We start from the raw sequence: 125,787 nt of genomic DNA, 5'->3' as shown, positions 1-125,787 counted from the left end.
CTTTGGAGACTGGCTCGAAAACCATGTGTACTCAAACCCAGTTTTCTTACATCAAACAAAATTTACCAGGAATTTGTAACCTAAATTTTTGTCCCGCTATCCTGTGAAATATAATAAGCAATGAATCTCCTTTCGTCATATGATCATAACTCAAAGAATGCTAAATAAACATTTAAAATACCAAAAAAATAAAATAAGTTTCAACGAAATAATCCTCCTAGAACCAGCACAATTAGAACATTAGTAAGCCATAAGGGCTAAATTGACAGCTGCTATGCTCATGATTTAGTTCTAACTTCCCCCACCTGACTGGCACCACTGCCCCATGAGGCTGGCTGGCAAGAGTTAATGGGGGTCAAGTACACCAGTCTGTTACCAGCTTTTGACAAAGGTGCACTGTGTTTCTGTTTGAAGCGGAATTTGTGAATAGTTGCACAGCTCAACAGTATTTTTTAATTCTGTCTGCTTAACAGCCCATCATGTCAAAGAAGACCAAGTGAATGCTGAAGGAAGAAAACAGATTTTTTAATGAGGATTGGGAATTGCAATATTATCTTGTTTCTGCTAAAGATAAGATGATTTGCTTGCTTTATGATACTGCAATATTAACATTAAAGAAATTCAATGCTCATCAGCATTATTACACTCATAAGGATCAAAAACATTTTAAATTAGAGGGAGAGGCGTGAAAGGTTGCATTGTAGAAATTAAAAGATCAAAAGCAAAAACAATTCTTTCAAGCGGCAATAAGACCTGGAAATAATGCCACTGAAGCAACTTTTAAAGTACTTTATGTACTCGGGGGGGAAAAAAGGAAGCCATTTAGTGACATAGATATTGTGAAAGAATATATTGTCAGAGTTGTAGGACCCTCATAATGTTTCCAGGTACAAACAACTGCCTCTTTCAAGGAGAACCATAACTGATCAGCAGCATGAATTAGCCTTCAACTGAACAGAACAACTTCATGCAATACTTCAAAAGGAAAATATATATTATTCAATCACTTTGGATGAATCAACTGATAATACTGACTCGGCACAGGTTTTATACTTCATTTGGGTCATAACGGAAGATTTTCTTTGCTACGAAGAGTTACACGCTTTGGGCACTTTTGCAAACAGAACACGGGGAATACGTATCTTCAACAACTTTCAAGATAAATGTGAAGTTGGACTGAATTTGGTAAATTTAGTGAGTGTCTTTCACAGAAGGTGCACCTTCCATGGCAGGAAAACATGAAAGGTTTATTGCACACATAAATAAGGTATTAACAGATCCAGATGCTCTCATGTCTTTTCATTATATCTTGCATCAGCAAAATCTCTGTGCTAAAGCTACTATTTTAAGCAACACTTTGCAACAAATTATAAGTATTGTTAACTATATTCATGCAAATGCAACACCACGTGATCAGTTTCTTAACATTCTAAAGTTGAAGGATGAGGTATTCAGTGTGGATTTGCCATATCAATTTAAAGTGCATCGGCTATCACAGGGACAGGTGTTAGCCAAAATTTTGTCTCTGGGGAGAACAGATAGTTAAATTTTATGAAGAACAGAATCAGCAATGTGAATTATTTATTGAAAGAAGATGTCTATAGGAATGCAGCATTCCTGTGTGGTGGTGATATATCAAATCAAAATGACTTGAATATTTCTTTGCAAGGTAAAACTAGGTCTATATATGACATGTAGCAAAAAAAATTCAAGCATTTCAAAAAAAGCTATATTTTTTCAAAACACTTCTTCTTCAAAAGGAAATTTTGGATGAACATTTTCCCCAGTTAGCAAAGGTCATTGATGAGCAGGCTGATATATGCAAATTATTTGAAGAATATTCAGCTGTTACCTATTAATTAGAGAATACAATGAAAGTTTCATTGACTTTGAGAATCATGACATCACACTCAAATTAGCATTTCAGCCTCACCTAGTTGGTATCACCAAGGCACCTAAAGAACTACAGATGGAATTGATTGAGTTCTCAGTAGATGACATTTTAATGTCACTGCCTGATGCTAAGAAAGATCCAATTGAAATACGGAAAAATGTAATAGAATACCCAGGCCTTTGACAACATGCCCAAAAAATGCTTTTTTGCTTTTCAACCACTTATTGTTGTGAATCTAAATTCCCCTACCTAACCCAAATCAAGACACCCTTAAGGTCACAAATGACTGCTACCCATCTAGAGGATCAATGGAAACTGCAGACCTCCATGCTGCAACCAAATATTCAAATGCTTTCGTCATTCAAAGGTTAGAGGAGGGGAGGGGTATGTGCATACACAAGGAGGGCAATGCGCACTATCCGAAGGATGGACATATTTAAAACACGGACTTCAGTGGGGGGGGAACCAAGGGCAACACACGTAACCTAAACGTATGTACACCCATAATTTGCTGAAATAAAAAAAAAAAAAAAAAAGGTTAGTTAACTTTAAAATTAACAAACGGTTTTCATTTTTTGAAATTATTAAGTACAGAGTGGTTAGATTTTTACAAGATAATGTACATTTTTAAGTATATCTAATTGAAGTTTCTTGAAAGTGGACTTATTTGATTTCAGCTAAATTAATGTGGCCTTCCAATTTGAAAAGCTTCCCCATACCTGATATAGTCTATATTTTAAGTCAGACTATTCCAGACCTACTCTCCAAGTTTGGTGAAAATGCTAACAGCCAATTTCTCATGATACAGCAAGACCAATGGAATTTTTATTTTATTTATATAGATTGAGAAGCACTCCTTTTATATTATCCTATTTTTTGCTTTAGCATAAATTTAGTTCTATTACGGGTCAAATCATACGTCTTTGTACATGAGACTTGGACCTCAGTAATAAGATAGATTTTTAATTGTGGTACTCTTCAATACATATTATATGCATACATATAATATTTAATATGTATACATATTATTCTTATATTTATACATGTAATATTTAGTATGCAATCATATTATTTATATATTGTATATTATACTTAATGAATTCATTATGGGAAATTATTTCTCTCTTAAGCAAAGCAAAGTTTTTTACACTTATTTATTCATCCAATAAATATTTATCCAGTACCTACAGTGTGCAAAGCAATGGTCTAGATGCTGGGAATATAGGTGGCATCACTCACTCTCCGGGGAGTGGGGAGGCCGGGAGAGGAGTCAGAAGAGGAGGGGCAGTGAGGGGCACAGGAGGCCCTCACGGTCACAGAATTCGTGGCCAAAGAGGTTCAGAAAAGGAGGGCTGGTCTGCAGGGTCAGGTCTCTCGGGGAAGGGAAGGATGAGGACTTCCCAGCTGCCTTGATGCGAGACACCAGACCCCACGGGGGATGTCGCAGAGTCACCGACTTCCTGTTTCAAATGCCCAGGCAACGGCAAAGTGAGCCAAGCAAAGACATATTTGTAGCCTAGCCGCCACCTGTTGCTGACGCTGCCTTTTCAGTCGCGCCGCGCGCCGCCGTGGGGAGGCCGCCGTCCACTCGTCCACTCGTCGACCTTTCACCACGGCCCCTCCGCGGGTCGGCGCGGCACCGAGCATGTGTGGGAGGGAGGGAAGGTCGGTGCGATTCCTGAAGGGACGCGAGGCGCCTGTATCAGCAGCTGCGCCGACAGCAGGATGCGGTCGAGAAGGGGGCGATGGCTGGAGAAGGGAAGCAGCCCTCCCGGGCGCTGGCTCTCACCTCGGGGCGGGGGACTGGCGGGGACCAGCCTCGCTCTCTCCCGGCCCCAGCTTTTCTCACAGGAATGACTTGAGAAAAACAAAAGGACACAGAAGTATTTGAACACTATGTTTTAACAATGCGGTGGGTTATGTCACAGTTCGTGTTCTTGGTAACGAAAGGCACAGCTGCGTCCTCGCCAGGCCGACTGGGGCTGCGGCTCAGCCTGGGTTCCCACCGCAGCAGGGAGCTGGGTGGTCCTGCGTTCTCGAGGGCGACCGACCCTCCTGCTGCCCTCAGGACTATCCTGGTTTTAGCCATGAAAGTTTTACTTCTTGGACACGTGCGGTGGCTGATCACCACCCAACATCGTCCCCTTCTCGTAGATTCTGCAAGGCACTAGTGTGGCGAGAGCACGGATTTTAGCATCAGATGAACCCGGGTTGAAATCCTTGTATGTGCTATGTCACTTACAAGCTGTGACTAGGGAAGTTACTCAATATTTCAAAACCCAGATACTATTGACCTCACATGCCTGTTACAAGGCTCTCACCTCCCCAGGCACCCACTTCGCTCTTGCTCATTTGCTCCAAGTCACCGGCCTCCACTCTCTTCCTCAAACATGTAAACCTCACTCTGTCACTTCGCACTTCCCGTTCCCTCTGTCTGGAAGGCTTGTGTCTTCCTAGGGTCTCTTTCTTGCCATTCAGGTCTCTGCTTAGCTGCTGCCACCTCAGTGAGGTCCTTCCTGACCGCTCACGCAAGAGCACCTGCCCCAACACTCCCAGCTGCCCTTTGTCTGATTCCCATTTTATTTTCTTCCTAGTGCTAAACATGATTGGGATTGTCTTGTTTATTTCTTGACCGTGGTGGGCAGCCTTCTGAAATGGCTCGTGCTGGTCCCCACTTCCCGGCATGCATGCCCTGTGGAATCCCCTCCCCTCGAGTGCGGGCCACCAAGGGACTGGCTTCTGACAATAGAATATGGCAAAGTGATGGATGTCACTTTGAGATTAGGTCATCAAAGACCATGACTTCTGTCTTGCCAGCTCTCCCCCCCACCCCCCCGGCTCCTCTCACCTACTTGCTCTGGTGAACTGAGCTGCCCTGATGTGAGCTGCCCTAATGGAGAGGTGCATGTGGCCGAATCCTGCCAACAACCATGTGCATGAGTTTGGAAGCCAATTCTCCCTAGTCAAGCCCTGAGATGACTGCAGTCTCGGGAGAGACCCTGAAGCAGAGCATCTACTTAAGCTATGCCCCGACTCCTGACCCACAAAAATGGTGAGATAATAAATGTTGTTGTTTTAAGTCATTACATTTTGGGGTAATTTGTTCTGCGGTAATCAATAACTAAAACATTGACATGTTATTTTCTCCTCTAGAAGGAGGAAATAACACCATAGCACCATGGCAGAAGGGACCATCCCCATTTGGCTCACTTTGGTATGCCCAGAGCAAAAAAGAAAATCTGGCACATAATAGATACTCAGTTTTACTGAATGAGCAAACCATGAGGGCATAGGCTGCATACTGGGCATGCAAGGACAGATAAAATAATATTTGTTGAACAAACGAGTGATCTGGAGACAAATTAAATGTGAGAAGGATAAGGAAAAGACAGAGTGTCTAGATTTACTCATTCTTTTTTTTTCTTTTGAGACAGAGTCTCCTTCTGTTGCCCAGGCTAGAGTGCAGTGGCATCATTGTAGTTCACTGGAACCTCAAACTCCTGGGCTCAAGAGATCCTCCTGCCTCAGCCTCCTGAGTAGCTGGGATTACAGGCGTGCACCACCATGCCCAGCTAATTTTTCTATTTTGTAGAGACAGGGTCTCCCTCTTGCTCAGGCTGGTCTTGAACTCCTGAGCTCAAGCAATCCTCCCACCTCGGCCTTACAGAGTGCTAAGATTACAGGCGTGAGCCACTGGGCCTGGCCTGGGTTTACTTATCTTTAATTATTACTACTTATATTTAATTATACTTTCAATGTGTCCCCTCCAAAATTCATGTGTTGGAAACTTAATCCTCACTGTAACAGTGTTGAAAGGTGGAAACTTTAAGAGGTGATTGTATGGATGAATGGATTAATGCTGTTATCAGCAGGTTAGCTATCATGAGAGTGGGCTCCTGATAAAAAGGATGAGTTCAACCCAATTTTCTCTCTCTGTCTTGCATGTTTGCTTCCACCTTTTGCCCTTCCACCATGGAATAACTCTTGCCAGATGCTGGTGCTGTGCTCTTGGACTTTCCAGCCTCCAGAACCATAAGCTAAATAAGCTGCTTTTCTTTACAAATTACCCAGTCTGTGGTATTCGGTAATAGCAGCATAAAATGGACTAAGACAATTATCAAGTGGTTAGGCCCCTATTGTGGACTCAAAAGACATTGAATGCATAAATTAGTAAATGAACCAATCAGGCATAGATTTGGGTTAAGGCTAGATTAGAAATGATAAGGTCAGTGTTGACATATTGAGTGTGAAATGTAAGTAAAATGTTTAATAGGCATTCTGAAATAATCCTAGCTTTTCAATGAGTATTAAGTGAGAAAAGCAGTTCACAGAATATTGTGTATATTTTATTTTTGTAAAAGCATGCACATAAACACAAGTCTGAAAGGAAATACAGTCATGTGCCACATAGCAACACCTTGGTCAACTATGCCTGCATATATGATAGTGGTCTCATAAGATTATGATGGAACTGAAAAATTCCTATTGACTAGTGGCGTTGTAGCTGTAATGATATTGCAGCACAATGCATTACTCATGTGTTTGTGGTGATGCTGGTGTAAACAAACCCGCTGTGCTGCCAGTCATTTAAAAGTATAGCACATACAATTATGTGTAGTATATAATACTTGATAATGATAATAAATGAATGTTACTGGTTTATGTATTTACTATACTATACTTTTAATCCTTATTTTAGAGTGTACTCCTACTTATTGAAAAAAGTTAACAGTAAAACAACCTCAGGTAGGCCTTTCGGGGGATGCACTAGAAGGCACTGTTATCACAAGAGATGACAGTTCCATGCATGTTATTGCCCTTGAAAACCTTCCAGTGGGACAAGATGTTGAGGTGGAGGATAGTGATCTTGGTTATCCTGACCATATGCAGGCCTACACTAAGCTGTGTTTGTGTCTTACTGTTAACAAAAATATTTTTAAAGTTTTTTAAAAACTAAAAATTTTAAAAATAGAAAAAAGCATATAGAATAAGGATACAAAGAAAAAATATTTTTGTGCAGCTGTACAATGTGCTTGTGTTTTAAGCTAAGTGTTATTACAAAAGGGCAAAAAGTTAAAAAATTAAAACATTTATAAAGTAAAAAAGTTACAGTAAGCTAAAGTTTATTTATTTTTTAAAAAAGAAAAATATTTTTGTAGAAATTCAGTGTAGCCTAAGTATACAGTGTTTATAAAGTCTACAGTAGTGCACAGGAATGTCCTAGACCTTCACACTCACTCACTGACTCACCCAGAGCAACTTCCAGTCCTGCAAGCTCCATTCATGGTAAGTGCCCTACACAGGTGCACCATTTTTAATCTTTCATACTGTATTTTTACTGGCCCTTTTCTATGTTTAGATGTACAAATACTTATCACTGTGTTACAATTGCCTGCAGCATTCAGTACAGTAACGTGCAGTACAGGTCTGCAGCCTGGGAGCAATCGACTACAGCCTAGGTGTGCAGTCGGCTGTACCATCACTCTTCGATGTTCACTTAACAAAAATGCCTAATGACTCATTTCCAGAACACATCCCTGTCATTAAATGACACATGACTGTATACCAAAATAAGTGCTTCTTGGTGGGTGATGGGATTACAGGAATTTTAAATTTTTTCCTTTTAGTCATCCATATTTTCTACAACTGACAGAAAAAATAAAGGTATTTCCACTTATTCTTAAAAAGCAGAGAAAGAGCCCACAGCTGATTGAAGAGTCAGTATCACAGATGAGGTCATTGATGGTGTTGGGGTGGAAGAAATAACCCACTGAGAGGGACAAGAGAGAGGACAGTGGTTGCTGTGAGCAAAACCCCAGTGTCATGTCTAAAGCAAAATTTCTGGCTGGGTAGGAGAAAAAGCATTTGGTTTTGACTGTTAATGGTATGGCCCCCTCCCAGGCTGCCAGGCTTACTCTGCCTTGTTCTGACAGCTCTGTTTTTTCCTAAACATTTCTCAGACCTGCCCTTCAAATCTGTTTCCCACCAGCACCCTGGCCAGCCTTTATTTCTCTCACACCTGCGTGTCTCCTGTCTCCTGCCAGCATCCAGCTTTCCCACCCCTTGCAGCTATCTCCCACTCAAAAGCTGGAATAACATCCCACAGGTGTTTTGAACATCCCCCCGTCTCAGCCAGTGTATGAGATCATGAGCTTCAAGACCGTCTCAGCCTTGATGTTGTCTCCCAACAGAATCCGACCGACACTTTCCCTTCCCATTGGAAGCCAACCTTTTACCTCCGGGATAACCACCACCTGTTTTTCAAAGTTCTGCTTCAGAATTAATTCAGCAATGAGGCCATTCATGGCTACACAGCTTTCAGGCACACCAGTTACTCTGACAAACTAGTTTTGAATAGCGGGAGACCTCTTGTGGAGATGCCACAGTCACAAGACCCAAGTGGCCTGGACTGCTGTGTCGCACCGGGGACAGTTGCCCTGGAACATCATCTGAGCCTGTTTGGGGATTAATGTTACTGCAGCATAACCCAGTGCCATGGTTTGAATGTGTCTCCCAGAAATTCACGTGTTGGAAGCCTAATCCCCAATGCAACAGTGTTGGGAGGTGGGGACCAACTGGAGGTGTCTAGGTCATGATGGCTCCCCCACAGGAATAGATTAATGCTGTTATGAAAGGGCTCACAGGAAGGGGCTCTCTTGAGCAGGCTCTTGCCCTTCTGCCGTCTGCCATGCGGTGACACAGCAAGAAGGCCTTCACCAGACACCAGCCGCCAGCATCTTGATCTCAGCCTTCCCAGCCTCCAGAGCTGTGAGAAAATAAATCTCCTTCTTAATAAATTTCTCAGTCTGTGGTATTCTATTATAGCAGCACAAAATGGACTAAGACACCTAACTTCTCCAAACTAAGACAAAATCAATTCTGGATTTGTGAAACAACAATTTTGGATTAGAGAATTTCTAAAGAATGAAATAAGGCAGGCAAACAAGTGGTTGACCTCTCTTTGGTAGCACTATGGATCTAGAATATGTGATGGACTTAGAAACCCGGCCTAACTCAGTACTACTTGTTCCTTTTGTCACAGGAATTTGTTTTAATGTTGAATTAGAGACTAAGTGGTCATATTTCATCCCACTGTTACAGCAGTCACAATGCCGAGTCTGTTCCTTCAATCACTTTAAGATTTTAAATAAGTTCTACATCTATAGTGAATGAATAAACATACAACTGGCCAGATGAAATGCCACTGGTTAAAGTTTTTGGGTTTTTTTTTTGTGATTTCTAAAGTAAGAGGTTTCCTTTTAAAAAAAATTGGTTGAAATCCAAATACATTCTATCTTACTGACTTCCTCTCTGTACTCCAGCAGGAGTATTAAATTGTTCAAATGTCTGGGTCACACAGAAATAATTATTTTGAAATGTTAATTCAAGTTTGCATAAATATCACAGAATACATATTTTAACAAAGCTGTATTTTAGCAGTGACTTTTATAATGCTTGCCTACCATTTTGATTAATTGCAATTAGACTGCCATGCATTTTGTATGTTGGCTATACTTGCATTTAAAGACATTCTTATGTGTCTTTAATCCTAGCCCAAGTAATTACTACATACCTCATTTTATAGGACTTTTATTAGGGAATGCTTACTGAAAGTTTCACTTTGCCTTTGCTTTTAAATTATGTCCTTTTATAGCATGATGTAAATTTTATTAGGACTTTAGCATTTGTTTTTAAGATACTTACTTTTCACCATTGTTAAATAAAATACACTTTCCCTTAAGACTTAATTAAAAGTTTTGGGGGGAGGTGGGGTGATAGTAATAACACATGCTTATAATAGACAATACCCCCCAAAAAAGGGAAGATACAAAAAAGAAAATGAAAATCACTCCCAATTTTAGCCATCCTGATGGGTCCATCCCCAACACCCCACCACATGCAGTATGAGATCATACTGTCTATAAACTTTGTATTCTACTTCTTTCATTGCCTACGTCATTCTCTTACAATGATCTTTAGAGGTTTCCTAGTACTCCAACATCTGTTTGTACTATAATTTAAACATTTTCCTATTGTAGAACATTTATTTCCAACTCCTCACTGTTTTAAACACTGTAATGAATATGCTCTTACCTCATTTGTAATAGGCAGAATAATGACCCCTGCCCCAAAGAGGTCCACATCCTAATCCCTGGTTTCTGTGAATATGTGACTTAGTATAACGAAAGTTGTGATTAAATTAAGGACTTCGGCCTGGTGAAGTGGCTCATTCCTGTAATCCTAGCACTCTGAGAGGCCAAGGCAGGAGAATGGGGAGAATCGCTTGAGGTCAGGAAGGAGTTCAAGATCGGCCTGCGCAAGATTGAGACGCTGTCTCTACAAAAAATATAAAAAATTAGCTGGGCATGGTGGTGCATGCCTGTCATTCCAGCTATTTGGGAGGCTGAAGCAGGAGGATCGCTTGAGCCCAGGAGTTTGAGGTTGCTGTGAGCTAGGCTGACGCCACGGCACTCTACCTGGGCAACAGAGTGAGACCTTGTCTCCAAAAAAAAAAAAAAAAAATTAAGAACCTTGAGATGGAGGGATTATCCTGGATGGGCCCAGTCTAATCTTGAGTCCTTCAAGTCGGAGACCCCTTCCTGGCTGTGGTCAGAGAAAAGCGCGGTGGAGGCGGGGGTCAGAGAGCCGCTGCGCTGCTGGCTCTGCGGAACGACCCACGTGTGGCGTGCGGAACACGCCACAAGCGAGGGCTGTGGATGGCCTCTGGGAACTGAAAAAGGACAGGAAGGAAAGAGCATACCCAAGAGCCTCCAGAAAGGAACATGGCCCTGCCAACACCTCGATTTTACCCCAGCGAGACTTGCGTTGGATTTCTGACCTCCAAAACTGCAAGATAATGAGTTTGCGTTGTTTTAAGCCACTGAGTTTACAATGGCATTTTGGAATTTTCTATGACAGCAATAGAAAACTAATACCTTGTTGTTGTTGGTTTTTAATTTGGTTATTCTTGAAATCAAACAGAAATCTGTTTCATTGATCCACTATGAACAATTCTCTCACCATACACAGCACCAAAAAATATATTTAAAAAATTTAAAAACACATAGCCTGCACCTCACACACACATCTGCCCAAAGGCAGCTTAGACCGAGAAGGAAAAACAAATCAAACTCAATACCCTCACACAAAAGAAGTCTTTGAATCAGGACTTACAAATTTATATATTCTTTTCTGTGCAAAAAACAAACAAAAAAACCAAGGGGGTAAGGAAAAACTTGTAGGTGAAGGCCTGACAAGACTTAGGAGAATTAAGAAAATTCTGCTAAAAGCAGTTCATGGACACCATCAATATGCATAATTTTGGAACTTTTCATGAGGTAGTTAATTCTGTTTGTTATTTCTTGTATTCAGAAAATACTAAAGAAAAGTGATTAATTCTTAATAGACCATGCCTTTAGGTTAATGACTTCTCTGGTTAAAAGCACTCCACAAAAATACAGTTAGGGCCGGGCGCGGTGGCTCACGCCTGTAATCCTAGCTCTCTGGGAGGCCGAGGCGGGCAGATTGTTTAATGAGCTCAGGAGTTCGAAACTAGCCTGAGCAAGAGCGAGACCCGTCTCTACTAAAATTAGAAAGAAATTAATCAGATAACTAAAAATATATAGAAAAAATTAGCCGGGCATGGTGGTTCGTGCCTGTAGTTTCAGCTCCTCGGGAGGCTGAGGCAGGAGGATCACTTGAGCCCAGGAGTTTGAGGTTGCTGTGAGCTAGGCTGATGCCATGGCACTCTAGCCGCGGCAACGAAATGAAACTCTGTCTCAAAAAAAAAAAAAAAAAAATACAGTTAGTTAGAAATAACTGGAAAAAGAGAAACATTTTTTTCTTGTTTGAGAATACTTCATTATAATGTTTTCTTGGTTGTTTTTGCTGGTTTATTTTTTACAAAGAATGGAGAGCACTGTTTAGTTCAGACTTGTGTACTAATAAAATAAAATGTAAAAACTGAAGCTATTCAAAGACACAAATGATGATATAATGGAAAATAGTATATAGATTCTGCATGATGACCTAGGAAGCCTGCATACAGATCTGAATAGCTGAGAAACTATGGGTGACTTTTCCTATGTTCAAATGAATCACTAGAGGGCAACACAGGCTACACCTTGAACAACCTCGGACACAGATTGTAGGTACAGGGGAGTGAAAGCAGAGACAAAACTGGCAAAGTCAGAAACATAAAAGCTGCAACTGTAATTCCTGCTAAAATCATCAGTTAATTTAGTTAACTGCACGAAACCATTAGTAACCAGCTATTTTAGTAGCTGACAGAAGTCTTAAGATTTTTCTCTTAATTTTTGAAAAAAAATATGTAGATATGGTCATTGTCCTCATGCACACAATCATGCAGGACATTAAAAAAAAAACCTTGAACATCATGAAAAACGGAGTCCTTTTTTTTTGTCCCCTCCATTCTCTCAAGCATATGCCTCAACTACAGAGAAGCACAATCACTTTTTTCCTCTCTGGAGTGCCACACCAATGTGGCCTGGTTTTGTTCTTTACGTTGTATTACATGGACTCATCTCGTCATTGCTCAGGTTTAAAAAACAGGAAGGAAGTTTCCAAATGCGGAAAGAGCCAGTAATTGACTATTGTATCTCTTCAACCAGAATCAAGTGAAAAGAAAACCCCACCTTAGGAATTGCAGCTCTGATTTTCATACTTACTAGTAAATTTTTAAAAATATTGTTATATCTAGATATTGCTTTTGTTGTATTCGTATTTTAATTATACAGTGCTATAAATCCATTCTGGGAGAAAGTTGGTTACAATAATGAATGAATTTTAAAAAAACTAATACATGATTTTTGTGCACATCTTATTTACTATTTTCCTTAGGAGTCAACTCTTTAAAGTCCTTGAAGACTTTAAGGTACCAATATACATGGCTAACCAATTTATAATCCCATCAGCAATGTATACAAGTGTCTGCTCACTGGCCCCCACCAACCCTGAGACTTAGTTTCATATTTATCCTGTTTCATGTTCTTTCATTTAAGTCAACAATGGCAATTATATCAAACAAATAGAGCAGCCAATTGAGGTTGTACTTGATACCAAATACTATCTAAACACTAATTCATTTAATTCCCACAACTCTGTGAGGTTACCATTATTTCCCACATTTTACGGAAGAGGAAACTGAGGCATGGAGAGGTTAAGTATGGGGTAAAGCTGGACTTAGAACCCAGGAAGTCTGGCCCAAGGGTTATGCTCTTTAAAGGATCCTCTACTAAAATAGAAAGTTCTGGAAGACAGCATCAGTTTTCTCCTCTTTATCCTTTACTACTCAAGTGATTCTCAAATTTCCCACAGTATTAGCATAATCCAGTATAACAATAGTTATCATGTGGAGGTCTATACATGGAAATGGTGTGTGAAAGTTCACTTAGTATGTAAAGAACTGTGGTAATATTTTTTACTGTCTTTGCCTAGGGTATTTTGCTTGTCTCCCAACCGTGGGATAATTGAAGTATTGTCTAATAATTAAGACTCACTTCTTTAACCGTCAAATCATTGTATCCCCCCATACTTATTCCCTCACATACACGCTAGATATGACAATAGGTAGTGGAGACAACAGTCAGACAAGTGGAAAAGGCTGTATTAGTTCTGATGCTGTAATAGACCCCCCCCAAAACAGTAGTAGCCTAAACAATCTATTTCTCTGTCACTTCAGAGTCTCAGGGTCAGGAGTCCAGGGCTAGAATGGCAGCAACCTATGGTTTGGGAGGCCCAGGTTCCTACTATCTTGTTGCTCTTCCCTCCCCTAGAGCAGAGGTCTGCAAACTTTTTCTGTCAAGGACCAGAGAGTAAATATTTTAGGCTATGTCTGTCACAACAATTCTATCCTTGCAGGTAAATGAATGAGGAGTGTCTGTTCTAATACAATTGTATTCGCAAAACATGCCACAGAACACAGTCTGCCTAACCCTGCCCTACAGCAATACTCCTTAAACTTTGATGTGCATACAAATCACCTTAGGATTTTGCTGAAATAAAAATTCTAGTACGGTAAATATGCATTTCTAACAAGCCCACAGTGCAGTCAATGCAGTGGGGCTGACCATTCCGAGTAGCAAGGCCCTCGAGGACCACTGAATATTCCTGCCAGTGGGGAGTGGAAAAGCAAAGAGAAGGGTATATATAGCCTTCCTTAGCTCTGACCTATCACTTTTGCTCACGTGCAACACTTAGGGGCAGGGAGGTGGAAAAATGCAGTCTGCACCCGGGCAGCATGCACCCAGCTAAGACTGGGGAGGCCGATTACCTCTCCTGCCCCCACGAGATACACCGCTGGCACTCCAGCTCCCGTGGGCGAAGCCTTCCTGCCGCAGTCCCAGCATGTGGCGCCCGCTGACAACGCCTCTCCCAGGGCACGGCCTCCTCCCTCCTGGGCACAGACGCGCCCAGCAACCGCCCGCTTCACATCCCCTCCAGCTGCTGCCCTGCATTGCAGTTCCCTTTTACGGCCCACACCTCTGCCTTCAGCTCACCTCCTGTCCTCACCTCTACCCACGTCCGCAGGGACCACTCCAGGGACGCCACCGCAGTCCTTCGCCACGCCCAGGGCGCATGCGCACCCCTGGTGGGTTTGCTCCCTGCAGCCGCCTCTCCCGCTCCACCGCCCAAGGGGGCGGCAGCTCAGGCCCCCCGCGCTCCTCCTCCCCAGGAGGCCTCTCACTCTTGCTTTAAACACCGCCAAGAAGCGGAAGGTGCTCACCTTGTCTCCAGTCCGAAACTCCACAGAGCCTCAGATTTGTGGCCCTACTTCCTGCTGACCGGCCACCTGGTTATATGCCAGGTCTCCTACCGGGAGCACGTGCTTCCGGGAACTTCCCAACCTCTGCCTCCCGCCAGATCCTCCCCAAATGCTCTTCCTCTCAGCCGGTGACTTCACCAGCACGCAGTTCTCAAGGCCCAGTCGGGTATTTTGCCTTGCTACTCTCCCTAAAGCCCACCCTGCCATCCCGCAGCTGCCGCGTAACAAACCCATCCTTCTCCATCACCTTCACTGTTGCAACTAACTTCTGGTTGGTGTTACTGTGACTCCTGAACTCCCAGAACCTTCTCCACTCAGCTGTTGGCTGATTTTTTAATAATTTGTCAGATAACGTTCTTTCTCACTTAAAACACTTTGATGGCTTCCCACTGCACTTTGAGTAAAACCCATGCTCTTTCCCATGGCTGCAAGGCCTTACGAAGGTGGCCGCAGCTCAGCAGGCCCTAGCCACACTGAACTCCCACCTCAGGGCCTTTGCACTTGCTGTTTACTCTGCTGGAAAGCTTTGCCTGCTGATCCAGGCACACTGGCTTTCTTGTCATTCAAGTTTTTACGTCTAAGAGACTTCCTCTGATCACTCAAGAACCCACGGCCATCTTCCCTGTTATCACATTTCATTGCCCTCACAGCACTCATGCATATCTGAAATATTCTTCCAATCCTCTTTCTTCCCCATCACTCCTGGAATGTGACAGGGCAGCAGGACCTTGTCTGTCTTGGACCTTGTCTGCTGTATCCATGGCCCCAGGGACAGCTCCTAGCTCCTAGGAGGCGCTCAGTAATTACTTTTTTTTTTTTTTTTTTTGAGACAGAGTCTCACTCTTTTGCCCGGGCTAGAGTGAGTGCCGTGGCGTCAGCCTAGCTCACAGCAACCTCAAACTCCTGGGCTCAAGCAATCCTTCTGCCTCAGCCTCCTGAGTAGCTGGGACTACAGGCATGCGCCACCATGCCCGGCTAACTTTTTTTTATATATATTTTTAGTTGTTTGATTAATTTCTTTCTATTTTTAGTAGAGACAGGGTCTCGCTCTTGCTCAGGCTGGTCTCGAACTCCTGAGCTCAAACAATCCGCCTGCCTCGGCCTCCCAGAGTGCTAGGATTATAGGCGTGAGCCACCACGCCCTGCCAGTAATTACTTTTTAAGTGCATAAAAACATCTAGCTTCCATATTTACTTTATTCTTAGTGCTAAAGATAGTATTCCAGTAAAAGTGAAGGTTTTTACTTTCTTTTGTTTATGTAGTGGAATAAAATCTTATTTTGGTTTCCCATAGTTTCCTGACGGGGAACTGAGGTATCAATGAAAGCAGAAAAGTAAATTAGAGAACAATAGCACTGAGGCAGATCTTGCATCTGATGTCTCATAGCCCCGCTAACAGCAATGCAGACATCACCATTATCCATCTCAACAACTTGTCATCATCCCCAACTGAAGCTGTACGTATTAAACACTAACTCCCCATTCCTCCTCCCCCAGCCCCTGGCAACCACCATTCTTTTTCTGTCTCTATGAATTTGACTGTTCTAGTCCCTTATATAAGTGATCATACAGTATTTGTCCTTTTGTGAGGGGTTACTTCACTTAGCATGTTTTCAAGGTTTGGCCATACTGTAGCATGTGTTAGAATTTTATTCCTGTTAAAGGCAGAATAATATTCCATCGGACATACCACATTCTGTTTATCCATTCATCTGTTCAAAGACATGTGGGCTGTTTCCACCTTTTGGCTATTGTAAATAATGCTGTTAGCAACATGGGTATGAAAATATCTGTTCAAGTCCCTGCTTTCAATTCTTCTGGGTATATACCTGGAACCAAACTGTATTTAATATTATTTAATCCTGGGAGGAGGGAGGGGGAAGCCTGCTTCACCCGGATCAGGATTCTAACCTGGCAACTGCAGGATTTTCTAGCAGCTGTGCATGCTTACGTACAGGAAAAATAAAAATCTCAGGGCCCCCAAAATTCATTATGCCAAAAGGGAGAATGGAGCCTGAGAAGTGAGTCACACAAGCACTACCACCCTCTCCCCAGTGAGGTACAGGAGTCCTCTTTTAAGAAATAAAGGGGCTTAGAAAATGGCTAAACAGGATTTTTCTCTTTGGACTGGGTATGAGAAGGAGAAAGGAAGCCTGGCTGGCAATGGTCTTGCAGTGCAGATAAACCTCACAGTAACGGCCCTCAGGATGTTTTTATTCAGACCCTTAACGTCTACACTCTGCAGACCTGTCCCAGATCTAACAGGCAGGGCCTGGCTGCATTTAACAGAGATTCTCTGCAAAGGCAAATCCCTCCTGCAGCCTCCCCACCTAGACAGCCTTACAGCATGTTCCTGTTTGCCCAGAGCCATCTCAACATACGACAAAGAAACTCCTTCAAGATATACAGCCCCTATAAAATGAGTGCATGTCAACTACAACCTGAGGACTGTAGGCTGGATGAATTCTTAAATGTAGATTACCAGTTTATCTCCACAGATGCCAATCAAGGAACAGATGTGATCACTCTTCTACCCACTCTGAGATTCACAACATGGACTACTTACCTCCTCTACCCCTCTTTTTTGAATGATCATCTTATGTAGATTGGACACCAAATACAAAGTCACAAGAATACCATCTATCACCTCAGTGCTCACCTCCTTCACCCCTTTTCCCCCCCCGGGCACCCCCTTTTTTCCTTCATATGCGAAATCCTCAACCTCTTCCATGGAGAGCCCAGTCCACAATGGATACTTTGTGGCTACAGTTTTCCTGGGAACGTCCTTAAAGTCTTGGCTTAATAAACCTCATTTAAGTGTGACTATCTCCTTTTCAGTCACTGATTATTTAAACACTTGGAGGCCCTCCCTTCAAAAGGGCAGTCCCAAATTTACAATACACTTTTTCTCCTTGTCCCCACAAAACCACGGCAAAGAGAAATAAACACAAAGCAAGCAAACCCAGCATTCCACTCAAAAATCACTCCTCCTGAATTTCCAGTAACGACAAAACGAAATGTAAAAATAAGAAATTTTTATTAAAAGTTAAAAATGTTTCCAAAGTTTATACATGCAAATAGATAATTCCACCATAATATGGACTTTTAAATCAATGACAAACAATTACAAATCGGTCTGGCAAAACATGCATCAGCTACCTAACTCTTTCTAAGTACTTGTATCAGGGTAAGCCTGTGCACTGGGAAGGAAACCATACACTTACCAGTTAGTCCTTGCTGCTGTTATTGCCCCTGGGGACTGGCACAGAGGGGAGGGACAGTCCTCGCCATATCTGGGACTGAGAATAGCACCAGGACTCTCTGCTTCACCCCGGCCGCCATGGCGTGCCAGGACCACAAAGAAACCCCCTTCACTCCTGAGCAGAGTCCATCCGGGCCAGGGACCTTCTGCTACGCTGGGCTTCCAGCAGTTCTCAATACGGGCTCCTAGTTACAGTCGTGGAGAACTTTTCAAAATTTCCTGATTGCCTGAGCCACACATCAATTAAATCAGAATCTCTGGGAATGGTGCCCGAGCAACTGCATGTTTCGAGAGCTCCTGGGTGGTTCTGATGCTCAGGGAGGAGGAAACCACCACAGCCATTCCTGTCTCAACTCTTACCTTCTGAGAAGTCGCCCTTGTTATGATTCAAAACATCTGGCATGTCTGACTTGACTTTCTTGACTTACGAAAGTTATGACACATGGATGCTTAGTTTCCACCACTGGTTTACGAAGGGTTAAAAAAATAGAGCACCCAGATTTCGTAAAAAAAGTTTATTTTCATATAAAAGTGCCAAAATATCCACCAATGTCATAATCTATCTCAATAACCAGTTTACACTAGCAATCAAAACACAAGCCTCTTTATTCACATTGTTTAAAAATCCAATTCTTTTCACACATTCCCACAGTAACTGGAGTCTCTGGACAGCGGGAAGTTTGCGTTCCTGTTTGCTGTGGTAGTCCATATGTCCAGGTTCATATAGGCACGAAACGGGTTAAACCCCGGGTAGTATTCCTTGCACATGACGGCCTGGTTTTCCATGTGAGTAGAATGTTCCGTGGTAGGATTGATGGGGCAGCAATTTTCATACACATCGCTTTGCGGGGCCCAAATGGAACCAAAAAGTCCAGACATTGGAGACAAGCTTCGGGTGCTTGTGAGGTAGGGCTGAAGTGTAAATGGGGAGGGGGAAACAACGTTAAAAAAAAAACAAAAAACCAACAAAGTCGAGTTACAAAGCAATGTCTAGACTGAATATATACCAGTGTATATACAAGGGTATCAATCCAAGTTAACTTGGAAGCTATCAAACTATTCTCAAATTAGATCTGGCTTGCTTTCAACTCCATTTCCCTCAAAGGTGGGGGTGGGGTGTGAAATCCTCATCTAACTAGATAACCTTATTTGCAACCCAGGGAAGAACCCAACCACAGGCCAAATGCCCTTTATATGGCGGAAAAAAAGTGTCCAGTGGATGCCAAAGGGGAAAATCTTGGGTTTTTCAGCAGGGAGGGGGGTGGTGCTCACAGGCAGGAAGCCTCAGGACCCAGGCACTGACCACCCACTGACCTTCCTGGGACTTTCATTTCATCTCTTATCACAGATGAAAAGGTCAGTGAGTCCATTTAAATACAGCTGTATCACAGAGGACTCCCTGGCCCACGTTCAATTTTATCTACAAATGGTCACCACTTGGTATATTTGGGGACATCTTTCATTTGGGGTGGCTAGAATGTCAGTGTCTGCAAGCTCCCCTTGTCTGACTAACTACTGTCAGGTTCCGTCAGAGGGTGGCCAGCCCCGGCTCCTGTGATCTGCAAGAGCCAAGCCAGGCTCTGGCTGATCCGAACCCAGTGCTAACGCTAGTTGAGACCAGCATTAAAGATGCACCAGCAACAACTCGGAGCTGCCCTGGGGCTCACAGCACAGGACGGGCAACTGACCGGAGAGTTGATGAAACTGGCGTGTCCCCAGGCAGCAGGCATGTTGGGTGGGGTGTTCCAGGTAGACTGAGAGTTGTGATCGATAAAGTCTGTCTGAACTTCGGCAGGGCAGGGGAAGCCGTTGGCATAATTCATGTTTTCTACAAAGAATGGGAGACATCAACATAGGTAAACACCTTCATGGAGAGCAATGAATTCTCGCTCTCAGACAAAACAGCTGGCAAAGCTTTACTACATTGACAAGTTAAAATTCTCCCTCTGTGTGGACCAAGAATGTTGTTTCACTGTCATTCTCAAGGCCAAAACTTTACCAGACACACCACCTAGGAAACCTTCAGTGCAGAAGGTCTTCCTCTGGACTTGTTTTTCTGTATTCGATCATTTGATGGGAATCTTTCTATTTTACCAAGCATGCTGAAATACTACTAGAGACTTCAATGGTGTCAAGATGCTTACCAGTCCTTAAAACAAATTTTTATAGTTAGCCACACCACCCTCAGCCGCCTGCATATCTACCATGTGGGCTGATAAAGCAATTCGAAACCAACCACTTCTTAGGTACCAGTAAGAAAATAATAAACACGAAGCCTCACAATCGTAGGAAGGAAGTTACAGAAGCACCCTCTGGTGGTTAGCATAATGCAATGCATGCACCGAAATCTAGACAAGAATCCTATGTTGGCTTATCTCTTCCCTGAAAAGGGAGCTCTAGTATAAGAAATCATCATCAGACAGTAATGTACAACAAGAGCATTTTCCATTTGATCAGGGAAATCTCCTATCTTTATTTATTTATTTATTATTACAGATGCTTGAGCCCAAGTATCTGCAATTTTCCACAATTTCCCCTCCAAACTCCTTTCCTTCCTTCTGTGCCACTACCCAGGGGCAGAGGAGTCAGGACATGAGAAACCAGCAGGTAAATGTTCCTATTTCATGTGGGACTTGATTGCCCAAAAAGAACAGCAAACAGCTAAAGTCCCAGCCTCCCAATGGACAACCCACAATGTTAGGTCCACATAGATCCAAACGACCCAATTCTACTTAATGTGAAATACTAAGTTAATTAAGGGTTATTTGTAGAAGCCCTCAGATACGCAGACTTAGAGGGCTTTTTAGGGCTATATAAGATGGGCTATATGGGGGTAGGCTATAGCCCTATGGCTATAGGGCTATATGGCAGGCATGACTGGATCCACGTGAAGCCCATTTAGCAGCCTACTGTGTTCACTCAAAGTCTGCTCACTGCTAAAAGACATATTCTCCTGCAGGTTAGTGCCATAAGTCCACACACTTCCTGCTTTGACCTTCTGAGAATAAAAGAATGGCACGGGGATTGTTTGCACAGCTTTTACCTTCTGGGAAGGCATTGTAATCGTTCAACTCCAATGGACAGTACACACTGGGAAACTGGCCTTCGCACATTGCGTTCCAATCGATGAAACTGCGACAAAAAAACAAGAAGTCTAGTTTCAGAAACAGGATGTCAACATATCAAGCAAAGAAAAAGAGGAAAACAATTTTATTGCCCTGCCTCCTAATCACTACAAATTCCCCAATCTGGGGAAATAAAAGATGTACTTTCTCAAGTCACAGAATCAAAGACTTACTAAACGCTCATCACCAGTGATGCTCCACCTGCAGGATGGATGGCCCGGACTAGGAGCACACTTCCTCTGCCATCACGTCTGTTAACTAGAGACAGAATCCAAGCCTGCGGCTTTATTAGCTGTGGAGGAACAACTGGAAGGACTTGAACACGAAAATGTCTACCTTGCACTCAGAGCAAGACCAGCGTTCATCTTGGGGAAGTCACAACTATAAGGACTGTAACTCGTGATACTCTGATCACTATTGCAAACTGGATTTTCATTATAGAAATGAGATAGTAAATACTGCTGTAGTTAGATGAACAAAAAACCCCTTCAAATGGATTCTGTGATTAAATAAAGATACTAACATTTTCTTAGCGTTCGCTAATTGAATGGCATATTAATATCAAATAGCAAATTTAAGAAACTGCCATTGTGTAACTGTTTTTCAATACTTAAACTATTTGGTCTTTTAAAACTTTTAATGTATCCAGAATATAAGCTATTGCCCTCAAGGAAGAAAAAGAGTAAAAAAAGAAAAAGAAAAAAAAATTTCAAAACGTGTTCAAGAATAAGGCCATGGAAAAATGGAAATCTTTCCTCTGTTAGGGGAGAAGAAATACGAGCAATTGTTTTTCAAATTTGCCTCTAATGTATGAACAGATCATCTCTTCCATTTAAAAAAAAGGAAGTAATGACATGGCCACCAGCTTTACTGCTTTCATTTCTTCTCCTGTTTCTCCTTGTGCCTGGTTTGTTATTTTCTAAGACATCACAACACAACTCTAAAAGGCAGCTAAAGCACACCGAGGAGGAAGCCTGGCCCTCGTGTTTGTAAGGAATACCTAACAAACTGAATTAAATCCCGGCTGCAAGTGCTCAGGCTGAGCGCGGTGCCCTGTGCAGAGTGAAGCCGTACCTGTTATGGACGGGGGCGGGCTCCTGCAGCACACACGGCGAGCTGTTCTCCAGAGTGCAGTTCAAGCTGCTCGCCAGACACACCGGCTGGGTGGGCCACAGGTCTCCAGGTGAGTAAAGACCTAAGGAAGAAAACGAGGCCGCTCAGTCCACCATCTCCCACCCGGCCCTCATCCTACCCTTCTGCAACACTCGCTCGATTGCGCATCCCTCCAGAAAATACTCCCCAACATCACCCACACGTGTAGACTCCTGCCTTTCGGGATGTTATTTCAGGACTTAATGGTGAAACAGCACATTGCTCTGACCATCACTTCAGATGGCGTGCAACTGCCTCCTGACCCGGACAACAAGATGAGATTCACTTAAGTATCCGAGGCCTACTTTCCCCAAGGCCCCATTACAGACACCAGGGATGCTGCAGTGAACAAGTCCACTCAGGTGAGCAGAGAAAAACAACAAACAAAAGAAAAAAGAAAAAAGAAATACAGCGGGGCAGATGCTCTGTGTGCTATGATGGCGAACACAGCGGTTTTAAGCAGGGCGGTCGAAGGCCTCGCTGAAGGAACAGCTCACCAAAGATGTGACCGAGGAGAGGAGGTGAGCCAAGTGGGCAGAGGGAAGCCCACCCCAAACAGCGGGCAGAGCACGGTAAAGCCCCAAAGCAAGGTGTGCCTGGTGAGTTCAAACAGCAAGGACGCCAGCGTGGCCAGGAAGGAGGGGAGGAGTGCGGGATGAGCAGAGCAGAGCCTGTGGACCCTTTAAGGATTTGGGCATTTACTCTGAGTCAGATGGGAAGCCGCTGGAAGGTTCTGAGCAGAGTGACTGCTTAGAGACAAGTCTCTCTCCCGTTTCTGCACATCTTGCCAGCAGAGGCACCAATGGCCTTTGCTCTGGACTATTTTTTCCCAGATGTTTGCGAAGCAAAGGCCTTGGAACCTATAGTGCCTCCCTCTGGAGAAAAGGGCAGGCATGCTTGTTGCCTATTATAAAAGATTTGGGGCCCCCAAGCTCAGGGTTCCTCTCCTGTAATGCTACCTACTGTGTACGATGGCATCCATCTAGGGCTGTCTGAGTCACCTGTGACACCTGGGGCTAAGGGCCACTGATGCAAACAGGCTGATGCTCATGGACTTGGCCCCATGGGCTTTATGTGAAAAAATGGCAGCTACCCCTCTGGGGAGACTTTAGCTCCCACTCTGCCACCTAAAGCAAAGCTGCTAGCTCAGTGGGGGCCCCTGACTGCCTGAGGCTCCCATAAATGCCTGGGCCCGGCTCCTTGATGTTTGGGTTAAGCTGAAACCTGACAATGTCCACTGGGACACCACAGCTGTCCACCCTCAACGCCGGCCATGCAGAACCAAAAAGGACCGTGGTCACTCTGCTCAGTGGGTAGAACCCAAGCCAGTTCTTGTAGCTCTGGTCAATTCTCCCCTGATGAACCTTGCTGTGTTTTACTGACTTTCAGGCTATTGCCAATGGCCTAGGTGTTTGGTCTGCCACCTGAAAGCTACAGGCTGGCAGATGAAAGATACTGCTCTCTGGGGCTGTGAGATGTGGAACGGACCTTGGCTTCTGAGACCTCGGAGCCAATCAGGGAGAGGTCCCTGGTGAAGGCTCCTTCTCCGCTGAGACTGACTGGAATCAGGTGCTGACAGGGTCTGCACCACCCAGACTGCCACCATTGCTGCCTGGGTCCATCTTGCACCAGACATGGCAACACTTCCAGCGTCACCGACTGGACACAAAGGGGAGCTTCCTGGAAGGATAACTTGTTCATGCACATCCCATGGGCAGTGATCACTATGAGGAAGCCACCCAACTAGAAAAGGCTGGTATGCAATTTGATGATATTAGCTGAAGTGATCAAAGATACCAGCTGGCCCTGGAAGGCATTCAGCGCAGCCTCAACTCACTGGCCAGGGTGGTTACAGATGACAGGATCGCCCTAGTTGTTCTCTGGGAAGACAAGGTGGAGTCTACGCAGTCACTAATACACCCTGCTATACCTGGAATAACGCCTCTGACCGAGTGGAAAGATCAATACTCAGAAACTTAAGTGAAAGCCACAGACCCCTGTGGCTATGGGATGTGTTCAGCTGGCTGGGTCTGGGACTCTGGTGCATGGCTCAGGCTGACACTTTAGGGTGGTCTCATCCTGCTGCTTAGGGTCATGTTGATAGCAACTGTTATTAAATGTTATATGAGATAAATCAAACAGATTTGGCCCTATCTGGCAGTCGGATTACTTGATAACCATTTATGGAATGGTTTACTCATAGGAAAATCTGCCAAGAGCCAAGGCTACATAGAAACAAAAGGTATGTATGTTGTAAGACACTTCTGTACAGGTCTCTCTGGTCGCAAGCAGAAGCATGGCTGCCTTTATTCTGCCCTAATTTCCAAGGATGTTTGTTAGGCAAAGCCTCTTCTGAGGCTTCTGAGGCTCCTATCTTCTGATAGGAGTAGTATATCTCCCTTTGGTGCAAGGGGCAAGTTTGCTTAATTTCCAACATAATAAAGATAATGTCTCCTGCCCATCATAAGAGACTTGGGTTCCCTATGCTCAGGGCTCCTTTCTATCTGCGTCAGCCCCACAAGAGTTGGTGCAAGCAGAGCTGACAGAAACGTGCTGATGCAATGCCTCCTGCTGTACTAAAGTCCTTTGCCTCTGACCCAGGAGTCTCTTGTCTTCTGCCAGCTTCTACAAAACTGTGGCCGGCTAACTTGTCAGCTTTTCAGTAGGGTAAAAATCCTAAGCGCTTCCTAGTTCTTGACAGTGATGTGACCTTATGTTTAACACGATCATTCTGGCTGTGGTGTTAAAAACAGGTGGTAATGTGGGGTGAAGGTGGAAGCCGGCAGGCCCGTAAGAAAGCTACTGTGATTATCCCAGTGAGAGAGAGGGACGGCCTGGGCCGCGGTGACTATGGTGGAGCTGATGAGAAGTGATCAGACACTAGGTATGTTTGGAGGGCAGAAGGCCACAGAATAAGGCAATGGATCAGATATGGGGCACAAGAAAGAGAAAGCCAAGGATGACCCCTTGATGTTGCCTGGAGGGAAGAACTGTAAGAGGAGCAGGTCTGAAGAGATGACTGAGCATTCCGATGTGGCACCTGTTGGACCCCAAGTGCAGATGTCAAACTGGCAGTCTGCTATAAGATACCAGAGTTCAAGAGAGAGGCTCAGGCTAAAGATAACAACTTTGGGAGTTGTTAGGGTTTGAAAAGAGACTTAAAGCTTTGAAAGTGGATGAGATCACCCAGGGAGTGTGCACAGACAGAGGAGAGCAGAGCGCCAAGGCCTGTGCTCTGGAGGGCTCCAAGATCATGAAGGGGAGATGGGGAGGAACTGAATCAGGAACCTAAGGTTTACTGGCCAGAACAGAACACGTGGTGTCTGTACTGGTCAACATGGGGGACCACAGACAGAACTGACCAAGGACTTAGCAACATGGCAATCACCAGGGACCCTGACGGCACCGTTTCAGAGGAGTGGTGGGGGCAAATGCCGTATTACAGGGGTTTCTGGGGAGGAGATGGAAGGCAGGGAGTTTGAATCAGCAAACTTAGAGAATTCTAAGGAGCAGAGAACCAGAGCGGCCGATGGAGAAGTGAGTTGAGAGAGAGTGTTCGGGCTGTTGTTGGCTTTTTAAAGACGAGAAGTATTACAGTATATATCTGCACGCTGATGGGTACGACCCATTAGAGAACAACTGATGATGGAGGAGGGATGGGGGCCCCGGAGAGAAAGGCTGCACTGACGATTCGTCAGGCTGCAACAGGAGGGAAGCAGAGCACGGCGTGGAGGGCAGGTGGATGGGACAGCAGGAGCTTTCTGAAGGTCTCTAACTGCTTCTCTTTTCCAGGAAAACAGGAATCAAGAGCAAGAAAGAGAACGAGGCAGGAGGACTAGAAGTGTGGGGACGGAGGAGGAGGGTGGGAGGACAGCAGTGAGTAGTCGAATCCAGGGAGAGGCCGGTGGCATGTGTGAATGCTGCTCTCCAGCTCCACGCACCTGCACAGGGTCAGGGGGAGCAGGTGAGAAGTGGGCCAAACCGTGACTGTGGCTTTGCAAGGTCAGTGCAATAAAGGGAGATGAGTCAAGGAAATGACGGTGACAATGGATCCGGCCATTTCAGCTGGGCGAGAAGGAAAGTGTGGCTGTGAGGGAGGGGAAGGAGTACAAAGGTGATGGGACTAGGCCTTGTGGACAACAGACTGTGGACAAGATCTACTTTTTAAGTGACTTTAGGACCTAACCAAGGACTATAAATAGGTGATCAAAAGTAGCTGCAGACTACTAATGAGGTCAAGGTAAAGGCACTTGAAACACACAAACCGGGGCCAGGACACTAGACCGCACATCACTAGACCGCACATCAATCCCCAACTGACAGTGGACACAGAACATGAGGTAAAGGGTATCTGCTTTGACAGTTTGTTATTTGCCCCCCCATTAACTGAATCCCACTTCTTCTCCATTACAGAAAAAAGGTAGTACCATCTAAATCGCCCCCAAATCTTGCCTCAGCAAATTACATATTTTTGAATTTAAGATTTCTTAATTGAAAACACTTATTTTGCTGTACTAACCATGAGTTCCAATTCACAAATATTTGTTGATAATTTGACAAGCCCAAAACATATCCAAGGAACAGCACAGAAGCCTCCTGCTTGCAAAGTAAAAACTCTCCACTGTGTAGAGCGGCATTTACATCCAGCATTAATTTACATAAGCAAAAGCAAGTATGTGTGTCAAAGCTATGGAAGGTAAAAATCAGCTTATCCTGCCACAATTCCTGACCCTGGTTAGGCAGGAAAGCAGCCCTGGGATAAAACAGGAGACCGAAGACAAAAACAGAGGCAGAAGAAGAGGAGGAGGACAGGAGAAGAAAAACAAGGGGGAACCAGTATTAACCTCCCATCAGAGACCCTAGGCAGGAGTGGGGTTTCTTTCCAACCCGCTCCTATCTCCGCACTCCCAGGCCATTGTCCTTCCGCCTGCACAAGGTCTGAGGGGGCCCAGCTCTCGGTCTCAGCCCTGGGGCAGGAGTAAGGCCGGTCCCCGAGGCTGCTGAGGCCACATCAACAGGCTTCCAAGACAAGGTGAGTTGTGGGACCATATCGGGGCACAGCGGACCTGTGCCTCAGCTATAGGGAGGGGCTCAGTGTCGACGCACAGGGTCCCTAGAGCAGGCACTCCCTAACGCAGGGAGCACGGCTTGGAGACGGCCCTGCCCCACTCAACCTGCTCTGTCGTCTCAAGCCCACCACCAGGAACACAGACAGTGCAGAACCCTGGCTGGCGTGTGCAGCGAGGAACGCGTCTCACCTTTATCTTCCTCGATGCCCGCGGGCGCCGCAGGAAGGCTGGGGCAGGAGGGCTCTGCGTACTGGGGGAGGTTATTCACGTCACTGTGGGGAAAGAGAGCAGAGGAGGAACCACTCAATTTTTTCTGTACAAGGAAATACTGATATTGTACAACCAAATCTGATCCAGTTTTTACATGAAATCTTCCTCTGGGAAACACACAGGTCTTAGAAATGTAAAGGTACACATCCAGAAAAGAGTCGAGGAATATTAAATTCCCAAGATCTAGCAAAGTCTTGTTTTAACGAAGAACACTAAAAACAATTCGTTAAGGTAACTAAGGTAACCTGCAGTTTCAGATCTGCCCACCGCCAGTTTAGCAATTCCTATCTCTCTCTTACTTCCCACCCCTAACAAAACCAGTTCACAAAGGGCGTTCCTTGTCCACTCGCCGACTTCCCTCCTCACAAATTCACCCATCTAACTGTATCCTCCTGTCCGCTCACAGCGAGCAGGCACCTAGGAAACCTGATGACATTTCTCACTCTGAAACCCTCTCCTCCTCGCTCACCATGCTCTCTGCTCTCCCTCAGAAAAAGCTGCTTGTTTATTCTATTCTGCCTGATGCTGCAGGAATCGTCACATGGTGGAACTGCAAACGTGCGGGTTACCTACTAGGTTCTTGCGAAATTTTTTAAATCATCGGAGCTCAGTTTTATGTCCAGTCCTAGCAAAGAGCAGATGATTCCTATCTTTATAATAACTACTGCTTCCTCTTTCTACTTTTAGAAGTGAGGTATTTTCTACCGTGGCCATATCACTGAAAAGACCCCTGAGACCAGAGACAGGCCCATGCGAACTGTGTTTGCTTAGAAGGGTTGTTCCTTCTGAATTAATAACAAAATCCGATTTTAACTTTCTTGCATCTTTAAAAGGTTTTCGTATCTTAACCTGCAGAATCAAATACAAAGAAGAAACATGGTGCCTGATAGAAAAAGAAGTACATAAAATATACTGTAAAAGCTGGAAAATAAAAAACTCACATGGGGTTGCAGATGTTATGAGAAAGGTTTAAGGAGATGGGAGTTTCAGAAGGAAAATCATTCTGTGAAACACTGTCTCCTGCATTAAAAACAAAAAAACACATTATCACAAGTTTTAAAAGTATAATTAAACTGTATATATTGTATACTGAAATGTATAGATTTTTAATATCATTAACCCCTGATGAGCAATTTATTTTTCACTTTAAACTGATGGTCACACATTAACTTCATTTTTAAAAGGCCTTTATAGTTTATCTTTTCATTGAAAAGGTAATAAACTCAACATTTTATAAAAATTTTGGATTAATAAATGTTACATTATGAAGAAAAGTTGAAACCATCAATATTATGTAACTTCCTAATAGGGTTTTTTTCCCTGAGAAAAGAAATTTAGTTAGATAAACTATAGTGTCCCTTCCCCCAGCTTATAAAGGAGTAGGAAATCTATAAAAACACAAGTTTAAAGAAGAATAATATGAATCATCTGCAGTTATACTATCATTATGAACATTTTGGCATATTTCCTTACAACGTCTTTTATGTGTATGTATATATATAAAATTGGAATCGTACTTCATATGTACTTTGTCTTTTTGGTCTCCTATACCATTTATCACTTTGGGGACATTTTCGTTCTATTATATAACTTTAAACACAACTTAAAGACTGTGCACTATGCCACTGTACAGAATACCACTAATAATTCTCATCATTCTTCTAAAGGTGGCTTTTCCCCAAGCAAAAGCTGTATTTTTGGTTTTTCTTAACATTAAGTACTGATTTTTAAAATCTCTTGTTAGCACCATCAGCCAAACCTTCAGTCTTCAGACAGAGATATACAGTCGGTATTGGTGGTACTGACATCTTATGGGGCAGGGGGGCACTAGAAAAACCACATCTAAAAAGGCCGAGGGGAGAAGGGAGGGAAAAACGAAAACAACGGTGGGAAACACTGACCGGAATCACCCGTGGGCACGGCCACTACTGCGCTGGTCCCTCAGACAAGACCTTCTTTTCAGGTCTCATGGAGGCAGGAAAGAGGGAAGGGAAAGTCCTGCACGCCGGCCATACCCATTGCCCAGCGTCTCATCGGGAGTGCACTGGGCTCTGGGGGAAGGACACAGGTCAAGCCCAGGTTGCTGTGTGGTGTCTCACAAGCCCAAGCCCTCTCTGAGCCTGTCTCCATGTGGAGATGGGAACAGGGACACCTGCCCTGCCCCCCTCACGGGGCGCGTGGCAGTGTGAGCTTGACAAATGCGAGGCGCCACACAAACTGCACAATCTCACCGCCTCTTCCTTCTACAAAGGTTACAAGTTTACCGTGGTTAACTACGTCTTTACATAACACGGAGACATGAAAACAAGCTGACTGAATAGAGCGTGGTGCAGAGTGCTATACTGAATTATGATTCCATTTATATAAAGACTAATAATTCTGTATTTTTTTGATGGATATATGAATCTAAAATAAAAATTGGACTGCAAGGCTACACATCAAATTCATGACGGTGGACGGTGATTGTCTTGGGTGGGTGGGGGGGAGTTGACAGATGCTTAAGTATTTTTTCTTTAAAAAAAAAAAAAAAAACAAGAGCAAATGTGACAAAATTAAGCGCTATTAATTCGGGATGATAGAAATATAGATGTTTCTTTGACCTCTCTCCCGTATCATTAAATTTCTCAGAAATTTACTGTTCGCAGCAGCATTATTCATTAATAGCTAAAAGGTGGAAACAATCCAAGGGTCCATCCACAGAGAAACGGATAAACCAAATGTGCTTTATACAGACAATGGAATATTATTTAGCCTTAAAAAGGAAGAAAAATTCTGGCATATGCTACAGCACTGATGAACCCTGAGGACACTGTGCTAACCAAAGTGATCTAGTCACAAAAAGATAATCACACTGCACCGTCCCACTTACACGAGACACCTGGAGGGGCAAATGCAGAGACAGAAAGTGGAAGGGGGGTTGCCGGGGGCTACAGTGAGGGAGGAATGGCAAGTTACTGCTTAATGGGTACAGAGTTTCGGTTTCGCAAGATGGAAAGTTCCGGAGATGGATGGAGGTGATGGCTACACAAACAGCGTGAATGTACTTAACGCCACAGGGCAGTGCACTTAAAAATGGTTAAAATGGTAAGTGTTGTGTCATGTATATTTATTATTAATATAATAAAAAGAACATACAAATGAAAAATTCAGTGTAGATGCTCCTCAAACTGTGTCAAAGACAGACAGTACATAAAAATGATGATGATGATGGAGGGAAAGAAAGAGGGAGGAGAGAGGAAAGAAAAGAAAGTGAATGAAGTCCAAGGCAAAGACTCGAGCCCACAGGCCCACGTTTTCCCTGGGTGCCGGAAGGCGGATCTAGACTGTGTACCAGGTGCTCGGGAGGGCAGGCAGAAGGGCCACTCGAGAGCGTCTGGATCTCTGCCCAGGACTCACCGGCCGGCAGGAAATGCTGGGCGTCCACCACGGGCTTCTTGTCCCCGTCGGAGCTGCTGGCACTGCTCCAGCTCCCCCAGCTGCCCCGGCTGGCACGCACGCTGCCTGAGGAGCTCCCACAGTCGGAGCTGGAATCGGAGCAAAACTTGTCCACACACTTCTTCTCAGGTTTCTGGTAGTAACCCTCTGTGGGAAGCGAGAGAGAGCAGTCACGTTCCACTGAAACAACTGTCCACTTGATGCCATTTGTAACAAAAAGAGAGGCAAAAATAGGAGAAAGAAAAGGTTCAGCTGTAGGGTCAGCTACCTCTCACCCTGCAAGAATGAAGAAGGAGTTCACCAGAACTAATGGTGGCACTTTAGAAAACAACAGGGGATGGGCTATGTCTACTCCACCTAAGGCATGCGCAACTGGGGGCTAAGATGGCCAACCACCAAATATAACTGTTCTAGAAATAACAAATGATTTCTATCAAGAAAACTCTCTGGGAATGGAGATTTGTAGGTAATTTTCTCCCTCTCATTTATTAAGATGTCCACTAGCAGTTTCCAAATATTATTGACATGTGCGTGGGAAGAACCTCCAAATAAGAACAAAAAGCAACACACATGTCAAGGGAATGAAAACCAGAGGGCAGAGGCAGAGAAACCAGTTAACTGGCTTGTGTGCACCAACGTGGGGCATGTGTCTGGGGAAAGCGTGTGTTGACTGAGAGGGTCACAAACCTCCATCACTCTGTACCCCACATGTAATGCCAAATTCAGTGTCCCTCCAGCCCCCTCACTATCCTGCACCTGACCCTGGACCTAGCACTGGGTGCCCCTCTGTCTCCCACTCCCAGGACACTGCCCAGCAGTCCTTCGGTGGGGCAGCAGCCTGGCTCTGCAGAATTACCTGACTCAGGTAAGGGGTAGCACTGTCTCGCCTGGCTACTTCTCTCTTTCCCCAAGGGGCTCCTGTCTGGAGCAAGCAGCCACTGTTCTTCAGCAACATGCAGGAGGACAGTTACAAATGGCCAGATATTTTGCTGGGAGGACACTAGAGGCCTATTCAGGCTCAAAAGAATCTTAGCTTTCTGGTCTCACCCTGACGGCTTTCCAATTGGGCTTTAATTAGCTAAGCTGCCTGTCAAGAGACAGTATCGAGATGCCATTTCTCTCACTGAATACTTCCCAGGGGAACCAAAAACCCCACCAGAAGCATCACTCGTCGCTCAGTGTCGTTACGCACCTGCCTCTCTCTGTGCCGCAGGCAACCCGCTTATAACTGCGGCATCTGCTTTACAAATCTCCCTGGCGTCTTCCTGTGTACCCCAGTTTCTCACATCCATGTCGCCGCTCAGCTCGGGCCTCTCAAAGTCATTGTACACAAGCTTCAGTTCACTCTGTTCAGAAGACCTGGAAGAGCCACACGCAAAAAAAAATCACATCTGTATGTGATTGTCACGTGTACATACAGGCTTCCCTTCCATGGGACTTACTAGAGGTGAAAATGTGAACCTGGGACAACCTGAGGCCTCCCCTCTCGAGCTCTGGAGGGAGAATATGAAGACCAGGAAGGGATGCCAGTAAGAAAGGACTTTGCCATTTTAGGACTAGAATTGATTTGGAGTTCATTTAATCTATTTTCATAGTTTACAGTGAGAGGTATAAGATTCTACAAGGTCACCCAAGGTCACATGATAAGTGGCAGGACCAGAACCAGAACCCAAAACTCGTGGCTTATTTTCCCTGTTGTGTCAAATATGATTTTCCATAGCTGAACTTGCTCGCTGGTGTCTGGCGGGAGGGACTCAGAGATGATTTAAATACATCCTCATTCAATCATTTAGCAAAACTCCTCAAACTGGAGTGAGAGGTGACCACCATGCACCATGTACTGTTATGAAAGCTACAGTGGCTACAAAGAATAAAGTTCTTCCCCTGAGGATTTCAAAGTTGAACAATACCTCTCTTGCATGGACGCAAGGGAAGAACTGTAATACAATTTCATAAACAGCATATGGAAATGTAGAAAATACTACAGGAGTAACTAGATGATTATTTCACACAGTCCAATTTCAGTACCTAGCACTAGGTTCATAGGATGGCAGGGAAGAAGATCAAATATGGGAGATGCACTGGGTGATTTCACTGATTTCTAATCAAGATAAAAAAGAGTATATAGACAGAAACAAGAGCCAAGGAAACAGACAATCCAACAACAACAACCTACTTCGTAGGCATCATGGGCCAAAAACATGATTAGCTACGGGCTACCTGAAAGTTATTTTTTAACAACTTATGTATTTCTTCAGCACATCAGAAATCTGCTTTTAAAAATGTATACTAATGTTTAATTGGTGGAATTCCACTCTAATTTTATATCTTTCTATATGTTCATATCAGGAAAATATACTTTTTTTTTTTTTTTTTTGAGACTCAAAAGAGTCTTACTCTTTTGCCCAGGCTAGAGTGAGTGCCATGGCGTCAGCCTAGCTCACAGCAACCTCAAACTCCTGGGCTCAAGTGATCCTTCTGCCTCAGCCTCCCGAGTAGCTGGGACTACAGGCATGTGCCACCATGCACGGCTAATTTCTCTATATATTTTTAGTTGTCCAATTAATTTCTTTCTATTTTTAGTGGAAACGGGGTCTCGCTCTTGCTCAGGCTGGTTTCGAACTCCTGAGCTCAAACAATCCGCCTGCCTCGGACTCCCAGAGAGCTAGGATTATAGGCGTGAGCCACTGCGCCCGGCCAGGAAAATATACTTTTAAGTGACCTCATAGTCAATCAAATGTTTATGGAAATACATGTATATGAATATATCTAGGTCTGAGTTTGCCTTTCTACAGAATACTGCCTTGGAGCTTTCGAATAATTTAGTCTACATAATCCAGTCCTAAATAAGGAAAATTATCTGTCAATAATTAGACTTTAGTGTTATTAAGAAATTAATAATGGATATGTACGTTGTTTACCATTTGCATTTTGCTGATTGCTTGGCACCGGTGTGCTGAGTGTAGACCCAGAGCCTAAAGAACCCCTGGCGCTGTTCCCTGTACATAAGAATCGCTGGGGGGTTTGTCAAGAGCTAAACCACTGGCTGAGCTCAAGACTGCAACATCCCCCGGGCCGGAGCAGGCCCCTAAACAGCACCATATGTGGCCTGGTGCCGGCGGCGGGCCTGCCAGCATTCCCTCCCGACAACAAGCTCCCCTGCAGCAAAGGGGAGCCCTTTCCCCATACAAATTTGGAACTGCTGGAAAAAAATTTAACAGAAATATATACACATATCTAGCAGAGCTCCAAGAAAGAGAAATCCCTAGATGCCAGAACTCAAAAGAACAAGCCCAAGTGTGGGGATGGGGGTTACTGGACAGGAAAGGGCCTTGCTGCTGGGCAGCTGCGTTTTAGTTCCCGCTAACCACCGGGGGGGTCTGGGACTGCATGACACTGGGGCCCTGGAAGGGGGCTGTCAGTGCGCGGGAGACCTGAGAAGCTCAGTCCACAGATCCCGGGAGGCAAAGGCAGGGGAGCACGTCTTCGCCGGAGGCTCCCACGTGTGTACGTGGGGGCGCTGGAAGCCTAATATAAGAAATCGAAACTTGGAGACTATATACCACCTAGGGGGCTTCTGGGGGATTTGTACACACTATTGACCCGGTGAAAAAAATCCTCAAGCTGAGAAATTTATGTATCTTTCAATTTAGGGGGATATTGTGGCACCGCAGCAATAATACAGGATTCTACACAATCCCTGTCCAGCTCATTTACAGATAAGAAAGTGAGAGCTCAGGGAAAGTACGTGCCTTGAAGCAAGCTTTCCAAAACAGAGTGCCAAAGTGCACGGCTTCCAGTTCTGGCTCTGCCCCTTGGCAACCTTGGCTTTAAAGAAACCACGCAATTTCTGGGCCCCTCACTTCCCACAGCTGCTAAGAACCTACATCTGCAGGACTGAAGTGAAGTTTACCTGAGTGGTAACCTTCTTTTTTCTCCAATTCTATTTAATTATCATGACCGCGGATAGCCCAGGAGGATTAGTGGCCAAACTAGGAACAGGCGGCCTACCCGTGTCCAGTGGTTTTCACCGGTTCCTGCTCTGCAAACGCTCCTGCGTTTCACAGGCAAAAGGAAGGGCTTCCCACGGAGGGATGGCTTATGCTTTTTCACTAAAACCTCCCATAGCTTTCAGCATTTTATAAAGAAAAAATTTTAAAAATTTGGTCACTTTAAGGTATTTTTAGCAAAACAATGGGAAAATGTTAATTTTACAAATATATTCTAATCTCAAAATACAATCACCTACACTCTCGTCTCTATCCAACACAACAGAAATAAGATTAAAAGATAATAGTTAAATGCAAAATTGTAAAGTGAAAAATAGATCAAAACTGTAAGGGGGTTGTAAAAATTACACACCTTGAGGCCTGAGCAACACCCCTTTTCTTGTTTTTCCTACATGTTCGGCTTTTATTCCAATTTAAATTTTGTAAATTTCCTTCCTTTTTCTCCTGAAGCTTCTTCTTCCTAGAAGGATCTTCTTGCTAAAGAGGAAAAAGAAAACGTTTAGTGGTTTAAACTGAGTAAACATGAATAAAAACCTGTGATTCTTTCTTTTAAACTTTTGAGACCAACTCCATCTGAATTCACAATGTCCCAGCACTGGTGAAAACTGAGACATGTTTCTCAATCTCCAGTTTGTTTTCATTTTCCTCCTTGCTCTACTTCCCTCAAGCTCCACAGAAAGGAAAGAAAAAAAGAATTGTTGCCTATAAAATTCCTGAGGGGCTAAGAAGGAAAAACATCTGCTAGCAATTTATGGTCAGCTTGCTGTTAGCTTTAGCAGCAATAAATCCTCCAACCTTCACCTGTTAATTTGGTATGTGCAACTCACATGAATTACTTACTACTGAAGAAAAATCAGGTAAAACCTCAACTTAGGAGCAAGTTGTGTATTTATGTTTCTATTTGTTTACAGATGAACTTTAGGAGAACAACCAAATCTCCACAGAATGATCCAAACTAGTTTAAGCTTCTTGGGTAAATAAGGCAAGAATATATTTGATGTTTTTGGTTTTTTTAGACACAGGGTCTCACTCTGTTGCCTGGGCTATAGTGTAGTGGCTCGATCACAGTTCATTGCAACCTCAAACTCCTGTGCTCAAAGACCCTCCCGCCTCAGCCTCCTGAGTAACTGGGACTAGGGGCGTGCCACCATGCCCAGCTAATTTTTTATTTTTTGTAAAGACAGGGTCTTGATATATTGCTCAGGCTGGTCTCAAATTCCTGGCCTCAAGTGATCCTCCTGCCTTGGTCTCCCAAAGTGCTGGAATTACAGGTGTGTGCCACCGCATCCAGCTACTTGATGTTTGCAAATGTGGTTCTGAAAAACTTAATTCAGCATGAGATGTATATAAGTTGAAGATATGTGTATTAAATATGTACAGTTTTTTAAATTTGGGCTTTTTCCTCTTTTAATGTCAGGCATGGCCTATCAACAGGCCCAAGGGGAGCAGATTTTCCTTGCTCTTTCAAGTTTTAAAGCAGCTCAAGTCTTTAACATCTTCTAATACTCACTACTCCTCTTCCTTCCACACACTGCCCCCTTAAAGCAGAGACACTGTCAGCAGGCAGGAGCTCACACACCGAGACTCAAGGGCTTAAAAAACACATCTCTTAAGGTGTTGGGTCTCTTCGGGAGGAAAATGTCTTCCCCAGGGACCTCCCAGAAGCAAATCCAGTGGTGCAAAAGAGTCCTCGTCCTATTGACCCTCGGGATTCACACTTCATGAAAAGCGAACATTCGGCTAATTTAACCTTCTTTTTCAGAAAGTTGATCTAGAAATCAGAGTAGGAATCCACGAAGTTCTAACATACACTCGACTAACACACACGCATTACCTACATGCTCTACGCCTGGGATATTGGAACTCTCATGCATCTATGAAAGCAATGTGCACACCACAAACACACACACTGGAAATAAAATGAAATTTTAACTACATATGCAGTGGGATTACGGAATTTTTGCTTTCTTCTTTATACTCCTTTAGTTTTCCCCCCGATTAGTATGTATTAACTTTTTTCTGATTCTGAAGATATTTTAAAAACCTGACAAGTGAAACATACAAAGCCCTATCTATAGGACCTTACGCTAATTGCTTAAGTTTGATGCTAAACAGACACAGGAAAGACAGACTCATGATCCAATGTTAAACATCAGACATACACCGTATTTATTCATGTACTCTTCCTTTGTGTATTTCTAACTGGGAGGGGGGAGTCTCCATCTCCTTCACCCTGTCCACTCGAGGGCCAACAAAGGTTTGTCAACACAGCAAGTACTTGAGCCTTTCCATCCCTCCAGGGTCAGGTACAAATGAAGGATCCATCTCTAAGTGGGGTCAGAGAAAGCATGAGCTGGCCAGCAGTCACTCTGACACTTGGCTGCCTTTCTCAAACCCACCTGGCTGGAACTGTCATACAAGCAAGAGGGCAAGTACGTTTAGGACTACTGAGAGGCGGGACTCGGCGGTCAGGAGCGAGCCAGAACCTCCATGAGTGTCAGAAAGGGAAGGAGCGTGCTGGACAAGCTGGCCTCAGAGGTGTAATTGGAATGACCAAGACACAAGGTCCATGAGCAACACAGCAGGGGACAGGACAAAGCTATGGACGAGACAGCAAAAGGATTAAAGATGGAACGAGGAATGAAAAACCAACTGAAGATCTTTGTCTATGGAGCAGCATCCGAAGCAACGGGCAGTGGAGAAGGATCTGGCACCGTGGGGCTGAGAGAGGAAGGCCGGTGGTGGAGGACTGGATGGAACACAGAGGGGAAGTGAACCGGAGAAGCAACAGATTTGGCAAGAAATCCAAGGAAGAGTAGAGGGCAAGCTGGCTCTGTGCTTTCTGGTACTGAGGGTCTTACGTAGAGGAAGGCGGGACTAGCGACACCCACCCCTGCAGACCTGCAACGAGGACCACGGGCTGTGAGGCCAAACCACCTGGTTTGAATCTCACTCCCTGATTACTAGTTGGGTGATCTTGGGCAAGTTACTTAGCCTCTTTGCCTCAGTTTCCTGAGTCTTCCTCAAAGGATTACTGTGAGGATTAAATTACCTAGCACTTAGTAGGCAGTTTATATGAGACTTAGTTATCATCATCATCTTAACTATTGAACTATTTGGACTAGTGAAGTTTGCCGATCTCCTGACAAAGGTGACAATTTAACTGATGGTAGGGTAAAGAAAGATTCCCTAAGCTTTAATAAAAGCAAAGGAAGAAATCAAAGAGAAATCACAGATTGACTGCACATGGGCATTCTTAAAGCCACTGTATGTAAGTAAAAGGAAAGAAAAATAAGAAAGGGCAAACTAGGAAAAAACTCTTTATGCACGTCATCTGATAGACAAAGAGTTAATACCACTAACATATAAAGTCCTCTTACAGAAAATAAGAAAACACTAACATTCAAAAAATGGCAAAGGACAAAAATAAGTTCACAGAAGAAATACAGGCTGGGCGTTATGGCTCACGCCTGTAATCCTGGCACTCTGAGAGGCCGAGCTGGGAGGATCACTTGAGGTCAGAAGTTCAAGACCAGCCTGAGCAAGAGTGAGACCCCATCTCTACAAAAAATAGAAAAATTAGCCAGGCATGGCAGCTGGTGTCACACACCTATAGTCCCAGCTACTTGAGAGGATAAGGCAGGAGGATTGCTTTACAAAATTTTGTAAAATTTTGTAATAAATATTTTGTAAATAAAGTTATATTTAGCTACAATTTCCATTTTCCCTATGTATGGCGACTTCTGGGACACACTGTAAAATAATGTTTTCAGGAAAGGCAAATGATACTAGCTTCTATGTAATTTTTCAGTTTTGGTTTCAGAAAACACAAATGTGTTTATGATGCATGTTTATGCCTACAAATACTAGGAAACAGCTGACGAAGCAGGACCCTGCTAGCACTGTCTGCCTCCGAGCAGTGGAAGAAGAACTGGGTGAGACATTTACTTCTTCATTTGTAGACTTTCTTTTCAGTGGCAGGATTTTGGATGGGTAGTTTTACTTTTTCGTGTTTTTCAGAATTTTACAAAAAATGAAATGAAGGAAAGTGTTCACCTTTCCCTAGTAAGATGCAAACTGAAATGAAAAACAAAACACAATTGGCTCGCCTATCACACTGACCAAGATTTTGCAAACAGCTGATGCTGGGGAGGAGGATGAAGTCAGTACTCGCAGATACCACACACGTGAACGTAAATGGGTACCGACTTCGTGGAAAGCAATCTGGCAGCACACACAAGCACCCTTAAACAGCTCATACCCTTTAATTCTAGTTCTCAACATCTATAACAAGGATTTCTCAGGTATATAGGCAAGAGCTATGAACAAAGTTGTTTATCATAGAGTTATTTATGAAAGTAGAAAGTTGGAAACAACCTTAAAGTCCAACTGCAGGAGAATGATTTAAATTATGGCCCAGCTAAATGATGAAATGTTATGTAACCACTGAAAACAAAGCTTTCCCCCCTCTTCTTTATGTTTTTATAATAATCATGAATTACTTTTCTAAGGAAAAAAAAAATCTGCTTAAAAGAAAATAAAAAGCTAGGGCTAAAATTTAGTTTGTGGATTCCAAACCTGGGCTTCAACCTTCCTTGCCAATAAATCTAGAGGAATGTTCCCCATGTACTATATAGACAGATTTATACAATTTTCTAAGCTGCAAAGTTAGGCTCTAAGAATGTGCAAGAAAAATAAACACTGAGCACTGCACTTGGGAATGTGCTTATTGAGAATGACTTTCCCCAAATGAACAATGAAATGGAAAGTACACTCATGGGATTTTAAACAGCAGTTCTACAAAACGGGGAGTGAGTCACAGAGACAGCAAAGCAATGACAAACCACAGCCCCCAAATCTGCACCAAAAAATCCACCTTGGTTGACTCAATTGGTGACAACCGTGGGCCACAGGGTTCTGCCTGAGTCCTCCAAACCCTGGGACGGGCATGCCTCCTGTGGAACTGGCTGCCACCTCAGCTGCAGACGTCTGTCCTCCACAGTTCAGACCAGACAAGGAGGGAGCACCTTACGTAACTGCAGGGACCGAGTGTAAGAACCGTCTGAGCTCCCGCAATACAGGCAGAAGGCAAGGCCCATGCCCTCAAAGATCTAAGGATGAGGACACACAGAGAAGAACATAACTTGAATAAATTAAGAAAACTGCCACCATTAAAGGCCCAACCAAGTCTGGCACAGAGAGCCAGGGAAGACTTTGGGGCTGGGGCAGAGCCTGGAATGATGCCCACTCACGCAGTAGACAGAAGCCAGTAGCAGCACCAATGCCCCTCAGGGTCACCTTGGGCAGAGGGGACCTTGGGGTAATCTGTTTCAGCTCCTGCTCCCAGCGCTCAAGGTTGTGTGGCTGTGGCGTCGGAGCATCTCGGCGTCGGTTTCCATTTCATTGCAGGGCAATGGGTTAAGTGTCCACAGCCCGTATCAAAAGGAGGTTAGGTTCAACTCCTAACTTCATTACCCAAATTCACTGACTTTATTTCTGCTCTTCAAACACGTCCTAGCCTCAGCTTTAGGCCTAGTTTTGTGCACGTCTGCTATACCTGCACCCTCAGCACGTCAGCACTGCTCCATGCCACCCCGGGTTCGGACCCAGGCCCCTGGTCTTCCCTCTGCATAACCTCAGAGAATCCACGTCCAACCGCCACAGGGATAACTCCGGACTCTCAAGTTTCAGCCCTCACTTGTCCAGACACTCTACTTCTCTATCTCCTGCTGTCTACCGCACATATCACTTCAAAGTCCAGCCGCCCCTCTCTGTTGGTAATGACTGTCATACCTGTCACTCTTTGGGACTTACTAGTTGTCAGTAAGCACTGCCATTCTGAAGCAATTCTCACATTAACCCATTTAATCCTCACAACCCTATGAGGTAGGTGTGCTATTACCATCCTCACTTCGCAGGAGGAGGAAACTGCATTGTAAGTAACTCGCCCAATGTTGTAGGATGAGTAAGTGATATGCTGGATTGGAACCCAAAAAGTCTGGCTGTAAAGTCCACGCTCTTAACTACAACACAACGTTGCTTTGACGGATATAAAAATGAGCTTGTCACATACATCAGAATTCTCCATCTTCTAATCACCTAACCTAGGCTTTGAACCTTGGAGCTATCTTTTGCAAATGGCAGTGTAAAACAGATGACTCCTCTCCTGCATGCAATTTAGTGCTAAGAGGTCCTCATGGTTTTCTTCTAAAACATCTCTCAACTGCTCTTCCTATCCTATACCCCTGGCTCCTGCCCAAGTAAGGCCTTGATTATATCATACCTCCTGCCAGGGTAGCAGCATCCTTGTTAGAAAAGACCTGGTATCCATTTCTTCCCTCTTCAACCCAGTCTCCACACACTCAGGCTAATCCTCCAAAAATGGATCATTCTCACAATCATTCAAGCATTTACTAAACTGGTTCTATGCAGCAGGCATCCTGCCAGTCTTTGTGAAACTGAACTGAAAAATATCCAGTTATTACCTTCAAGAAGATCACAGTCTACAGGTTGTTTCCAATTTATTACCCACCCTCCAACCCTCCCCCCATCCCCCACCTCCTGCCCAATTCAGGAACCTCCCATAGCTCTCTCCAAGATTTGCACCAAGGTCCCAAAACTGGCAATCCTCAGGCCAAATCCTCCAAAATAATTTTTTGTTTGGACAAATGTGCTTTTAAAAATTTTGATTCTGCAATTCCTTAGCAAGCAACGTTTCTCCAGCTGTCTACAGGCCCCACCACCTTCCTATTGCTCACGCTCACCTACGTCGCCATTTGTGTTCCCCACTGAGATCCAGTGAATAAAGCCTAAATTTTAATCAGCATTCAAGGGCCTTCCCAGTCTGGTAGGATCCTGACTCTTCCCTCCCATTACTTCCCAACAGGTGGCTTCTTCTCAGTCCGATGACTCCTTCCTGCTCCCAATGATGCCTCGATGGTGCCTCCACCCGGGGGCTCAGGGGTGCCTGCTGCCCACCTTCCCTCTCTGCTTTTCCACAGCCACCTGGACAACCTTCCACCCGCTCCAGGAGCTTCCCATGACCACTGCAGCCTAAGTTGACTTTTCAATCTCTGAAATCCCCCTACTGTGTATTAATTTTGGTGTTTGATTACAAAGAAATATCTTCTTGCCTTTCTCAACAGACTACAAATGCCTAGTTTGGAATACCTGTCACATACTTATTTTGTATCACTTCCATTTTATTTAAACAAAAAATCCATGGTTGTTATAAACTTTAAGCAAAATGGAGCAATATAAAGGAAGGAAAAAGAAATCATCCCAAATCCCACCACTCAGAAGTAACTGTTCTCCCACTAATTATTTCGCAAACGTATTTTTAAAGATTTTTCTATGAGCCTACACGCAGCATGTAAGGATGACAGGACAGATAATAGGAATAATTTGTAACACTGGGACTATATATAATTTTTAAATAAAAATTTAAGGCTCAATTTGATATGAATTTAACATAAGAAAAATAAAGTAAAATCAAGGGAACTGCCAGTTTTCAAATAATTGTTTCTTTTACATGTGATATATTAACTCCTTAAGGATCTAAGGTTAGGAAAAAGATGGTAAAAAATATTTTCTTAAATTTTAACTCTTTTAAATTGCATGTTTCACTTTTACATAGTATTGTCTCTCTACCAAGAAAGATTAAAATCAAAACTTATTTTCACCTACTTCTCAATCTCACCTCCTGTTTTTTGCACATTATGTTACTATTTTTACTTTGTTAAAGTTTAGTATTTGCAATCTGTTCTGAAGTTATAACTGCCAATTGTTTCATCTTAGTTCTAGATATAAAATGGAGTGAAATCTCAACCACATATCTTTATTATGCCTTCTGCAATCTTGAGTCCTTATTTTTACTCCTATCTTGATTAGCTAAATTTCATTAACTTGATTTTTCAAGTAAGCTTCCTAAGTTCATTTGTGTTTAAGAATGTCTGCCTGTTGCCTTTGTACCTGCATATCAACTTAATGGACACAATATTCTCTATTCACATTTCCATTCTGTCAATGACATTGTTCCACTGTTTTCCGGCATTAGATGTTCCTATGGAGAAATCTGAGGCAAGTTTAAGTTTGTATTTCTTGACTTCCCTGCCTTTGTCTTCACAACTCTTTATGTCTAAAGTTCAATTAATTTAACTAGAATGTGCCAATGCCCATTATTACGTATCAATTTTTCCTGGTGTACAGTGTTCCCCTTTGATCTGCAAATTTAGTTCTTCCCTCAAATAAGGAAAATTTTCTACTATTATATCATGAATACTTTTTTGATCTTTTAGCGAGAAGATAATGATAGATACGAGGACAAAGAGTAATAGTATGCCCTGAGATACAGATGCTGGGTGACAATTGGGTAGAAGGAATATATGATTGGTTCTACTCTGCCATCGTTCCCTAGGAGTTAACCCATTTGCTTAAGAATAGTTTCTCTTGAGAGTAAAAAACTACCCGGTTTCTCTAAAAGTTATTGCAGTATCACCTATATAATTATTAATAGAAGATAAACAAAACTTTCTGAACAAACACCTCAAACTCATCAGTTATCAGTTTGGATTCAAATGCAGTGAAAGTATGAAAGATACATGTTCACTTATTACACAGATATTTGCATTCTTAAGCTCTAAAAATGGGTTTTGTTCTTTTTAATAGGCAAGAAGAAAAGGAATACAAACCTCCACTGAAGGTATGTCCTGCTTCTCAGAACATGTGTCTTCTTTAGATGCTTTGTGAATCTTCTTTTCTGAAGATTTTGCATCAACCTTTTTCAAAGTTTCACAATTACCTACTTCATTCTTGGCAGGCACTTGCTGGTTATTCCCTTGAACAAACAAAAACAATTCAATTTCTAGCTAAAAATTGCCGTTCATATTCCCCATAGTTAAACTTCTCCGTTACGCCAAACATCTCATTTGATTTAATATGATTTAAACTTAAGGACTGTTTTTGACATCCCTGATGCTCTAGAAATTTATTTTGTTTACAGGTGACAATGCATTTAAATTAAGAGTTCTACAAGTAATCTTTAAAGAGGTCAGGGCCAGGAGTGGTGGCTCACACCTGTAATCCTGGCTAGCACTCTGGGAGGCTGAGGTGGAGGGATTGCTTGAGCTCAGGAGTTCAAGACCAGCCTGAGTAAGGGTAAGACCCCACCTTTACTAAACATAGAAAGATTAGCCGGGCATGGTGGCACGTGCCTGTAGTCCCAGCTGCTCAGGAGGCTGAGGCAAGAGGACCACTTGAGCCCAGGAATTTGAGGTTTCTGTGAGCTAGGATGATGCCACTGCACTCTATCCAGGGAGACAGAGTAGGACTCTGTCTCAAAAAAACAAACAAACGAACAAACAAACAAAAAAGAGATCAAGGAAAAAAAGTGGGAGGAGGACACCAATATTCATTGCATCATTATTCATATTAACCAAAATGTGGACAAAATCCAAATGTCCACTGATGGATGGATGGATGGATAAACAAAATGTGGTATATACATACAATGGAATACCATTCAGCCTGACTCATGGGATAACAATGTGAAATATTTAACACTACTGAACAGGACAGTTATAATGGTTAAAAAAAGGAATGACATTCTGACACATGCAAAACACAGATGAACCTTGAAGACATTATGCTACGGGAAATAAGCCAGACACAAAAGGACAAATGCTTTATCATCCCACCTCTGACGGACTTAGGTCAAATTCAGAGACAGAAAGCAGAATGGTGGTTACGAGGGGCTGAGGGAAGGGGGTAATGGGTATTTACTGTTTGATAGGTGCAGGGCTACTGTTTGGGATGACGAAAAAGTTCTGGAAATGGATAGAGATGATGGTTGCAACAATGTAAAGGTACTTAATGCCACTGACCTTTATAATTAAAAATAGTTAATACAGTAAATTTTATGTTTTGTATATTTTATCACTTTTTTTTAAAGTTGGGGAAGAGGGAGAGGGGGATAAGGACTTGGGTTTCAGTCACGACTCAGCCACTAATTTGTTTTATGATCAAAGTAACTCTCTTAAGCTGCCTGTGCCTTAGCTTCATGATTTATAAAACGTGCAAAGCTCCCCTTCCTTGCCTACCCTGCTTGACAGTTACAAAGATGAGAACAGAACCGACATAAATGCAAAGCATCCGCCAAAGGACGCAAGAACAACTTCAGGGAAGGCCCTGTCCCCACAGCAAACGCCCGCCCTGTGCCAGGGAACAGTGCCCGCGTGCTGCAGGAGGAACAGTCAAGGAATCACGTGGCAGAGACGGATGCTGGTAGGAAAACTTTTCTGAAAACACGTTTTTTCCATTTTTCGTTCAAGAGATTTCGTAAGTGTATTTCTATCTCTTACCTCACGATAAAGGCAAATCAACTTCAAGCCCACAGTAACCGGCCTCGGTTTTCTAATTTGGAACAGAAAGTATTTCAATACCTTCTCCTTTTTTCTTTAACTGAGAATCCCTCATAATACCTTTGAAATCTGAGAAAGTTTAGATGACCACAGTGCAAGTATTTCCCGGCAAAGTAGGCTGCAGGCTCTGGCGGGACAGACAGCTGACCAGATGGTGGCAGAGGCTCTGCTGCAGCCCTGCTGGGGGACCCGGGAAGGGCAGGTCCCCCCTACTACATGAACGGAGCAGTCAAGTCCCCTCTGATTCTGAAATTCCAAAGCGACAAACTAAACTCACTCAGCACAGGAGACATAAATCTTCCAAATAACACACGGTAAACATGCTTTCATTCTGTTAACAGAAAACTATATAAATATTACGTAACTAGAAAACTGCTGGGCAAGCGCACGGCACGCGCCTTATAAAGTAACTCAGGCTTTTATGGTGTGAATACAACTTGGCATGTTACGTCTTATACTTGCAGAAAAAGATTAAAATTAATTTCAGGTAATATCAAAATTAATTTAAGGTAATATTCTCCTAATATCATAACACGAACACAGAAAATTAAATCTTTTTGCTAGACTCATTACATAAAATATTATGGGATGTTTGAATGCCTTTGGCTGTGATGAAACAGACTTAAAAATGCAATGGTCGAAGTCGTATCCAGAGAAAAATCTGATCACTATCAACTGCTTCCTTTAATACCTAGGAATAACTTTAACAGTAGAGTCAGCAAAGACTCTGAATCAAAGGCAACTAAGGAATTTCCATCCCTATAGGACAGTCAACCATCTGCCTGATGGGTTTAGATTTGCCTTATTTAGAGGACTGCAGGACACAGCTTTCAGATCCCCTTCAAACCTGCACATTCCTCAACTAAGAGCATCTAACAGCAGGCCTGTAGAATCGTCATTACCCATTTCGTAAGCTGTCAAAATTAAGTCATTCTTTAGCAGAGAACACCTTTGAAATGAAATTCTTTCTACAACACAAACGGATGTTAAACATCCACAAAGGAAAACACCAAACACTATGAATAAGTAAAGCAAACAGCCAAAAGCAAGGCTGACAGGGTTTCTAACAGAAAAAGAAATCACGAATAAAGGATTATCGCTTAAGATTCTGGAAGCCATAAATATGAAACAGAATACAGACGCTGTCCTCAAAAAATAGGTGACATTGCTTTCCTAGGATCCTAATTCGTGAGAAAATAGATTTGTTTCAGTTTTCTTCAGGCCAAGAATATAGCATTGAAAGTATGAGTCATCAAAGTTTCTTAGAAAGGATCCAAATTTAATAGCCAATACAAAACCACCTCAAAAAGTAGTAAAGCATAGACTTTTAGAAAATTAGTAATGCCTTCTTTGGGGCCAAGAATCAGGATAACAATAAAAAGAATGTTAGTAACACGTTTTTCAGTGATTCTTTCAGAAATTCTTACATGAAAACATTCAAGAATATGGAAACACTGAGTATTTAACTTACTTTCTTTAAAAATGGAGCCAATTCATGCCATCCTATTAAGCAAGCAACTTTCCCACAACCTCAGTCAGAGTGTTGGTGCCACAGTTAAAAATCAAAAACAAGCGGAAGAAACAATAATAGAGGAGACAGGAGAAAATGTTGAGAGGTGACAAGTATGTTTACAGCCCTCATGGTGGCAACGGTCTCACGAGCGTGTACGTGTTCCCAAACTCATCAAGGTGTACACATTAAATACGTATAGCTTTTTCCTCCAAAAGGTGGTTAAAACAGAAAACAAAAACAAATTGAAGAACAAAGAACAAGAGAACTTGCCAGCATTCTTCCTGGAGTCGTACGTACTGTCCCAAATCTAATCCTATCGTGTATTTTGAGTGAACCATTAGATCTTCATTTCAACTTATTAGTATGTATAAGTAAATGAGAACATGTTTTAATTTCTGCAAATACTAATAGTTTCAGAAAGCTGGGGTATCTAATTCAGGGAAAACTTTCAGGCATTGTTAAGTTTGAGGTTTAGGGTATTATTAAATTTAAAAGTCTATTACCCTTTATTTTATTATAGGTAGAAAGCAGTGAAATACTTTGCTAACTATTTTTCTTTGGTCATGCTGAGGCCAACCACAGCCTGTCTTTAGCTGTAACTCTAAATCTGTGTTATTTTGATCAGACAATTAAAAGTTACAAATGTTTAAAAAGAGATATATTTCAAAAGATTGCTTACATTTACAAATAAAGCCCTACCCTTGTCAGATGATCAAGAGATTCTGGAACATGTAACAAATGTTTGAAAAATTTAGCTGTTTCATAGTTGTTTGACAGGTTGATGCCAAAAAACAAGTGTGGGAAAACAGAGCCCTGAAGAATCTGTCAACAGATTTCATTTCTAACAGAAATTGTAATTTATGATTTACTACAGACCCCTCGGAAGGAGGCAGTGGGAAAGGGGTGGGAGAGGGACAAAGCACATTTTCTGTTATTCAGAAAATATCCTGTGTTTCCTGACAAGAAGAAGAATACAGTCAGAGAAATAGTCCCTGGAACATTTTCCTCTCACACAACAAGCTACACCCAGGAGGCAAAAAAAAAGCCTCAGAACAGGAGACGGCACCATTCTTCAGGTGCCTCTGGGAGCTCTGCTAGGTTAGAAAAATCACTACAGTATTCTTAAGGGTCGGGGCTGCCCCCACCCCAACCTCGCCTTTCCTGTTAAAGGCAATCTTCGCACTAAAATTGTTTCTACAGAACATCTGTATACTTTGGGAGAAATGGCTAAAATGTGGCAAGCCCATTATCTGGTTTCAACTGAGCGAGTGGACGTTCCCAATTCCGCTGGGCCACACAGTAAACAGTGACAAGAATTCAGGATCCCCAACTATCAGGAGCGCTAAGCTCAGAGCACAAGCCTGAAGCTGTTTCCTTCAGATTCCAGAAAGGATCTTATGATGGCAACCACAACATTTTTCACAAAGTAAAATACTTTCCAAAATTAAAAAAGAATGAATTCTCAAAGTTGGAAGTGCAACTCAGAAGGCTCTTGTATACAGTTTCCTCATTCTTGAGTGTCCTTTCTATAGGGTCTGTTTGCCATCTGCCCGGTTCCTGCAATGCTTTCCTTTGAAATTTGACCAAAGAACCCAAAATCCTTAATATCGCTAGGAAACTTCGAGTCCTACCTTCGAACTACAATTATCTTCTCCTAGATTTCTCAGTCCTTTCTTATTTTTAATATTTTCAGTTCTTTACAATTTTTAAATTGTAAATGGTGACAGGCAATTTATTCACCTTTTAACAACTTAGATAATATTCCTAGAAGAGTGTTGTGAACACAAAACAGAACAAAGCACATGTCAGTGAATGGACTTCCCTGGGAGGAATGCCCTGCTGCGGTCTATGAAAAGTACAGGACTGCAAGCACCTTTGAATCTGCCAGTCTGAACATGCTGGAAAGCCAAAGTTTTTTCATTCACTCTTATTTGATCTGATCAACAGTCACCCTGATATCATTTAACTTATTGATGATCCAGTCAAAAAGCAGTTTAAAAAAAGTCTTGCAGTGAAAGATTTGTCTCCATGTAAAACATTATAAACATACCACTCATGTGCACAGGAAGGAAAGACTGTGAGCAGGTTTACCATCTACAATGACACAGGCAAACCATATGCTTATGGACTCCCATATCAAATTTACTCATATTTATTGAAGTGTTATTACATGGTAATCTTGGCTCAATCTTGAAGCACAATTCAAGTTTTCTCTAGCCCACTCTGATACTCCATATATCTGGCCCACGCCTCTAAATTCCAAGCACTTCAACATCCCATGATGTGGCAGAAGTTCCCTCTATCCATCTACCCACGATGCCACGGGCACTGCACTGTACAGGCACATTTAGCTGATGGACACAACGGATCACAGAAACAATTCTTATTTCAAGATGTGTAAAGTCAGCCTATGTCAAAGGCTGTGCTCATGTCAAAAGACTCACAAAGGCCGGGAGCGGTGGCTCACGCCTGTAATCCTAGCTCTCTGGGAGGCCAAGGCGGGCAGATTGTTTGAGCTCAGGAGTTCGAAACCAGCCTGAGCAAGAGTGAGACCCCGTCTCTACTAAAAATATAAAGAAATTAATTGGACAACTAAAAATACATAGAAAAAATTAGCCGGGCATGGTGGCGCATGCCTGTAGTCCCAGCTACTCAGGAGGCTGAGGCAGAAGGATCGCGTGAGCCCAGAAGTTTGAGGTTGCTGTGAGCTAGGGTGACGCCATGGCACTCTAGCCTGGGCAACACAGTGGGACTCTGTCTCAAAAAAAAAAAAAAAAAAAAAAAGACTGACAAAACAAGGAAGAAGCCCAGCCAGGATTCACTCCATCACCTTACCCTTTCACAAGTGTTTTGTAGTCTGGGCCCCAGAGAGTGTCTGGGCAGAAATAGAACAATAGGCACCCAACCACCCCACCATAAAACGTCCGCAGACATGGTATGCTATGGTTTGATTTGAAGATCTGGTTAACTGCATTCTCCAGGGGACATACTCACATGCCATGTGGAGGAGACACAGGGCACAGTGTCAAAATTGCAGACCTGAGTCCACTTCAACTGTGCACACTGCTGCCAGGCGAAATGGCACAAACAGGCTGGCACTAGGTGCACCAAAAATGCACGTGCAGCTGCCCAAACCACAGTCCACTCAGAGGACTCCAACTCTCTTTTAAGTTAGCAATGTCCTTTTACAGAATGTTTAAAATTCAGTTTGGGTTTTTACCAAATGCATAAAAGTTCATTAGTCAATCCATAGTATTTCTGTACCTTCTCTATAACATCAAGAAGTGAAAAACACAAAATTATTTATATTTAGATGTTTCAAAAAAGATAAAAGTGACTGAGTTTTTTCAGATTAAAAAAAGTCAAAAATATGACTTCTAACAGGTTCAGTAATGTGCATATTAAAATAGTCAGTATGGACAAAAGAAAAATAGTATAAATAAGCACAGGCCCTTATGCCAGAGACCAAAGGGACTTGTGAAAGTATAATGACAATTTTATATGTAGGTAGTCTTCCTAGTCTACTTTTTGCATTTTCCTTAACTATATTTGCTACATGAGAACATGTGTCTTCTTTTAACCAAGGAACACAATTAGAGAAGAACCAGGGCCAGGCAACATGAGACGGTGGCAGCTATTACATTAAAAAGTTGGTGAAGTTTTCTTTGGTCAGAATCATGTCATGGGCTGATTAATTTTGGCGAATAGTCTGAAAACCCAAGATAAAAAAAAAAAATTAGAAAAAGGTGCCCATATCCTCCCAACAATAAAATATGACATTCATGTTCCTCTAAACTTAGGTACTAAAAATCAAACTTCCTGGGTGCCTTGTCTTAAATTTTTCATTTTACAAGTCATATATCAACATTTATCCCTTTGCTAAAAACTCTGTGCATGAACTAAGAAACAAAACATCCACAATTAAAACTAAAGGCCACAGGTGAGAACAAACTCCATTAAAAACAGACTGGGGACACACGCAAGAGAAGCAGCATCAAGGAGGGTGGAAAGATTACCATTATTTTTCCTGGAAATTTCTGGCAAGTCTGACTGGTGGTAATGAGGTGAGTTTCTCGGCAAATGATTTTCAGGTAGTTTCTTAGAGGTCTTCAGTGGACAGAGCTCCCGTTCCTTGAGCTCAGCTATGTTCCCTGAAGTTTTAATGTCAGTTTCCTTAGGAAACATACATGTCTGTACTCCCTCCTTCACGTTACATTCTGAAGAAGGATTATGGACAACAACTGTGTTTTTCAGTGTGTTTTCTTCTTTGTTCAATAAGTTTTTGGGAAGGGTTAAATTCTTCTGCAGGTTGACATTCATGCCACTGGCATATTTGAGGCTGATCCAGTTCTCCCCCATGACGTCAGTGCAAATGTCCTCTTTAGCAGCAGACAGGGGGCTGCCTAGGGTCGAAGTCTGCTTTTCCTCAGTAGTAGTGTTGGAGCTGCTGGCCACAGAGGTGCTGGGTTTGTGTTTACCGTAGTACACTGAGCACTTGTGCTTCTTCTGAGAATGACTGTAGGTGGCTGGGCTCCTCTTGGCAGCATTCTGGATCCTGCTCTGGGGAGTGTTCACAGGAAGGCAGCCTTTCCCTCGGCCTTTATCAGAGGGGCCATATGTATCAAGAAAGTTCTTGCAATTGCTTCTGAATGTAAGAAGAAAAACATTTAGCATAAAGGCAAACCAAATCAAACTCTACTTCGTTTCTACAACCATGGGAAAGAGACAGCAGTCAGTATGGTGTGTACTAAGGAGTTCTCCCTTCCTTCTCCTAAAGCTCCTGGAGTTTTCTGCCAGGGAAGACACCAATAAACTGAGTCCTTACACGGAGACTATCTTATAATACATGGGGCAGCTGTTCACATAATGACTTAAAAAAAATTTATGAAAACAAATTTGGAATCAAAATTTGGATTACCTTAAAATAAAATCAGAAATGAGTAATATCAAAGGTGAGAACACCCCTATACACACGGACACATACACACACGGATTCTTACTTGTGAGAGTGGGAGCTGATTACATCCATTGGACCGCTATTTTGCTGTGATGAGGAGCTAGCATTTTGCCTCTGTCTTGTTTTCATGAATTCCATAAGAATGTACTGCGCTTGTTGGAAGGCTATTAAAATCACACCCAACAGAGACAAACTGAGGAAGGAAGCAATGAGGTTCATTACTGCATGGTTCTGCCTGGAATTTAAAAGACTAGTTTTGTTATTAGACGAGTGATGAATGATTGATGAGAAACATCTAAAGATACAGTATTAAAACTCCCTAAGATTTATGACATCATAATTTTTGAAGTTCCTTAAAAATAAAAAAATACCACCCAAATGTGCGTATTTATGAGTTGGACATTACAATTCAATTTTTATAAAATCACTCAAGGAGGAGCGCAGTGGCTCACTCCTGTAATCCCAGCACTTTAGGAGGCCAGGCAAGAGGATCACTTGAGGCCGGAGTTCAAGAGCAGCCTGGGCAACACAGCAAGACCCCATCTCTACCAAAAGGTTTTAAAACTTAGCTGGGCATGGTGGCACACACCTGTAGTCCTAGCTACTTGGCATTTGGGAGGCTGAGGCAGGAGGACGGCCTCACTTGAGCACAGGAATTCAAGGCTGCAGTGAGCTATGATATCACCACTGCACTCCAACCTGAGTGACAACAAGATACTATCTCCTTAAAAAAGAAAAAAAAAACACTCAAAAAGTGTCATTCTAGCCTTCTAATCTCAAACTGTCATTGTACCAAGCTAATAAGAATAACTAACATTCCCATCTTCCACCAAGACCACCAATGAACATACTATACACGCAGCATGATTGTCTATTATTCTCCTATAGTCTTATGACTCTCTTACAATGAGTTTGCTATCTCCTCAAAACTTACCAGTTACTACCTTGTCTACTTCACACATGTCAACGTTCTCAATGCCGTAAAAATTCCACTCAATTCATGTGCTTTGACCACTCTTGGGCAACTAACTTACGTATTTTCATGCAACTCGCCTGGATGACTTCTCTACTCAGAGAAGAATAGTGGAGGAGGTGGTTTACCTGACAAAAAAGACTGTGAGCCTCCAAAATGACTCCTCCCAGCTGGGTCCTGGCACCACATTTGCACATAAGGGCAACAGGTGATGAGGGAGGGTCACGTTGAGCGTGAAGCGAAATTCTAGGTCTGCTGCAGTTACAAGAGTTAGGTCACGAATGACCCAGGAAGATGTAAAGTCTGGAGTAAACCTGGTAACAAAAGATTCATCTTCATGAACTTTTAATTGCTTGAATTTTAGCCACACAGAGCAAAATAATTATAATGGCAACGCAATTTTCTACTTCTACAAAACAAATACCTTTACAACTTAAGATGTCTTACCAATGGAAAAAGGTCCCCCCGCAACACACACATTATTAAATGCATCACAAAACTGAAATGAAGTTAAAGCCCAATGCTTACACGATGCTGATATCACGGGATGTGTTTGGGTCCAGGGAAAACTGATGACAATCTAACACTTCAAATCCATAACCTTGGCAATTATACCCATTAATTTTCAGAGATGACACAGTTATAGGAAGAGGTCCAATATTTTCAACTTTAAAGCTCTTTGTAATAGATAACATTTGCTTGCTGTCTTTCGGTTCTAGTGAGGACAAGAAGTGGTATTTAGTATATATGAACTGTAAAATTTATTTTTAATAATTTATTGGATCAATATTTATTGAATCAACCAAACCGTGATCTACATTATTAAAATGGGAAAAAAATTCCACATAAGCACAAAGTACGATTTCTATCTAATTTCTAAAACAATTAAAGATGCTGTTATACAACCAGGATATAACAGAGATACTTAAATAGTCTACATTTTTCTTAAGTTAAATGCTCGGACTAGGTATCAAAAGTAATCAGAATCTCTTCTTTGGTCCTTTACTTATTAAAAGCTAAGGTTAAAAGTTTATTCTTCTCAGAAGCCATAGAGTTTAGCTTCACCACTGGCCACCAAGTACTCTGTGCCCCTGAGATTCTCAGTCATATTGAACCAAGTACCAGTTAAGAACATGTGCTTCTGCGTAAAGTCATCACAGCTACTAGAAACACAGTTCAAACACCCACTATATTAAAAAGAAGTAATTACATCCTTACAAATAAATGACAGCACATTTTATACTAAGTTTGAAAAGAGAAGAGTTATGACAATTTTTAAATATCCCTATAAATTTAAAACCCATAATCTATTCCATATAAGGACTAATATTTTATCTGGTTCTATATATATATATTTTTTTTTTTCCGAGACAGAGTCTCACTCTGTTGCCCTGGCTAGAGTGAGTGCCGTGGCATCAGCCTAGCTCACAGCAACCTCAAACTCCTGGGCTCAAGCAATCCTACTGCCTCAGCCTCCCGAGTAGCTGGGACTACAGGCACGCGCCACCGTGCCCGGCTAATTTTTTCTATATAATTTTAGTTGTCCGATTAATTTCTTTCTATTTTTAGTAGAGATGGGGTCTCGCTCTTGCTCAGGCTGGTCTCGAACTCCTGAGCTCAAACAATCCGCCCGCCTCGGCCTCCCAGAGTGCTAGGATTACAGGCGTGAGCCACCGCGCCCAGCCAGGATCTATATTTTTATTACTCCTTATTTCTACCATTCAAAGTCAACTCTAAATTACCAAATGAATGAATGGAAAAATGAATACCCTGAAGAATTTTGATGCAAAACTGTCACCAAATCTTTTCAAACTCAGTGCTTATTTAGCATTTTCTAAAACAAAAAAATTCCAATCAGGCACTAAAATAGCTCTACAAATTATCCAATAGTTTCACTGACTAGTTTCCTCTGTAGAAAACATATTGCTGTTTTCAGTGTTTTCATATAATTAAAAAATAGTAATAGGAAAACGAGACAGAATTTACCAAAAACATTTAACATCTATTGTTTGATTTCTGTTTTAATTCCTGAGGAAGCTGTTGAAACTAATATAGGTGATTTAAAGGCATTTAATTTAAATACACGCATAATTTAGAAATTTTCTAGTGCAGTATCTCAATACATTTCTAAATCTGCATTATCTGATACCATTAGCCATATGTGGCTATTTAAACTTAAACTGATTAAAATTAAATAAATTTAAAAATTGAATTCATCAGTCACCCTAGCTATTTTAAAGGCTACTTAACCACATATGACTCACGCAAACTGCACTGGATGACCCAGGTACACAATATTTGCATCACAGGAATTTCCATCACAGGAATTTCCATAGCAGTGTCTAGTCTACTCTCCATTCATCATTTTAGGGTGATTTTCTATAATTAAGGTAACTGACAACCAAATTAACTGCTTCATATATTTATCTTAAATATTTCACACTACAATTACATTTTATTTGTTCCCTCTTGTCTATTATCTAAGTTGAATTAAATATCTAAAGCTTTTATTCTAATCCAGGGGTACCAGCCTATATATGCTCAAATGTTGGCCTGATTTAATTATTTGCGTCAATACAATGAATTTACTGTAAATTTTTAGAAGAATCTCCTTTTGCTCTTGGCTTTAATGCCAAGCCTTCCCTGTCAGAGCGCCACACGTGTGAACTCACGTCGACGGCAGTCCATCAGCGTGGACTCCGGCACCTTAAATCGGAGGGAGCCTCCCGCACCCGGAAGTCTTCCGCCTACTTTCAGTAACTCTCTGGCTCCAAACCCTTCCACAGCGATCATGTCGAGAACAGTCAGGTTATTCCTATTGTGTAAGGAGATACAAATAAAAAGGCATTACCACAGAGTCACGATACAATGCACTTGATTTTAAATATTCTCAGCTAGCAAAACTATTTTTAAAGTTTTTTTAAAAAAAGATCAATTTAAATAGTGTGGCATCTCCTGCCATCGCACAGAGTAAGGGCGGGCAATGGAAGCTGCCGAGTCCGGAAGAGTCAAAGCGAGCTGACTACAGCAAGGACGTGCGAGTGGTCATGCTCACTCTCCATCCACCGGCCACAAATGCAAACCCACGTATTTTTCTAATAACCACACACTGGGGTGGTGGTCAGACATCCAAGAGAAAAAAGCTGAAGAAATAAATTGGAGGACACAGAAAAACACTAACAAATTTAGACAAAATGATGAAAATGGTTACAGGATGAATTAGGAGTTTTCACAGTACTTGTGATAAGAAAGTCTGCCTTAGGGATGATTTTAGAAATAAAATTCTACTGTTTCCCTTGAAATGATGATTTCAAATACCACCCTACAACTAACTTGTATCTAGTCAGATTCTTATTAGTCAAACAGTAATTCAGACTAACATGTGCCTTTTCATTAATTAAAATCATGATTTCTAGGACAAACAGGTTAAGTGAAAATTTTATTTATTTATTTATTTGTTTGTCTGTTTGTTAGTTAGTTGAGACAGGGTCTCACTCTAGTTAGTTAGTTAGTTGAGACAGGGTCTCACTCTGCTGCCCGGGCTAGAGTGCAGTGGCATCAGCATAGCTCACAGCAACCTCATACTCCTGGGCTCAACTGACCCTCCTGCCTCAGCCTCAGAGTAGCTGGGACTACAGGCATGTGCCTCCATGCTTGGCTAATTTTTCTATTTTTTGTAGAGATAGGGTCTCGCTCTTGGTCAGGCTGGTCTCAAACTTCTGACCTCAAGCAATCCTGCCACCTCAGCCTCCCAAAGTGCTAAGATTAAAGGCGTGAGCCACTGCACCCAACGAAAACGATTTTTAAATGATGCACTCTGGACCAAAAGCGGGTTGTCATAACATAAATACTGTAGAAGCAGAGAGATAATTCATTTTACTTTTATATAATTATGCAAAATACATGAAAATATCTTTACATCTTTATCTAAAGGATTAAAAAAAAGAAAACCTTTATTTAACCATTTAAGAGCCTTTCAGTGATACAGCATTAGATGACTGACATCATTTACAAAATGGAAAGTACCAACAGTAAATAAACTTATATAAAAAATTCAGATTTTCTTTTTGAGTCTGGGATAGTTCAACCCGGGGATAAGGTAAGTTTATCTCTGCACTTCCTATGATCTTAGTTCTTCAAGGAAGAACAGGTTTAAAATAAAACACGTTAAGTCAACAGGGCATTAGGGATTTGTAGTTAAAATGCTGAAGAGAACACACTTTCTTAACTTTAACACATTTTCTCCTTAGTAGCATTCATTTGCAGAAGAACAAACTGTTACATATTAAAGAAAGTACCGAATAGGAATTTTTTTGCCAGCTGATCTGATACTATTTAAAAATAACTAAAATAGCATTTATTAAAAATTAGTGTTAGACTTCTCTTCCAATGCAGAAAGCTTCAACACAGACCTGTATTTACCGTGAATTTTTAAAAGATGACTCTCCATGAAAAACTACCTCAAGATGAAAAAAATTGTTAAATGAAACACACTGAGCTGCTTAAATCAGTTAGCAATAACTACCATTTAAAAGAAAGAAAAGGAATAAAACAGCCAATGGGCTCAACAGAGCACTTTTTCCACTGTCCTTTGGGGCTACAGAGAATTCCAGAGGCAAGAAAGAGCTGAGAGTGATGTAAGTTCATTTAAATACTGCAGAGTGGAAATGTCGACAGTGGTGTTTCAATTATTTTTCTATGCTAAGGACAGAGAAGTAGACCCATGTGTGTTCTGCCTTTTGTGACAGCACCGGACAAGACATGGAGTGAAACGTACCACCCTCTTGGAAACATGGGCACACACTCCCTGTTGGAAAAGGGAGGAGACTGAGGCCTGGAGATTAAGGGAGGAGCTTTCAGCAGCCTCTCTTCTCGGCTACTGCCGCTTCCTACCCTGCAAAGCAGCGCCCCGCCCCCGCCGCCCCGCTGAAGACCTGACTCAGAAGCGAACGTCAACTACTAGCTAAAGAGACCCTGTATTCTCGAGAGAGAAATTTAGACGGTCAAGTTAGCGAGAAGGAAACATACTCTGTGACAGGGACACACCTACCGGATTAGTATGAGTGAGGTAACTTTTCCATAGTCAGCGGGTGTGAAAACTATGCCAACTCTTTTCATTTCCAAAGGCTGCAAATGGAATTGGAGGGTGCCCAGTCTGGACTCTTCGGAACGCACTCCCTGCAAATTATTAACAGATACAGTCAGACAACTTCATACTCCCACCAAGCAAGCTTCATCATCATGAAGTGCATCCTACTAATAAACAAGACTGCTTTTCTTTTAATGTCCAGATTTGACCATGCTAATCAACCTGTTTGAACCTGTTTACCTTGAGAGTTCACTCTAAGAAACAGCTCCTACACCACAGCTGAGGAAGATGGGCGGAGGGGAGATTTGCCTCCTGGTTTGGAGTTGGGGCTAGCAGCTTTCTATACAAAGATGCTTTGAATGTAAAGTATCAATCAAAAAACAGACCAAATAGTCTCTGCTTCAATGCTACAGCCATCTGACAAGACCACACACCCACTGCTGGACAACCCTAAGATCTCTTTATATAAATTCTTTATGTTGAATTTAAGTTTATATAGAAACCATTTTTTTTATATTTAGTCTCTCCGGTCAAGAGAAAGATCTTTATTTATCCTTTAAATAAAGATCTTTAATCTATGATCTCTTTCTCTAAATAAGGCTTGTCCTCTAAATTTAATATCCAAGATTTAATTCTTTATTTTTGTAGTAAACGGACTTTCCCTCTTTCCACTACTTTTTCTCCTAGCTCCTTCTAAGAACGTATTAATTTCTTAGTGCTATAATCATATAATCTGAAGAGTATTATTTCTCTTTCCTGTGTTCTCAATGTTTAAATCTGTTTTATCCTTCAATTATTGCTAGGATTTCCCATGCTATCTGAAAGAAATGGTGATGGCATTTACTTCATTTTCATTAGAATTATAAACTCCGAGAAGGGAGAAACCCCGCATTATAAATTTAATATGAATATTGAATAAAAAAGCTGCTGACTTTCAGCATTAAAGTTATAATAACCACAGTACCTTTATTAAATGGTTCTTTATGCCAGGCACTGAAATTTTTAAGATATATAAAAAGTTCCATACGCTCTTAACCAAAGGAACTATATTTCTACAAGCGAACCAACAAAATACAATGCAGGAAGCCTTTCTTTACATGACAAAGAGTTCTAACAACGATTTTTTTAATTTCAAAATATTAAGGAGGTACAAATGTTTTTGTTACATGGATACCTTTTATGATGCTTAAGTCAGGGCTTTTAATGTGTCCATCACCTGAATAGTGTTCATTGTACCCAACAGGTAGGTTTTTACCCCTCCCCACCTCTCCCCTTTCCCCTTCTTGATTTCCTATGACCTTTACATCTCTCTAATAACAATTTTGAGTTAAATTTTGAGTGTTTTCAAGGCACTGATAGTGACTATTCTTTTTGTCAATGCTAATAATTTATCTTATCCCAAAAGGTGTAATATTCTTGGGAAAAATCTTCACAGACAAAAACTTTTTCCAAATGAGGCACCATTTGCTCAAATCCAAATAGAATATTTAGATGTGAAAGAAATTGGCATTATTTTTGCAATTTCAAGCTATATATGTCTCAATACCAGTGGAGCAAAACATCTCTTAGTATTTTGAACTAAGTTTCTCGACTGTTTGCTGCAGACAAGACCGAGAGGGACAGACGGGGCAGGCTCGCTAATAAGAACAAGGCCACACCTGGGTGCAGGGCTTCCCCACCCTAGCACTGCCTCGACCACTGAAGAAGAGAAAGGGAAGTTTGCTGGTAATAGGTTATCTGTGGGCTCCCTCCTTCTGTTATTCTAGAGCCAACAGTATACTTTTGGAGGGAGAATGAAAAAGAAAGAAGAAAATAGCCAAGGCACTTAAATATGTATATGTTGCAAAAATAGAGTTATATGCATGTGTGTTTATATGTGTATGTGCACATTTTTTTAAGAGATGCTCCACTTTTGAGTTGATCTCAAACACAAAATACCTGGAAAGCCAACACTCAGCTGTATACAAAACAGCTACAGAATAAGTGGAAACTGAGAAATAAGGCTGCCAAGTCCCCAGGCAAACACCCTCACCACAGGACATGTTTACTCCTACTCTAAGTATTTAGGCAAGAACTCATGATTGTTCAGAGGCTGAAGAATTTTAGAGAAGTCCTTTTTTTATACATGATGTGAACATCACAGTAATTGGGTGACTTGCTAAAAACATGAAGATAATTTATTTAGCAAGAGAAGATTTTTTTAAAAATGTATTTTTTTTTTTTTACCTTATCGTGCCCTGAAAAAAGAATTTGAGAGAGCTAAGGAATCTTAAGAGAATTACAAATTCAGGGGTCTCAAGTTTTATGGTTTTCTACATAGCTCTGATTCAATTGTTATTTCTTCACTCACATGATTCTAAATCATCAAATTAAAATGATTTATAACCTAACATGAACCCAACTTCTACTGCACTAGTTAATTGGAAAAATCTGCTATGTATCCTTAATGCCTAGAGAACTAAAATAAAAGAGCCACATATAGTACATAAAGACACTTTAAACATAAGTCAATGAGGCCCATCTGCTGATGTATCCAGTTTGTTGGCATTCTTTTTCTTTGTAAAGACGACATCCTACCCGGTAAGGGCAAGCTTTGGTGAGCTGGAATTCACCAGTTGTGAAATTAATCATCTGCGTATCGATGCCAAACCTATAAAGAAAAAGGCAAATATTTAAAATAGCATTCAGATTTGCCAAGAAAGATTTAATAATGTAAGTGTGTGTACAGATATACATTTATATATTATAGGTGAGCCCGTTTGTGCACAGAGCGTGCGCACACATACACACACACATAATTCATCCCATCCTGTGACCACTGTGCCCCAGCTACATTCCACACCCCCACTGCCATACCTGCCATAATGTAAGTGCTCAATAAATACTGCTGAGTGAATGACTTTGGCAGGACGGGATATAAAGAAGCACATGGTGACAAAAACTCTAAATATAAAGGTTTTTTTTTCTCCAAATGGTTCATAACTATGAAACCCAAAAGGGAGTGACTCTCAACGGAGGGCAATTTTACCCCCCAGGGGGACATTTGGCAATGTCTGGAGACATGTTTGCTTGTCATGGCTGGGGAGGTCCTACTGGCATCCAGTGGGTAGAAGCTAAGATGCTGCTAAACATCCTTCAATACACAGGACAGCCCCTTCCCCTCCAAACAGAATCATCTGGTCCAAAATGTCAATAATGCTGAAGTTGAGAAATCCCTGGTTGATCTTACTAAACCAAAAGAAGAATCATTCCAAGTAAAACTGTGATTGTATGAAAATAGGCTATAACAGATATGAACTAATACTATCATCATCTTATTTTATTTAACACTAGGTTGGAACATACTGTCTCTGTATCTGTAGGTTCCATATACATGGGTTCAACCAACCATGGATGCAAGGCCCTCATCTAAGGAGGCCTGACTTTTTCCATCCATGATTTTAAGGGACTTGAGCATCCAGGAGATTTTGGTATCCGTGGGGTCATGGAACCAATTCCCCTAAACACACACAGAGGGCCAACTGTACTAAAACACCAAGCTCCTTTCTTGTGTTGCCTGGAGATCACTGTGATTTAGACTCTAAATTTTAGGAGTATATGTGAAAAATGATGGCGGTAAACGTTCCCTAACTAAACAATGTTCTATCGGGAAGTGGACTTGACACAGTAACACTGAAGATGCCACATCACACACACAACCAGAATTTTCATCCCATCCCATGCACCAAGGGCCTGGTGCCCAAGGTGCACAGGCCAGTAAGTTAACATGGTGCACACATCCACACACAGGTCCTGCTTCGAGAAAGAGCATGATTTTAAATCACTCTGAGTATTAATAGTATTTCCCAAACCGCCCACCAGAAAGTCTTCGTACCATCTGTGGAGCAGATGTACCGCAGCTTCAGGTTTCGGGTACAAGGAGAGAGGCAGGAGCTGCAAGGAAACCGGCCAGGAGGATGGGTTCTTTACCATAAAGTACTTCACCTAGGTATGGAGAAAGGAAAGTCAAAACCCTGAGAAAGACACAGCAGCCTTTCTAAGATATTCCTGCCAGAAAAGCATAACCTGAACCTAATCACGAGGAATCATCACAAAACTCCAGCTGAGAAACATCTTAGAAAATAAACAGCCTGCACACTTCAGAAATGTCTATGTCATTAAAGGCAAAGAAAGGCTGGGGAAGATTTGGAGACTAAAAAGACCTGGCAATGCCATGAGATCCTGGGTTTGATTCTGAATCAGTCTGCTATAAAGAGTAATAGCAGGATCCCTGGGAAAACTCGAATACAGACTGTAGATTAGGTAACAGCATCAGGACAAATGTTACATTTTTCTGATCTTGATAAGTGTACTCTGGTTATCTAAGAAAATGTCCTTAAACTTAAGTAATTCACACTGAAATAGTTAAAGGTAAGGGGACATAATGTCTGATACTCTCAAATGGCTCATAAAAATATGTGTACGTGGAAAGAGGGAGAGAAAATAAATAAAGCAAATGTGGCAAACATTAAAAAACTGATGAATCTTTGTGAAGGGTAATTGGAAGTTCTTGGTACTATTCTCAAAACTTTTCTCTAAGTTGAAATTATTTCAAAATGAAAAGTTAAACAAACCACCAAAAAGGATGCTATCCCTAAGAAATTTCACGTGCGCCTGACACGGTATGCACCGTAACTCAGATCACGTGTGGTGTGGTTCTCTGCAGTGAGACTTATGAGGCAAAAGTAGAAGTCCACTGGTGGCACCTCTTTCCCTCTGCCCTTCTTCCTGCCACCCCAGCTGGATGAGAGAAGCACACACGAGCAAGGAAGCCGACACATTAAGAATGGAAAGCGACAGAAAGATCGAGCCTGGGTCCCTGATGGCATCACAGAGCAGCCTGCCTCGCTTTGGACTGCCCTCCTTTGAGAGCCTCTTGTTATGAAACTAACTTCTACTTAAAGCCACTCAAGATTTTCTCTGTTGTTTGCAACTGAATACTTTCTTAACAGACACTTTTTATTTATGATGTTTACATTCAATTTAGAGTCAGTTTAGAGTTTCACTCTTCATCTAGTTCTTTTGACACCTCCCTACTAAAAGTGATGAACCTCTCATGTGTGTGAATTTAAATTAATTTTGGTTTTGAAACAATTATCTCAAGGTGGAAATACTCTGGTACTTTTGAAAACCCAAGAGCTAGAGTGTCACTGACAAAGAGATTAAAAGACACACTGTTCTTACCATGCTGTTCCTAAGGGCAGTGGCGCTGAAGTTTAACATGAGGCCAGGCTCTGCAATCAAACGAGGCAAGAAGAAAACAAAAGACTCTGACTCCTTGGATTTCTTCAAGTGAGCAAACCGAATCAGTCCCAAAACATTCCTCCTGTTTAATTGATAAAGAAAGAAATTACTATGAAAAGTAATTTTGACATTAAAAAAGAGGAACTCACTAAATACTACTCCCACTAAAAAGAACAAGGGCTCTTGGGAAAATGGCTTATTCTAGGTCAGAAGAAGAGAAAGTCTAAGACTGACCCTAGAATGTCCTGTTTTACTAGAAAACAAGGAAGTGCTCAAAGAACAATGGGGATATGTCATAGAGCCACAGAAGCCAGCAAAATTTGGGACAATTTTTCATCAAAAATAACAATGACGGTAATAGAGTACAACACACTGCCCAAAGAATCACAGGGATGCTCAAAAAGAAGAGACACTCTTTTTTTTTTTTTTTAGCAGTATCTGCTAATGAATGTAGAATGAACAAAATAATTAGAAACATCATCATTTTGCAGTCATGAGTCTATAACTGATTCAGTCCCTGGGACGGAACATTCTTAGGGAACAGAAAATTTATATGGAATCAAATTATCACAGCACAGATTATTTATTAATTACAAAAGGAAAAAGATAGGTACAGTGGGAGAGCTCTGTCACCTATCACCTAAACCAAACGATCCAACTTAGCAATGCCAATAATGGAACTAAATGACATGTATGTACCTCCTGATTCGATACGATAACAAAAGACTCAAGATCAACCTGGCGATTCACATACATGCCAAAAATGTTTAACCTGAATGTAAACTGCAGGAAGCAATCAGAAAAATCCAGTATGTGGAATGTTCCATAAGACAACAGGCCTTAACTGTGAAAAACTATTGAGAAATAAAAATAAAATCCTAAGCGCCTCACCAAACTGAATAGACTCCCAGAGAAACCTTAAAACTGAATTCCAGCCATGACAGGGAGGTCAGACGTGCCTCGTTACACCCCGTTCCTGGCTAACCCTCATCAGACTTTCTTCCCTAAGGGTCACACAGCACCAGCTCCTTGGAAAGACCTGCTCCACTGCCAATTTCAACCAACCATCTGCCGCTGCTCCTTCCTTTTGCCATTTTGCTAGCATTCCTTCCCAATGCCACCACCCTGAGTGGTTCTGACCAGTCTACAGAAGCTGTGCAGAGGGCCTTTATGTCCTCTGCTTCACCTCTGGATGTCAGAGGGTTGAAAACTCCATGCTAACCATTTTTTGAGCATGTGACCCATGAAGAGCTATGAAACTCAATTGCACATGCCCGTGTTTCTCCTTTCACAAATATTCATGACTCCTCCTAAAGTTTCTTAAATATGTGTATTTGGCCACCTGGCTCAGCACAAATTCCTGTTCCCCTGTTCCCTTTATCCCTCCTTCAAGGTGCCTGCTCTTGGTTTCTGCCCGAGGCTACGCTTCCCAGCCTGCAAGGTGGCCAGCCTGCAGGTTGCAACCCTTTATGAGAAACAAAGCTCTCGTTTCCAAACGTATAAACCTCATCATTCTTCAGTGGATACTGTCAGCATGATTAAAGATGAAGAAAGGTGGGAATACCAGTCTAAAGAAAACTAAGACATGACAACCAAATACAATGCATGATCCCTGAATAGGTACTGGATTAAAAGAAAGGAAAAAGAAAAAACAGCTATAATGAACACTATTGGGTCAATTAGAGAAATTTTAATACTGACTGTATATTAGATAATATAATTTTATCATTGTTAAATTTGTTGGGTATGCAACAGTAGTATAGCAGTAGCCTTCTTAGGAAATAAGAATTTCCTAACAAAGTATTAAGAGTTGAAGTCTCATGATATCTACAGTTTACTTTCAAATGACTCAGCAAAAAAAGTTTCTGTGTGTGCGTATGTGCATGTGTGTATACACAGATACAAATATAGAGAGCAATAAAGTAAAAATGGTAAAACATGAACACCCGAACAAAATCTAGATGAGGAATATTTGAGTATTCACTGTACTTTTAACTTTTCTGAGGCTTGTCCAAATAAAAATTGGAGAGAAATGTCAATCAGTAAAAATTAAGGGCTGCAATTTCAATAAAGTACTATGTATAGCAGTCCCCTCCTTAGCCTCAGTTTTGTGGTGGTTTTTTTTTTTCTTTTGCAGACAGGGTCTGTTGCCTGGGCTAGAGTGCAGTGGTGTCCATCATAGCTCACTGCAACCTCAAACTCCTGGGCTCAAGCCACCCTCCTGCCTTAGCCTCCTAAGTGGCTGGGGCTATAGGTACGCACCACTACACCCAGCTAATTTTTTTATTTTTTATAGAAGGGTCTCGCTCTTGTTCAGGCTGGTCTTGAACTCCTGGCCTCAAGCAATCCTCCCACCTTGGCCTTCCAAAGTGCTGGGATTACATGCATGAGCCACTGTGCCTGGCCCGTTCTTAAGTTTTAAACTGCACACTATTCGTGATGAAATCTCAAGCCATCCTGATCCACCCTGCCTGGAACTCATGAATCCTCCCTTTGTCCAGCACATCCGCGCTATCTGTATCACCCACCCTTAGTCATCTCAGTTATCAGATCAACTCACAGTATCACAGTGCATGTATTCACATAACCCTGTTTCACTTTTTAGTTTAATAATGGTCCCAAAGTGCAAGAGTTAGTAATGCTGACATTTCAGGTATGCCAAACAGAAGTTGTAAAGTGTTTCCTTTAAGTGGAAGGGGGTGAACATTCTCAACTTAATAAGCAAAGAAAAATATCGTATGCTGAGGTTGCTAAGATCTATGGTAAGAACAAAACCTTCTATTCATGAAATTCTGATGAAGGAAAAAGAGATTCGTGCATAGTATATATACAGGGTTCGGTCCCATCCACAGTGTTCAGGCATCCACTGGGGGTCTTGGCATGCCTCCCTGCAGATAAAGGGGGACTACCATGATAGTGTCTCCCCACTGCTAAACAAAAGAAATAAAGAAAGGCGAAGACATACTTGCAGACGTCGCCATTTTTGTATTTCTTCCATCTTTCATACAATTTATTTGCAAGTTCAGAATCCATATCCCAGGTAGACCGATCCAGAGAAAGGCTCCCATTCCAATTAGGAGTTCCTAAAAGTTAGACCAGATTCAGTATTTAGATTTACAGAAAATACAATTCAATTAGTAAATAATGCCAAGGGCTGACTGCTCAATTCTTAACTGAGAGGACTGTAGAGTGAATAAATGCCGCCTCTGTCCTCTGCTGCTTTACTAAAAGTCCCTCTAACTCAATGGCAAATGACGTATCAAATTAAACAAACATGTATAAAACAAAACTAAATAGAAGTATGTAAAGGCAATAACGCAAAAGACAACGTGGCTCATGAATACAGCCTGAGACAAGTTAAAATTACACTTGGAACATTTTTAACAGCTTTAAATCTAAAATGCAAAATTGCTGCCATGTGACTGCCAACCATCATCTGAGTCTTTCAGGTCACTACATAGAGTGTGGAGGGACAAGCAGCAATTCTCAAAAAGAGGGCACAGAGCAGGGGCAGATCCTCTAAAAAGCGCGTGTTTATAAACTGGTCTATTGTTCACCTTATCCTATCAACTGATTCGTTCGGTCTTGTCTGTGCTAAAAAGGGCACCAGGAAGAAAGGGGGAATCTGTCAGAAAAAATTCCTGTACTTTAAAATTCTCCTTGAATATCTTAATCAATCAAAAGGCAAAAAAAACCCCTCAAGATACAAGAAAGAGCTTCTATATTAACACTGTAGCCTTCAGTCTCATGCCACAACTAGCAACCCCTACAAGATGTTCATGCGCCTACAGCTTAAGTCTTCAAATGCAATTCCAAATTATTTTTACCAGCTTTTTTTTAATAAAAGAATCAGAATCTTCCAATTTTTCCTATGCCATGGGTGCTATGATGATTGAACAATATTATTTGAAAAAATCCCCTGCAAAAGTATAAACTATTATATACTAAATAATAAGGGGGCACTATTTACACAGGTACCCCAGGTATTTCTGGAGGACTTTTAACAGTTCCAAGTCATCGTGTTAATGATCATGCTCTCTAAGGTTAAAATATGATGCAATTACCTTTACAGAAGTAATTATTCCATGTATAAATGCTAATTTTCCTCACCACTTCCCACTCCCCCCAAACTAGAGTTCTACAGAAAGCCTAAGGACAAAATACTTACCTGCTTTTGATTTTCCCATGAAATAATGCATGCCACAATGTGCTATCACTTCAAAACCCAGACTCCCTTCCTAGATTGAAAAGTAATATATGAATAACTTAAAACACAACACTAAACATAAAAATCTGAATGCACTAAAATATGAAGCAAACATTGGCCTCCACCTCAGTGAACTTCCCCTTTAACTAGAAGCCAAACAACTAGAAAGTAATTTCTTGGTTTCCTTTATCCTTGATTCAGTTCAGAGAAATCTGAACTGTCTCTCACAGGAAGGGTCACAACAGTGGATTCTTTACAATAATCAATGCCAATAATGACCCTTGGGTCCTCAAGACTACAAGCTACCATGTGAATTAAAGATTAAATTCACTAGCATGGGCAACTTAGTGAGACCCCATCTCTAGAAAAAATTTAAAAATTAGCTGGGCATGGAGGCAGGCACCTGTAGTCCTAGCTATTTAGGAGGCTGAGGCAGGAGGATCACTTGAGCCCAGGAGTTAGAGGTTACAGTGAGTTATGAGTGTGCTGCAACACTCCAGCCTGGGCAACACAGCAAGACCCTGTCTCCAAAAAAAAAAAAAAACAAACCAGGACATTCCTAGTGGTGTTTTCTTTTTAAATTGTACTCTAATCCTCTGAGAAACAGTATGCCAAGCTATGGTAACTCCTAGCTACTCAGGACATTTCACATCCATTTCCTACAGGTTTGGAGAGTACAGACGTGCTACTTCCATATACACCTGAAACCTTCTTGCCCCTCCCACAGTCACTCTTCTGATAAGGCATCTCTTGATTGGAAAAAAGAAATTTCTAAGAAACCTCTCCTGGTCAAAATATGGATGAATGAAATTAACCTTACATTTTGTTTAGTTTAATTTTAGAAGTCCTATCTGCATGCTTACAGCTGAACACGAGGCACTTCTAACTATGAAACATCAATGCTGTAAGTGAGGAAAAATCATAAAGATGGTTGCATGAATGTCTCATAGAAAAACTAGAACCCAGTGTTATACAGAATAGCTTGGATCAAAAAGAAGCAATAATAATAACTCAATGAAAAGAAATAAACATCAAGAAAAAAATGAATCATGTTTAAGATAATCTAAATTATGTATAATTTCCCCAAACTTCAGAGAGCATTCTCTTAATTGTGAACCTTTTCAGGCTTTAGATTTGGCCCACTAAGGAAATTCAAGGATTATAAGCAACTGACTATCACTTAAAAGATGGTTAAATAAAGCAGTTAACAATCTAATTTATTTGAAGTCATAGCAAGTATCTACTAAAAGCTCAACTGTGTTTTATGCAGCAAGCACATACTACTTGCTCTATAAATTTTGAAAATAAATAAAAACAAGATCAATTAATTTATTGATAAATGCCTTATTTCATTCAAGAACACCAAATTATTTTACAAAAAATGGAAAGTCTTTCTGCGTAAAGATTTCCATGTCTGAACAATTTATCGTCTAAGATAGACCTGGTAATATCCTTCAATTTCTTAGACAGCCTTAAAGAACATGAGTTTAACCCAGTTAATAAACCCAAGCACCAAAAGTTAATAAAAAAAAGAACAGTAATTTTCAAGAAAATTATAATACATGTATAGTGTTGTAAACAATACCTTGGTCGGTGCTGAGTAAATCTGTAGAGGTATTGAAAAAATGGCACCTATGTTTGTAGTCAAAAATACATTGGTGAATAGATTTATGGCAATGTCTTTAACAGCAAGTTTCAAAGAAAATATATTCCAACAGCCTGGAGGTAGAAATAAAGGGCCAGTGAAATTCAGAATCTAAAAAGAAAAGAAGCAAGAAAAATTACTTTTCCTAACACTAATTATGATTAAAATCATTATAATGCTAAAGTTCTTCTATACTTCAGAAAATACAATTTTATTCAATTATTTCCAGATCGAAGACTGAAATATTTTTATAGAAATGATAGGTTGTAAATAATGCTTAATATGCCACTTTTAAATTTCACAAAAGTAATCTTAAATTTTCCATAAGTGGTTATTTTACAAAAATCTACTATTTTATCACGAACCAAGATTAGTTTTACTAAATATAATCTTTCTAGTACAAGTCATATACTATATTTTTGATTAATGGTGAGAGCAAATATTTTCAAAGAATATATCCTGGTCCTTTTGAGTTCCCTGAAAAATAATTTTAAAAAAAGACAGACAGACAGATCTCCTAAAAGTAATTTTAAAAATGTTAAAAGAAAAATACTTGCTTTAAAAATCAAAAGTTAAAATTAAATTTTATAAATAGTAATTTCACAGCATCTGACCTTAAACAAAGCTTAAAACTTAAGGCTAAAACTTGGGGGGGTAAATACTATACGTACCTTTAAAATGTGCTTGGTCTCCTTGGAAACAAACACATCATTTAATACAACACTACGGTCAAAACGGTTGTGGTACCATATTGACCAAACTCCTGACGTGTTCTCGTGAGTCTCTATGTGAAACTGGGTTGCAGAAGAGTCCATTCTAAAATACCTGTGAACAGAGGACATGCATGCTATCAGCCCTGCATGTAGGGCAGCCGTCAACACTCTAATGCACCTCTGGCTGCAAAAAGAGGAGCATGACGAAACGTTACTGAACGAATGTTAGCACTGGCAATGACCTCAATGATCACCTCCTTCAACCTTCTGGCTCATGCGTGGGGAAGCGACTGGGCCACAACCAGTACAGCTCACAAAGGCCACCAGGGCAAAACTGGGACTCCAAGGCAACTCAGAAACACCGTGCAAATATGTATCCTTTTCACACACCTGGCCCCTAACCCAGGACCTATTTCATGAACTGAATACTTTAGCTTCCTCTTCCCCATCCTGCTAACAGCCCTTCCACCGCCTGTCAGCAGCACTAAGGCAAGGGAGGGCAAGTCCAGAGAGAAAGGGAATCTTACAAAGTCACATCAGTTATGTTTTTAAAGCATTTCTAGAGAGCAGGGAAAAAACATGATTTCCGGGAAAGTGGAAAGAACCTACCCTTGAACCACAGAAGAGGAGAGGCATGCTTTTAGTGTTGGAATGTTCTTTGTTTTCTTCACATCTTCCGTAATTTCACTGTCACATGATGTAGCTGCTTTGTGATATAAAGAAATAAATGTGAAGTATCTTCTCTTTCATTAGGCCTTAACAAAAATAAGATTTATGACTTATGTGTCAATTTTTAATTCACTCTTCTGTCTCCATGAAAGTAGTGAATCAGACATAAATGGTAACACACTTTCCCAAATGCTCCTAGTTGTCCTTCTTTCCCGGCTTGTTGCCAATGGACTGGAACGCTGTGAATACTCCTCCCCCGACATATACACTTTTTAAAACCCACCTCTCATTTATTCTTTGGGTGGGGGGGGAGTCAATGCTTTGTGGCTTTTCCTTTACAAAGATCTGTATTCACCATAAATAAGAGGGAAGTCTTTAGGTCTGCCAGAGGTGACAGTGAGCAATGAAGCTCGACTGGGTGAAGACAGAGGGGCGTGCGGAGCCATGAGCAATAAAGAAATCAAACCAAACAGCAAAGAGGAGCTACCAGCAAAAAGCGGGACAGCATTTCGAAACACTGCCCGTGTATCAAAGTAATACTTGTAAGCTTTCCTTGATTTAGGTCATAATAGTGTATCACTGGTGTTGAATTCTTAACTCTGATGCTAATACCCAACTCTTTTTTTTTTTTAAGCTATACATATGGTTCAAAAAACAATTCAAACACTCACAAAAATTATGAAAATAAAGCCTTTCATTCTGACTCCCAATTATCTTAGAGGAAACAACTGTTAGCAGTTTCTTGAGGTGTTCCACCTCTTCCAGGTGTTCTGTGCACAAACAAGTTCACAGACACCCTTCAAAAAAAAAACTGAATGTACACACACTGCTTGCATATCCATGTATTCTTTTTTTTTTATTTAGAGATAGGGGCTCGGTCCGTCACCCAGGCTGAAGTGCAGTGGTGAGATCATAGCTCACAGTAACCTCAAACTCCTGGGCTCAAGCGATCCTCCTGCCTCAGCCTCCCACGTAGCTAGGCCTACAGCCATGCACCACGCTGATTTTTTATTATTATTATTTTTTAGTAGAAATGGGGTCTTAGTATGCTGCCCAGGCTGGTCTTGAACTCCTGGCCTCAGGGGATCCTCCCACCTCGGCCTCCCAAAGTGCTGGGATTACAGGCGTGAGCCACCGTGCCTGGCCATGTAAGCTTTTTAATAGCTGCAGAGTCCAGCCCTCTGTAGATGGACTACAAAGTAACCAGTCACCTGTCAATGGATGTTTAGGCTGTTCTGTCATCACAAATATAGGTTTCTACAGATACAGTTTTGAATACATGTATGAGTCGATCTAGTCCTAAAACTAGAATCAAAGATCAAAAATCATATATGTAAATTTTAAATTTTCATAGAAATTGCCAATTCTCCCTCCAAAATAGCCTGCACCAATGTATACTCCTGTCAAAAACATAAGAGTGTTTTCCTTCCTAATCATTATCAACACAGAATATTAACAACCTTTTTTATCTTTATTGATCTAGGTAACAAATTATACATCATTTGTTGCTTTAACTTGTATTTCTTTAAATATGCGTAAGGCTGGGCTTGTTTTCCTATGTTTAAAATCCATTTGAATTTCTTTACAGACTTCTTTTTAATCATAAGTAAGAACCTGAAGATAGGGTGGGTTTTACACACACTAGATGTTCTGCATCACATTCTACACAAGGAAACAACACGGGGCGGTGCAGCGGCGCCTCCCTCTAACACATGGCACCCTGGTCTTCCAAATCACCAAGTCAAGCTTTTAACTCAAAATCCTACCTATGTGGCAAAATAAAAGTAGCATCAACAATAGTTTTTATATCATACTATCTATCTCTTAGAACTACTAAGGCTGTGGTTTAATTGAAACCAAATCCATTGCACTTTTTTAAAACCACGTCTCATCTGTACTTGTCAGTCATTTCACAGAAGAAAATGTCATCATAACTAGATAACAAGAGTAAAAAAGAAAAGATCTCCAATATTTTTTAAAAGCTGTACCTTTGCAAGTAAAAGAAGCAATTTTCGTAAAGTTGGTTGTAGAAGTAGGGAGGAGCACTGGTTCAAACTGCAGAGACACAGCATCTCTCTGCGAGAAATGATGTACATCCTGTAACAACAACAAAACCCACATTACTACTCTTGGCTGGGAGACTATTTATCCAGTTTGAATCTACTGCTAAAATAAGGGAACAGCACAGACCAGCTTACACAGCTACTGCTCAGCATCTGTGTGTATCAGTATGAAGGGGGCTACAGACAACCCTCATACAAATAGGGGTTCAAGCACGGAAAAATGAGTTTAAATTAAAGCTTCCGTATTTGTTCCTGAAAAGTCCTCACATTCTACAATTAAATGCATGCTTATAATTTTAAATTTCATTCTATGTAAGCATTAACAATTACCTGTATCCACACAAGGCTGCTTCCTGAATGTAGTATGTACATATTGACCGTTGAATCATCTGTGCAGAAGAATCAGAGCAATGAGATTAAAACAAGGAGCCATCTCACTCCCATACCTTAATCTAGTAATTAAAATATCACATCATACATTTCTATAAAAAATGGTGATTTGTTTCTCAACACTGAAATTGAAACTAGAAGCTGTTTTCTTTTGGGTTTTCTTGTAAGTCACAAGAAAAAAGGTCCTTACAGAAAGACTGACCTACCAACCTCAGCTCTCTAAATGATGAAGAAACAGCAGGGAGGAGATTCTGAGTTAGCATCGTGCTATGTTTCTTCTGGGTGAAACTGACCAACTGGACAGCTTCAAATAAAGCCATGTGGTCCTGTTGATTAGACAGTCCGTTGTTTGCTCATTTAGACAACAACATTTGGAGAGAATAAAGCCCAGAGATCTCAAAATGCAGGCTTCCTTTTAGCCCTCACTGATAGAAATGTTCCCTACGGCTAAGGAATCTACCCCATGTTGACAATCACTAAAACAGGAGAGCTCGCCCACTGATCCTCACTACTACAGCCAATTCTGAGGGCTGGAAGTTTGTAAATCATGTCTGACCAACAATTAAGACTGCCAATAAGCCAGGTGTGGTGGCTCACGTCTGTAATCCTAGCATTCTGGGAGGCCAAGGTGGGAGGATCGCTTGAGCCCAGGAGTTTGAGGTTGCTGTGAGCTAAGCTGTTACACCAGGTAACATTCTAGCCCGGGCAATAGAGTGAGACCGTCTCAACAGAAAAAAAAAACCCACCAATTAAAAAACTACACTTTTATATACCATTTGTACCATTTCTCTCTTTGACTACAAATGCACATATACACTCACATACACAAGAGTCTTCATAACCAAAGGATAACAGCAAATCCTACATTATAAAATTCATGGGTTATATAACATCGTCTCTCGCAGAAGTTCTTAGAAAGGTAAACTGATGAACTAGGTTATTTCTGATAAGGAGGACACACATTTCCAAAGATAAAATTCATAAAACTGAACACTAAAATTCTACTCTAACTTGTCAGGTATCCAGGAACAACCAGCATCCTATCAACTATTAAAAATATAAAACAATATAACAGTATGATTTGGTCAACTAAGCAGAAATCAGTAAAACTGAAACAAGAAACCCAATACCTCAAATACTTTGTGAATATTTACGTCAGACTGTCCTGCCCACTGAATTTGTGTACTATCTCCAAAAACCTAAAAAAAATCATTCCCAAGGAAACTCAGAATAGTTTGAGGTTGTCACTTAACTTCTCCCCAAAATAAAACAGCTTTATCAGCAGTTGCAAATTGAGAACCAGTTACTATTACAGTTTTGTTTTTTTTTTTTTTTTTTTTTTTTTGAGAGAGTCTCACTCTTTTGCCCGGGCTAGAGTGCCGTGGTGTCATCCTAGCTCACAGCAACCTCAACTCCTGGGCTCAAGCAATCCTCTGCCTCAGCCTCCCGAGTGGCTGGGACTACAGGGATGCGCCACCATGCCTGGCTAATTTTTTCTATACATTTTTAGTTGTTTGATTAATTTCTTTCTATTTTTAGTAGAGATGGGGTCTCGCTCTTGCTCAGGCTGGTTTCGAACTCCTGAGCTCAAACAATCCGCCGGCCTCGGCCTCCCAGAGTGCTAGGATTACAGGCATGAGCCACCGCGCCTGGCCACTATTACAGTTTTTTAATAATTAAAGCAAAGGCTCTTTGTCTTGGTTTGCTATGATACAATCTAGAAGTAAATGCTATAGAATGATGATGCAGGTTAATCAAAATATATTATAATAAAAAGATTCCACCTTACCTGAGGTCTCGGATTTATCTGTAGCTACATAAACAATAGAGAGATGATCTAACAAATCTTGTGTGTTTTCTTCAAAATCTTTTGAGGAGTTTTCCATTGTTACCATTATGCTCATTTGTAGGCGCAAAACATCATCAGATTCCAGGTAACAACTCTGAGATGGGGGGAGGGGAAAAAGGAAAAACTCAAAAAATAATCTGAACTTTGTGATTTCAAATTCCAAAAGAAAAAAAGCACTTAATCTGAAAACAGAATGTGCTGTTTTGTTTGTTTTTAAGCAAAGAGGAAGGAAGGGAGGGAGAAAACACTGTTTTATTTTACCTTTAATTGCTGACACACTTTATTATGTAAACTGCATTCCAGTTGCACCTGCAAGAGGCTAGTATTAGTGGTTTCTGCCTAAAAGAAGAAAAAAGGGGAAAAAGAACTTAAAAGGAAGCAAAAGACTCAATCTAACATTAGTAGTAAACAATTTATCATTTATTCAGAAACTAAACTCATCCATTCATTCAACAAATATTTGAGTATCTGCTCAGTGCTGGGCATTATTCTATATAAAAGAGAGCAAAACAGATCTGTGCTGTCACTGAGCTTACATTCTAACGAAATCATAAGCAACATAAAAATTCCTGTTAAGGCAATAAGCAGGTAAATATGTTCTAAATATACACAGCAACACTGTAGTTTGGTATTTCTAATGCCTGTTGAATATTTTGTTTAAACATAGGAGTCTACTTTTATTGTACTCAGTAATAGCCAATTAACTTTTTATGTGTGCCTTCCATTGGTACAATGCCCTTAGAAGTCATGATCCTTAAATCAGATAAAACCATTAGGGAACATCCAAAATTCACCTGGCCATCATTTTTAATACATGGAAGAGCTATAGGTGAAAGAGACAAAAGTATATGAAAAGAATAGTCAAGTTCAAAGATTTGAAAAGCCACCTGGGATGATATGGACATATCTTCAAGAAAAGGAATGAAAAATCCAAACAAGGGATACAGCCATGTGGTGGCAGGGTGTGGGCTACAGGCATATGTGAATATGCACAAAACTCAGTCAGTGCAACACGTGAATCTAAAAGACCTGGGCTATGAGATTTCTTCTTTCTTTAAGGTTGACGTCCCTAGCATAGTGATTATGAAAAGGAACTCGGCCTGGGAGCCAGTCAAAGCATAAGGAAATAGCAACAAGATGAGAAGGAATTCCCCAAAGCCTAACCTGACTTAACTGTGGGTGAGCATCGATCATTAACCCCAGGAAGATGCATTATTAAGTACAGTCACCTCGATTATGTTGAATTTGTTAGATTTATAAGACTTAGCCAAGTACATTATGTAAAAATACATTTTTAACTACTTCAATTATCATTCACACAATTAAAGAAGCACAGAAAAAAAGAACAAAATAAATTACTTTTAAAATACAATAAAAATATTTTAAGGAGTTTAACTCAGCTTGTAAATGAGACCAAACATTAATGAAAAGCTCTTTTAAAAAATTATCACAGCCTGAGCAAGAGCAAGACCCCATCTCTACTAAAAAATAAAAAAATTAGCCAGGTGTGGTGGCTTGTGCCTATAGTCCCAGTTACTCGAGAGGCTGAGGCAGGAGGATCACCTGAGCCCAAGAGTTTGAGGTTGCAGTGAGCTATGATGATGCCATGCACTGCACTCTAGGCGGAGCAACAGAGTGAGACTCTGTCTCAAAAAAAAAAATTATCAGTAGTAGGGTGAGCATGGTGGCTCACGCCTGTAATCCCAACACTTTGGGAGAGGGAAGGTCACTTGAGGCCAGGAGTTTGAGACCACCAGGGGCAACACCATGAGACCGTGTCTCTACACACACATACACACAAAATTTTTTATTTAGCCCAGGAATTTAAGGCTGTAGTGAGCTATGACGGCACCACTGCACTCCAGCCTTGGGGACAGGGTGAGACTCTGTCTTAAAAGAAAAAAAAAATTGTTGCTAGTATTTGCCAGTATTCTTAAATAGAATAATATGCTTTATAAACTGAACCTGAAAGGGGAAGAACTACATTTTGTAATTTGTCTTCCTATGAACAAATCCCACCAAAAACAAACAAAAAAGTCCCCCACTTTCTGAAACTGCTTTAACCAAGGTTACAAATGATCTTCGCATGGCCAAATCCAACAGAAACTTCTCATTTTGCTCACCCTTTCTACCCCCTTTAATACCATTAACCATTTGTCCTTCCCTCGGTTTTTCTCCTTTCTCTCTGGCTCTTCCTCCTCTAGCCATCAGACTTTGGGGTTACCCTGCATGCTGTCTGTGGCCTCTTCACTCTCCTGAAGCAGAGCTCTCTGACGTGCTGAAGCCTCCCACGTAGACTTCTCTAGCTCGGACCTCTCCGCGTACCCGTATGTCCAACCACCCACTGGGCAGCCCCCTGAATCCTCACACAGCCCAAGCGAGCCACCTTGCCGTGTGCCTCACCTTAGCACCACTGTTCCTCAACTGCACCATCATCCACACAGGTTAGGCCAGAAACCTGAAAACCAACTCCACTCACCTTCTCACTTCCCCTTCTCAAACAAACCTATAACCAAGCTACACTGACTGCACCTCCTCATACCTCTTAAACCCATGCACTTCTCTTTCTTCACACCCTAGAGATCAGGGGCTGGCAAGCTATGCCCACAGGCTAAATCAATCCAGTCCGCTGTCTGTTTCTGTAAACAAAGTTCTACTGGAACACAGCCATGCCGCTTCCTTTACGTACTGCGCTGCATGTGCTACAACAGCAGAGTTGAGGACATGCAACAGAGACTGAAAGGCCTGCAAAGTCAGAATACGTACTCCAATGACACTAACCTACAGAAAAAGTTTATGGTGTAGTAACTTCCTCCCAGTCTCCCTGCACCCATCTATGCCCTTTCCACTCCATTCTCCACACTGCATCACAGTTTACTAACATGCATATCTGCCTGTTCCACCATTTGCTTAAAATTCTTCAAAGACATCCCACTTGGCAAAAGTCCCAAATCCTTTAGCTACAAAACCCAGGCACCTACCTAGCCTAGGTCATCGTTTAGCCTCACTGATCTACTTTCTGTTTTGCCTTACAACCTTTGAATCTGCTGTTCTTTGCCTTGAACCCACTTCCCCAACACACCCACCCCGCCACGTAGATAAATCTAACTTATCCTTCATGTCCCAGCTTAAATACGCCTCTCAGATACCACATCTGGGATAACTCCCCATTCATTAATCACACCCATACCACCTTCCACCTGACCTTTGTAACACTTCTCACTGTAATGTAACAGCTTGGTCTAGGTCTACCTTCCCCAGCAGATTCCAAGCACCCTGTTGGGTGTTTTTACCACAATGCCTATCACTTAATCCGTACTCAATATACAGTTGGTGAATGAACAGAGGTGGGCACACAGCCACTGATACTATGGAATCCAGCAAGCTTGAAAAGGAAAAGAAGCTAAAAATAGTAAATAATGCCTATAAAATAAAAGAATATATCAAAACCTGACATTCAGTGTATACTTCTGATCTGAAACTTTCAAAAAATATTTAAAGAAAACACAGTACTATTTTTAAAGTACACATTTATAATTAAGTTTTTTTAAAAAAAAACAAATCTACAAAAATTTAACTATGTTAAGGTCTTTATCTGACACAGCAATTCTCTACCCTAAGATAATTTCTTCAAATGAAGAGATAATATTAAAAGTTCAGTCTCTAATAAAATTCAAAGAAATTAATCGGACAACTAAAAATATATAGAAAAAATTAGCCGGGCATGGTGGCGCATGCCTGTAGTCCCAGCTACTCGGGAGGCTGAGGCAGAAGGATTGCTTGAGCCCAGGAGTTTGAGGTTGCTGTGAGCTAGGATGACACCACGGCACTTTAGCCCGGGCAACACAGTGAGACTCTGTCTCAAAAAAAAAAAAAAAAAAAAAAGTTCAAACTTAAGATTTTGAACATGATTAACAATCCTATTTGCACAGTGACCTAATATGATTTAAAGCCTAATATTTTGTCACTCTTGGTAAATCTCTGGATGGATGAATTTACAATGTCATTTTAAATAAGATTCTTCTATTAGCTAGAAGTTTAACAAAAATAAACCACTACTTTGTTTCATTTGCTGTAGGAAATATTTCAGAATCCCACAAGGGGGAGTTCTAGCACCTCCAAACTGCCCTTGAAGTATGCTGTTTTTTCTAAAAGAAATTTAAAAGTTCATGTCTGTCTTTCTCAAAAGAACAAAACAATTGAAATCTTAACTTAAAAAGAGAAAGTATAACCAAAACCTGAGCCAGTTGGGGCAACCAATGGGGTATAACCCCAACACGATGGGGTACAAGTTCCCCTGAAAGTACCCCAACTGAGCACATTATATGGAAGCAGGACATCCCCTAATCCAGAGTGTGCCTGGGCAGTTTATAAAAGAAAAACAAACAAAACCTAATTCTCTATTTTTGAAACCTCTCATATTACTTTAACAAATTTCCATGAATAAGTATTTTCTTAGTAGTCTTCATATAAAGTATATGGTATTATCCTCTTTTAGAAGATGGGTAGGGAGGAAATGTGGGTTGGAGGGGTTTAAATGATTTATCAAAGGTCTTGGGGCTAGTTAGTGGAAAAACAAAACAAACAGCAGGTCTTTTAATGCAAATTAGTACTTTTTCCAAGTAAATCAGAATAGACCAAATCTAGGTACCTAAAGGCCTAAAAATTCATCAACACAGAGACATGTACTAGAAAACCATGCCAAAATATAATGCAATAGCCAAGAAAATAGAAATGCCAAAACTCCTTTTTTATGGCATGTATTCTCATAGCTTTGTGATAAACAAGTATGAGTTTAGGGATTTGGTTATTAGAGAAAAAATAATCTTCTCCCTTCACCTGCTAAGGAACTGCTAGTGTGCTGGCCAGAGGAGAATGTGATTTGGGGGGATTGTATAAAATTAAACAGGAAAGAAAATGATAGACTTAAAGTACTAAGTCATTTTAGATGACTTTTATTAACAGTAAACCATATCCTAACCAAAGTATATACAAATCTGTAATACATTAATCCAGACAGAAGGAACAAGACACTTGACATTAGAACATTCCTGGTAATAACCACATATGAAAACCTTTTAAGAAATATAACTTGTGAAATGTAAAAGAACTGCTTAGATCCCAATCTTACATTCTATTTTTCTCAATCATCTTTCTCCCCTTTCATAATTTTAAATGCTAAATTTTAGAGGTCCTTATAAAAGTGAATCTCCCACGCCAACACGTATACCAACAGGAACACAGATTTTGTATCACCATGTGACCATTCCAGCCAGTGGCCCACACATACAGCGCTGTGTACGATGGGGTCTGTACAGCAAATGATCTTGTATACAGCAAGAGCTATCCTGGGTCCCTTCCACACAACACGCAGGCTCTATAACCACACTCCTTAGTGTCCGCTGCGTAACAGCCAGCCTTGGCTGAATTATTGATAAGCACTCCATGGTTGTTCTAACCTGACATTAAACAGCAATTCTGCTGCCATCCCCACTATTACCACTCGGATACAAACCACATAAGCAAAATTCACCTATATTGCCAGACCTACTCATAAAAGTCTTTGCAAAAACCTAGGAACTTGGCTGAAATTAGTTTGTTTTTTTTTTTTTTTTAAAGGAAAAAGAGGTTAATGCGTATGTATAACATTTTTCCTTATCCACATCATTTGTAAAAAGCCAGTGTGGCCAAGTGGCTTTGCCGTCAACACCAATTGGAGATCAAAACCCAACCATACAACCCTGGGGGCATTCCCTACCCACTCTTAAGACTCAGCTCCATCTTCGAGAAAATGGATTTACTGAATTCACAGCAATATTATGAGTGATAAATGAGATACATATACAAACCACCAGGCACAGAGTAGGCCCTCAAAGGGAAGAATTATTATTTGTATTCGTTCATTCACAATTAATGTATTTACTTAGCAAAATCTCACAACAAATAATTTAGATGCTTGTGGGAAACATTTTCCCCACATTAAAGTTATTAGAAGAAAATTCTTCTTCCCCACTCCTTTGGTTTCTAAAACATTTCAAACTCTTTTTGTCTCACTTCACAATCAGTTCAGAACCCAAGAAAAGAGGTGTCATTTACTGCACACCCCCTCCCAACCTCCTGAAATGTGCCAGAGACCCTGAGAGACAGACAAAAAGCGATTGGGAGAACAAGCCAACACTTGAGATAATGAGACTGTGGGTCGGACCAAGTGGAGATGGCCCACATTGTGCAACTCAACACCGTGGTTTTGTACTGGGGTAACCAGCTTCCAACTGCTACAACCTGGGCTGGCAGTTTCAGTAGAGCCATGTGGGATTTTCACCTTGGTAGGTCATGCAGCCTATGGTGGCTCTGTCCAAAGGCAAGTAGCTATTTTTATACAATTGGATGATGCTGGGCCTTAAGCAAATGGCAAGTGGGTCCGTAGGCCTGGCGCAGGCCCTGAACAGGGCCAGGGCTCGGGCAAGGCAGAAGTTCAAGCTTTATGATGCAGGCTTGACCTTGAGCAACATGGTCACAGCTGCGACTTAGGCAGGCACGGCCCTGGCGAGAACCACGATGTAAAAGAAAGGGTGTTGAGGCGGTTCCTCAAAACAGTTAAACATAGAATTACCATACAATCCAGCGGTTCCACTTGTAGGGATATACCCAAAAGCTAAAGCAGGGACTCGAACAGATATTTGTACACCCATGTTCACAGCAGCATTATTCACAATGGCCAAAAGGTGGGAAAAAACCAAATGTCCATCAATAGATGAATAAATAAACAAAAATTGATACAGACGTGCAACAAAACATTAGTCAGCCTTAAAAAGGAACAAAATTCTGACACATGCTAGAACATGGATGAATCTCAAAAACATTGTGTTACGTGAAAAAAGCCAGACACAAAAGGACAAATATTATATGATTCCACTTATATGAGGGACCTAGAACAATCAAATTCACAGAGATAGAAAATAAAACAGTGGTTACCAGGGGCTGAGAGGAAGTGGGAATGAGTTAGTGTGTGATGGGTATGGCGTTTCAGTGTGGGTGATGAAAAAGTTCTGGAGATGGATGGTGGTAATGAATGTCCAATATGAATGCACCATATACAAAACATTGTCAAAATGGTGAATTTTGTATTATGTGTATTTTACCACAAGAGAGAAGGGGCAAGGAAACAACTAGATAAGAGCTGAAATAGAAAAGCAAATCTTATTGTAACAGATACAAAGCTACAGCTAGATAAAGGAATGAGTTCTGGTGTTCTACAGCACTGTAGGGTGAGTATGGTTAACTACAATTTAGTGTGTATTTTTAAAAAACTAGAAGAGAGGATTTTGAATGTTCACAATGAAATAACAAATGTTTAAGGTGACAGATATGTTAACTACTCTAATGTGATTATGATAACATTACATACACATATCAGAATATCACTCTGTATCCCATAAATATGTACAATTATTACATGTCAACTAAAGATAAAAAGAAAAAAACCTTGAAAAGCAGGTTACAAGGACATAAAAAGAGAAATGGAGATACCCTGGGATCTCACGGAGAAGGGATTAAAAATGGAGGAGATACATTTTTGTGGTTATTGGAGCTTAAAGAATCTAATCAAGGAAGACAGGCAAGATCTCAGCAGTCTGGAATTCTTCTCCCCAAAGAAACCAGGATTTAGTTCTAGGAACTATGGAGAAACATGTTTTTATTTTTATTTTTTTTTAAACATACTTCTAAATCCCTCATAGTTAAGAGCAATTGAGAGCTATACCTTCAGAGATGTAGGTAGCTATACCAAGTCTGGACAGGCTGTGAGAGGGAAACCGGCAAGATGAGTGTAGAAGGTTCAGAGCATTATTGGGTGGAGACACAATTACTGCATGTGCCCTGAGGGACTATGTTTGAGGGATTTGTAGAATTAAGACTCAGTCAAGAGAAGGCACAGCAAAGAGGAAACCATTAAAGTGGAACCAGGCAGGACAAGATAAACTGAGCCCAGGCCTGACCTAGATGTTGGTCTGATAGGAGAGTATCTCTTATGGAAGATTACTCAACAAAGCAAAGAGAAAAAAGATTTATTTGAATGACAGACGTTTCCAGTAGAACCAGTACACGATTGTCTCTCTCTTGCTTTAGAAAAAAAAAAAAAAAAAAAAAGTCTAGAGAAATATCTAAAGGGAAAATAAATATTAGACCAAAAAGTAAAGTAAAAAAAAAAAAAAAAATGCACTAGGTACTTTAGAAAGAAAGAGACCAAGAGACCAACACAAGAAGCTGATTAAATTGCTAAAAACTCAACTGAGCCTTCCTAAAAGGAAGAGGGGAACAGTTGAGGACAAGCAAATTCTGGGGACACAGCCCACTACTACAGAAGGGACACACTCACGCCTGAGACAGACAGTGAGTGGCACACACCCACGGATTAGCCCCACTAGGCCCTTAAAGACAAAAGCTCCTGAAGTGTCAGCAGCCACTCCCCTCCAAGAATATACAGAGAAATCCTCCAGTTGAAATAAGAAGGACAAAAAGGGAAAAATCCTCCCTAACCAAGTAGGTTCCAGAAGCCTCGGTATATCCAGTTTAAGAGGCACTGGAAACCACGCAGTACACAGATCTCACAGTCTCTGCAGACACTGTCCCTCAGCAGAGCTTAAACACCACTCAGCATGGAGTGCCAGAACCGAGGGCCCACAAAGAAAAATAAAACCCACATATGCAGAAGAGAAGGAAGGAAGACCTAGTGACTGGGCTGCTGCCAAGCAAACTTCTAAACTCTGAGGGAAGGCCAGAGCCTCAGGAGCTGCTCGCTGGGGTGGAGGGGCAGGGATATGCACAGGTGGCTCCTCCCAACCCCCCACCAAGTACCCAAATTAGCCTCCTGACTAATGGTGATCTCTCCCCAGGCGTCAAGTGCAAAGGTCTTAGACGATAAACAACCAGCATGAACTCAAGCCGAAACCATGGTGATGATGCTCTCTCTCCTTCCCTCTCGAAGGTAAATATCAAGTACTAGGAACAATTCTGCTTAAAATTAGTGCCTAGAGGGCTGGGGGAGTTTCCAAATTTCATGAATGTGAGGCTGATGATCTGATATTCCTGCGTTTCTTATTAAGATCCTGGACTCAAGAGAGACTCAGGGTTGAACTACCACAGATTCTGAAACCTCAGGGAAAGTGCACACGTTCTCATGAAAGCAGCGCAGGCTGTGGCTGCTGCAGGCTCCCTGGCTGCACAGGGGAACGGAGAACCTCTCTGGTTAAAACAAAGAAAACAAGAAGTTGGGGAGGACTTCAAATTCTTCGAATGTTAACTCACAGATAATTTGTTATAGGACTATAGCCCTGAACTTTCATGTCATGCCAGGAGACTGAATCTCTGAATTTTAAATTTTTCCCAGAGAGTTTCATAAGAGAAGAGGGTTTATATTCAAAAACTCCCTTTTTAAAAGTTAAGTGATGAATGCATTTTAGCTATGTGCTAGGTACTAGTTCTAAACTCTTTACATGAATTAATTTATTTAATAGCTACAGCAATCCTCTCGGGAAGGGCTATTATCTATTTTACAAGATAAACTGAGACACAAGGATATTAGGTAATTTGGCCAAAGTCACTCAGAACCAAGATTTTTAGCCAGGTGATCTGGTTTGGGAATTCAGCTTCTATTCACCCCTTCTCTGTGGTGGGCATCCTTATATGGCTGGTATTTTTTTATTGCTTTATCTTAACGCTGTTATTTAACCCATCAGAAGCCCTGATAAGCTGTACTGGGTATCACAGTCGAAAAGAATTTGGGACGGGGAAACAGACAAGGAAGTAAACTTTCAACCTGGGGTAGAGTGTGGCCTTGGAGCAGATTATTAGTGAATTCATCCACTCCACCTCAGAGCTTTCTAGGGGTACACTCAACAGTGCACCCCAGCAGTCAGAGAGAGATCAACAAAGAAATGGTGGCAGGGGGCTTAGCCCTGGGGCAGGAGGAGGAAGCACAGCTGCAGGTCTGATGGCACAAGAGCACAAAAATCCAGGAATGTTGCAAGAAAAGTATTCTCTTTACCTAAATACTCCCGTCCTTCTTCCCTAAGCCTTCCCCTCCCCTCAGAGGTAGAGGGATTACTTAGTGAGTGGGCAAAAGACAATGGCCCTGTGCAGCAGGAAGGAGTGACCAGGGTGGGGGCTATTGGGAGTTGGTTTCTTTCCTCCTCCTCCTCTCTACCCCCTGGGAAGTGCGTCTGTCCTTCAGGCTCAAACTTCCCCTCCAGGGAACCATCCGAAGTCTAACCCAGGGGACACAGGCAGTTAGCAGCCAACGGCTCTCTCATCTCAGCTGATTCAGGAGCATATGGCTTATCAGAAATACAAAGGTGGCTTTAGTTCTCTAATTCCTGATTCTCACACATCCACTGACTCAGAACGTGGTCAGGAGGAGAGGTGTTACCCATTGGGCATCTCCTAACAAAAGCTTCTGAGATAGTCTCCTATAATAAACATTTGAAAGAAGTCAAAGGAATATTTGTGTCTCATTAACTTCGTAAATAGCTTATCATAAATGTTCTCCTTTTTAAGATTCATTTATTCAAGCATCAATCATTTATTTACTATATGTTGTCTTGCCAGATTCTGTGCTAGGTGAGAGGAACACAAATGAACAGTGCCCGATTCCTGCTCTTACGGAGCTTATAACCTCATACATAAAGGAAAAGGCACACTTAAAAACAAAAGCTTTTCAGTATTATGCTTGCTACAATAGGGATCTCTCAGGGTTTTCAGTAAGGAGCTCATCATTTCTCCTGGGAGGCAAAAAATGAGACAAAACATTGAGTTAAAAGAGGGACCAGGAAAATGTGTTCTCACAGTACCCAAGAGAGCAGAGATTTTAAAGTAAACAGGAAGAAGATGGAGAGCGGACAGACTCCAGAGTCTACCACATACATGAGGGAAGAGGGAAGAAGAACACCCACACATCTTGGTATTTTTCTCTAGATTTCTAGAGTCTTCACCGTGCTTCCTTCCTTTCTTCCACTCACCAACCCTCCTCTAGTTCTCCTCCTCCCAGGTTTCCATGTCACTGAATCATTTTCACTTGAGACCCTAATAAAAAAAATTTTGGCTGGGCGTGGTGGCTTACGCCTGAAATCCTAGCACTCTGGGAGGCTGAGGCAGGAGGATCGCCTGAAGTCAGGAGTTCAAGACCAGCCTGCGCAAGAACGAGAACCCGTCTCTACTAAAAACAGAAAAAATTAACCAGGTATCTAGGCAGGCACCTGTAGTCCCAGCTACTTGGGAGGCTGAGGCAAGAGGACTGCTTGAGCCCAGGAGTTTGAGGTTGCAGTGAGCTATGATGACACCACTGCACTGTACCCAAGATGACACAGCAAGACTGTCTCAAAAAAAAAAATTTTAATTTAAGCCATTTCCTTCTTTAAAAAAATCTATATTCAGAGGTTGGTCAATAGGGTAAAATTAAGTAATGCTATATATTTACACCTAACATATATTAATAACTTTCCAAAGTTTGACAGATTATAATTTTTACGTAAAAAAGATCAAACAGCTTTTATCCTGCAATGAAATGTTATTACATACATTAAGTTACACATGTATTTGTAGGAATTCCCAGCCATCACACTCAGAATAACTGTTTATCCAACTATTAATAATTATGTAAGACTACCAGGAAAACAGGGCAGTGCTACAGGCCCTTAACCTGTCCCTGTTCCCTATTTTCCTTCTCTGAATCCTAGATCAGACTTTTGCGACTTATTTGTGAGAAATGTGCCCCTTTCCTATCAAGCTGTGATCGAAAAATCTTTCCCGGTTACTCTCCGTACACTGATTTTGCAGCTTCCCTGCCAGATTTCCACATATAATTGACAGGGATCAGCACCTCAGAAGGCGCGTAGGAGGTCACCACTGGGGCACCCTCCCCCAACCTGGCAGGCAGCAGCCAGGCACCGCGGCCCTGGCCCAGCACCTGTCCCGGGCAGGCGGGCACAGGGCTGGCATCACACAGCAAGAGCAAAGGCTGTGCCAATTGTAAAAGGTTAGGAACTCCTGGTCTTAAATGTGTTAGATATCACACAGAATACCCAGAGATAATCTCCCCTGGACACGTCCAGCAACATGACGCTGTGGTGGGGGAGAAGATCCCTCAGCCAGCCACACACACACACACACACACACACACACACACACAAGATACTGAGACAACAAAATATTAATTATGGTGACTTTTAACAAGTGTGACTGTGGTCTTGGGGTTTATTTCCAATGCTTCGTTTCTCCCAGTTTCCCATGTTTTCTTCTAATCACATTATAATTTTTTACAATCCCAGAATACCCTGAAGAGATACCCCCTTTTAGACAGTTTAATAATATGACATCATGAGATATATAAACACACGCACACACAAAACCACCTTTACTTGGTAGAACTATATGTCATGGAGTTTCCTCTAACTTTAAAACCTCTCTGACTTTCCTATATTGCCTTATAATTACACTTTTAACAATAACGTTATTTACAATGATTCATTCCAATGATAATAATTTAAGTTCTTTTAAATCTCCCAGACGAACTATGGCTAGACTGTGTATGCCAGATTCTGAGGCAATGCCAATTGCAAATATTCTGTTTTGCCCAAATAAATCACTGAAACACTCCCGGAATCTCAATGGCTTGGATCCAATACAGCATTGAATATTAAAATAATAAAACTTCTTGCTTTCTCAGGAGCCTAACACAACTATATATTTACATGTTCGATTCTACCATATATTCACAGTTACAATCACAGTGTATAGTCCAGCTTATCTACTCACTTGTCAGACGTTTCCACATAGGCGTCACAATTACAATTTGGAAGAACTACTTAATATTCTATTACGTTGATACACACTTAAATTTATCAAACCCTTTTCTACTATTCAGCCTTTAAGTTGTTTCTACTTTTTTGCCATAGTAAAGATGCTGCAAAGAACATTTTATCTGCATTTGTCTTTCCCAGATCACGAATTACTAAATCAACAGATATGAAAAATCATATGACATTTACTGTTTTGGGGAAAAATTTAAAGCATACTAAGCTGGCACTGCCAAGGACCCAAATGAGCCCGTGCTGTGAGAAATGAGATATCCTTAATAATTATTCTCTGGCTCTGCTGTCGACCTCCACCAAGTAACAAACTCTAAGTCCATTCTACAATTTCTAAAATAAGAGTGATACCACCTGCCCGGGTAGTAAATCTGCCGAAGGTCAAATCGGTTGGTATGGTGAAAAGGTAAAGCTATACAAACCTTAGGTTACAACTGGTAGAGAGGCTATTTGGGGATCTCAACTCAGATTCCCATTGACTCATCTATCTATTAAAAACTCTGGGAGTCCTCAATGTCCTAAACACTAAGTTGATATTGAGGTTATAAAAATAAAAAAGAAGCAGGCCTTGTCCCGCAGAGCCTCATGGAAAAGCAGAGGGGAGAGAGGAGCCAAGGCTCTAAGCGTTAAGATGGGGCGTGGACCCAGAGCACAGGTGCCAGAGCAGGCAGTATCCGAACTGGGCCTCGAAGGATGGAATTAGAAGAATAATCAGAATGACATGAAAGCTTATACGGGTGGAACAGCTTAAAAAAATGGATGGCATGTTCCGGGAATGCTGAGAGGTTTATGAGGTTTATGAGAGTTCAGAAGAGAGGGCTGAGAACTCTGAGCCTAGAGAGAAAAACGGGACCCAGGTTAGGAAGGATCTTGTGTGCCAAGCTAAGGAGCCTGGACTTTATCCTGTAAACGGGAGCGGACTCAGCTAATGCAGTGATCCCAGGGAAATAACGACCTGTTTTGTTTAAGACACCACCAGCGGCGGAGTGACAGGTCAGCTGGAGTGGAGAGAGAATGCCTAGGGGAATAACCCAGGTAACAAACAATGACAAGACTGCAACGAGAGCAGAGCTGATCTTCACTCAGACCAGCTTACAGCTGTAAAGTGACTTCTCATCTGCTAGGAATTCTCTCTTGGTGAAGGTCAAAATAATGAAAAAGAAGCATCAAACGGAAAAGTTTAAAAAGAGAAAAGTGATCTTAACTCCTCATGTTTCCCTGCTGTCTTAGTCCATGTGGTCTCCTACAACAAAATACCTTAGACTGGGTAATTTATAAACAATGGAAATTTATTGCAGAGGTTAGGAAGTCCAAGATCAAGGCACCAGGAGATTCGGTGTCTGGTTAGGCCCCACTCCCTCACAGATGACACCTTCTACGTGTCCTCACAGGGCCGAAGGGCGAACGAGCTCCCTGAGGCCTCTTTATTAAGGGCACAAATCTCATTCGTGGGGGCTCCATTCTCATGACTTAGTCACCTCTCAAAGTCCCCACCTGTTAACACTATTGCACTGGGGATTAGATTTCAGCATATGAATTCAGACCAGAGCACCTACTTTCCTCATAATAGCAGATGAGGTGCAGCAAAGAGAATAAAAAGGTATACTCTCCTCTCCACTGAATTCAGTGATTTCTATTAAAAAAAAAATGGGGCCAGCAAGAATTTAGACATAAGACAAATCACACAGATACTCTTGTTTTCAGCAGAAGTAAGTCATTTCATCCAACTGAACTGAGCAGGAAAAAAATGCAAAAATCATCTAAGAATGGGTAATACACATAAATGAAAAGGACCAAAATGAGCTCATACTACAAAAAATAAGATATTCCTAGTAATTATTCACTGGTACTCTATTTTACAAGATGGACAAATTTTTTGTTATTCCAAAAAACAAATTGGGATATTAAATTTAGGATTCATAGTAAGAGGGCAGAACCAATTACAATCTATATGATATAAATACTAACAGTTTTTCCCCTAATAATAAAAACAAGATCAATAAAATGGACTTACTCTGTTTGACCATTTATTTTAAATAATTATTTTTTTAGAAAAAATAATATATATATCAAATATAGCAAATAATATCCTTTTCAGGATGCTTTAACAAAGTTATACCGTATGACTTTGTGTTAATAAGCTCTATACCGGGTGCTTTACGTGTGCTCATTTAATGCTTCCAACAAAAAGAAATGTTGCTCAGTGGAAAGAACATAGTCTTAGACAGAATTAGCTGTGAAACTGGCTTTTTGACTTCATGCAAGTAATTAATTTTTCCTCCAGCTGTATCTCTTGAAAAACACCCATTTTTCTGAGTATTACTTAAACACGGTTTTTTTTTGTTTGTTTTTTTTTTGAGACAAGAGTCTCGCTCTGTCACCTGGCTAGAGTGCAGTGGAGTCATCATAGCTCACTGCAGCCTCAAACTCCTGGGCTCAAGTGATTTTCCTGCCTCAGCCTCCGAGTAGCTGGGACTATAGGTGCATGTTATGACTCCCAGCTAATTCTCCTATTTTTAGTAGAGGCCGAGTCTCACTCTTCCTCAGGCTGGTCTCGAACTCCTGAGCTCAAGCAATCCAGAGTGCTAGGATTACAGGCGTGAGCCACCGCCCCTGGCCTTAAACCTGATTTTTGTCACAGCTATCTAAATCTTTTAATAGCTTAGGAAAGAACAGGACCCACTGCTGCCACAGAACATCCATAAGAAGTAATTTGTAGCAAGCTACAAGGATAAGAGAGCCAAGATGCTCTGATTACATAAAATTTCTAGTTGCTACCTTAGAAAGCAATTTTAAGGAAGTATGAGGGGAAAGGCCAGTGACAATCCCCTGCATCTGGAAAACTCAACATGACTAGCTAATCCTCAGTGAAAAGACCCCCTCTGTCCTCCATTAACACTTCTCCACATGGATGTAAAGTTCACACTCCTGCAACTGAACCCGAGGGTTTGCAAATGTCCCCTATAGACTCTAGAGTTCCTCCTTAATGACATATTTACATATCTTTTTCTAGCACTGTCTCTAAAGCCTCCTTGGAACTACATATATTTTGCACTTTAAAATCTTATCTGTTATGAATTGTCTGTTTATCCCCAGATACATAAAAATAGTAACTTTCATTCATCCATGCCAGGGCATGTTAACTGACCACCTACAAAGCGCCAGCCAGTGAACGAAACAAAGACCCCTGCGCCATGGAGCTGGTATGCAAGTGGAGGACCATTCTTTTTGGGCACTTGGGTTCTAGGCATTGTTCTAGAGCTTCTGCCACTAATCGCCCTGTCACATGACTAGCTCAGCTTCCTGACGTCTGACAGTGGAGGGAACTGTGTGAAGTGTTTCCTTTCAAACCTATATCACAACAGTGCACAAAGGTAGCATCTGCTTTCTGATTGCTTCCACGTTCATTTCTCATGATGGAATTTTGCTGGGTTTACAGCAACAAAACATCTGTTATCTTCTGTGATTATTCTGGTCACTCAAATTTCTTTCAAGTTTTGAAACATAGCTCATAACCATCTTAAAAATGCCATTTGAATTGTGCATCCTTAATTTTCTACATCAAGCACATTTCCCACTTTCTGACCTATATTCCACCATTTTATTAAATATTCCTGTTGTTTTTCCTTCTCTGATAAACATTTCACAGATGGAAGAGTCAAGCAGCACCCGAAAATTCCGGAGCCTTCACCTTCCAGACTATTTATGTCCAGGGATTCTTGGGTACATGCCTTTTTATCCTCTGCCTATGTTTAAGGCAGAAAATTTTTTAAATACTCAATGAATTACACTAAAATCCAATTCCATTTAGACCCGCACGTAATAATTTAGACCCAAACATACAATCAGCCTGTACTTTTTATCTACTCACACAAAAAAATCTAAAAATTATACGGCCCTATTTATTCAGTGAAAATACTTTTAAATTACTATTATCATCTTAGTTTTCTTTTTCAAAATGATTCAATTGATAACACATAAAACAATTTTATTTCACCTTTCAACTTTAAATTTTATTCCTAAACAAAATAGTTATTTCTCTTCACATGGAGCTAAGAGGACAAGTTAAAGAAAAGTTGAAGCCAAATGTATTTCTGTCTAAACCTTCTCGCTCTTTAGCTTTCTATCAGATATACTTTCTAGCTCTGTATTGAAGAAGAGGCAATGACGCCTTGAGTACCTTGCACGTCTTCTATCCCCTCTGGGGGGAGTCGGACTTCCTGAACCCCCACCTCAATCCCAGACGATGGGTTCTTGACCAAAGGCAGGGAGAGAATAAAAACGGGAAACAGATAGAATATAAAAATAAAGACATTCCTTTCTCGTCCGGGTATGATGGCTCATGCCTGTAATCCTAGGACTTTGGGAGGCTGGAGCAGGAAAATCATTTGAGGTCAGGGATTCGAGACTAGCCTGAGCAACACAGCAAGATCCTGTCTCCACAAAGAATTTTTTTTTTAATTAGCTGGGCATGGTGGTGCCTGCCTGTAGTCCCAGCTACTCAGCAGGCTGAGGCCAGAGGATCACTTGAGTCCAGGAGTTTGAGGTTGCAGTGAGCTGTGATGATGCCACTGCACTCTAGTCCAGGCAACAGAGCAAGACCCTATCTCAAAAAAAAAAAAAAGACATTCCTTTCTGAGGAAAAAGATAGTTGGCAAAAAATTCATAAATGTAAGCAGTTTAAATGCAGAATATTAGTCAGGATTTTTTTTTTCCCCTTGAGGAATGTCATAATTATTTCTTAGGTTTAAATTTCCTTAAGTTTTTGTTTTTAGGTATAGTAAGCCTTGAAAATACTTTAAAATTTCTTTTTCTGAATCACAGTAAAACATGGAAGCAATTGAAATAATTACCTTTTAAGAGAGTTTTTTTGATATTTAGATTTTTAAATACTGGTTTCTAACAAAAGATCGGCTAAAAAATTGGATTTTTATCTACAAACTCTGAAATGTATTCTGTAGTGTCACATCAAAAGAGTAGGCACATTGTGTTGTGTTCATGACTCTATCATTTGTTGGAACACTCATGAAATAGTGTTCAATAATTATTTGTTGACTGACGGACTGATGGGGAAGAATTATGGCCAAATGGGGCAGCCTTAGAAAGTGACCTAACTAAACCCATAGACCCCAGTATAAATGAAAAATGAAGGAAAGAATCTATAGCTGGGAGGCCGAGGCGGGTGGATCGCTCAAGGTCAGGAGTTCAAGACCAGCCTGCGCAAGAGTGAGACTCCGTCTCTACCAAAAAATAGAAAGAAATGATCTGGACAACTAAAAATATATAGAGAGAGGAAAAATTAGCTGGGCATGGTGGCGCATGCCTGTAGTCCCAGCTACTCGGGAGGCTGAGGCAGAAGGATTGCTTGAGACCAGGAGTTTGAGGTTGCTGTGAGCTAGGCTGACGCCACAGCACTCACTCTAGCCAGGGCAACAAAGCGAGACTCTGTCTCACAAAAAAAAAGAATCTATAGCTGGGAATGGAGCCAAAGATGACAGTCAACAAGGACACGAAGACAATTCAATGGGGAAAGAACTGTCTTTTCAACAAACAGTACTGAGACCATTGGATATCAACATGCAAAAGAATAAATACGAACCCCTTCCTTACACCATATGCTAAAATCGGAAGTCAAGATGGGTCATAAGCCTAAGTAAAAACTATGAAACTAAATAAACTAAAAAACTCTTAGAAGAAAGCACAGAGGTAAATCTCCATAACCTTAGGCCTTTTTAAATATGATACTAAAAACATAAGTGACAAAAGAAAAAAATAGGTAAATAGGACTTCATCAAAATGTAAATCTTTTGTACTTCTAAGGACACCATCGCAAAAATGAAAAGACAACCTACAGAATGGGAGAAAATATTTGCAAATCATGTACCTGATAAAGGTTCAATATCCAGAATAAAAATCTCTTACTTCTCAACGATAAAAAGACAAATAACACAATTTAAAAATAGGGAAGGGATATGAATAGACACTTCCCCAAAGAAGATATGCGAATGGCCAATGAGCACATGAAAAGACACTCAATGTCATTAGTCATTCTGAAAATGCAAATCAAAACCACATGAGATACCACTTCATGTGCACGAGGATAACCATTTAAAAAAAAACCAGAAGATACCAAATGATGACAAACTTGTGGAAATCCTAGAATACATGAATACTGCTGGTGGGATTGTAAAATGACGCAACCACTTTAGAAAACAGTTTGACAGTTCCTCAAAATATTAAACACAGAATTACCATATGACCCAGCAAAATCCCACTCGTAGGTACACACATTCAAGAGAAGAGAAAAAATATATCCACACAAACTTACACTTGAATATTCACAACAACATTGTTCATAATAGCCAAAAAGTAGAAACATCCCAAATGTCCAATTAATGAATGCTTAAACAAAACATGGTATGTCCATACCGCATCATATTCTTTGGCAATAGAAAGGAATGAAAGACATGGATGAACCCTGAAAACATGCTAAGGGAAAAAAGCCAACCACTGGAGACCACACATTTCATTTATCTGCAATGTTCGGAATAGACAAATCTACTGACACAGAAAACAGGGGAATAAAGCAATGAAAATGTTCTAAAATTGGACAGTGGTGGCTGTACAACTCTGCAGATATACTAAAAACCACTGAATGGTACACTTTAAATAGGTGGATTTTATGGTATGCAAATTATATCTCAATAAAGCTATTTATAAAAAAATTGAATAAAAATGTAAAAAAGAAAAAAAGAAATTGAAACTTTGGTATCTGCTAAAGAAGAAACAATGATTACAAAAAGCCAAGTCCCCACCAAGGTAGGCCACAGGGCAGGAAGCAACAGAAACAGACTCCGGAGGACAGTCCCAGAGCCGCCCCAGGCCACAGCTTCACTCAGCTATCACTTCCTGGGCGAGGCTCAGGGAGTGGGGCGGGAAGCCCAAGCAGCCGTCCCTGCTTTCTAGGAGCTTTCATGGCACAGAGTGAAGGAAAGAGTGGTGGAGTCATCACATCGCCTGGGCGCGGGATTACTTAACGGAGAGGGCGGCCTTCTGGGGAAGGAGCGGAGTCCTGCTACAGTCTAACAGAGTTCCTGAACTAGAATGCGGACAGAGGGTGAGATTCCCTCAAGAACCCAAACTTGAGCTGAAAAAGGAAAGGTGAAATAAGAGTTAATTTGGAAAAAAGTGTGTGGGGCCAGGGGGTGGCTGGTTTGAAAAAACTGCAGACACAAGGTACCTGTGGTGGAGGGAAAATGTCACATGCAAGCAAACAGACAAAAGCTCACGTAGCCGTGAGACAGAGAATAAGAATGGAAGTATGCAAGGGGCCTGAGAGACAGCAGCCGGACCACACAGGCCTCACAGCCACAGTCGGGACTGGGTTTAAGTGCTAAGACTTAGGGAAACGCACTGAAAGGTTTTAAGTAGGTGACTAATGTGGACCGACTTGCATTTTTGGGAAAAGGATAGGAAAGGATCAAAGCAGATGTTGGCAGATGTGTTAACGGGCTCCTACGGCAGGCCAGGGGAAAGAGGGATGGCCTAGACTCAGGAAAGGTGTCACGGGAAATGGTTAACGGGCAGGCTGCTCTGGCCTCTGTGAGGCCTTCAGCGTCAGTGTCCTCTCTCTTTTCATTTCACATACCCCTAATTAAACCCCAATAACTAAGGTAATCTGAACACTTGTCTCTGTTCCAATCCTTAGATCACCGCTGATCTGGCATCTGGCACTCTGAGCTCCCAACCTCAGTCACCAGAGAAACCTGGTCATTCTCAGCTGTCCTGCTTTGCTGAAGGACAGCCCTGACATAAGCCTGAACATGTCCATTTGCTGAAACCCACCTGCCAGCATGTGCAAATTAAACTTACTCTAGCCCTTCCCAATCCCTTCTCCAAAAATGCAAGTTAGATCCCATCAGTACCCTGCTTAAAACCTTTCAATGTGCCCCCACTGGTGTTAGGATTTAAACCAAATCCAAACTTGCAAATTAAAATAAATCTTCCTTAAAATTCTGGGAGGAGGGGTATTCAATTTCATAGAAATGAAACATAATATTAAAAATCCCTAAGAATTATCTACTTGGTGACAAGGACCTCAGACAGTATACTGAAGGTAGGTTAATTCTGTTTGTCTCCCCTACTGGAAGGCCAGCTTCATGCAGACAGAAACTCTAGACAGAAACTCTGCCACACAGCAGAGGCTCCATAAAAGTGCTGAATGAATGAAAGCACCAGGTCCCAAGAGGACTGATGACAAATTCTAAGCAATGTTCTTTCTGCATCAATCAGAAAGAACGAGTGTGTAAGGTTCATAATACATTGTTTCAAGAGCATTTTTCAATTACAAAAGTTATCCAGAGTTACAAGGAAATATGGATAATCAAAGGGGAAAATAGCCAACTCTATAAACTTTTAACGAAATGTGAACAGAATTTTCAGTTATCATTATACTTCTACTACAGTATCAAAAACGTTTCTTCCCATGAAGCCTCATCCAGGCAGGACTAGAAGCAGGGAGAAGGCAAAGACAGCAAGACACCCTTGGAGGCATGTCCATACTGTGGCCCACAGTGGCTCTGTCTTCCTGAATAGTAACCCGGCAAGATTTAACGATCTCTATAAATGTTTCATAGTCTTTAACTACGGGATCACTCTTCTTTATGAAATATACCTCAAGGAAACAGATGATTCAAAAGGAGAAAAAAGGAACTTATAAAATAGGTACATGGCCTAATGGTAATAACAATAATAATGAAAAACCAGAAACATTTCAAATGGCCAACAACAGGATTAAGTACACTATGGAATGTCAACACTGTGGACTCCACAGCCAGTAGAAAGACGTTATGTGGATTCCACTAACATTTTACATATGTATGTTATTTCTATAAATATATCAGGATTTTTTCAAAAAGCAAAAAATAGTAAAACCCAAGTCTGACTATGTAAAAAGGGCTGTACGTACTGCCAAAGATATATAAACGGAGAGGGTAACAAAATACGGTGTTTACTGGCATTTCAAGAAAATCTATTAAAATGACCTGCGTTTGTGATCGCTGAATGCTCTGGACCTGTGGAAGCAGAAAATAAGCATTTGGTAGCTGCTTTGCAGACCCTTCTGTAGAGCTTCTGCGAGTGCCAATTCCAGATACCTGCAGAAAAAGAAAGAATTGTTCCTCTGAGTTTTAAAACACATTTGCCATAACCCTAAAACACCTCTCCAAAGGAAATACGTATTCATCACCATGGCCTTCGAGACTCTACTAATCTGGCCGGATGTGGTGGCTCACACCTGTAATCCTAGCACTCTGGGAGGCTGAGGTGGGAGGATCACTTGAACTCAGGAGTTTATGACCAGAATGAGCAAGAGCGAGACCCTGTCTCGACTAAAAATAGAAAAAATTAGCCGGGTGTGGTGGGATGTGCCTGTAGTCCCAGCTACTTGGGAGACTGAGGCAGGAGGATCTCCGGAGCCCAGGAGTTTGAGGTTGCTGTGAGCTAGGCTGACACCGGGGCACTCTAGCCAGGGTGACAGAGTGAGACTCTGTCTCAAAAAAAAAAAAAAAAGACTCTACTAATCCAATTGTCATATTTATCTTCATCTACAAAAAACTCAATGAATGTTGCTGCATTTAAGTTAAATGTTTCTCATTGTAGCAAAACTTTTCACAAGCAGGCAACTCGTCTGATGGAGGACCACCTGTTTAATGGAATCCAGTAAGAATTAACTACAAAAATGATTGATCTTAGCACTTAAATTACTTGATGTCACACCCTGTCAAAGATGCCACAAGTCCCACTTAAGGTAAAGATTCTTTTTTTTTTTGAGACAGAGTCTCACTCTTTTTGCCCAGGCTAGAGTGCCGTGGCATCAGCCTAGCTCACAGCAACCTCAAACTCCTGGGCTCAAGCGATCCTTCTGCCTCAGCCTCCCAAGTAGCTGGGACTACAGGTATGTGCCACCATGCTCGGCTAATTTTTTCCATATATTTTTAGTTATCCAACCAATTTCTTTCCATTCTTCGTAGAGATGGGGTCTCGCTCTTGCTCAGGCTGGTCTCGAACTCCTGAGCTCAAACAATCCGCCCACCTCGGCCTCTCAGAGTGCTAGGATTACAGGTGTGAGCCACCGTGCCCAGCCAAGATTCTTAACTATTTTTGTGAACACCAACAAGACTCTTCACGCTCCCTCCTAGTACCTTGATATGAATGAACAGTGAGCTCCCTGGGAACTGACCCTCAAGCACACAATCAACGTCTCCTGATGAGAAATACTCCTGAGCCAAGGAGCACAGATAGGCAAAATCGCTTACAGGTTATCCTCACAGCTCCCTCCCTCTGAACTATTTGTTAGATGAGAGCCCTAGTTTTAGAAGCCTGCTGTATCTTACACTGGGAAACTGTGCATGATAGATTTTTTTGTTTTGTTCCAATATCCTTCAAAGATCCATGGTAGGGATAGAGCTCTGTAGTCTGTACTGACGACAACCAACTGTGGCAGGTCAGGCAGAAAAGGTAAAAGCTGATGAATTTAACTTCACTAACCATCTTCTATTTTAATGATATAAACCAGGTGGCAATATTTCCAAAAGTCTTTTTTAAAATACCTAAACCCCTCGTTAAGTCAACAACCAAATTATGTGACAAAAGGAAGAAGTTACTCACATGATAGGAAAGGACTCCATATGAAGAGGTATTAATAAATAAAGAGCTTTCAATGCTTCCTTCTTCAGTAGGCAAGAAAATAATTCTGAAGGAAGTTTTCCCCATTGCTGGAATTACCTGAAAGACAGGTACCCAATTAGCCATGTGAAATGGCAACTTTGATAAATTGTCTTTCACAGACTCTCTTTTTGACAATTTCTATTAACAGATACTTGCATACTCTGCACCCTTGATTTGGCAGTATCGTAAATCCATGAGAATACCCAAACTGATCAGCATCTAACAGTCTAAGAGGATATCAAAGAACATGCCACCAACTTAAGGGCAAGGTAGTTGCTGAGCCCTTGGCCTCAGAATGGAGTGGGGAGTCTCATGTCTTTCCTTTTCATCCTCTTCCACACCCACACATCCAAGTGTCTTTCTCTAACATGGTTCTATCTCTCTCAAATACAGAGAACCACCAATGTGCAAATATGTTGACGTGTAATAAAAATCAACATTTACCTGGAATGTCATAGACCAAATATTGGGCTTCCCCTCACATGTCCTTAGTCTCAGTATTTCTAAAAAGTGCATAATATAAGGCAGACATAGTGAGCAAAATAAATAAAAACCTACTAGCAATTAGGATCTTCATTAAAAGTTAAAGACCACTGAAATTAAAACTATTAGATGACTAGGGTTTTGAGCTCTGTGTTATGGTGCAAATTAGCTTTATAAAGAGCCATTCACTACCTTGCAGGCCAACATTTAGAAAGGAACTCTAACTTTCTTAGTCAGTTTGAGAGGTGGAAGAGCTCACAATTATAAACTTGTATTAGTTACTAAATGCCTCAGCATTTGCAGTCATTTCGAGATAAATAATATAAACTTCCTTTAGCTATGATAAAGCCATGTTAAATATACATCCACGACTACCTAGTTTAGACTCTTCAAACTTTTTTCCCCAGGTAGATATCAAGAGCTACTAAAATTATAAAAATGAACAACTGAACAAGTAAATGCTAAAGCAAACACTCAGAAGGAAAAGGTTTGGGTAGCAGAGAAAGGGGAGACAGGGAGCAGAAAGTAAAAACTCCAGGCCAAAGAAAGCAAGAAAACCTGGCAGGCTGCCCTAGCATAGTTTCCAGGAGTACATCAACACTCACCCTGCAAGGAACGGGAGGCACATGGAAGTGTCCGGCAGCTGTAAACACCGAATTCACCACGACCTCGCTGTCCCTGCTAGGGTTGTAAGCATAGAGAATCTTTGCTGCAGGATGTCCCAAGAATCTAGGAGGGGAAACAGAGAAAAATCAACACATTGTGAAGGTCATAAATATTACTAATACATATATACACACACACACATATTTTTAAACCCAGAAGGCTGCTGATGTTCATCACAAAGTTAAAAACAACAATTATTAAATCTTGCTGGTAAAAAAACATTTAATCTACAACAGTCAAAAATCATGAAACAAAAAACTTTCTTTTATAAGATGTATGCCAACCCACAGGAGCACCCCACTGGTTTCTGTGTTAGAAGAATTCAATACATTAGACCATTAAATGCTTGCAAAAAAATACATATTGGCACTTAACCGGTACTTCTCTGACGTGGGTCTCTAATTCAAATGAAAATATGTTTAGATAAGAAACTGTACTCGTAGAAAAACCCAAATTTTCTTAAGGTTTGTTTTCTGAGTAAATTTTTTTGGGGGGAGATTGTATTTCCAACTCACAACGAGACTTTATTTTATTAGGTCTTATAAAAGGAAAACTCAGTTGTTGCTGAAGGCTGTTCTCCTGAGAAAAATGAAAACCCTGCCGCACTGTGTGGCCGTGGTTCTCATCCATTTAAATTATGAGCCTTTCAGAAAACTCTTGATGAAGGAAAGCTCTGGCTCCTCCCTCCACAAACACACACAGAAAGTTTTATACATAATTTCAAAACCTTCCACAAACCTCACACTGAGACTCCCTGCTCTAGGGCAAATACACTAACTCGTGAAGGACTTAATGCCAATTCTTTGCGGCAGCACCCTGCACCTGCAAGGACGGCTCTGACAAAGGAACTGCCAGAGGAAAGGAGAGGGGGTCTCCGGCCCACCTACGAAGTTCCCTCTAATCACTTCACTCTGCTCCTACTGCCCAGTACCAAGTCCAGGCGAGCTCGATTATACTGTAATGAACAGGGAAGCAGCAAAAATCTCCCTGAAGTCATTTCTCCAGTTTTAATACCCTCGGCGGCAAAGACCCAAATACACAGTTGTCATTAGTATGGCCTAGAAATAAAACTATATTCTAATCTAAACAAACAAACAAACAAACAAAAAAACTCACTCATTATGCTTCTATTTCTCTGATTTCATTATTCCAATTTCTCAGGTACTAAAAATGTGTGCTTTAGGAGAAATAAAATGCATGTTGTTTGTCTTATATACAGTGGGATTTCCAAAATACTGTGTTACGACCATCAAATCCTTGGAATTTTTCTTTTTGCTCTTACTCCTACTTTTAATTACTAGTTGTAACAAAAAGTTTAAAACATCCAATGTACATTTCAAAGTGTAAGTTCTTTACATCCAGTTAGAAATGAAATACACATCAATATTGGGCGATTAAAACCTTAATTTTTTTTAATGTTCTTACATAATACAATTTTTTAAAAAACATTTTTGACACTACCAGACACATAAAGGGTCACCTGATAAGCCCCTACCTCAGAGTACTGAGGTCGTATTTGTCTTTCTTCCCACAATTAAATTAAATAAATACTTCTGTGGTTTTAAGGTTTTAAGTAAATAATATGAATCGATCATCAAAGTTATTAATACCTATCCTCAAGCTTTATATCCCATTCACATAACTGAAATATAAGATTTCTGGTTTCAAAGGATACAAACATCTACCAGAAAAATGCATTAGAAAATAAGACTGTTAAACTGCCAAGCGCAGAGTCAGCGGCTGCAGTCACCGGAAACCTGACCAGACCTCACAGAGAAGGCTAGCTGAAACCTAGCTACCACTGTGCTATTTTTGTTCTATTTTTTTTAGCTCTATTTTTAAAAGTGTTATGAGGATATGAATTTCCTTCACTAGTGACAACTGGAAGATACTCCTTTAATTTAATACCACAAAAGAATGATTAAAATCTCTTATGAATGAGTAGCACTTTTAATCTCAGGACCAACAGAATATTAACTCTTAAAATAAGCCCTAAGAAATAAGCAGAAAGCAATGGAGTATCTTAATCCTGATTTTGCATCACAGAGGGAAACAAAAGCCATGGAAATGGACGGAATTTGCTCGAGGTCAACATCGAAATAAACAATAGCAAAAGCTGAACTAGGGCAGTGAGGAAATCAGGAGAACTCTCTGGCTGAAGTCTTACTCTAATGCCTGTAACTTATACCATTTGTTAGAAGATAAAACTTGACTAATTTTAGATGTGTTCTAATTTAGACTAAAGTTTGTTCTTACTGAGATTTTTTTTTTTTTAACTTCAGCAAAATAACTTATTCCCATTATCATATCCTGGCTCTCACTAATAAGAAGAACAGCAGAGTGAATGCTGGCTTAAGAATCAGATTTATTCTACCAGTCCTCGTAAAATGACCTTTGGCAAAGGACATTACTTCTTGGCAACAAATGCATGAACATCTGTATGCAGTACATGCTCAAATACGGAGATATCTGAAAACGATACACACTCACTCAGATAATGCCTGCCTGCAGGATCCCTACAGGACTGACATAACCTCAAATGACAAGAACCATGATTATGCTTTGCCAACTATAAAGTACTATATAAGCACAACTGAATCATCCAAAAGTGACTCAAATCTAAAAACTAGAAATCGTTTCAAATCAAAGACTTCAAACATTCTTTCAACATGTCTAGCGATCAGGACCAGCAATTAATGTAAATCGCTAATTAACATATGTAGCTAATATACAGCTGGCACTCCATATCCGCAAGTTCTACAATCAGCGGATTCCAGTAACCTTGATTAAAAATATTCAGAAAAATAAAAAATAATACAACAAAAATTTAAACAATACAGTATAACAACTATGTCGTACCTGCATTGCATTGGATAGTATAAGTAATCTGCAGATGATCTAAAGGATAAGGGAGGAAGGACGTGTGTAGGTCATACATAAATACTACACCAAGGGGCTGGGCACGGTGGCTCACGCCTGTAATCCTAGCTCTCTGGGAGGCCGAGGAGGGCGGATTGTTTGAGCTCAGGAGTTCGAAACCAGCCTGAGCAAGAGCGAGACCCCATCTCTACTAAAATTAGAAAGAAATTAATTGAACAACTAAAAATATATAGAAAAAATTAGCCGGTCATGGTGGCACATGCCTGTAGTCCCGGCTACTCGGGAGGCTGAGGCAGGAGGATTGCTTGAGCCCAGGATTTTGAGGTTGCTGTGAGCTAGGATGACGCCACGGCACTCTAGCCCAGGCAACACAGTGAGACTCTGTCTCAAAAAAAAAAAAAAAAAAAAAACTACACCAAGGGACTTGAGCATCCCCAGATTTTAGTATCTGCGGGGGTCCTAGAACCAATCCCCCAGTGGATACTGAGGGATGATTGTATATGCACCCCCACGTGCACTGATTACAGGATTTTTTTATGTTACTTAAGAGTAAAATACATATATTAGACAGCCAGGATCCTATGAACTGTAATTACTGCCCTAATCTAGCTGTACTTACTACTGTCCATCTTATATCTAGCAATCTATCATATATACTCTTTAAACTAGGTCCTGCATTAAAATTTATTTTTACAATATGCAAAAAGTTTACAAAAGCACTCTCTCAGAATTTGAAATCAGTGAGATTATGACAAATTCAGCTTATTTATCAGCTAAATTGTTATAAATGCAGCTTCTAGTAGTTTCTTTATCTAAGAGTAAAAATATAAAAATTCAAAAGCAGCAGATATCTACAATCTTGTTAAGTCAGTGAACTCCCTTCACAGTTTTTTTCTTCTTCCTTTCAGAGAATCTCCTTAAAAAGGCTCACTAAGGTACTTTTAAACTCCAGGTTCGTTCTCCTTCACTGCAGCGCTAACCTTCTGATGATGAGAGTGATGTGGAAAGTGATCCAGATGAATCAGGGAGGGCACACCCGAAGGCCACCACAAACTCAGCCCAGATGCTCTCCAATGACCATTTCATTCTCGAAACTTTACTTCTAACTCAAAAAGCTCTTCATAAAACTGAAGGGATGCACTCAGGCCATTGAAACAAGCAGAACTTATACGCTTCAAATATTTGGTTACACTCGCGTTGAAATTACTAATTTGAAGTTATAACTTTCCAATGCTGTTATTCTCTGCATCCGGGGGCGCTTAACACTTTAAGTTTCAAACTTTATCACAGATAACAAGAGTCCTTCCGTTGCCTCCTCTCCACAGCTTGACCCTTCTCCTTAACTTCTCCAGGTTTCCAGAGTAGGCCCTCAAGCAACACTCAGATCACAGTCCCTTCATTTCACAGTTCTTAATGTTACATACTGTAAATCATTATTGCTTATATGATGTCTTCCCCACTTAACTAGAGGTTCCAAAGTCTCTATCATCATAATTGTAAGAACAGTGCAATTTTGAATACAGAAGGCACAGCAAGAAGTAAAAATAAGTAAATGAGTCTAGCTTAAAAGAATTCAGAAACCATCAGTATTTAGAGATTTTTGTTATAAAATAACCTAGTTTCAGAAAAACAAAGACTTAACATTGACTTATTAAATTCCAATCACTAAAAAATATTAAAAGATATATTTATTAAAAACTAAAGATTACCTGATATCTTACAATACAGGGGGGAAGAAAAAAAAACCTAAAGGGGCTGGGCACAGTGGCTCATGTCAGTAATCCCAGTACTTTGCAAGGCAAAGGATCACATGAGGCCAGGAGCTTGAGACCAGCCTGGACAACATAGCAAGACCCTATTTTTTTTTAAAAAAATTGTTTTTAAAAAATTAGCCGGGTGTGGTTACACATATTTTTAGTCTCAGCTATTTAGAACGCTGGGGCAGGAGGATTACACAAGCCCAGAAGCTCGAGATTGCAGTGAGCTGTGATCATGCCACTGTACTCCAGCCTGGGCAACACAGCAAGATCCCATCTCTACAAAACACAAAACAAACAAAAAAAAACCTAAAGAAAGGGGTAAAACAACTCTTACACACTCCTTTTCACAAAAATATTCCTTTTAACAAGTCCCAAGATCAATGTCCCTTCATATTATTAACATATTTAAAATGTAACATTATACATATATATAAGAGATCCTGAAAGTAAATAATACAAATGAGTTATTGTTTTTAATTATAAAGGAAAGACACTTACTGTATTCCAAAATCTAGAACTGATGGCTGAAAATGTAAGCCTTTTCCACTAAACAGTTTGTCTGAGAAGCTAAAAAAGGAGGAGAAAAAAGAGAGATTAATTTTTGTTGTAGTGTTAAAACTTGGATACTGAGTTAAGACAATGCATTATACTTCGACCAATGACTCTCAATGCATAAGATATAATTTTACTCCCTTATAGATGAATCTGTAGATTTTAAATGATAAAACTGAATTAGAAGTCTACTATTATTCTAGACTTGCAAAATTTAAGAAACCCTTAGATTATGGTTAGCATAATGTTGTATCAAATGTACAGATTTTATAAGCATTCAGACAAAAATGGGGATAGATTTAATTTTTAATAGGCTTTATTTCTGGATGAATTAAGATAACATGGCTATTTTCACAAATCCTAAATCAAAAAAAGACATTACGAGTAAAGTTGGTTGGAAGGGAGGGGAGTTTTGGCCTCTAAATTTGTTAGATCATTTATAACAGGGAAAGGGCAGTGTAGCATAGAAACCATCACCAAGTCTGTATTTTTAAGAATAACAATCACATAACATGTCACATGGCAGGTCTGGTCACATTTTCAACAGTTGTTAATCATTATTATGATTTCATCTGCCTTCAGAATCAAAAGTTACAAATCAATATAGCAGAAAAACATATAAAGAAAACATGTAAAAGTAAAAACATAATAAAGATATAAAAATATAAATGTATTTATTTAAAAACATAAACTACTACATATATATACACACACATGAATAACAAAAAACTATCAACTTCCATGTGACGTTTCAAAAGCCACATAATCCAAAAATGTATAACTAGAGAAGCTCCCAAAGGTAACATGCATAACTGTTTTCAAAGACTAGAACAAGCTTTCCAAAAATAGAATCTTCCCATTTTCTCCTCCCACCCAGCAGCCCTCAACCAAGCTGGTTTCCAGGCTGGTCCAGGAATGGACACTTGAGTTTTAAACCTGCTGACCAATAAGTAGCTTTACAACCTTTAGCAAGTTCCTCTCCAACGACCCATTTTTCTCACTTGTAGGAAAAAGTCTAGCTGCAATCTTTTCTTCCTGCCTACACTTTCTGCCTTTATCTAAGCTTCCCTTCCTTTAGCCTCTCTCCTAAAAGTCCTTCCTCCATTATTATCTATCTGTATCTCCTTGATTCTATCTCTAACATCAGCTGTATTAATAATAAAGGTGACTCCTCAGTCTACAGCTGCCTAACCCTTGTCAATCTGTTCACTTGTTTTGAGCATGGGCAGAGAAGAGGTACGCTATTTACCGGGCTCCCTGAAACCTCAAAGGCCAGCACTAATTTCATGACTTGCTTGCAAAGAAGGCCACTAACATACATAGTTGCCTCCAGGAATGATCTCAAGAGACACGGGAGGCGACAGAGGTGAAGAGGTGCACCAGGGGTACCCACTCCAGACCAACTGGCCTGGGCTCAGCACTCCAGAAAAAGGAAACAGGCAATTTCACATACCAAAAATTATCTTTAGAAAAGTCAGGCTGCTGTATAAGTAATGCGTAAAATAATTAATGACAGTCTTCTTCCTGTCTTGTGCACTGAAAAGTGAATTTGCCATCAGACTTTACACACGACTTCCAAATGAATAGACGAGGTCTGGAGGATTTAAGTGATTCACCCAAGGTCGCGTAGCTACTGGGAGGCAGAGCCCAAATTCCAGTACCGATCTGTTGAGTTCAGGACCACGAGCCCTGTGTTGGGTTCAGTCATCGCATGACCTACCCAAGGAACTGACGTGATCTAGCCTGCTGGTGAGGGCTTGGGCTGCAGAGGCCAGACAAACCGGGACTCCAGACCCAAGGCCATCACTCTCTAGCCCTGTGTGGGTCAGCCACTTAACTTCTCTGAAGTCCCGGCTTTATTATCTGTAAAATGGAGATGACTGAGGATAAAATGAGATAATGATGCCTTTGCTTCATGTCTGGCGCATGGTTAAGTGCAATAAATATTAGATCATATTACTAAGAGGATGGCATTCATCTAACAAGAGCAAAGAGAACAGATGGAGAAGCCAACTGAGCTTAAAGTCAAAGCTGACCTCTGGAATTAAAAGTCCCAAATGAGATAGCAGTAATTACCTCTGAATAGAACAAATGAAATATAAACCTGGGCTGTCTCATATCCTCATAAGAGATTTTTAAATACCACAATCAGAAAGTTTAACCCACCCAATAAAAATCAGACATTTAGGGCCCAACCTAAAGTAAATGGTACAAATAGCCAGAATTTCTTTAACTTCAAAGAAAACTCTATTTTTTGATCCCAAATGGAGAAATAAAACTATGCCAATGTTTTTTTCTAAAAGTCATAAAATAGATTCTCTTTTCCCATTGGTTGATTTCAGCTAACTTGACTTTACAATTTGGAAAACACTATATCAAGTTACAAGGAGGTTTAACATCACTAAATAAATTTTAAAGTTCTTATAGGTAAAACTATTTTAGACATAGGTATTGATCTGGAGCACACTCATACACATACATGTCCTTAAATATTTATTAAAAAGACTGGGGGAGGGGTGTGTAGAGGTGGCAACAAACCACCAAAATTTAGTCCACTATGACCTCAACAATTATCCCTAAATATCAGTGCTAGCTAAGAAATAATATTGTACTTGAAATGCCAAAGTTTTCATTTCTAAACTGACAGCATCAAAGCAATAACTTAGTCTCAAGAACCACAGTGACACAGGACAAAACTTCTTCCCTTTTCCCCCTTCTCTCAAAAGTCAACATTTCACATTTCACCCTTTCACATTTACCCTTAATGATACAAATGACTCATTTATGTCAAAGTCCACATGGTCTCGTTCCCTCTTAGGAGTTCCCACATCTGGCATCAAACAGACACGTGCATCTTATAAATATCAATTACAAATTTATGCCGCATATTTTTTAATTTTACCATTTCTCTATCTGTAAGAGAATTTTAAGGAAAAGGTCTTAATTTAAAAAGAAAAATAAAACAGGGGCATCTGCTTCTATAACGGGAGACAGGACTAGGGATAAGAAACGCAGAGTACGAGTAACGTGAGGTGAGTGAGCTCTCGTTTATACAGACCTGCTCCATGCACTCTTATTCCTTATTTTAAAGACCTTCTGCAGAGAGCTGGGTGGACACATGGACAAGGATTTTTGCATGTTATTTTGAAAAAACATTTATCTTTGCCTAAGATTACCTGGCTCTTTTTATCTTTCTCTCTTTTTAAAACTTTGACCACATTTTTTTTTCTATATACACAAAACAAAGAAACAGCTGGAAAAGGTGGCTAGCACTTTTGAAAAGAAATTTCACTGGAACGGCTGGGCGTGGTGGCTCACTCCTGTAATCCTAGCTCTCTGGGAGGCCGAGGCGGGCGGACTGATTGAGCTCAGGAGTTCGAAACCAGCCTGAGCAAGAGTGAGACCCTGTCTCTACTAAAATTAGAAAGAAATTAATTGGACAACTAAAAACATATAGAAAAAATTAGCCGGGCATGGTGGCACATGCCTGTAGTCCCAGCTACTCGGGAGGCTGAGGCAGGAGGATCGCTTGAGCCCAGGAGTTTGAGGTTGCTGTGAGCTAGGCTGACGCCACGGCACTCTAGCCCGGGCAACACAGTGAGACTCTGTCTCTAAAAAAAAAAAAAAAAAGAAGAAGAAGAAATTTCACTGGAAATGAGAAGACCCTGGGTCAGGTCCCAGCTGTGAGCTCCCATGTGACATGGGGCTTCAGTTTCTTCTTCGGCAAAATGAGCGAGTCACACTGCATGACTCCAAGATCCTTAGAAAAGCAAGTGGATGCCCAGATTCCTTATTCCTAGGAAAATGAAATCTAACTGATATCAGACACACCCTTTTAAAAAAATCAGTCCAGTGACTTAGATTATGGAAATAAATTAACTGTGGTTCAACTGTGCCTGCTGTTCACACACGTTATCTGATCATTTCAAAGGCAATGCAGGCTTGTAGGCCAACAGAAACTCAACGATCAAGAGAATGCAAGGAGTTAGCGACAGGCAGGGCCACTTGCCTGGGCTTAGTTGTAGGGGAGGAAGTGGCCATTTATAAAATTTTAAAAAAAGATCAAGGGAGTTCAAAGAAAGAAGAGGGGAAACCTAGCAAAGGCTTTGGAGTGCAGGGCTATTTAAATGGGCCTCAACGAACAGCTACCAGGGACGGACAATGAACAGAGGCCACGTCCAGCAAGGCTAAGGGCATGAGCAAAAGACGGGAAGGCTGAGGAAAAGCACGGGCCACGCTGGAGAACACTATTTGAGCAAGGACAGCAAGCACAAGCCAGCTGGCCTGCCGGCTCTGAGTGCAGGAGTGCAGTGGGGAGCCCCAGGCAGAGGGCAGCCTGAGCCCACCGCAGCTATAGGGAAGAAGTTGCTGGCCCAAGGGGTGTGGGGAGGGAGGGAAAGCCAGCAGGCACTCCATGAGATCTGCACTGGTCAATTCCTGGAGAACACCACAATGCTTCAGAAGAGGGCCCATCCTTTTCAGGTAAGTGAAGAATACCTTCACCTCCTAACAGCAATCTGAGACACAACGGTGACTGTATGCAGGGGTAGAACTGTCTGATTTTCTATATTCCTCAATAAACTAATTTTCATCCATCTCTTGACACCTCAACATCTATAGTTAGCTGCCTTTCACGTGCAAACTCTTCCAACACCTGGAGAAAACAGTACGTGTTGCAAGAAAAAAAAATCTTTGAGGGCATGAACAACACAACAGCTTTAGCCACCAGATGCAGGCAAATAAAGGAGGAGGACAAGAGGAAAAGTTTCCTTCCCTTTGACAAACCCCTTTTGCCTCAACAAAGGCAGAAGGAGCCTGCACCAAAATAATGCTACTGTGTCCAGACTCTGGAGTGTTCGACAAACATGTTATGCTAATGAGACACTGGGCTGTTCTCATTAGTCACAGGAATGTGAGATCCCACAGCTGGAAATGCTGTAAGAGACCTGTAGACTCCATGACAGGAGGGGTTCACGTGTTAACCTCCTTGGTCCCATTCATCTAAAAAGTATGTCCAATGGGATACTACTTAGTCATTTGCATCTTCCCCCGAACAGGGACCAGGTATTTCTAGGACTCCACTGCTAATCACAGGGAGCTTAGAGGAATTTGGTACTTTTCCGTTAGGCAACTGGACCTCCAATCAATCCTTGCACAGATATAAAAAGCCACAGCTTAGGGGGAGTCTAGACTGATGCATGCCAATAATTAGCCTGGCCACTCCAGGGCGAGGCCTCCCCGCCAGCTCTCAGCACCAGTGCTGCCTGGACACTCCTGTGATCTGAGGCAGGGCACTGAGCTTCTGGGCCTTCACTGAAAAACAAACAGCCTGAACTACATGATTTATTAAATAAGTTATATAACTACATGACTTAGAAAAGTCTGTACCATAATCTTAGTACAAGCTGTTTTCTTCTGTTTTTGCTTTTAATTAAAAAAATACTTCTCCCCCAGAAGTTTACTGATAGGAAAAAAATGCAAAAGACACAGGCATTGCTACTTAAGTTAGAACTGCCATTCTTCCTGGTCAGTTAACTACTTGCAAAGAACCGTTTATAACAATGGAGGCAGAAACCAGTATTTTTCCCCATTAAAACCCCACGGACGGGAGGAAAAAGTCATTTTGTTGGATATGATTTTCCTACAGTTTCTTTCACTGTAGAAAGCTTTAGGCTTCAAGGTCAAAGCATTAATTAATTAAACAAAGAGGAATCAGAGAAAGCCCCTGGAGCAATACTGACAGTGGTCTGTTGGAGGCACTCTCACCCACGGCAACACCAGGGGTTCCTGGCAGCGCAGCGTGTAGATGGCCAGGCCTTCCTAAGCCAACAACAAAAGTCCTCCATGCGAATCTCCCCCTCCAGTTGCTGATGACCTTCTCCAAATCCGTATGTCCCATGGAGGAGATGTTGCTTCTCTCAAAGACTAACCCCGCTACGTCTTCTGGATGAATCCTGGGTTCACAGCCCCTACGCAGCCCTCTCTGGGACTTCCACCTCTCCCTGCCCACTCTGTCTCCTCCACTTACACACAGGAAGAGACTCAGGTGCTGCTCAACTGAGAAAAGACCCTCTTCCCTAGCTGCGTCAAGCCCTCTCCTACCCTCTGTAGCCAAACTACTGGTGACAGTAACAATGACTGCAAGTACACTTACTGAGCATTTACAGTGTACCAGATGCTATGCCAAGCACTTTATTATCACATATAATCCTAAGAACCTGATGTGGATATTATCACCCTATTTTCGCACACAAACAAAGAGATGCTTTGAGGGTTTGAGCAACTTGTCAAAGGCTGCTCAGCTCTGGGTGGTTGAACAGGAATGAGAACTTGCATTCAGAGCCCCTCTGCGCCCCTTGGATACACTGTTGTACCCCATACACTGCTCCACCCCACCGCTCCCTGGCGCCCAGGCCTCCCATTCCCCCAACACTGCCCATCGTGGTCACCAATGATCACAAGCTGTGAAACCAAGTACTGAGCTTACTTAGCCTCTCCACCGGCTACTCTCTCTTGAACCACCATCCCTCGGTTTCTAGGAAACCTCCCCACTTTTACTCCCTCCTCTGGCTGCTCCTTCTCCTCTTCCCTCTCAAGCTCCTCTTCCTCTGCCCATCTCTCCCACGCTGCCCTTTCTGAGACTCTTCCTCCCTTCTCTTCTCACTCTGGCCAATCACACCCCCTACTAGGCTCACCAATCACCCACAGATTGACGCTTGCAACACAAACATGTCATTGCTGTGGCTGTTCAGCATCTTCCTTACTCCATTTGTAGATTTCCCACTGTCACCCCTTCTGGATTTGTAAAGGGCCAGTTACTAGATTCGCTAGCCCTGCTTGCAGCTAGGATGCTGGCAGGTGACCTAGACATCTCCAGACTGACCAGCCTGAGGCATGGCCTCAGATACCGATGGCACAAGGAGAGAGGGAAGGTGGAGAACTCGTCCTGGGGGCATCCACAACAGCACTGCAGCGAACAACAGGGGGTGTGGTCCTCCACAGTCTATTTCCATGGCATAATTTTGGCTGTGGATCTCGCTAAGTCCCCTTTTTACTGGTTTGTTCTCTGAGCCTGGTTCTTGAGTCTTCCTAGAGATTCTGTCAGCTGCCCAGCTTCTCTTCAATAAATTCCTTTTCTGCTTAAATCAGCCAGGGTTGGTTTCTGTGGTTTGACTGATTCATTTCCCAAGCCTGTGGATCTGTGGCCTAGACTCCTCCGCTGAGCTCCTGACTCGTGTTTCCATCTGCACCAGAAGCCATCCGTGGATGGCCCAAAGGCAACCTCGAAAAGGAATCCAAAGTGCAGTTCAATGTTTTGCTTGCAACGCCCCACGGGTTTGCTGTACTGTGTTCCCAACTTGGGGAGTGGCTCGCCCCACCTGCCCAGCTGAAAGCCATGTTTACACACCGATTCCTGTGTCTCACTTAACTCCATACGCAACCAATGCCCAGGGCTCTCCAGGGATTTCACACCTTCCAAATCTGTCCCTTCCTTTCTATTCTCACTGTCAGAAGAAAAGCATTATATTTGCCATTCAAAGAATTTTAAAATATATTATTATGTTTACACATTTAATCATACCACATTCTGCATGCTATAAAGAACTCCTTTAGCCAAGTGGTTAAATGACTTTACAAAAACCTATAAAATAACAGGCTAGCAATTAAACCCATCTTCCCCTAACTCTCGTTCCAACTTTCTCCTTACTGCAACTCATGGCTTCTCCTCCGTGGTTTAAATATTTGACATCTTTCCTAGACTCTAGGGTAGGTCACTCTACTATGTGTTTAAATAATTAAATATAATTTCAAAATCTGCAAAATACAAAATCCATTTTGCATTACCTTTGGCTCTAAGGACGAGTCAGCATGAAAAGGTAATTCAGGATTAGATGTCTCTAGTATTAATAGAATTTGTCAGATGCTATACATAAAAAAGAGAAGGCCAAAGCAGAAATTCACATGGATGAAGGACATTTTTCTCTGATCACAGGTGGACAGTGCAAATTCATGCAATACTGTAGCTATTTTTAGAAAACCAACTTTGAGTGCTCAACATGTCCATATAAGTTTAGATATTAGTTCCCTGAAGGTGAGCTAGCCATTTTTTTTTAAAGCTCATCTATAACATTTTAAGCAATTTGGTAGCTGAACTTATTCACACCGTAAAAGCAGGAATGCCAAATCCCACCAAAATTAATTTCTTCTGTCTACCCAGATTCAGGAATCCAAAGACAAATAGAACAGAATGCCTTTCACAGGCTTATAGTATCATGTAGGTATCACGTATCAAAGATACACATCACATATGATACAAGGTAGAGCACTTTCAGTGTTCACGGGAGGAAAAGATAATCTGGTGCGGAGTAGATTAGGAAAAGGATTCTGCAAGAGATGGCATTTGAGCAGGGTGAGAAGAAGGCTGGATATGCTGTCTTCAGATGAAGTTGGAGGAAGAAGTTTCAAACACAGGGAAAAACACAAAAGCGAAGGCATGCAACCTGCAAAAATGTTTATAACATAAAAACTGAAGTACAAAACATAATTTTTTCCAGTTTCTAAGGATGAAAGAAACTCTGTATAACTCCTATATAACTTTATGTCCCAGACCATTTAATTAATATTTTAATTAAAACGCATTGAACAGGCCAGGCACGGTGGCTGACACCTGTAGTCCTAGCAGTTCTGGAGGCCAAGGTGGGAGGATCGCTTGAGGTCAGGAGTTCGAGGTTTCGGTGAGCTGTCACAATGCCACTGTACTCTAGGCCTGGGAGACAGAGTGAGACTCTGTCTTTAAAACACACACACTCACAGATACATACACTGAACGGACTGGTGTTTTATTAAAAATCTCAATATGGGGCCGGGCATAGTGGATCACGTCTGCTAGCACTCTGGGAGGCTGAGGCGGGCAGATCGTTTGAGTTCAGGAGTTTGAGATCAGCCTGAGCAAGAAGAGTGAGACCCCGTCTCTACTAAAAATACAAAGAAATTAGCCGGGCAACTAAAATAGAAAAAAAAAAATTAGCCAGGCATGGTGGCGCATGCCTGTAGTCTCAGCTACTTGAGAGGCTGAGGCAGGAGGATCGCTTGAGCCCAGGAGTCTGAGGTTGCTGTGAGCTAGGCTGACGCCATCGCACTCCAGCCCGGGCAACAGAGTGAGACTCTGTCTCAAAAAAAAAAAATCTCAATATGAACAAATAAATCAAAGCAATCTTCAGACAAATACAAAGAATGTTAGCAACATTGCCAGAAAAATCTAATGAAAAAATATCTAAGCTTTTTAACCATTCCTTGAAGGGCCATCCTCCTGGCCCTCGTGAAGGAGCCCTGCAGCTTGACAGCAAGCGTCACAGTCTCGTACAGGACTACCGTGTGTAGCAACGTATCACTGCCGAGGCCCAGTCCTGCTCCTCAGAATACGTAGACAATATGTTGTGTTCAAAAAGTTCAAGTCTTCTCTCTTTAAAATCTAGCCTAAAAAATGCATTTTTTAAAAAAGTAATACAGCAGAGGCCTTTTCAATGAGACAAGTGCAAGTTGTCCACTAAACACACTAGCACATACCACACACTCACTCAGAGCATAACTTACTACTGCCACGCTCACTTCGTGCATGATATACTCCCGCTGTCGGCATGGCTTAAACGCTGATTTTTCTCATGTGAAACCCAAGGAATACCGACATTGCAGAAACCAGTCTAGAGTGTGCCCACAAAAACAAGTACTCCTATACACAAATCAGAGGGGACTGCTGGGATCTGGGGGTTTGGGTTTTTTTTTTTCCTTTGTGGGGAGAGGTGTAACTTCAAAATGTTACATCAAAAGTAACTTTCCCTTGAGAAATAATGGTAACGGTCTCATTGTTTCTTCCCCAGGGTTCTGTGACAGGGAATGAATGCTCTTTGGGTCCTAACATCCCTGCTCTCCTTCCATACAATGGCATTTTTAGTTGGGCACATTTCCGAGGCTCCCTTGCGGCTGGATGTGGCCACGGGACTGAGTTCCAGCCAACAGGATGGAGGCTGAAGGATCACGGGGCAGCTTCGATCTACTGCGTAAACACCAACGTCTCCACTTTGCACCAGAGTCTGAGCCGCCATGCGCTGGGAAGGCAATGCAGTCATCTGGAAGGAGCAGGGCCCCTAAAGACTTCCTGGAGCCAGTGGGCGGCATATCTCTGGGGAGGAGAAAACTCCTATCTTGTTTAAGCCTTCAACTTAAATTCTAACTGAAATAGCTTCTCACCCTTTTCTAACACCAGAAATTGCCAGTGGCAGCTGCCCAAAAGAACGACTATGCAATGGCCCCATCATTCCAGCCTCTTTTGGGGGGAGGTTGGGGGGTGGGTTCCAGCAGGGCCAGCCTTTCTCAGTGCCCAGAACCAGAGTTTCCCAATAAACTATAAGGCTAAAGCAGCAAAAGTAACCCAAACCTGACCATGAAACAAACAAAAAATTCCCAAGTAAGAAAAGATGGTCCTGCTGCCCTTCACTAAGAAAAGCCACAACCTGTGGTGGGGGATTATGGTGGCTTTGGTCCCAGGCTGATGTAAACTGACACATGCCTGTATATGACTGGTTCATAACCCATCCTTCTGCCTCATGACCAGACATGCAGGGGCAGGAAAGGACCTCTGTGAGACGTGTCAGGGAACCAAGGGTGGAAGGGTATTGCAGACGGATGTGGCCACACCAGAAATAAAAGAGGTGCTAGAAGGAACACACAGGTGATGTCCCTACCTGGCCTTCTAGGAACAAAGTCCTGGAAGGGACCTCGCCAATAAGAGTCCACCACCAATTACATTTCAGGGAAGGCAAGAGGTAAAAATTATTCTACCTTTTAAAGATTGCTTGAAATTTCTTCAATTTTTGATACATATTACCTCTTCCCCCTGGGCTGGTTGGCAGGAACCTTACAGTGTAAAACAGTTATATTCCTGCTCCATTTAGAGTGGCTCAACACTGTGTCAAACTGCAGAGCTCTTGCAAAACCAGAAGAGGAAAAATTGTGGAAAACTGCATCTTGCTTCCTAGTCAGTATTAGAAGAAAGGTGTCCATAGTAGTAAAAGAATAAACTTGGCCAGACACATGGCTCATGCCTGTAATCTCAGCACTTGTTGGGAGGATTGCTTGAGAACAGGAGTTTGAGACCAGCCTGGGCAACACAGTGAGACCCCATCTCTACAAAAAATTTAAAAATTAGCTAGGTGTGGTGGTGTTACAGAAAGAATGGCCTTGGGGGGGGAAAAAACTGGCAAAAATGTTTTCTGTCTCTTTAAAAACCTCCTCACCCTTTTCCAAAACTAAAACCTGCATCCCTGCCTCAGTCTAATGGTTGCGAGGGGCAGGGGAATATCTTTTGTTCTATGTAGTACAGGAGATGGTTCAACTAACTATCTCGGGCGGAGATCACAGTATTGTCTTCAGAGGAAATGGAACGATGGGAATTATTAACTGTAGAACTGAAAACCATCCCTTTAAAAGCTCCGTATTTCTGCTTAGTATTAGGATGATGGCATTTTTAGACAGGAGTCTCCATCCTCCTCATTTGCTGGGCAAATTAATAAACTCCTCTTTCCTTCTCCTCAAACCACTTGTCCTCATTCTGTCGGGGGGCTCACAGTCTGAAATGTCGGTTCTTGGTGCACTCTTGGCCAAAGAATGACCAGACACACTGAAAGCAAGGTAAGCACAAAAGTGAGGTTTATTGAGGAAAGGAAGAGCAAGAGCAAGATACAGGTTTACAGAGCAAGATGCATATGCCGCAAAAGACGGTCAGCCCCATCGTTACAGCAAAAGAGACCTTGGTTATGGTCTGGATCTTGTTTTATAATGTCTGGATTGGACCCTCCTCGTGGTTCAGACGTCACCATGGAACCACTCTGACTGGACAGTTGGGAGTTCTATGACCTGAGTCTTACTACCCATGTGGATCTCCCATGAGCTTTTCTAAAAGCCAGTTGTTCTAGGTTCCTTTCCAGACTCTATTGTACCTATGCTGCTTGGCCCATGGGCTAGAGAGTCCTTTGCATTCTTTTGCAGTTGGAGCACTAAGTTCTCATTGGCAGATTCATGGGGTGTTCCCTCCTCCTGCAGGTGTGGCAGTCCCTAGGAGAGACTGGAGGTCCCTAGCTGTCTCTACCTAACAGTTCTTCTGATACGGCCTCCAAGACAAGTGCCCAGCTTTCTGTAACAGTGGCATGCGCCCGCCTATAGTCCCAGAAACGAAGAAGGCTAGGGCAGGAGGATCCCCTGAGCCCAGGAATTCGAGGTTGCAGTGAGCTATGATGACACCACTGCACTCCAGCCTGGGTGACAGAGCGAGACCCTGTCTCTAAAATAAATAAATAAATACAGGAAAGGAGGAAGGAAGGAAGGAAGGAAAGAAAGAATGACCTTGACTAAATTCTTATAAGCTCACTGGATCCCAATCAGAGACTGCACAAAGGTGGAGTTAACTAGAAAGATGAGCACAGGACATCATCTAATGTTCCCGAGATCAGAATTTGTTTCTACTATTGTAAAATTGACGTAATACCCCTAAATCCATTGTGAGGATTAAATGAAATGTGTCTGTAAAGAGCTTTGCAAAGTGTCTGGCACAGTGTTTGCCCTTGGTGAGGACAGTCCATTCTAAGGTCAGCAAAAAAGCAGAAGAGCAGGATTCATACCCTGATGTCCACGGACTCTACAGAAGCAAATCAAAGAAAGCCTTAAAAGCGTCTGTTTCAGAATTTCATTTGTTGGAGGTTGCGGGGAGGTGGGCAGAATGCCTCCAACAGAATTCCAGAGAGCTGACAGCTCCAGGCCATACTCCATGGGAACAGCAGCAACCGTAGCAGGAGCCTCCCTTTCAATTCAACCCAGGGAATTTAATTGTTCTTAATTATACAGAAGCCACTCATATGCAAATCGTGCACTAAGAGTTTTCCTTTTAAATTGTAATTTTTCTTTCAAACCCTTGAGGCACTGGAGTGTTATCGCTGAAGATGTCACAAAAGAAAGAATGGCCCTGCGTGGTCCCTCAAGCCCAGGAACCAGGGCCCCTTTACCCTCTCAGTCCCGCACTGCAGCTTGTCACCTCCCACTGGCCAGGTCTGCGGCATCTAGCTCCTGGGTCTGGTTTTCAGCCCAGCTCCTCTCTAACAACTGCCCCCTCCTTCCAGCAGGCTGCATCCCTAGACAAAGCACAGTGCGAAACCTGTGCGCAGGAGGGCAGGGGGAAGCAAACATCAGCTGGGAGCAACGAGGTTTCACCCATCCAACCCTTCCATCAACAAACGCTGATTCTCAAAGAAGCAGAGCTCTCCAACAAAAACTGTGTTTTGAAGATTATAATAGCAACATGAAAAAAAAGCTGCCGTGACAAGTAAATAAAAGGAAACAAAACTGTTGTGTGCAGCATGATTACAACTAAAAAAAATAAACAGAGGAAAATGAGACGGCAATTACCAAAATACAAACAGCAGTGTTAGGATGAGTAAAGTATCAGTCACATTTCCCTTTCGCCTGATTTTCCAGAATTGTTATATGGTTCAGAACCCTTGAGGATATTAAAAATGTTCAGAGGGATATGCTTTTAGAAAATACAAGAGCCATAGGAAGGTACGTTCTTTCTAAACATAGCTATGATTATTTCTTTTTACAGATTCAAATAGCACATTTATAAATTCTCTAAAAGCTAACAATAGTTTCAACACTTGCTTACGTTGTTTTGCTGCAGTTCCTTTAATTCACTCTTCAGTCCCCTCTACCACCCCCTGAATGCAGAGACACCCCAGACTCCTGCCCCTGGCTCTCTTCTCCAATCCATTCAAAATCTCTCACCTGCTGATGCGATCCAACCTTAAGGCTCTACAGGTCACCGGAAATTTACATCTCAAGCCCAGGCCTGTCTCCAGCCCAGCTGCCCTCCCACATGTCCTCTGGGACATCCAAAAGACAGATCCAACTCAACAGGTGTGAGGCCGAGCTCCTGGTCACACCCATCTCTGCTCAGTTGTTCAAGCCAGTGACCTCGGAGCCCACCCGGAGAGCTCATCTCACACCCCACATCCTAGCTATAGGAAATCCTGAGAGCTATGCTTTCAAAGCAGCCAGAACCTCACCAGGCTGACTGCCACAGCCAGTCCCAGCACCACCATCTCTCTGGAGCTCTTGGTTACTGGCTGCAACGGCCATACTGGTCTCCCTGCAGCCCCAGCTCAGCACTGCCAACACGGCCCCTTTAAACCTAGTTCAGATGCTCTGCTCAAAATTCCCACCAGCACAAAGCCTCACAGCGCGCCCCCTCCCCACTCCCGCAAGACCTCACCTCCTCACCTTGGTAGCATCCTGCTCTCACCTCAAGGGGCCTCTAGCTGCACAGTGAATGCAACAGGTACAGTCCCACCTTAAAGCCTTTGCAGTGGCTGTTCTCTCTGTCTGGAACATTCTTCACCCAGAGAGCCTCACAGCAAACTCATTCACCTTCCTCAAATCTCATACTCTTAATGAGCCTCAACCCCGTTTGTAACTACAGTCCACCACACATCCTCATCCTTTCCTTCCCTGCCCTACTGGTTCAACATCTTCCATACCATATATCGCCTTCTAACATCCACAAAGCTTAGCTATTATATTTGGGTTTGCTGTCTGTCCCTTCCCCACACCCTAGGAGACTGCAAGGCCACTAGGACAGGGGTTTTGGTCTATTTTGTTTGCTAATGAGTCCCAAGCATTTAGACAACAGTCGCTCAGTAACATGTGTTGACTAAAGGAAAACTTTCCCACTGGTGTCATAGATCTATAAAATCACAATTCAGGCCTCAGAATATTTTTTTTTAATTATCCAGTATGAACTTGGCCTCATCCTAACATGTCAGAAACTATAGAATCATGAAAAATGTTTCCCAAATTTCAACTTAAACATTTACAAAATCTAATTTACAAAAACAAAGTATGTATAGAATATTTTTTAAAACCAATGTCAGATAAGTTATATTTCTTATTCAGCTTTTTAAAAATATCAGGTCCAGTCATGCCAAGGGTATACAAAATTAGAGTGATTTACTAAATTACAAATGCTGTAGTTGTTAATAAGATGGCAAGATAACTAAGAAATCTAAAAATACAGATGATGTAGGATACTACTGAGGAAAATAAGGCATCGAATCAGGCACTGAAAAGATATGTAAGAGATTAAGCTGGAAACTGTGCTATCGGGCGGATCTGTACTGTAAGAAGAGGTCCGGGTTGTTAGCCCTCGGTTTGGGGAGAATCTTTTTGAAAGTAGCACCCACAATGTGGGCCCAGTTCAAATCCTTTGACTAACCATCGGAGTCAGCAACGTCGGGTACTGCAACATGCCTGAGATGGTTCTTACAGTCCCACTGCTTGAATGAATTGATCTGTAATCCCAGAATGGAGAAATACATCAAAATCTTTAGTATTTATAAGCCAGTTGCACAAAATATATTTTGCCTATATGGAAAGCTGAGGCGAGGCACCCCAATCCGCAGCCTCCCCTCTTCTCTGCTGCAGACACTACCTCACTCCCACATCTGGTCTCCTCAGCCGTAACGGGGGTGAATGTAGCCAATAGGAAGATAAAAGAGCTGAGAGATAACCCTCAAATCCACTGTGCCTGAAGCCAATGCTCCTACTTCTTCCAGGTTACCAGAACAAATGAGTCCCTTTTAATACTTAATAAGCTAGATGAGTGGAATCTGCCACTTGAAGCTGAAAAGGTCCCAACTAATAGGTAGATGAACCCAGCAACTAAGATGTAATTCATGAGGCTGGGTCTAAAAGTCAGGAAACTGGAGCATTAAAATACATTTTATGACTATTTATGAAAACAAATACTTTCTGAGAAATAGCATGATTTTGCGAAAGGCCAAAGATGATCTGCATTCTCAATAAAAAAAGGAAAAAGCTGCCCCTTTAAAAGTGCAAATTACATCATTTTTATAAAAGATACCAACAGCTTCTTTTAGGGGGGACAAATATATTCTAAAATTAGAGTGTAGTGGTGGCTATACAACCCCATAAATACACTAAAAAACAATGAATTACACTCTTTAAATAGGTGAATTGTACGGCATGAGAATTATATCTCAATGAAGCTGTTTAAAAAAAAAACAAAAAAACAATAGCAACTAAGTACATACGCCAGCCTCCTGATTCAATTATTTTTGTCGGGATTCCATGCAAGAAAGCAAGGAGGAGGCCATTTCTGCAGATGCAACTTCTCAAACACATACCATACAAGCTCTACCCAAGCTCATTCCCTTTCTGCGCACACATCCGCCTCCTGTGCATAATGAAAATGCCATATGCAGATGCATTTGATTAGCACCAGCCACATTTCCCATCATTATGCAGCACCTTGCAAGCTGCAGTTAATTCCTGCCTATTATCCAAGTGCAAAATCATTCTGCCTAATTTCAAGCAGCCTGGCAGCTGCAGAGGAAGAACAGCCTTGCCCTTCAGTGGAGATCCATTTGACATATAACCCCTGCTGTTACAAGGACTCCAATCATCTAGACCTAATCAATTTCCATCAAGCAGGCACTATTAGACCGAAGAACAATGGTGGCTTCCTTCTTCATCTGTTAGCATGTACCTTAAAAAAGCCAGCATGAGAAGATGAAGAGAAGGGCAGAAATCAGGACTGGGTTTTGAGGGAAGGGTAGAGGTGGGAAGGGAGGAGGGGAAATCAAGTAAGAGCAGAACAAGTGCTTACAGAACACACATGATCCTTAAACTACTTGGCTTCCCAAGCTCAGTGAACTCTAATACCGCTAAACTATTCTGAATTCGCCACTTCTTCAAATAATCCCTTGACCTCTCTTCTTAGGAGGCATTTCCGTATTTTAAATAACTTCCATTGTGTTTTCCCTTTAACTATAAACAGAGATAAGAAAATACACTAACAGCACTTTATACAATAAAACAGTGTATTATCCTGTAAAATGTCATGTTTATATAACAAAAGACTGTATAAAATATTCTGTTAAATTTTTTACTCTCATTACAAGCAACTCAATTTTTATTCTGTATTCATAACACTTTTGAAATATATTCTTTTCCTGTGGCAATAACAAAAAAAGAGGGAAGTCCTGTATAGTCCACACTAGAAATACTGCCACATTCTGGCAACAGTTACAGAATTAATCCCTTTAAATCTGAGAAAAGGTAAATCCCCTGTAGTGGAATCTTTGAAAACGTGTAGCTCCTAAACATTCCCTCCCTCTCCATTAGGAGAGCAGGATGAGTCAGAGTGTGTGTGTTTGGGAACCATCAATCCACTTATCCCCCATCTGCTGTTCATTGCCAGACACTTCCAGTGACACTGCTGTTTCCAATGCAGTTCATTCCCGTTATAAAATTCTTCAGTCTCAGTGAGAATCAGGTTGCAGGAAACAAACTAGCTATTTTAAGCAGAAAGGGACTTAATACGGAGAATTAGGTGCTTACGAAATTGCTGAAAAGTTGAAGGGAGCCAGCTCTATGCAGGGCCTCCAGGAAAGACCCCCAGAGCCATGGGGAACTGGCCCAACAGGGACGCTCCAGCCTCTGCCACATAGGGAAGGTGGGGTGCCTCAGGAAGCTGTCCTGGAACTACTGAGTCAGCCACACCCTGTCAGTCGTGATCCCAAGAGCTAAGAGCTGCCTCTGCCACCACCACTGGTCCTGCGTCACCTATCCACTAAGTCTCATGGTGGGAAGAATCACTCACTATTCACTATGCTCCAGAAGTTCAACTTGCGTGAGTTAAATGTGCTTCTGATGCTACCCCACCAAATACCTTTTAAAAGTGGTCGCCAGAACTGAGTCCAGCATGCCAGCGTACCCTACACAAAAGAGTCGAACATACACTCACCCAGCATTTCCTTTCAAGCAGTCTCTAACACCGCCAAGTCTCTTTCGCCTACATTACTTCCTCTGGGCCTTCTTCTATTTCCCCTTCCTGTGGGGAAACTGCCAATTCAGACCCCAGTACTGTATTGTACCTAACAGTATATTTTTAATTTCTTCTTCAAATTAGCTCATAATGCAGCCTGTCCAGATCTTACAAGGTTCTGATTTACCATCCAATAAACCCTCTTTCCCCCCAAATCCCATCATTCACCAAATTAACGACACCTGAACTAAACTGATGGGGCTACGTCTATAAGATATACTGACATCCACTGGAAAATTCTAACAGTCGCAGTATCAAGATCTGCCAAAATCCAAACACAATTTTTACACAGTATTTTCTGGACTCTATGGCCGACACAACATTAGGTGCAGTGAACGGATAAAAGTATAAAATACAGCCCCTGACCAAAAGGAGCCTGTATTCTCAGGGAAGCAGCAGAGACCTAAGAAAAAAGACCAGTAGAGACGGTAAGAATTTTAGACGCTACGAATGGAATACCTGACACCAATACGAACTATAAACTACTTAGATTTGAAATAATGACAGTTGTTCTTTTCTTAAAGCATGCGTGAGATCTCCTGAAATGAACATATGGTAACATCTTGTGTAACAGCCTGTTTTAAAAGAGCCCATTTTTGCAATCGGATCTTACTTAATACAATACGCCGTGTGACTTCAAAACATGGGCATATGTCAAATACAGAAAATCTTCCGCAGGTTGGCTGGAAGGAGTGGGCAGTAAAGAGAGGTCTTTGAAGCAAATGAAAACGTTCCCAACTCAAGGATTCAGGCCAGAGAATACACCACAGCGTACCCTTAAATTTTTAAATTTATTTTCCCCTATGAGCAAACTACTTTTCCTCCTAGATTTAATTTGATATGGTATTTGTGTTTGGGTTCATTAACATTATTCCCCCTGAGGATTAAGTTTCTCTCCTCTTTGGTTTTTCACTTCTTTCAACCTACTCCCCTTCCAAAATGCATATATCTATTTCTAAATAACGAGCTCACACAGGCTTCTTTATATATTCACTTTCATTAAGTGGAAACATACACCTTGAATAAGTTTCTCTTCAAGTTATGCCGAAGGTGAAAGAGGTACACACCCACAAAAGCTTGCCAATTTAAGTGGAAATTTTACTTTCTTTTGTAAAAGGAGTCCATCCCATCCACCACGTTTTGAAAGCATGCTGTGTACAATTTCCTTAAATAGAAAATTCAGAGTACTCAGTCCTTTCTTTTACTACTGCAAGTACAGCCGATTTTATATGGAACAGAACATTTCCATCTTCTACAGATGAAAGTCATCAAAGTTCTCAGACACTAGGTTAAGTGTCACTTCTTACAAGCACCAAGATGGAATTAATCACAAAGTATCGCAGCAGTCACCAGTGATCATGGAACACGCAACTGATGATCGTCTCTAGAGTCCTCCAGACAGTGGGGATAGAAGTGATGTAAAAGTTCTTCCTCACCTCACCGGATCCCACCTCTTTAATCAAGAGGCCACAACCCTCCTAGACCAGACTCCACGCAACAGCTGCCCTACAGAAGGGCTCCAAAATTAAAGCCTGGTGTGACTGACAACACACTGTACATGGTCAGATAAGAAACCACTGCTGATCTTCCTCTTGAGTTTCAAAGTCTACCCTATCTCCAGCCCACACTCTCCCAGGGAGGGGCTGGCCCCAACCCCAGACAAATCCCTTTCTACCCTATACTATTTCCATTAGTCTTGGAAGCTCTAAAACTGAGGCATACATTATACCTGCTCTGCTCGTTCAACAGCAACTTTGAAATAAACGCATTATGAGCTACGCCTAGGACAGGAAACTGTCAGAGGCAAGACCATTATTTAAAAAAAAAAAAAAAAGTAGGAGGAACATAAAAAGAAAATGGAAGCGAGAAAGGTATTTCCTTCTTAAATTCAAAAGAATTTTCCTTCTTTATCTGCTTTTAAACTTACACTTTCTCTCTTTACTGTTCATTGTTTCATTGTTTTGAAACCCCCTAAGTTCCCAGAGGGGAATGGTTTATCTGCATTACTGCAAGCAGACTGCACACTCAATTTTAAAACTAGTACTCTTTTTTCAATATTTTAAAACATGTCACATAGTTTTCTCCAGTCACTGGAAAAGGATATATCAAATACAAAACTTATGTTCTGCAACCCACATAAATCTACCAATGCCAACTGCGAGGAGCTCGAATAGTCTTGCTCTCTGTTATGTTTTCATATGCCGGGTTTTCCCTATTAATAAGTTTCCATTGCTACAACTAAATAACCCACCTGAAGAGGCAAGCTGTAGCCTGCTTTATATTATCTAATGCCAAAATCTAAAAGCAAAGCTCTGATATTTCACTTCCAGCTTTAAAACCACATACACATCTACACGGCTCTTCATGTCACAGAGAAGAGAGAACTCAACGGGCCAGTGCACTCCAAGGCCAAGGCAGGCAATGTCCTTCAGTGTGGCAAGAAGACTCCTACCAGACTTCGGGGAAAGGACCTGCTCAAATTAACAGCACGGCCACAGCATTCAAACAAGGACTACAAATCAGGGAAGCCTCTAAAAATTGCACAAATATGGTACCAAAAATATGAAACTAAAGAGAAATAAATGCAAGGTGGTCCCCTGAGGCATGGAAAACTAACAAGTGAACAACAAAGGGACAAGGTTAGACCCCAATCTTGCGGAAAGAGCCTTCTTCTCAGGGCCAGGGCGCAAGGTTACAGTTCAGGCCCAGCCAGATACTGTCCAGGTAAACGTGTCGGGTACCCTTTCTGGTGCTCCATTTCCTGGAACATAAAAGATTCCAAATTCTGATTCTTTCCCCAGCTACAAGTTATGCAACTGTGACGAAAAGCCAAGATGGGGCAGTAAACATCAAATGAAGACACGAATGGGGGTGGGGGCTGTCACACACCCTCCACTCAGGCCCTGCCAGCAGTCAGCCTGGTTTTGATCAGTGCACTATAAAAAAGATGAGAAGGCCGGGCGCGGTGGCTCACGCCTGTAATCCTAGCTCTCTGGGAGGCCGAGGAGGGTGGATCGTTTGAGCTCAGAAGTTCGAGACCAGCCTGAGCAAGAGCGAGACCCCATCTCTACTAAAAACAGAAAGAAATTAATCGGACAACTAAAAATATATAGAAAAAATTAGCCGGGCATGGTGG

General features: G+C 41.5%; 1 protein-coding gene across 1 annotated transcript; it reads right to left on the bottom strand.

Annotated features, from left to right (window-relative positions):
• Positions 1-18,447: 18,447 nt before the first annotated feature.
• KIAA0922 (KIAA0922 ortholog) lies at positions 18,448-104,712 on the bottom strand. The gene is made up of 32 exons (XM_012645266.1): positions 104,648-104,712; positions 99,449-99,572; positions 98,301-98,417; positions 96,677-96,787; positions 75,031-75,108; positions 74,710-74,863; positions 72,861-72,919; positions 72,456-72,564; positions 70,408-70,501; positions 69,757-69,910; positions 69,026-69,196; positions 67,402-67,471; positions 66,199-66,316; positions 63,174-63,315; positions 61,825-61,934; positions 60,528-60,600; positions 57,912-58,039; positions 55,534-55,676; positions 53,390-53,576; positions 52,990-53,175; positions 51,932-52,081; positions 50,948-51,576; positions 43,691-43,836; positions 35,353-35,477; positions 32,183-32,349; positions 30,952-31,137; positions 28,497-28,575; positions 27,475-27,557; positions 22,139-22,259; positions 20,983-21,071; positions 19,628-19,767; positions 18,448-18,851 (listed from the first exon to the last, which is right to left on the bottom strand). The coding sequence occupies exons 3-32, from the start codon at positions 98,403-98,405 to the stop codon at positions 18,576-18,578; spliced, it is 4,383 nt and encodes a 1,460-aa protein (XP_012500720.1). The 5' UTR covers positions 98,406-98,417; positions 99,449-99,572; positions 104,648-104,712; the 3' UTR covers positions 18,448-18,575.
• Between the last annotated feature and the right edge of the window lie 21,075 nt (positions 104,713-125,787).

Source organism: Propithecus coquereli, unplaced genomic scaffold, assembly GCF_000956105.1.
Source record: "Propithecus coquereli isolate 6110/MARCELLA unplaced genomic scaffold, Pcoq_1.0 Scaffold228, whole genome shotgun sequence".
In the NCBI taxonomy this organism is placed as follows: domain Eukaryota; kingdom Metazoa; phylum Chordata; class Mammalia; order Primates; family Indriidae; genus Propithecus; species Propithecus coquereli.
This window is presented reverse-complemented; position numbering and strand designations above follow the sequence as displayed.

Bases quoted from the DNA above. Each gene is read 5' to 3' on its own strand.
- KIAA0922 (XM_012645266.1), bottom strand. From the start codon at position 98,405: ATGGGGAAAACTTCCTTCAGAATTATTTTCTTGCCTACTGAAGAAGGA. The intron at 75,109-96,676 runs GTCATTTTAATA...TTCTTCTTTTAG, and splicing joins TTCAGCGATCACAAACGCAG to GCAGAAACCACTAATACTAG. The intron at 22,260-27,474 runs GTGAGACGCGTT...TTTCTTCCTTAG, and splicing joins GGGCATCGAGGAAGATAAAG to GTCTTTACTCACCTGGAGAC.